A 126,851-nucleotide genomic window follows, 5' to 3' on the forward strand; every position below is an offset into this window, starting at 1 on the left:
CCTAGGGGAATTTCTCCCACTATGTCCATGTGATACTTCTCAGGCAGGTCCAGGGGACCTGATATGGCTGTGGCCACTACCACCTGTGCAAATGGAAGTTCTGGTTTAACCATTTATATTGGTCTTACAACTCCAGAGCATAGCATAGCATAGCATAGCACAGCACAGCATAGCATAGCATAAGAGGAACAGATTAGTCTCCTCGATTACTCACAACAATGATCTCCATGGGGATGGGGAAAGGCAGTTTGTGACGGAAGTGTGCACTCAGCTCCTTCACTGTGATGAGTACCACACTACTGACCAGAGCAAAGACCAGCGAGGCTATGTTGGTGTCAGGCAGGCCATAAAAAATATCTTTTAGAGTCTGGGACAAAAAGGGACATCATTTTGGCAACTTTTAGAAACTATAGAGAGGGGCATCATGGTTAGTGTAAGTAGTAATGTAGTTCTGCATGCATATGGGAGACTTACATATATGGTGGCAAGTGGTCCACTGTAGGGAGGTACTTTAATACCAAAGATGTACTTCAGTACAGAGATGAGGATCTGCAGTCCTGCAGCCGTCATGAAGCCCCTGATGAACGACTCAGACAAGTAGATGGCCACGAAGCCAAACTGCATTAGGCCCAGGCCCATCTGTTCAGATAGAATTTGTGTCCCAGGTCACTTACAATTATGAAGACAGTATTATTTTCACGATACCACACTAAGGTAACATATTGTATTGACACTGTACAATGATGAACTAAGCCTCTATGTGGCCCTCAGGCAATACCTGGATGACGGCAGTGAGACAGGCCAGTGTTCCAGAGATGCCCAGTCGAACCTCGTTCATCCTGTCCTCATCCACTAGTGTAGCATTGAGGGTGGCATTGAAGTGGCTGAAGTCAGACTCAGGGGCCAGACTCAGACACACCATTCCCACCATGATACTGAGCACAGCAAAAGTACCTGGACATAGAGATCACTCAATCACATCACACTTTAAGGAGATAGTATTTCATCTAAAGTCTTCAATTATCCTTTTACATGTAGATTTACAGTAGATTTACCGTAGATTTACAGTACCTGGGACCATTTGGTGAGCAGTGCCCATGAAGAAGTAAGGGATGAGAGGAAAGAAGGAGGAGTAGAGGCCATTGACAGGAGGCAGGTTAGCCAGCAGAGCAAACGCCATGCCTGTACAGAACATGACTCATGAATTGAATGAATCATAAACTCTTGATAATAAATTGTAACGTTAAAAACATCACTAGGAAACTATTCTGCTTCCAACTCTCATCTGAGATAATATATAGCAGGACAACAGCTCAAATGATGAGACACCAGAAGGAGGAGACTGACAAACCCTGAGGAACCTGAATGGTGCCTGCGCTGACCCCGCTAATGACATCACACAGCAGGTTCTCCTTCACCTTGTACTTGGGCAGCCAGCTCAGGATAGGCAGGTGTCTGAACAGCAGGGACTTGAGTCGAGACCCAGAGCACCTAATAACGTGCATCAGCATGCAAGTCTGGTTAGAACAGTCACCCTATGGCCTCATAGCTGGCTCCTCTTTATTTGATATAGTACCAGCTCAGTTCTCTCTAGGGGAACATACTGGTTTAAAATGTAGATGTCGTAATGAAAGTACTCAAGTGTTGTTAGATGAGCTTTATTGACTCATGAAAAGAGACAAACAGTTGTGGGCTTTTGATAGTCAGCAGAATGTAAACGTTGTACCTGAAGCATTTCTTCACTTTCTCTCCTATGGGGAAGGCCCGTTTCTTCTTGTCAAACTCCCCATCAAAGTCTGGGAGGGAGTAGGCTGGCCTGTTGATCACATAGCGTGGGCGCTCTTGTTGCATGGTTTCAGCCAATCAGAGGATAGTTAGACAGGCCAAAAATTGACGCTAGTATCCATGCAGCTGCACTGAGGTGTGAATGAGAGATTACATTGCATTGATAAAATGACACAACATTGCTCAAAAATTAGACTGGTCCAGATCTGTTTGAGCTCTTGCCAACTCCATGGCTGTTATTGTCAAGATAAACATGACTTTGGTGTGACAATTCCATTAAGAGTTGGCAAGATAGGAGAAACTGACTGGTACTCTTCCCTGGCTACTCAAAGGACACTCACAGAGCATCGTTTGAGGTGGCATCCATATACAAGGAAGGTCTATGAATATCACGCAACTATAATACATAGGCAGTGGTTAGAAAGAAGTAAGGTTGAATTAAGCACCCTTATTTCCTGAGTATAAACCTCTCATGTTCTGCTGGGTTCCTAATCTAACCTTGAGAGAGGTAGGTAGGTCCAGTGCCATTCTGTCTGAACAGAGCTAGATAACCAATCTTACAAACTAGAGGCACGTGGTCAGTCACACGTCAACCCCTCTCACACTACAAAGACCATGGTAATACTGAACTAAAACACTGGATGGGTTGCATATTCAAAATGTTTTTTTTTTTTTTTAATTTAATGACAGACCATTAAGACTAGATTTTTCAGTAACGCAAGTGAAAAGGATAGATATTTAACAAACTATATTTTGAGATCCGAAAGATCATTTCTTGCATGTGTGCCAGAGTCCGAATGCAAATAGTATTTCAGAAAGCCTACACGAAGACAATAGACCACCAAGTGTCTTACAATTGATACGAGGTGATCTGCAACATACTAAGCACATTTCAAAATCTAACACAAGGCAGAGTCAAGAGACCAACAAATCAAAAACAAAGCAAGTATGCCGCACTGTACCGTAGTGTCAGAGTGAACCATCGGATGGTACTGGTTTGAGTTTTCACACCCCAGAAAAGACTCAGTATTTGTTTTATACTGGGGCTATGCTGACACCTTCTACGTGGGAGGAGCCACAGATGGGGAAACCCTGGCCTAGCTGCCTTTAGAGGGAAAGTCATAGGCATCATGTTTGGTTGGAATACTTCATTGTGGAAGTGCAATATGATTATGGAAATTATTATTGCAAGGATCCGTCTAAATAATAATATCATACAGTCACATCTCAACATAAACCACAGTTCAACATTTATTAATAGAATGTACAACCAAAATACATCTTGTGAATACATTTTTTAAAAACTCTTACCATGCAAAACGAACCAATTGTTTATTTAAAATATTTCTCTCTCACGAATAGCCTTTCTCTATCTCGTACAAAAACACACAATTCACACATTTGCAGGCATTGCTATACAAATAGAGAAGGATACCAGGTTTAAAATCAAGACCAACTTGTTTAAAAGGTGGAAATTGTTTAAATACATTAGATATTTAATATGATAAAAACAAAGCCAAATAATGTGCTGATCAACATGAATATAAGACAGAAAACGTATGAAGATAGAAACAGTGAAAAAGAAACCCCATCAAATCAGGACTTCCATACACCTGTGTATTAGCTTGCATTATATCCATCCTCACCCTCTGGCCTTTTCTCTTTAAAAGCAGACGACAGCATTGGAAGAACCAATCCAATGGAATGAATAACACTTTAAAGTGCATTATTATGCATCACATCAAATATGTGTGTGTAGTTAACTAAAAGAGAATAACAAATATTCAAAAGCATATGACAAGCCAACATCCAGACAGAGATAGCAACGACTGGCTAAATAATCCTGCTCTCCCTAGTGACGGAGAGAGAAACAGCAGAGAGACCACATAACACAGTGACAGCCTTTTTCCCCATGGGTGTATTTGACACTTACTCATTAGATTGGACATTGGATCAATACATTTCAACCTGAAATTTAAAATACAATTCTTAAAAACTGTGTCTTTTTGGAAAGCTTCGACCCAAATCCTCAGAGGCAAACCCCCACAGCCTACATGACCTAGTCTTGATCCCTAAGCCACTCTACAAATAGCCTTGTGCAAATCCTTGCTTAGAAACATAAGCCACTGCTGCCTGCCATTACAGATAAGCAGTGGATCCCCATCAGGAGTTTTTCCAAGTGACTATATGGCTACTCACTCCAACAAAACAAATGAGCTGTTACTGTATGTATAGTAGTGAGGGTTGACAACAATGTAGGGCTTGTCCGGAGTGTGTAACTACGCTGATTAAAAGTTCAAAGAACTCTTATGCAGCCCTTCCAGATTCTCTGTGCTCACTTTCGTTGAAACACGTTTTTTTTGACCAACTCTTCTGCAGCTGGCTGGTTCCCCAAACCTCCTACCCAGTGTATGGTGGGTAAAATGGATGGTGATCAGAAGTCACTGAGGATACTGATGTCTGCAAACTCCTGGCGGTACCTGTGAGAGTACAGGGCTAGGAGGAAGGCCCATTTGAGAGTGAGGAAGCTCCAGACACAGGACAGGTACAGGCTCGTCGGGTCAGTGGGAGCTGCAGGACGGGAGAGAATATACAATCTTTCAAACTTTCTCAGAATAACTCTACACTTAATTTCTAGATGATATATAGTTTCTGAATCTGTAATCAATAGCTACATAGCAGATAAGAGAATATGAGCCAGAGAGCGAGAGAAAGACTAACATTGCTTCTGTGTGATGGCGAGGGTGAGGAAAGTAGCGAAGGCCACCACAGCCAGGATGGAGAAGAGACCCGCAACAAAGATGAAGAACTTGAGTCCCTTCAGCCATGTGCGCCAGTAGTCCTGCAGGTACATAATGTGGGTGACAAGGGCCCAGAGCGCCAGCACTCCTGTTGGGTGACAGAAACATACCGTATCATACTCTCCAGAAGGGCAGGCATGCTGTGAGACCTCGTGACTGAACTAGGACATAGGGACAGCGTGCGAAGTTAGGGAGCATCACAGAAAAAGCCATTGGTGAAGCAGAGGTAAGGGGCCCTTGCGCTAATTAAAGGTTGTGACGCTAAATGTGATGCAAACAGTCAGCCTATTCAATTCACACTTCTACACATTTATTCATAGGTTGTGAGTAATAGTCTCAGTTCATCAAGGCATTAGGCTAGATCAGGGATGGGCAACTTTGATGGGGATGGAGGACACAAAAAATCTGAACTCATCATGAGGGGCCGATCTACACCCCACATTGCGAGCAAAACATTATAGTGGCCCCCTCTTGCAGCGGAGATTTTAAAAAAAATAATAATAATAATAAATAAATAAAGATATATTTTAGAGTTAATTTTGTGCAATTCCACAGATTTTGCCATGGGGTGTAGGGAAAATGTTGCAGTTTTAAAGAGTTTGCTGCAATTCTATACATTTTGCCATGGGGGCGGAGATGTACATTAGCTGTTTTACAGCTCATTTCCTGCAATTCTATACATTTTGCCATGGGGCGGAGATGTACATTAGCTGTTTTACAGCTCATTTCCTGCAATTCTATACATTTTGAAGAGAAATGTTTGCAGTTTTTATATCTGAGATAGACTGAATAACAAAACCCCCGGCAGGTAATTTGACCATGATAACAAGTTTAGACAAACTATCAGTGACTCAGATAACAAGAGAAAAACTACTGATGTACAACCAAATTTAACACTGCACCTTCTGTATTCTAGTTTAACTCAAAACAGTATGTTGAGACAGCCCGACGGAGTTCCTAATAAATAAAAAAGATATACATATTTTTATTGATCTAACGGTCTGTGCCAGTTGCCCATCCCTGGGCTCAATCTTTTAGCCTTTTTTTGCTACAGTAACAACACAGTATTACACAAAAACATTTCACTGAAACTATGAGAAATTATGGTGAAATGCCCATTTATCTTGGCCTACAAGTCTGTCGTGTGTGTATGTGTTGAGAACAACATTAGCATGAGCAACAATAGTGGAGTTGGCGGTTCACCTTCAAAATTAAAGTCCCCAATTGAAACATGAGAAGTGCTAAAAATTGTGGAACAATGCCCCAATTGGACAAGATGTTGGATGTTAGAATGTTGTTATATAAATTCAACAAATGACAATAGTTAAAATGACACAAAACGGTAGAAATCTGTTGAAATCGTACTGCGGATGTATTTGCATTGGGGGCATACGTATATGCACTGTACAGACTTACTTATCTTTGGACCATGAAATGGGGGTACCAGCCTACTCAGTGACACCCACAGACAACAATTCGGAAGAGTTTACACAAATATTAGCAGCGTAGCTCTTATTGTGTAACTTTTGTAATTTGTGGGTTTTACAGAGTAGGCTGATACCTCATTCCATAGACCCTGGATTCATAAGTAGACCAATGCAATTCTGAACTCTAATACATCCACAGTGCAATTTCAACAGATACATTTTTTTCAAATGAACAAATTGTCTTTTGTTGAATATCCATAAACATTTCAACATTGTTTAGCATTATCTAATCCAATTGTGGCTCATTCCACTATTTTTATCCATTTGCATCAGTTTCAATGAATGATTGATATATACACTAGATGACTGTGTTGAAGCCACTGTTCCTTCATCTTGGCACTCCCCACCGTTGTAAAAAATATTTTATAAGATATAGAAATACATTTATAAATGTCCACATTAGTTTTTGCCATGATTATTTTATTACAAACACCTTAATATATACTTTTACATTATACTATGCGTGTTAAACCTAATAATTAAACAAATATATAAAAACATTTATACATTTTAGAGATGACTAATGTTACTATGCACACTACTACAACACTTAAATACACGCAATTTTGTCCTTGAAACAACTGAAATACTGCAGAAGTCCATTAATTCCTACAGAGGACTATTCCTAATGCCCTTGACTTCATGGGACTTCCCTACCCCATGACATTTAAAATGGTTACGTTCGAGTTAGGGTAGGGACGGTTAGCAATATGGCCGACCGGTGGCTTCAAAGCATCAGCAATAGAGGATTTTGTTTTAATACATAATTGATTTCAATGGGGAACTTTTATTTTGGATGCGAACCGCCGATTCCACTATCGTTGCTCAAGCTAATATTGTTCACGACACACTGGTATGTCCGCCATTCTGTTGTTACTGTACCTGACAATCCGCCCATTGCCGCCGTCCATGGTTGTTTGTATGCTATGTTCCAGACAAAAAATGCTGAAAAACCAACTAGCATACCAAAGGTAGCATATCCTATACTGATGTATGTTCTACTCTTCCCCATTAACACGGATATAACTATAACTATAAATTGAAAAGTTTTTTGGGGGGGGAAGCTGCTATTTTGACGGTCAATAACAACGTATAAACGTAGCCTGACAAACACGGCTCACGGAGTATAGTGATTACGCAACAGCAGTCCTGGCTAGCTGTTGTTATCCTGAAATCACTCGAACTGGCTATACAACAACTGATTTCAGCTACATCACATGAACCATCTCGAATTGATACAAACGAATTGGTTATCGAGCGAACACAACACACGCTGCAATTGTGTAAATTACACACAACCGACAAAAACAGTAACCTACAGTGGCAACAAATTAACAACTTCTCCTACCGGCCCAGGAAGGTTCATCTTCTTCGTTAGGGTTTTACACCGGACTTTTTCCACAAAGTTATATTGCTGCCACCTAGTGTGCGGGATAACCATAAAAAGATCCCAAAAATTCAACACTTATGTGGCTAAAAACATACTCAGTGGTGGAAAAACGACCCAATTGTCAAACTTGAGTAAAAGTAAAGATACCTTAATAGAAAATGACTCAAGTAAAAGTGAAAATCACCAAGTAAAATATACTTGATGTATTTGGTTTTAGATATACTTAAGTATCAAAAGTAAATGTCATTGCTAAAATCTGCTTAAGTATCAAAAGTAAAAGGAAATTCTATAAATCATTTAAAATTCCTCATATTAAGCAAACCAGACAGCACAGTTTTCTTGCTTTCATTTTTCGCCTAAAATTACATACCCAAATCTAACTGCCTGTATCTCAGGACCTGAAGCAAGGTTAAGCATAGTCTTGATACCATTTAAAAGAAACACTTTGAAGTTTGTGGAAATGTGAAATGAACATAGAAGAATATAACACATTAGATCTGGTAAAAAATGATACAAACAAAAAAACATTTTCTAAAAAAATTATTCCCATCTTCTTTAAAATGCAAGAGAAAGGCCATCATATAATATTGCAGTTTAGGCGCAATTTAGATTTTGGCCACAGCAGTGTGTGTGCAAAGTTTCAGATTGATCCAGTGATGCATGGCAATACTGGACAATATTTTGTGTCAAGTCTGCCAAATGTGACAAATTGGTCAATTGCTACTGTTTTAAGTACATAACTATAGAGAAGATACAAAAATGATATGGTAATACAAAATGTTAGTTTAGATCTAGATGGCTGGGCGGTTTGGGGTGGGTGTGGAGTCAGATACAGCAGGGGTTCAAATTGTAGAACCCAGTTCCTACATTTTAATATAAAAATGGATTTTATCAAACAAAACTATGCTACATTTTATCTCTTGGACCCTCAGGATGACAAATCAGAGCAAGATTACTGAATGTAAGTACATTATTTACCTTCAGAGGTGAATGTATCAAACCTGTTGCCGTGATAAGTTTTTGTTGTTGTGCACTCTCCTCAAACAATAGCATGGTATTTTTTCACTGTAATAGCTACTGTAAATTGGACAGTGCAGTTAGATTAACAAGAATTAAAGTTTTCTGTCCATGTAAGACATGTCTATGTCCTAGAAAGTTTGCTGTTACTAACAACTGTCATGCTAATCACATTAGCGCACATTACCTCAACGGTCCTGGTATAGGGACATCGATCCCGTAGAGGTTAAAACACATATATATAGAGAGAGCCAGGGGCACATTCTAACACTCAGACATCCTCTACAAACAAAGCATTTGTGTTTGAGTGTCTGCCAGATCAAAGGCAGTAGGGGTGAGTGTGTGAATTTGACCATTTTCCTGTCCTGCTAAGCATTCAAAATGTAATGACTACTTTTTGGGTATCAGAGAAAATGTATGGGAGTAAAAAGTACATATTTTCTTTAGGAATGTAGTGTAGTAAAAGTAAAAGTTGTCAAAAATATAAATAGTAAAGTACAGACACCCCAAAAAACGACTTAAGTAGTACTTCAAAGTATTTTTTATTTTGTTACTTTACAACAACGATCACCGTAAATCAAACATCAACATGCAGAAAAAAATCTATGGTATCATGGCAGTCCGCAAACGTTCATTGGAGATGCATGCCGGCACCTACTGTACGGGTGGTAAACTAAAAACAAATAACCATTGTATGAAAGGGCATCATGACATCGTTCAAAAATAGAAACATAACAAATATAACTCCCACTCTACAATTGCAGCATCTAACCTCCACTAGCATTTTGATACTCTTCCCGTCTGCATACACTTGACACAGGACCAAATATTTTGCATTGATTGCACTTAAGGGGCTTGTGCACGAAGGCTCTTACAGGGTATTTCACATAGCCCAACTTGACATGAAAAGGGAGAGACCCCTTCATCAAATAACAATATTATGGATCAAGTGAATGTCTTCACTCCATCTACCATACAGGTCAGCCTCAGGTACTACCTCTGCACACACTTTAAGTGCCACCCCAGTGATAACCCCCTTGATAGGTGCACTGTTTTGAAGATCCTACATTAAAGATTCCACAAATATATCTTCTTGAGGCACTTCCTGTCTTCGGACACACAAAAAAACGAAATAAGCACACTTCTTGTGACTTCCATTGATCCCACTTCACCCAATGCTTCCATTAGATTTATCAACACTTCAAACGGATATCCAATGTTTCATTGGTCCAAAACCCTCACTCCAACTAAAAATGAGTCCACCACAACTTTACTTCTCTTGTTTCCTTTCTTTTTCGTCACTGTAAACCACTCCTTCTCACTCTCTGTGCTCTCATCTTCCCCCAACTCGCCAGCAGTTTCAAACAAAACATCAGTTACTGCCATCTTCCCACTGCCAGACTCCTTCCGGACCCTGGCCCAAGAATGATCAAGATTGTGTGTTATGTTCTAGAGCCAATGCTGCAGTGTCTTTCCGTCTTCAGCCAAGAGTCAAATTCATTTTACTGGGCTTTCTAAAACAGGCTGTATTGTATGCATGGATATTACCTCCCTTATCTTACCTCATTTGCACACACTGTATTTCAACTTTTTTTTCTCTATTGTGTTATTGACTGTATGTTTGTTTATTCCATATGTAACTCTGTGTTGTTGTTTGTGTCGCACTGCTTTGCTTTATCTTGGCCAGGTCACAGTTGTAAATGAGAACTTGTTCTCAACTAGCCTACCTGGTTAAATAAAGGTGTTCTCAACTAGCCTACCTGGTTAAATAAAGGTGTTCTCAACTAGCCTACCTGGTTAAATAAAGGTGAAATACAAAATAAATAAATAAACATTAGAAGTGCCCATCCAAAAAGGCTCAAGGTCATTAGCCACAGATAAAATGATGTCAAATCACGTTATATGTAGAGTAGCTTTGATTGGACTGATGTCAACATCATACTTTCAACATCTTAGCTAGCAGTCATCATCATGAATCAAGTCGACAATCTACTGGCAAATCCTTTTCAATCATTGTCATATGAAGATAAATAATGAAGAGAAATTATAGATAAAACGTATCGGTGCTCATTGACCATTGGACATAAACATTCCACAACAAGTTGGAAATTGCAAACTCAACAATGAGTGGTGTGGAAGGAAGTGAGCACAGCACAACAAGGTGAGTCCAAAAATGTACTGTATGCTGCTACATAAATTATGTAACATGCCAGGGAAATATGTATACTGTAGCTAAGAAAGTAATAAAGTTAGTAAGTGTATGTTGTGTAGTAAGCTGTTAGTAGCCCATGTGCTTCACGCTAATAATTTGGTCCCTTTACCAACGTCCGTTTGACAACGTCCGTCCAAGCTCGCTCATTAATTTATTAATCTAAATTACGGATGGCCTCTTATCTGCTCATCGTTACCTTATGCCATAGTTTGTTCATCTCAATGGTCATTAGAAACAACATTTGTTTAAACAAGTCAGCCATATCAGCTATGTTTTTTTTAAAGGCAGGAAATGAGGCTGAATTAACTGTTTCGCTGCCAGACAAGACTCCGCTGATAGCCAGGTGTAGCAGTGGTAAGGTGTTGGGACTGCTGTTGGACAGCTTTATGTGGGCCCTAACAGTTTGTGGGAACCGTTAGTCACCCTTGTAGAGCTATTCATGTATTGGTTAGTGATGTGTAGAGGCTTTGCTGGCATGCATATTTTTTATTTTTATTTTTTTTGACCTACCGAGATGCTAAAATCAACAGAAAACAAAATCTAAGAACGGGAAGCATAGAAATAGAGCACATAGAACAGATATCCCGCTTCTTAGACTTGCTTTCAATGAGGGTGACAGATCTAAAACACACATTTCTATGTGATTTTGGTCTGGTCTCCCAAAAAGTTACATGTCGGTTTGTTGGTTTGTATTTTCTATCTAGCGATGCATGTGACATAAACACTTGCACAATATGTAAGCAATAGCTGAGTATAACCAATCCACAGATGAGCTATTATACTGTATAAGTGATCACACTTCACAGAACAGATGATGTGCAGTAAGACTCAAGCACTTCTAGCTGATTGCGAGAGTCAGCTATTGTTTACATGGTGTGCATCACGTGTGAATGCATCAGGAGATTGAAAATACAAGCCGACATTACCATATACCTACCGGCGCTCTAAAATGTTGGGTAAATAATACTTTCCTGTGGATATTTTTTCTCAAATTTCGACCCACATAAGGACTAACTGCACAGACAACCGGTAGAGTAAGTTCAAATATAATTGCATTCAACATTTTGGATTGAGAGGAAGCCTATAGGGAGGAGGTCAGAGACCTGGCCGGGTGCTGCCAGAATAACAACCTATCCCTCAACGTAACCAAGACTAAGGAGATGTTTGTGGACTACAGGAAAAGGAGGACCGAGCACGCCCCCATTCTCATCGCCGGGGCTGTAGTGGAGCAGGTTGAGAGCTTCAAGTTCCTTGGTGTCCATATCACCAACAAACTAGAATGGTCCAAGCACATCAAGACAGATGTGAAGAGGGCCACAACAAAGCCTATTCCCCCTCAGGAAACTAAAACGATTTGGCATGGGTCCTTAGATCCTCAAAAGGTTCTACAGCTGCAATATCGATATGGTTGCATCACTGCCTGGTACGGCAACTGCTCGGCCTCCGACCACAAGGCACTGCAGAGGGTAGTGTGTACGGCCCAGTACATCACTGGGGCTAAGCTGCCAACCATCCAGGACCTCTACACCAGGCCGTGTCAAAGGAAGGCCATAAAAATTGTCAAAGACCCCAGCCACCCCAGTCATAGATTGTTCTCTCTACTACCGCATGGCAAGCGGTACCGGAGTGCCAAGTCTAGGACAAAAAGGCTTCTCAACAGTTTTTACCCCCAAGCCATAAGACTCCTGAACAGCTAATCAAATGGCTACCCAGACCATTTGCAATGTGTAACCCCTCTTTTACGCTTCTGTTACTCTCTGTTTATCATATATGAATAGCCACTTTAACTATACATTCATGTAGTACTACCTCAATTGGCCCGACTAACCGGTGCCACCGCACATTGGCTAACGGGGTCTATCGGCAATGTGTCCTGCCACTCACCACCAGTCAACCCCTCTTTTACACTACTGCTACTCTCTGTTTATCATGTATGCATAGTCACTTTAACCATACCTACATGTACAGTTGAAGTCGGAAGTTTACAAACACTTAGGTTGGAGTCATTAAAACCCGTTTTTCAACCACTCCACAAATTTCTTGTTAACAAACTATAGTTTTGGCAAGTCGGTTAGGACATCTACCTTGTGCATGACACAATAAATTGTTCTAACAATTGTTTACAGACAGACACTTTTAATTCACTGTATCACAATTCCTGTGGGTCAGACATACACTAAATTGACTGTGCCTTTAAACAACTTGGAAAATTACAGAAAATGATGTCATGGCTTTGGAAGCTTCTGATAGGCTAATTTACATAATTTGAGTCAATTGGAGGTGTACCGTGGATGTATTTCAAGGCCTACCTTCAAACTCAGTGCCTCTTTGCTTGACATCATGGGAAAATCAAAAGAAATCAGCCAAGACCTCAGAAAAAAAACTGTAGACCTCCACAAGTCTGGTTCATCCTTGGGAGCAATTTCCAAATGCCTGAAGGCACCACATTCATCTGTACAAACAACAGTACCTAAGTATTAACACCATGGGACCACGCCGTCGTCATACTGCTCAGGAAGGAGATGCGTTCTGTCTCCTAGAGATGAACGTACTTTGGTGCGAAAAATCCAAATCAATCCCAGAACAACAGCAAAGGACCATGTGAAGATGCTGGAGGAAACAGGTATCTATATCCATAGTAAAACGAGTCCTATATCGACATAACCTGAAAGGCCGCTCAGCAAGGAAGAAGCCACTGCTCCAAAACCGCCATAAAAAAGCCAGACTACAGCAACTGGGGACAAAGATAGTACTTTTTGGTGAAATGTCCTCTGGTCAGATGAAACAACAATAGAACTGTTTGGTCATAATGACCATCGTTATGTTTGGAGGAAAAATGGGGAGGCTTGCAAGTCGAAGAATACCATCCCAACCGTGAAGAACGGGGGTGGCAGTATCATGTTGTGGGGGTACTTTGCTGCAGGAGGGACTGGTGCACTTCACAAAATAGATGGTAAAATTGTGTGGACATATTGAAGCAACATCTCAAGACATCAGTCAGGAAGTTAAATCTTGGCCGCAAATAGGTCTTCCAAAATGACAATGAGTTGTGGCAAAATGGCTCAAGGACAACAAAGTCAAGGTATTGGAGTGGCCATCACAAAGTCCCCAATCCTATAGAATTTTTTGGGGCAGAACTGAAAAAGTGTGTGAGAGCAAGTAGGTCTACAAACCTGACTCAGTTATACCAGCTCTGTCAGTAGGAATGGGCCAAAATTCACCAACTTATTGTGGGAAGCTTGTGGAAGGCTACCCGAAACTTTGACCCAAGTTAAACAATTTAAAGGCAATGCTACCAAATACTAATTGAGTTTATGTAAACTTCTGACCCACTGGGAATGTGATAAAAGCTGAGATGAATCATTCTCTCTACTATTATTCTGACATTTCACATTCTTAAAATAAAGTGGTGATCCTAACTGACCTAAGACAGGGAATTCTTACTAGGATTAAATGTCAGGAATTGTGAAAAACTGAGTTTAAATGGATTTGGCTAAGGTGTATGTAAACTTCTGACTGTACATACTACGTCAATCAGTCCGACTAACCGGTGCCTGTATATAGCCCAGCTACTGTTATAACCTCGCTACTGTATATAGCCTCTCTACTGTTATTTTTCACTGTTTTTTTACTGTTGTTTTTATTTCTTTACTTATCTATTGTTCACCTAATACCTTTTTTTAACTTGAAAATTGCACTGTTGGTTAGAAAGCATTTCACTGTAAGATCTTACACCTGTTGTATTTGGCGCAAGTGACAAATAAACTTTGATTTGATTTGATCGTGTCAGCCTGTGTAACCAATAGTTGGTATTACAGTCTGATCTATTAGGTAGAAGGTAGGGTAGAAGGTAGGGTAGAAGGTAGGGTAGAAGGTAGGGTGGATGGTAGGGTAGAAGGTAGGGTAGAAGGCAGGGTGGCAGGTAGGGTAGCATGTAGTGTCGCGGGTAGGGTAGAAGGTAGGGTAGAAGTTAGGGTAGCAGGTAGGGTAGAATATAGGGTAAAAGGTAGGGTGGCAGGTAGGGTAGCATGTAGGGTAGCAGGTAGGGTTAAAATGTAGGGTAGCATGTAGGGTAGCAGGTAGGGTAGAAGGTAGGGTAGCAGATAGGGTACAGGTAGGGTAGAAGGTAGGGTAGCAGGTAGGGTAGAAGGCAGGGTGGCAGGTAGGGTAGCATGTAGTGTCGCGGGTAGGGTAGAAGGTAGGGTAGAAGTTAGGGTAGCAGGTAGGGTAGAATATAGGGTAAAAGGTAGGGTAGAAGGTAGGGTGGCAGGTAGGGTAGCATGTAGGGTAGAAGGTAGGGTAGAAGGTAAGGTAGCAGGTAGAGTAGAAGGTAGGGTAGAAGTGTGGGAACGAGTGTAGAGCACATCAAACTAAAACAAACAACAACAACAAAATCATATATGTTAAAGTGATAAAGTCTAGTGCGGAACTGGATTATAACTAGGATTATATAGCTGAGAGAGTAAAATCGTTTGTTTTAAATCCAAGTTGCAAACAGCAAGCAAACGAACAGTCATCTCTCGACCGTAAATCACGTTATATGTCATTGAATTTTAAATTGTTCCTGGCTAAATGAGAGCCGATAAATGTATCTTAATTCTACAGCATTCACAGCAAATGATGTGGTTTTATTAATTGACTATTACAAGTAGGATCGAGACAGACATAGCTTATCTTTCCAGGTTGGTTGTCATAGTGTGTACTCAACAGTCTTTCACAGAGGTAAACCACATCCTTGCTTTGCTTTAGCAATGACTGTTAGAATGCTGTAGAAGTGTAACATATTTTGGCTGCAGGGACACTGATTCATAGATGTTTCTTGCCCCTGACTCATCACTATGGCCTCCATTCCAATGCATCATATCCAGGTGAGTACTACTGTAGTAAAGAAATATATAATAATAATAATATTGTCAAGTACACAGGATAGGTACAGTGAAATGGGTAGTAGCCTACTTTGGTGGTGTAGCAGAGTAGGGGGCCATTTTAGGACTGCCACAGTGTTGTCTACCTCCCCCTCTACCCGCCACTATTCTGACACCCCAAGCCCCTAGAGCACACTAGTCATATCCAATCAGACAGCCACAGGAAGCTGACACACACACACACACACACACACAAAGCTCACAAACCCAAACTGTGATGCACCATCAGTTGTCATATCAAAAGGACAGGAGAGGAGAGTGAAAGAGAAAGACAGCTTTGGGCTCTCAGAACAGAACACGGAGGCTGAAACATGGCAGAAGAGGTATCAGGTAAAAATATTTTAGTCTGTTATCACACATGTTAAAATTACAGAAATATCATGAGCTTTGGGCAAAATAAGTAATCATTTGTACTCATTGTGGTAATAATCGAGGATAAGTTAGTTTGGTACTTTTTTTGATGGGGGCACAATGTACTCATAATACACTTAAGGATGAATTTGATATTGATGTACATTTATGTGATACCAAACCAAGATTAAGATTATCAGGAGCAGATGGCCCCAATATCCCCATGTGCTGCTTCTCAGACACGGGACTTTCAAAGGTTATCAGTTGTCTTTTAGAATGTGAAGGTAGACAACAGCAATAAGCATTTCAGTGAGGTATAAGGAGAGACCCAAATGAAAGAGAGACAAAGGGATACCCATGAAACAGGTAGCTATTAAACATTATAAACTGGGTGGTTTGAGCCATGAATGCTGATTGGCTGACAGACGTGGTAAATCAGAACATATACCACGGATATGACAGAACATTTATTTTTACTTCCCTAATTTTAATATCAATAAGTCACCTCGGGCGTTTGTGAAATATAGCCAATATACCACGGCTAAGGGCTGTTCTTAGGCACGATGCATATACCACAGCCCCTTGGGCCTTATTGCTTAATTATAAACCGGGTAGTTTGGGTCCTGCATGCTGATTGGCTGAAACAGCATTTCAGTCTTGTGTATACCAGACAACATACCATGGCTATGACTCAAAAATACTTTACTGTTCTACTTATGTTGGTAACGAGTTTATAATAGCAATAGGGCTCCTCTGGGTTTGTGGTATATGGCCGTACCATGGCTAAAGGCTGTATCCAGGCACTCCGCTTAGGCTTATTGCATATATGCATAGTCACTTTAACCATATCTACATGTACATACTGCCTCAATCAGCCTGACTAACCGGTGTCTGTATGTAGCCTCACTACTTTTATAGCCTCGCTACTGTATATAGCCTGTCTTTTTTACTGTTGTTTTTATTTCTTTACTTACCTATTGTTCACCAAATACCTTTGTTGCACTATTGGTTAGAGCCTGTAAGTAAGCATTTCACTGTAAGGTCTACTACACCTGTTGTATTCGGCGCACGTGACAAATAAACTTTGATTTGATTTGATATTGCTTAATTATAGTCATCTCTCACATTACATCTGTTTCTAACACCTTCTCTCCATTTCTTATCACTATCTACTTGTCTTCCTCTATGAGCGTAGGGTCGGGTGAATAAATACTCTGCCATCCTCTCCCTACTTGCTAACTGGCCTAGGGAGACAATAGGAAGGAAAAGGTGAGAGGGAGGGTGTGAAAAGATAAAATAGCCTAAAACAGCAATACAATCGTACATACTATGTATGGTTCTGTAGGTACATGTTTCAAGGAAAAGGAAGAAGTCCCGTGATATAAACGTCTGGTGTTTTGCTCCCATGAGGTGCTTGTCCTCAAAAGTACTATAAGTTTGTGTGTGTGTGCACATTTTAGAGACAGTTGTAACACTGACGCACAACAAAGACAGCATGCTAAGAGCACATTCCGAATGGGCGTAGATGCAGGAAATTCCACTCCCTTTCCCAGAGGAACTGCACACACACACACACACACACACACACACACACACACACACTTATCAATCTGATGAGCTGATGACAAGCTTGTTGTGGGGAAAGAACACCAGACCATGGGACTCCTTCTTTGTTAATTCAATCTGTAAATCAATGGTGATTAACAGTTTAGATACAGAAGAAAACAAATTCAGTATTCCTAAATTGAAATTAACAAATGAACCTGTAATAAATGTGCAAATTGAATAACAAATGAGCAAATAATGTGTCTCCCCTCAAATATTTGTATTTTAAAAAAATCACTTGCTATAAATCCACAAGTAGATATGATTTGAGAAAGGTGACTCAGACCGTAGTGTGAGGGTGTATTCACTAGGTGGCAGCATTAAATTCCCAAAATGGGAGAAAGTCCAAATGAGGAAGGGGAGATTTTGACAACATCCACAATGACTCAGACTGTGACTGGTGGTGAAGTGGAGGGAAGGGACACACATTAACCCCAGAGGATGACAATATTTATTAAGGCAGTGCTTGATGATGCTCGCTGGTTACTGTTTGGCCATCTCTTAGGGCCTATACTATACAAGGCCCAGCTAGCAGTTCTGAGCTCACAATGTTTACTGGCTTTTGTTTCAATGTGTTGCAATCATTTGTTTAAAAGATTGAATTATCGTTATGCCCTCAGTCCTAACACATGGTTTGAGATCAGCCGTGGGTCATTAAATAGGCGTGATGTATTTTTACCACATCAACCGTGTATCAGTAAAAGCTTTGTAAGTAGGCCTAAACCAGTCAACCAAAACTGTTGAACTACCGAGTTGAAACATAACAAACATTTGCAGCCCTCATGACACTGGACTGTGCACTGTGCAGTCGCTCTGTGAGATGCTATCTGATGGAGTCTAGCAGCTAGCTACAGCATGTGTTATTCCTTATCGAACAAACTGACGTGTTAACATTCCCTGAGGAGGTCATACAAATGAAAACTGGATTCCTTCTTCACTATGAGCATTCTTAAACCGGCATCTTGATGTCCCTGGAAGACAAACACTAGAGCCTCACTCAGCCTTCCTTAGCTTGTTCTGTGTATGTCTCTGCCAGAGACTGTACTTTTAGTTCATTTGTTTTTTATGTTTGGGAATTTTTGATCGTCTCTAAGCAGGATTAAACATTCTTCACAGTCCTCAGGAAGACATATTTGGTAAGAAATTGTTATTGCCGGCTTTTTCGTCCGAACTACAGGGAGCGGTTTCTTAGCCCGCTTTGAAGGGTTGAGACATTTCACGTAGACTACTGGTTTTTAATGGGTGCTATTTTAGGGTCAGGTGTTTGTTGTACTAGGCAGCACACTGCGTTTTGTGACCACCCTAAATCACTTTCTCACCTACAGTCTAGGGAGAGGATGATGAGGAGAGGTGATATCAGAAAAATACAACAGAAAAATACTTTGAAGAAAAACAACAGGTGTCTGGGTCGGGATAAAGAAGCCGAGACACCCTGAGATATTCAGCCTTTCAGATAAACTCTATCTCTTCTCAAGGTCCAGGGTATATCTCCTCAGTGGCTATATAGAATGACACAAGACAGAGTAGTAACTGAGGCAGCTTAGTAACTAGAAAGAGGCGGAGAGCATGAGCTGTGACACCATCAGTGGGGTCAGCCCAGGAAGGGCATCTCTCTGCTGGAACAATGGCTGGGATCTACTAACAAGCCTCATAATGTAACCATGTCACAGATGAGAATCATGAAATGACCACATTGCGTTGTGCTACTGTAGGTGGGAGAGAGCAAGTGTGCGTCTGAAATGGCACCCTATTTCCTGCATAGTGCCCTACTTTTGACCAGAGCCCTATGCCGGCCCTGGTCAAAAGTAGTGCACTGTATAAGGAATAGGGTGCCATTTAGGACGGAGACCAAGTCAAGGGTCTGTCCAGCCTGACATCATACTGATTTACACTACCATTCCAAAGTTTGGAGTCACTTAGAAATGTCGTTGTTTTCCATGAAAACATACATGAGATTAGTTGCAAAATGAATAGGAAATATAGTCAAGACGTTGACAAGTTTATAAATAATGATTTTTAATTGAAATAATAATTGTGTCCTTCAAACTCTGCTTTCGTCAAATAATTACAGCCTTGCAGACCTTTGTCATTCTAGTTGTCAATTTGTTGAGGTAATCTGAAGAGATTTCACTCCATAGTTCCAGAAGCACCTCCCACAAGTTGGATTGGCTTGATGGGCACTTTTTACGTACCAATGGTCAAGCTTCTCCCACAACAGCTCAATAGGGTTGAGATCCGGTGACTGTGCTGGCCTTTCCTCTGTCCAGTGTCTGTGTATTTTTTGCGTGTACTATTTCACGAAGTTGCCAGTTGAGGACTTGCGAGGCGTCAGTTTCTCAAACTAGACACTCTAATGTACTTGTCCTCTTGCTCAGTTGTGCACCGGGGCCTCCCACTCCTCTTTCTATTCTGGTTAGAGACAGTTTGCGCTGTTTTGCGAAGGGAGTAGTACACAGTGTTGTACGAGATCTTCAGTTTCTTGGCAGTTTCTCGCATGGAATAGCCTTAATTTCTCAGAACAAGAATAGACTGACAAGTTTCAGAAGAAAGTTATTTGTTTCTGGCCATTTTGAGCCTGTAATCAAACCCACGAATGCTGATGCTCCAGATACTCAACTAGTCTAAAGAAGGCCAGTTTTATTGTTTCTTTAAATCAGAACAACAGTTTTCAGCTGTGCTAACATAATTACAAAAGCGTTTTCTAATGATCAATTAGCCTTTTAAAATACTAAACTTGGATTAGCTAACACAACATGCCATTGGAACACAGGAGTGATGGTTGCTGATAATGGGCCTCTGTACGCCTATGTAGATATTCCATTAAAGAATCAGCCGTTTCCAGTAACAATAGTCATTTACAACATTAACAATGTCGACACTGTATTTATGATCAATTTGAAGTTATTTATTAATGGACAAAAACAAGGAAATTGACCCCAAACTTTTGAACGGTACTGTACATCTCCTGAAACTGTCCCCCAGGCCAGGGCATGACAGAAAAACAGAACCAAACGTATTGTGTTTCCACAGAACATTACTAGAGGAAAATGTATAGGAAAATACATTCAATTGTTTTTCCTTGCTCTTCTCTTTCACTTAGCAACGGCTTCAGCCATGTTCTCCATGGACACCTTCTTCAAATCTATCTTGTTGCCGCCCAGACGGATAACACCAGAGGAGGGGGAAGTAAGTAATCTGTTTATACATCAGGTCACCAAGACAATCACGAGTTCTCCTTCTTCATAATTCAAACATGAACATCTTTAAAAGAAGGATAGAGTGTTATCTGAATTGTGAGGAAAGGGTTGGAGTGTTGAATTCACTATAGCGAAATTTGCCACTTTTACAATTCGACTTCTTTGTTTGTTTAACTCAAGCATTAAATGTCCACAAAGAAACAGGACTTGGATACACTGTAATGTTTTACAGACACTGTATGATGACATGCATATTTGAATACCATTACGCACTTAATAATTAGGCTACAGGTAATTCCGGTTCAACGGGTTGTGTGCTGGGTTTCAAGAAAGGTCTGCGAAACCCACATGACTAATCACATCAGACTTTGAAATAGTTAATAAGACTTCATAGCAGAGTTGTTCTGTGTAGGGTGTATAGGGGGAGAATCACTCTTGCCGTCCGTCCTGTAACTATGTCATGCCTCCCCTGTTGTTTTTGTCTGTCCCTGGCCTGAGGCAGTTAATCTGTCTGTGTCCACGTGTCTGTGGCCTACTGCATGGTTAGACAGACAGCTGGGTTCACTCTGATAAGTGTCCACACACCCCAATCCTACACACACGCGCAGGCAGACAGACACGCCGACATGCAGACACACACACACACACACACACACACACACACACACACAGAAAGGGAGAGAGAGAGAGTGAGAAAGAGAGGGAGAGGGAGAGAGAGATAGATATATATATAGAGAGAGAGAGACTTTGCCAGATCAATGGTTCTTTGGGAAGGTGATGGATACTGACCCAAATAACCCTTTGAGCCCTTCAATGGTTCTTTGCAGTTAAAAAAAATATTCTTTCCTCTTTTAGCGATAATTCAAATGTAGGGCCGGTGGGTCATTCTAATATTTTGGGACGTGGTTTTCTCACAGCTCTTTTAGTGATAACTAAAATGTAGTGGCGGTGGGTCATTCTAATATTTTGGGACGTGGTTTTCTCACAGCTCTTTTAGTGATAACTAAAATGTAGGGCCGGTGGGTCATTCTAATATTTTGGGACGTGGTATTCTCACAGCTCTTTTAGTGATAACTAAAATGTAGGGCCGGTGGGTCATTCTAATATTTTGGGACGTGGTTTTCTCACAGCTCTTTTAGTGATAACTAAAATGTAGTGCCGGTGGGTCATTCTAATATTTTGGGACGTGGTTTTCTCACAGCTCTTTTAGTGATAACTAAAATGTAGGGTCGGTGGGTCATTCTAATATTTTGGGACGTGGTTTTCTCACAGCTCTTTTAGTGATAACTAAAATGTAGGGCCGGTGGGTCATTCTAATATTTTGGGACGTGGTTTTCTCACAGCTCTTTTAGTGATAACTAAAATGTAGTGCCGGTGGGTCATTCTAATATTTTGGGACGTGGTTTTCTCACAGCTCTTTTAGTGATAACTAAAATGTAGGGTCGGTGGGTCATTCTAATATTTTGGGACGTGGTTTTCTCACAGCTCTTTTAGTGATAACTAAAATGTAGGGCCGGTGGGTCATTCTAATATTTTGGGACGTGGTTTTCTCACAGCTCTTTTAGTGATAACTAAAATGTAGGGCCGGTGGGTCATTCTAATATTTTGGGACGTGGTTTTCTCACAGCTCTTTTAGTGATAACTAAAATGTAGTGCCGGTGGGTCATTCTAATATTTTGGGACGTGGTTTTCGCACAGCTCTTTTAGTGATAACTAAAATGTAGGGTCGGTGGGTCATTCTAATATTTTGGGACGTGGTTTTCTCACAGCTCTTTTAGTGATAACTAAAATGTAGTGCCGGTGGGTCATTCTAATATTTTGGGACGTGGTTTTCTCACAGCTCTTTTAGTGATAACTAAAATGTAGGGCCGGTGGGTCATTCTAATATTTTGGGACGTGGTTTTCTCACAGCTCTTTTAGTGATAACTAAAATGTAGGGCCGGTGGGTCATTCTAATATTTTGGGACGTGGTTTTCTCACAGCTCTTTTAGTGATAACTAAAATGTAGGGTCGGTGGGTCATTCTAATATTTTGGGATGTGGTTTTCTCACAGCTCTTTTAGTGCAACCGGGAGTCATTCCAGTTGGTCTAATCTGTTGTGTTATGCTATTAGATGTTACATATGACTATGGTCAGTGAAGGTGTCTTGTGAGAATGGTTAATTAAGTCAGTAGTTCTCAATTCTCTCCTCAGGAATCACCAGCCGTACCAAAGCTAGCATTCCTGATAAAACTTGTTCAGAAAAACAATAATAAAACCAATGGAATTATAACCATTTAATATGGCTATTAAACCAGAGTAAGAAACACTGTATGGTTCTAAAAAGAACCATTCATTTTTTTTCTATAATATAGCTCCGAAAAGGGTTCACTGTAAGACGTTTCTGTAATTTCAACAGTGAAATACGGTAGAATGCACAGTAAAATACCTTCAGTGTACCTTCATTGTATAACTTCATAACTAGTTATGGTGCATTGTGGGAAGATGTTGTGGGCGAGGAAAGAGTTTCGGGCTCAAGAACATATTTTAAGGTGTGCCTTGTAAGAGGCTATATTTGTTGCACCCGTGAGAGGAAATGCTTTACCCTCACAGAATATAAACTCAGCAACAACAAAAAAACATCCCTTTTTCAGGACCCTGTCTTTCAAATATAATTCGAAAAATCCAAATAACTTCACAGATCTTCATTGTAAAGGGTTAAAACACAGTTTCCCATGCTTGTTCAATGAACCATAAACAATTAATGAACATGTACCTGTGGAACGGTCGTTAAGACACTAACAGACGCTTACAGACGGTAGGCGATTAAGGTCACAGTTATGAAAATGTAGGACACTAAAGAGACCTTTTTACTGACTCTGAAAAACACACAAAAAAAAGATGCCCAGGGTCCCTGCTCATCTGCGTGAATGTGCCTTAGGCATTCTGCAAGGAGGCATGAGGACTACAGATGTGGCCAGGGCAATAAATTCCAATGTCCGTATTGTGAGATGCCTAAGATAGAGCTACAGGGAGACAGGACGTACAGTTGATCATCCACGCAGGGGTGTGTAACATGTGTAACAACACCTGCACAGGATCGGTAAATCCGAAAATCACCCCTAAGGGACAGGTATAGGATGGCAACAACAACTGCCCAAGTTACACCAGGAACGCACAATCCCTCCATCAGTGCTCAGACTGTCCGCAATAGGCTGAGAGAGGCTGGACTGAGGGCTTGTATGCCTGTTGTAAGGCAGGTCCTCACCAGACATCCCCGGCAACAACGTCGTCTATGGGCACAAACCCACCGTCGCTGGACCAGACAGAACTGGCAAAAAGTGCTCTTCACCGACGAGTCACAGTTTTGTCTCACCAAGAGTGATGGTCGGATTCGCGTTTATTGTGGAAGGAATGAACATTACACCGAGGCCTGTACTCTGGAGCGGGATCAATTTGGAGGTGGAGGATCAGTCATGTTCTGGGGTGCTGTGTCACAGCATCATCAGACTGAGCTTGTTGTCATTGCAGGTAATCTCAACGCTGTGCGTTACTGGGAAGACATCCTCCTCCCTCATGTGGTACCCTTCTTACAGGCTCATCCTGACATGACCCTCCAGCATGACAATGCTCGTTCTGTGCGTGATTTCCTGCAATACAGGAATGTCAGTGTTCTGCCATGGCCAGCGAAGAACCTGGATCTCAATTCCATTGAGCACGTCTGGGACCTGTTGGATCAGAGGGTGAGGGCTAGGGCCATTCCCCCCAGAAATGTCAGGGAACTTGGAGGGGCCTTGGTGGAAGAGTGGGGTAACATCTCACAGCAATAACTGGCAAATCTGGTGCAGTCCATGAGGAGGAGATGCACTGCAGTACTTAATGCAGCTGGTGGCCACACCAGATACTGACTGTTACTTTTGATTTTGACCCCCCCTTTGTTCAGGGACACATTATTCCATTTCTGTTAGTCACATGTCTGTGGAACTTGTTCAGATGTTGAATCTTGATATGTTCATACAAATATTTACACGTTAAGTTTGCTGAAAATAAACGCAGTTGACAGTGCGAGGACGTTTCTTTTTTTGCTGAGTTTAGTAATATACTGTATTTTAGGAATTCTATAAACCTTATTCTGAAAATCTACAGTAATTTGCAGGCCAATTGCTGCCAGTAATTTACTGTAAATCAGTTCCATACTGCATTTTTGTAGTGCCAAAAACCTTTGCAAATCTAGTGGGTATGTGGTATTGTTGTTTCTGATTAACATATTTTGAGGTGTGTCTTGTAAGAGGCTAGATTTGTTGCACCCGCTGTATGAATTTAACAGATATGTGGTAGTGGCTCCCTAACAATTGAATGTCTACAGAGGACAGATCAGAGTGACAGGAAGGTTTACACCTGTGTTGAGTGGCTAGCCATGTCTACAGAGGACAGATCAGAGTGACAGGAAGGTTTACACCTGTGTTGAGTGGCTAGCCATGTCTACAGAGGACAGATCAGAGTGACAGGAAGGTTTACACCTGTGTTGAGTGGCTAGCCATGTCTACAGAGGACAGATCAGAGTGACAGGAAGGTTTACACCTGTGTTGAGTGGCTAGCCATGTCTACAGAGGACAGATCAGAGTGACAGGAAGGTTTACACCTGTGTTGAGTGGCTAGCCATGTCTACAGAGGACAGATCAGAGTGACTAGAAGGTTTACACCTGTGTTGAGTGGCTAGCCATGTCCACAGAGGACAGATCAGAGTGACAGGAAGGTTTACACCTGTGTTGAGTGGCTAGCCATGTCTACAGAGGACAGATCAGAGTGACTAGAAGGTTTACACCTGTGTTGAGTGGCTAGCCATGTCTACAGAGGACAGATCAGAGTGACAGGAAGGTTTACACCTGTGTTGAGTGGCTAGCCGTGTCCTTTTGATCTGTTTTTGCCCTGTAGTCACTGTTACTGTAGAAGCCTTTGTTAAGGCCTAAATTGCAAGTGATATAAAACACCAAATAGCAGTTGACATTCTGTAATATAGAATGACTTATTCATTATTAGCAACTTCGTAAAAGTTTTTCAATACAATTCAACAATAAAGTGCTGTTTTGCTGTATATTTAATGCAGCGTACTGTAAATGATGGTGCATTGTGGAAAAATGTTCTGGGAGGGGAAGAATTTCAGGTGTGTCCTGTACTATGTTTGTTGCACACGTTCGTGAGAGCCCTGTACCAATTTAAGTGATATGTGGTAGTAGTTCTCAACCAATGAAATGTCTATAGGGGACAAATGAGAGTGAAAGAGGGTCCTAAACCATTAATGGTTGACTATTTAATCATGTGCATTTGATCTGTTTTTCCCTGCAATCACGACCAGTTTTGAAGCCTTTGTTAAGGCCCCAAGAAGGGAAAGTGATATAAAACACCTAGTATTCATTAATATTCTGTAATATACAAATGCCTAGCAGCCAACCTGCATCCCTTGTAATTACAGTAAAATACTATTAAAATAACTTTCTTACATTTTATTAGTCATTACTTTGACGTTATAGTAATTTAGAGGAAGCAGATATCAAGGTACGGTGAATATCTCAGTAAGGTATTGTCACTATCAGAGTTAGTCAGAGCTATATCATAAGATACCTTGTTGTAATTACAATTATTTTGAAGACCAGTGTATCCTCAGGAGGCCGAAGAAATTTGGCTTGGCCCCTAAGACCCTCAGAAACTTTTACAGATGGACAATTTAGATCATCTTGTTGGGCTGTATCGTCGCCTGGTACGGAAACTGCACAGCCCGCAACCACAGGGCTCTCCAGAAGGTGGTACCGTCTGCCCAACGCATCACCGGGGGCATACTGCCTAACCTCCAGGACAACAACAGCATCCGATGTCACAGGAAGACCGAAAATGTGAAAATGAAAACTTGCAAAGAGCATTGGGTAATATGGGTCATTACAGTAATATGCTGTAATTGTAATTTGTACTGTAAATTAGATTACAGTAACTGACTTGGTACTGTAAATTAGATTTTGGTAACATTTGTGGTACCGTAAAATGGATTACAGTGGGTGTACTGTAAATGAAATTACAGTAACTTACTGGCCAATTGCTGCCAGTAAATTACTGTACATTTTACAGGAGATGTTTTAGTGTTGTAACCATAGCGGAACCCTTTTTTTATTATATAGAACCTTAGGATAGGGTTATTTTTAGCACCATAGAGCATGACTCTTTATAGAACCTTAAGAAAAGGTTCCACATAGCACTAAAAGGGGTTCCGCTATGGTAGCAAGCCAAATAACCCTTATTTGGCACTAAATAGTGTGTACCTCTACCCCTAATCAAAGTGTTTTTGCACCAGTAACTCCTGATGTACAGGTGCTGCTCTCTGGACAGGATCATTGTGTAGCCTGCCCACAGTACTGGCCTGGAACATTATGAACACTTATATTTGATATACTTATCATTGACTCAATCTCATCTACCAAACTCAGGCGAAATACAGAGTGCTGGAGCTGTTGGAGCTCCGACTCAACATATTGTGGTGTGTTTTGGAATGCCCTACAAAATGTTAGAAAAATATATATATTTGTGACACATCCAACTGGGCACATATGTCAGTTCAACGTCTAGTTTAGATTTACATTTGGTTGTCAACTAACGTGAATTCAATGTGAAATAAACCCAAATGTTCATCCTGTAATTTGGTTTTTGGTTAAAAGTTGGGTGAAAAAAACGAAATTCCGTTAAATATATGCATTTTTGCATATCCCACAAAGTTTTCGGCGTTAATTCAATGTCATGTCATCACATTGTTTTGGTTGAAATGACTTGGAAACAGACAACGTTGATTCAACTACATAGTTGTTGTCCCGTGGGATAGGCCTACAGAAGTAGGATATACAAAAAGTTTAGAACAGCCATTGGAATGACTCCCAACTGAAATGTCATCGCAACTGAATGTTGGGAACACGAACAAGAAACAGGCAATTTGCTGCAGTGAATAAGAGAATCAGATCCTTCTGAAAAGGCCGCCGATTTTAATGACTCCGAAATCACTTGACAAGCAGCGGGGACTCATTTGAGAGCAAGTGTGCTTACGCAAAGCTACAATCATGCGCCTGTGCTGAGATAGAGCTGAGGCTGATTGAAAGTGGGTTGGAGTCTCGGTCGAGCAGAGGCAGCAGCCAGCAACGTCGTGCGAGGTGGCAGTGACAGCCGGGTTGAGTTTTGATGTAGGCACAGTAGCCTAACAGTCAGGTTGGAAACTTGGCTTTAGTGACACAAGAGCAACATGTGGCGATTCAACTGGTCGTGCAATGTCCACTGTCGGTATGCTATGTTGTTGTAATGTGGGTCCGGTCTTTGTAACGGGTAGACAGACATGCTTGGTGCTCCCGTCTTCGACATGCGTAACCGTGAAAGTTGTTTTGTTTGACTTGAAAAAATATGCATCTGTTCCGGAGTTACAATTATCGAATTTTCCCGGATCATTATTCTGTGGAAACATCGACCATTCGAGGCATCAGTTGGGTATGTGATTATTGATGCCTATAATAGCATACCTTTATTTTGTATTTTATTTAACCTCTATTTAACTAGGCAAGTCAGTTAAGAACAAATTCTTATTTACAATGACGGCCTACAAAACCTACAGTTGCACAGGCTAATAGTATACTCATCTTGTAATGATGATAATCATCATCACTAGGCTACTTATCCTCATCATTATCTGTAACATCATTCCTTTTTTGTCCTTGCCTTGTGCTTATTGTTTAGCTTTGAGATGGTTTGATGATGATCTGACGATAGTGATGATGATTAATGATGATGATGATAATGAGTGCTCACGGGTCATAATATAATTCTTCATAAAAACAACTTTTTTTCTTCAGAAAGTAAAGTATGACCTTGGCTGAAAATATTCTCAAAATAGTCACATCCATGGCAGTTTGAGACAGTGTTTTCGCAGCAAAAATAGGCCTTCAATAAATGAAATAGCCCATCGCGTGGACGTGTTTTGAGAGTGAGACTCACGTTCCAGGTAGAAATGAAGCACCACAGTACTTGATCAAAACATAATGTGGTGGGAGGTAGAACATTCTCTACAGAAAGTCTGCCTTGTGGCTGCACGCATGTCACCGTCATGCTCTGTCTCTCTGCCTTTCGCACACACTGCACACTTCACCAATCAGTTACTATAGGCACTACAAGAGGAGGGAAGACGGGTCACACTTGAAAACACTGCAACACTTCAGCATAGAAGTTTACGTCATCGTATGTGATTGTGCCACTGCATTAGTGTCTGCGTGGTGAGATGTGTGGGTGGTGTTTCACTGCAGAGGTGGAGAGTGAATGGGGCTGTGGAGTCAGACAATGTGTTGATGGAAGAAGTGTGTGTGTGTGGTGGGGGGGGGGGGCTCACCACATCCACTGTGACACAGTCTGTGTGTGTCCCCTAAACAAAAGCAGCTTCCTGCGTTGCATGTGAGAATGTGGAGAAGGTTCAGACTGACACAGGGACTACTAGTCTTGGGTGTGGGGCAGAGGAGAGGAAGCTAGTGGAGACCCAGACAGTTTTTTATTTTTTTTTATTACTCTTGTTATTTATAGTGCATTGTTTATTGTTCACCTTCATCCCCCCCATTCGGTTTACATGGTAGACAAGAATGTCTATTTTCCCCCAGCCACAGGAAGATTCCGAATAGTGCTCCTTGTGAAAGATCTAAATTTGGCTTTTGACTTTGTTATTGAATTGCTCAGGATTATACAAATCTAGAGTTATTAACCTACAGACGTTGTGATTAGCTGAATCTGTGATGACCTGACTATAAAAAGGCATAGGTCTTATATATGATCAATAACAGCTTAACAAAGTGTTGCCTGTCAGTGGACAGTCCATCATTTTTTTTTAAAATAAACATATATTTGGCAATGTCTATGGAGTAGCCGAAACATATTACTGTAGGTAGGACGTCAATGGAAATATTACTTAATAGCCTGATCTTGTGTTCACGAGTAACAACTGGATTGGCTGAGAACCAAAATATTAAGATGGTTTAGGAAAGCTTCTAAATATCATATGCATAGTGAGTTTGTTTATGTGTATATTGTTCTTCCTCAAGTAGCCTATAGTTGATTCATTAGGACACCCTATGGTGATGATGTTTTAGTCTAGCCCGTCTGCTTAATGTCCTTAAATCCAGCTTGACCTAGTCCCTAGAGGTTCAACAACAACTACAACCCCTCTGATAGATAAATAGATCAATGCTTGATCTTATTCATGTCAATAGCTGTGGGCGCATTGCAAAATGTTAAAAGCTAAACATCCAACACCCTGTTTTTCGTTTGATATTTGTAAATACACTTATTACATTGATAATACAGTAGGATATGGAAATGTTAAATAATAGACTTAGACTGGAGATTGATTTCAGTTGGCCTTATTTGAACCATGGTGCAGTGCTTCATGCCTTAGATGATCAGGCAAACATCATTATTCCTAAAGCATCTGCGGCTCCACCTCATCTTTGTGTCTGTTTGATGATGTATCTGGAATGCTGAGGCGCCATGCAACAACATTAGACCCAATTAAACTGGCTTCACACTGGGCGCCAGCTAACTCTAGTTAATTAAGACACACATGGCACGCGTGGTCTGATACCACCACTAGTAGCAAATGCAGACAGAATCATTTTCCTAGAATGAATAGATGCTAATAAGGTCTGTAACCCAATGTCCATGCTTATTGCAATGCATACCAGTGCTGGGGTGGTGGTGATGACTCCTGGAGATAAACAGGACAAAATGACTCACATTGGTAGAGGTCTTCATAATAAGAGATACATAGCAAGAAGGGCACTTTTTGATAAGAGGGACGGGACATGGCATCTGGCATTTCCCACTGTATGCCCCATACTGCTGCCAGGCCTTCAACTTTGTTTCCTAGAGTTGTTTTCTAAGATGCAAGGGCTTCTCCAAGGGAACAAAAAAACAAAGTCACCATAGCCTACAGGTGTGTCTGTGCGGTGCTACATCAGGCAAGAAGTTACGCCTACAAGCATGGTTTTGCTGCTCTCAGCATGGCAGAGAGAGAGCAGAAGCGAAAGAACATATGAGAGAGACTTAATTATATTTTATAGAGTTGGCTAACAGCTGAAAAGGGCAATGTGCAGTACCTCTGGTTGGGAGCATGTGACAGTGTTGGCAGTAGGACCGACCAGCACAGTTTACTCTGTCAACAGAAAGGAAGGGTGGAGAGGTCTCCACGCAAGGAGCCATTGAACACCTGACTTAAGAGAAGAAAAGCAATCTAGTACAAAAATAAGAAAAGGGGATAGAAGAAGAATACTGACTGCAAATGGAGCTGAGGGAAAAAATGATGTGTTCAAACCATTTTCTTTTTTTAGTTGCATTTTATACCCAAGCCCAGCACAAGGCCATCAATAGCGCTCCCACACAAAGAGAGACGAGATAACAATAACTAGTCAGGTTCCATATTTCTATTTTTCATCATTTGAGCTGCCGATCCCACACCGCGACACAGTGAAAACGTGAGGCCTGTGTCTTATATAATCAATTTTCTTCTGAGTGGCCCTCAAGGTAAGGCAGTAGCCACTCATGAGTTAACAAGACCTGGAAAGATAGAGGAGAGAATGCCCTGAACAAATCCCTTGTAAATGACTGTGTACTCCGATGACACCTCAGCCAGCGGAGTCCATCCATGTCACGCAACTTAGCAGCTGGCTTGGGAACACATTTAGAGAGGCTGTCAGTGGATCATAAAAGAAGAGTTATAGAACAACAGAAGAGGAAGTGGGAATTAGGCTACAGCATAGTGTTGGTGAGTTGAGAGGAGGGTTTGCCCATATATCATTGGGTTTAGGACATATATTGCCTGAACCAGTAGACATATAGAAAACACTCACTGAAAACAAACTGAACACAACAGTATGTATCTCATTAGACATTAGAATATTTCACATTCAACCTATCTTTCTGGTCCCACCCAATGGTTTCTGAGAACAACCAGTTTAACCAGTTCTGTTGGAATGCCTATGAGAGGAAGCCATAATATATTATAGGCCTTATTATTCAGCAATGCCTTGATATTATAGGCTTTCTGGACTGGACGTGAACCTCTATGATAGAATAATGAAATTATGTAATAGTTGATTATGTTTCTTTCTCTCCCACTTTCCCCTAGACCCCACTGCCAGAGGCCCTTGACACACAGGACACCATGAAGCAGGTACGTAGTATGCCGATCAGGGACAGTGCCACACACACACCAGGGTTGGGCTCAGTTTGAATTGAAGGCATATTTTAGTTTACTTCCTGAATTGACTGCCTTCAATTCTAATTGATCCCAACCCGACACATACAAACACACAGTACAGCAGTACTTCACATCCCTACAGCTAGTCTTAGACCTTAATCAAACTGCTCTGGCTTCTGATTAATCTTTGATTAATCACAATCTTCATGAGAAGAGAACCAACAAGGTCATTGAGTTGCCATGTAGGAACATTATTTATGTCGGACATTTTGACCTCACCCTCAAATCATCTGTTACACCATAGAAACACCACATCAGCATAGTAGAAATGGTGACTGGAAGCTCAAGTACAGTAAATAGTAGTTCACCTCTTAAAGCTGTAGGTCCTTAGGGTTAAACATTTAGTGTTATTCATTTACGTCATATTACATCATATAATGCCCCACATTTTCTATAGTGTGCCATGTGAAATTCTAAGACTCGCAAGACCTTCAACATACATGTTGCCTCAATATGATGATCCAATGTATGAGCATAATGACATTCCTCAACGATTTTAGTCATCTCAGTTAAATGTCAACCGCAACCTGTTGACATCGGACATTGGCCCGGCCTTCAGGCTGTAGCGAATTGTTTCTCCTGGGTCCTTTTAGCCACTGCGCCAGCCTTTGTTGTTGCAGCGTTGGCATCTTCTGTAACTGCTGAACCTGTTCTTTTTGAGTTCCTAATATCACTGCTTGAGCAGTGGAGTCTTTAAGAACACATTCCAATCCAGGCGAGCACTGCAGTCACAAGGAGTCTAAAGGACACTCCACGATCCCCCTCCCACCTCCCCTCGCCTTCAGGCCCTCACTACCCCCCCTGCCTGACCAGAGCAGACCCAACCCTCTCACTCCTTTATCTAACTGCTCCTTCAATAGCCCCCTCGCAGGAGAAATCAGCTTGATAACGGTGTGGAAATGGAAAGACAAACCTGGCTCCTGACTGGTATTATTTTACCCAATATACATAGACGCAGTCAGGCAGGCACACACACGCTCACACGTATGAATACATACACACACAGACACACACACACACACACACACACACACACACACACACACACACACACACACACACACACACACACACACACACACACACACACACACAGCCGCTCTCACTTTGATGCATCCAGAATCTCCAGGAATAAAAACAGTGGAACAGTGTTCTCTTCTACTCCAGGAAGAATGGAAACACAGTAAAAGATCAATGCCAGTAAATAGGCCTATACAACATTAAAGTTGAGTTCATGTCTATGTTTTTTTCTGCACTGAACATGTAGGGAGTATCTTTAATAAATATCCAGTCAGCCTTGGAATGTTCCTAACTTCCCAAGGGCTTTTTCTGTGTGAGTGCTGTGTGTATTTTGGAAAGGGGGGAGAGGATGCAGGTCTTATAGCTAATGGGAGAACAGTAGCGAGGCTACAGGGAGGTTGGCTTTGTTGGTGCTTTGTTTGGTAGTTGTTGTTCTTGTTTTTTATGTCTTTGGAGCATGTGTCAAACTCAAGGCCTGCGAGCCGATTCAATCTGACCCAAGGGTGGTTTGAGTAAAAAATTGCTTTTTAGTTTGACATTTTTTGGAAGGGGGGGACGATTGTCAATTGACATTGAAATGACTAAAACCAAATAGAAACTGTAAAATGTATAATTGACCGAATGTTATAGTCTCTTTACTCTGTCCAGCTTGCTAACAGTCATCAAAACTGAAGCTAGACAGTCAGGGAGCATCGAAAATTCAGAAAGCGATGGCTAGAGGACAATTTGTTAAACGTTTTCATGGCAAGGAAATATACAGTGCAGTAGGATTCAGACCGCTTGACTTTTTCCACATTTTGTTATGTTACAGCCTTATTCTAAAATGGATTCAATAATCCCCCCCCCCCCCCCCCCCCCCATCAATCTACACACAATACCCCACAATGACAAAGCAAGAACAAGTTTTTAGAAATGTTTGCAAGTGAAAAAGACAAAACAGGAAATACCTTATTTACGTACATTAGTATTCAGATCCTTTGCTATGAGACTCGAAATTGAGCTCCGGTGCATCCTGTTCCCATTGATCATCCTTGAGATGTTTCTACAATTTGATTGGAGTCCACCTGTGGTAAATTCAATTGATTGGACATGATTTGGAAAGGCACACACCTGTCTATATAATGTCCCACAGTTGACAGTGCATGTCAGAGCAAAAACCAAGCCATGAGGTCAAAGGAATTGTCTGTAAAGCTCAGAGACAGGATTGTGTCGAGGTACAGATCTGGGGAAGGGTACCAAAACATTTCTGCAGCGTTGAAGGTCCCCAAGAACACAGTGGCCTTCATCATTCTTAAATGGAAGAAGTTTGCAACCACCAAGACTCTTCCAGGAGCTGGCCACCCGGCCAAACTAAGCAATTGGGGGAGAATGGCCTTAGTCAGGGAGGTGACCAAGAACTCGAGGGTCACTCTGACAGAGCTCTAGAGTTTCCCTGTGAAGATGGAGAACCTTCCAGAATGACAACCATCTCTGCAGCACTTTACCAATCAGGCCTTTATGGTAGAGTGGCCAGATGGAAGCCACTCCTCAGTAAAAGGTACATGACAGCCTGCTTGGAGTTCGCCAAAAGGCACCTAAAGGACTCTCAGACTAAGAGAAACAGGATTCTTTGGTCTGGTGAAACCAATATTGAACTCTTTGGCCTGAATGCCAAGTATCACGTCTGGAGGAAACCTGGCACCATCCCTACGGTGATGCATGGTGATGGCAGCATCATGCTGTGGGGATGTTTTTCAGCAGCAAGGACTGGGAGACTAGTCAGGATCAAGAGAAAGATGAAAGGAGCAAAGTACAGCGAGATCCTTGATGAAAACCTGTTCCAGAGCGCTCAGGACCTCAGAATGGGGCGAAGGTTCCCCTTCAAACAGGACAACGACACCAAGCACACAACCAAGTCAACGCAGGAGTGGCTTCGGGACAAGTCTGGATGTCCTTGAATGGCCCAGCCAGAACCCAGACTTGAACCCGATCAATCATCTCTGGAGAGACCTGACTGTTAAAGGCCATCAGACTGTTAAATAGCCATCACCGGCTACCACCCGGTTACTCAACCCTGCACCTTAGAGGCTGCTGCCATATACTTGGAATCTCTGGTCACTTTAATAACGAAACACTAGTCACTTTAATAATGTTTACATACTGCTTTACTCATTTCATATGTATATACTGTATTCTATTCTACTTTTATTCAATGCCACTCTGACATTGCTCGTTCTAATATTTATATATTTCTTAATTCCATCGTTTTACTTTCTATTTGTGTGTATTGTTGTGAATTGGTAGATATTACTGCACTGTTGGAGCTAGGAACACATGCATTTCGCTACATCTGCAATAACATCTGCTAAATATGTGTATGTGACCAATAGAATTTGATTTGATTTCATTTGAAAATAGCTGTGCAGCGATGCTCCCCATCCAACCTGACAGAGCTTGAACGGATCTGCAGAGAAGAATGGGAGAAACTCCCCACATATAGGTGTGCCAAGCTTGTAGCGCCATACCTAAGAAGAGTAGAGGCTATAATCACTGCAGAAGATTCTTCAACAAAGTACTGACTAAAGGGTCTGAATACTTATGCAAATGTGATTTCAGGTTTTCTTTATTTTTTAAATTAGCTAATATTTCTAAAAACTTGTTTTTGCTTTGTCATTATGGGTTGTTGTGTGTAGATTGATGAGGGAACAAAAACTATTTAATCCATTTTAGAATAAGGCTGTAAAAATGTGTTTTTTAAGTCAAGTGGTCTGAATACTTTCCTACTGTAATTCATTTTAAGTTGGGCCCTCCGGACCTCTTTGAAGACTGGATTTTGCGAGCTGGGAAAATGAGTTTGAGACTCCTGGTTTAGAGATTTGAGATTGTTCTGTTAGTTATCTAATGATGATCAAGATGGTTATTGTGATTTGGGATTTGGTGCTATGTATATTCACACAGGTAAAAAAAAAAACTTCTCATCAATGCCGCCAGGCCTTTTTACCTAAATTGGCACTTCCTGTTTTGAATAAAGGAAGAAAAAAAATCCAGTGCTGTAGCTTGGTATTTCTGAAATGGGGGAGGAAGTGTACTTGTTGGAAACAATAACCCCTCAGAAGGTCTGAAGTGGTCTTGTCTGTATAGAGAGTGGGATGTGAGATGCAGTTCCTACAGCTCCTCTGCCCACCGGCGTGGTGCTCCATCCCTCCCTCCAGGTACAGTCATGTTCCAGAGAGAACAGAAGAGGAGAGAACAAAGCCCACCAAGGTCACAGCACAGAGGGAGACTGTAGACTCGCCCACAGAGGAAACTTCAGAACACTAGTAGAAATTTGACACTATTTAACACAGACTATGGGCACAAATATAGTAAGCCCACACACCACATTCAGTTATTGAAACAGTTACTGTCACTGAGCCAGAGAATGAAGGTAACAAAATGACTTTATTTACAGTGGGGAGAACAAGTATTTGATACACTGCCGATTTTGCAGGTTTTCCCACTTACAAAGCATGTAGAGGTCTGTCATTTTTATCATAGGTACACTTCAACTGTGAGAGACAGACAATCACATTGTATGATTTTTAAGTAATTAATTGGCATTTTATTGCATGACATAAGTATTTGATCACTTACCAACCAGTAAGAATTCCGGCTCTCACAGACCTGTTAGTTTTTCTTTAAGAAGCGCTCCAGTTCTCACTCATTACCTGTATTAACTGCACCTGTTTGAACTTGTTACCTGTATAAACGACACCTGTTCACACACTCAATCAAACAGACCTCAACCTCTCCACAATGGCCAAGACCAGAAAGCTGTGTAAGGACATCAGGGAGAAAATTGTAGACCTGTACAAGGCTGGGATGGGCTACAGGACAATAGGCAAGCAGCTTGGTGAGAAGGCAACAACTGTTGGTGCAATTAATAGAAAATGGAAGAAGTTCAAGTGACTGTCAATCACCCTCGGTCTGGGGCTCCATGCAAGATCTCACCTCGTTGGGCATCAATGATCATGAGGAAGGTGAGGGATCAGCCCAGAACTACACGGCAGGACCTGGTCAATGACCTGAAGAGAGCTGGGACCACAGTCTCAAAGAAAACCATTAGTAACACACTACGCCGTCATGGATTAAAATCCTGCAGCAAGCGCAAGGTCCTCCTGCTCAAGCCAACGCATGTCCAGAACCGTCTGAAGTTGCCAATGACCATCTGGATGATCCAGAGGAGGAATGGGAGAAGGTCATGTGGTCTGATGAGACAAAAATAGAGCTTTTTGGTCTAAACTCCACTCGCCGTGTTTGGAGGAAGAAGAAGGATAAGTACAAACCCAAGAACACCATCCCAACCGTGAAGCATGGAGGTGGAAACATCATTCTTTGGGGATGCTTTTCTGCAAAGGGGACAGGACGACTGCACCGTATTGAGGGGAGGATGGACGGGGCCATGTATCGTGAGATCTTGGCCAACAACCTCCTTCCCTCAGTAAGAGCATTGAATATGGGTCGTGGCTGGGTCTTCCAGCATGACAACGACCCGAAACACACAGCCAGGGCAACTAAGGAGCGGCTCCGTAAGAAGCATCTCAAGGTCCTGGAGTGGCCTAGCCAGTCTCCAGACCTGAACCCAATAGAAAATAATTGGAGGGAGCTGAAAGTCCGTATTGCCCAGCGACAGCCCCAAAACCTGAAGGATCTGGAGAAGGTCTGTATGGAGGAGTGGGCCAAAATCCCTGCTGCAGTGTGTGCAAACCTGGTCAAGAACTACAGGAAACATATGATCTCTGTAATTGCAAACAAAGGTTTCTGTACCAAATATTAAGTTCTGCTTTTCTGATGTATCAAATACTTATGTCATGCAATAAAATGCAAATCAATTACTTAAAAATCATACAATGTGATTTTCTGGATTTTTGTTTTAGATTCCGTCTCTCACAGTTGAAGTGTACCTATGATAAAAATGACAGACCTCTACATGCTTTGTAAGTAGGAAAACCTGCAAAATCAGCAGTGTATCAAATACTTGTTCTCCCCACTGTAAGTGTTGTTATAAGAAGGGGGAAAAAAGTGTGGGTGGAAAGGCCATAACCACAGACCACATTAGCCATTATCAGACAAACCAACCCACCCACAAATATAAAAACCATTTTAACAGGCCCATGTTCCTTTTGTGATACTACACTATTCAAACACAGACATAACATTCAAAGGCAGACTTTGACTTGGTCTCCATAAGAAAGTGTGTCATTAATGTTTATCTAAAGCACATACTCAGCCTGTTCCGGACCTGAAACGTCAGAGAGAGCAGTGTGAGAGAGAAAGGGCGACTTCTACAGTACATACAGTATGCCATTCACCAGCACTGGCACACCTGAGGGAAAACGGTTTACTCTCTAACCTGATGCATGGGGTCGGGAACAATCAGGGAGTTCCTCCTGCCTATACTACTAACACATGGGCTATAGTCCCTAGATCAGTGCTTCCTTACCTTTTTTTGAACTACGGCACACCTTTATGGGATCCATTTTTAGCACCCCACCAAAAATGTCCCTTTTCATTTATTTAGTGGCAATGACCCCCATCTCATCTGATCCCTACTGCAAAATTCTCTATTTTCTGTTACAAACGTTTTTTAAAGATGAAATACAGTTTGAAACTATTTTCATAGTTCCCTACTCGTGATGATTCATTTGTGTGTACCTCTGTAAGAGCATCCCACGAATCCGTGCAATTTTTTTGTAAAAATAGGTCTTTAGTTTTTAACTGTTTGAGCTAGAGACTTGTGGGTTTCTGCATTGTAAAGGTGCAACCACCGACACAAAGCCATGCGTGCTGTGTTTGTTTATATGGCAGAGGCTGTGGTACAGCTAAATCTATAAAAGCCTATTTATTCTTCATATGAAAATGTGGACAGAATGTGACGCATATTGCGGAGACTCTGGAGGCACGCAGAGTTTTTTAAATATAATTGAGCTCCTCATTGACATTAATGGGTGACGGTAGGTGAGGGCGGGAGGTCCGGAATAAACACAAACTTACTTCCTTGACAGCAGCTCTGTGCTGCTAGGCGAAGTGTAAGAAGTATGAATGCCCTGACCTTGCCAATGCAGATTGACCATGTGGCGCCTTTAATCAGACTTGCCTGTGCTAACTGTTCTCACAGGCAAAGTAAATTGATACAACCCACTGGGCAAAAACTTTTTGCATCAACGTTGTTTCCACATTATTTCAACCCAATAAATCATTGCGATGAGATTGGCTCAAATCAAATTGTATTTGTCACATGCGCTGAATACAACAGGTGAAGAAGACCTTACAGTTGTCATGGCCGTTAAAAGAGCTGGACCAAGGTGCAGCGTGGTGAGCGTACATTTTCTCTTTTATTCAAAATGACGTCGACAAAACAATAAACAATACAAAACAAACTGTGACGTTTAAGGCTATATGCCATCAAACAAAGTTATCTTCCCACTAACACAGGTGGGAAAAAGGGTACCTAAGTATGGTTCCCAATCATAGACAATGATAGACAGCTGTCCCTGATTGAGAACCATATCTGGCCAAAACATAGAAATAGAAAATCATAGAAACACAAAACATAGAATGCCCACACCAACTCACGCCCTGACCAAACCAAAATAGAGACATAAAAAGGATCTCTAAGGTCAGGGCGTGACAACAGTGAAATGCTTACTTACAAGCCCTGAATCAAAACAATGCAGTTTAAAGAAAAATACCTAAAAAAATAAAATAAAAGTAACAAATAATAATAAAATAACAATAGCCAGGCTATATACAGGGGGTACCGGTACAGAGTCAGTGTGCGGGGCACCGGCTAGTCGAGGTAATTGAGGTAATAGGTATGTAGGTAGAGTTATTAAAGTGACTATGCATAGATAATAACAGAGAGTAGCAGGAGCGTAAAAGAGGGGGGGGGGGGGGGGGGGGGACAATGCAAATAGTCTGGGGTAGCCATTTGATTAGATGTTCAGGGGTCTCATGGCTTGGGGGTAGAAGCTGTTTAGAAGCCTCTTGGACTTATACTTGGCACTCCGGTATCACTTGCCGTTCGGTAGCAGAGAGAACAGTCTATGACTAGGGTGGCTGGGGTCTTTGACAATTTTGAGGGCCTTCCTCTGACACCGCCTGGTATAGAGGTCCTGGAGGGCAGGAAGCTTGGCACCGGTGATGAATCAACATAGAAAACTAAATGGATTTGCCAAAAAGTATCAACGTAACGCATTCCGTCTTTTTTTTCACCTAACTTTTAACCTAAACCGAATGACATGGTGAAAGGTTTTGTTGACTTCACGTTGAATTCACAGTAGATGACAGCTCAACCGAATGTAAATCAAAACCAGACGTTGAACTGGCGTCTGTGTCCAGTGAGAAAGGACTTTGCTCATGATGTGCGCCCCTCAACTGATAAAAATGCAACTGATAAAAATGCAACAACATGCCTGAGCAAACTGGATTTGTAGATACAGATGTGACCATGAGCTATTCAAGTTTCAATGTCAAATGCACAAGTACAGTGAAATGCCATTCTTGCCAGCGCTAAACCCAACAAGGCAGTGATCAATGTCAATATAGTGCTAAAAATAACACAAGGTAGAAGAAAAACACACAAGATATAAAAACAAGATAACTAAGAAGCTCTATACAGGGTCAGTTCCAATACCATATTTACAATGTGCAGTGATTCTGGAGTGATAGAGGTAGATATGTTTTAGGGTAAGGCATCAGGATGCAAGATAAACAATGTATTTATCTGTGTGGCAGTGGTGCTCCCAAGTCAAAATTGAATGTGCACTCAAAAAAAGAATCAAGATTGGGAAAAGGTTTGCAGCACACCTGGACAGCTTCTCAAGGCAGGCACACCCGTTGAAAACCGTTGCCCTAGATCACATGTTCTCAAGTAGTTCATCACAGAGATTTAGAGCTTTTGTTCTTCCTGTATATACAGAACCGAACAGATTGATGATGAGTGATTATGTCCTGTGTGTTTAGCTACTTAGTAGGTGGGGTGCTGTACCCAGGATGTGCTGTATGAAACATTCTGTTGTGGTCTGTTGTTATAAGAACATGTGTTTAAGATTGCAAGCTGAACACAGTCACAGTAGAAATGCCAGCTTGTTTGCAATGATGATGGGGGGATTTATGCAGTTGGAGTTTATTATCTCAGTGTCAGAGGTCAGAGATGACCAGGCTGAGAACATGGTGGTAGCTAGTGGTCCCACGGGAACAGTCAGGGCACATGGGAATAGTGGTGACCTCCAGCCAGCACAGCCAGTAGAGCCAGTCTGCAGTCCCCTGGGACCAGTCTGCAGTCCCCTGGGAACAGTCTGGAGTCAGTGGAGAGGATGAAAGGTTCAGAATGATGCATACAGTGTGTAGACACTAGGTCTGGGAGCAGGACAGCCTGTGGGAAAACAGAGGTATGAAGGGGGGGGGGGGGGGGCTTGGGGGATGGGGAGCTTGGGGGACCCCTCAGTTAACTTCTCACACAGCAGGTGTATCTCTTTGAACTTTAAAGTAGCATGCAGGTTTCCCCGTTCTTTTGTACATGGTTCTGAAAAATGGATGAGAACCCCAGGTTCTGTCGGGTTGTGTTGTCTTTGACGAGGCCGGAGTCGGCAGATCAGTCACGGGTCAGGAGCCAATCATTTCATCCCGAGTGGCTTGGAGCCAGAGCCATTGGCCAGGGCAGGCTAGGAGCCTGGCTTTGGTGACAGGAGAGAGAGGGGAGAGGGCCTCACAGGCTGCCCCATCCACCACAACACCAGCCAGAGCAGGCTAAGGGCTGAGGCATGGCTAGGGGCCAGGCGTTTGGGAGAGGAGGCTAGGAAATCACCGTCCACCACAACATCACGCCAAGTGGAGACAAAAGCTAAAGGAAATGGTCTTTGTTAAGTTCAATCTGAATCTCAAGACCACCACCTTGGACAAACAGAGCCCTGAAGGAAGCCCAATAACAAACAATCAACTGTGTGAGTCACTCGTGAAATCACAAGACTAGGACCAAGAACATATTGAGTGGAAGGGAGTGAAATGAAGACATTCTAGTTCATTAACAAACCAGTAAATGTTGATATTTAGCCATTTGTAATATTGGTTTTGTCATGGAGGTTGCGTATAAACAGGAAATGGTAGGAAATAGGCTGCACAGCAACAGACCCAATGTGCTGTGAGTTACATAAGCTTTAGTCTGTCTGCATCAGTGGTTGATACAAATTTTACACTAGTTTTTTTTTCTTCTCACATTCTGTTTGGGTGGTAGAGCATGGCAGAGAGGAGCGAGATAGGAGGGGGCAGGGAATGGAAAAAAATGACTGGGAGGTGTATTAGAAATGATACTACTTAGAGAATCTGAGAGGAGGCAAAGTGAAAACTCTCAGAATGGCAAAGTTGTCAACGTAGCCAAGTGACATCCACTCACTCTCTGATGAGGAGACAGTTATGTGTGTGGTGTGGGAGAGTTTAGCAGTGCAGTAACTCTCTCCATAACACATTCTCACCAGCTCTCCTCCCACACGCGCACAATTAGGGACTCTAGCCCCTGCAAAGCCAAACACTCCACTCACACCAGTGACGTATGTGACATCACACATGGTTCCTGTAATGCTTCTCACAGAATGTATGCTTTCTGCCACTGCCACTTGCTTTTCACTTGTCATTCTAGCTCCTTGCATGTCTACACAGTGGGTCACTGTTGTCACTGTCTGTTGTCACAAGACCTTCTGTGTGACACTTCACATTTCCCGCTTCATTTATGTGACCTCATGTCTTTATCACGTCATGGAAATGACACAGAATTAAAGGTATGTTGGTTGTCTGCATATGATAAGCAGAGGAAGAGGTACATTGTTCAATTATATTTTGATTTGCACATAGCCTACATTTGACTGTGTCAAGTATTTGACCCAGTATTTCTCTCCCTCTCTCTCTCTTTCTCGCACACCTTGTAGTTTCTGTCGGATCGAATTCTGAAGGCAGCCAGGGTGGTGTACAGTGCCTTGATAGAGCGTAGCCCTGGCCTGATCAGAGACAGAAAGCATCACCTGAAGACCTACAGGTATGGGGCCTTGCTCCTGTCAATGATTGCAAATTATACTATTACTTTGCCTGTTTATCTTTCTGAAATGAAAATGCTAGATCGTTTCCTTGTTGAAATCTCACTCTTTCCCTTACAGACAATGTTGTTCGGGGAAAGAGCTTGTTGATTGGCTGATGAAGCTAAACGAATGCTTCCAATCAAGGAGCCAGGCAGTTGGCATGTGGCAAGTCCTGGTGGATGAAGGAATCATTGTTCATGGTAAGATACTTTAATCAGAGTGAATGTATTATCATCATGTATTGTCAAATATGATTGTTTGACAAGAATCAACCACTCCCTGCTGTGAGTGTAACCAAACTCAATGTCTCCTATCACAATGTAGTGAAGCAGGAGTTAAACTTCCATGACAAAGACACTCAATTTTACCGCTTCCTGGATTTGGAGTTCGGACTGAACCACATGACCAATGAGAAACTCTCACTGAACCACATGACCAATGAGAAGGACCAATTAGACGATGAGCTGCAGGAGGGTTTGTCGTTATTACTGCAGATTGGTCCAGATGCTCTTTTGACCATGATTTTACGTAAATGGTGAGTTCCATTTTATTATGCTGTGTGTTTGTATCAACTTTGTTTTACTCTTCAAGTCAAAGGGAATTTTCCATCCTCAGATGGACAATAAACTTCTATTGTATTATACCTGCTCTCCTATTGTATCATATATCAATCATCCTATTCTAAGGCCTAACCTCTGACCCTCTTGTAACCTGCGCGTATCCCGTCCTCTCTACAGCCCCAGCCAGCGTAGTGCGGAGGACATGGAGGTGATCTATGAGGAGCTGCTTCATATCAAGGCTGCTGCTCACCTCTCCACCTCAGTGAGTCTCAGCTTCCTGTCCTGTCTTTGGCTGCATCCCAAGTGGAACCCTATTCCCTATGTATTGCACTACCATATGGCTCTGTCCAAAAGTAGTGAGCTGTCCAAAAGTAGTGAGCTCTACAGTGAATGTGGTGCTATTGAGGACGCGTACAGCCTGAGTCTAGTCAGAAGATGTTCTGTAGAAACCGTGCTACACCGGTCCATGGCCCACATTCACAGTCTCAGAGTAGGACTACTAATAAAGCACCAGTTTTGCCGAGATCGGCGGTCTTCAACCTTTTCTTGCCCAGGGACCCCCTCCCAGGCAAACCGGCAACCCAGGGACCCCCATCATATGTTAGCTAAAACATTCAGGTGAATGCTAATGGCAAGGATATATGGTCAAGAAAGCTTACGAGGGGCCAGCAGCACTTGCCGCACTGGTAGCCTATTGGTGGGGGCTTTTTCAAAACCTATGTCAAATACTCCAGTGAGTGTAATTGACTCCTAAGAGTGTAATTTGCTCAGTATTAGGATTTAAAAACTAAAGTTGTCATAATTTGAAATAAGATATTCTACTCTTTCTACTGTAGGTATGTAATTCAAAATGTGTTTATTCTGTCGTTGCTAGCAATATTCATAATAATCCTAATTCAAGTGTTTTTCTTAATTTTTAACCATTTTCTACATTGTAGAATAATAGTGAAAACATCAAAACTATGAAATAGCACATATGGGATCATGTAGTAACCAAAAAAGTGTTAAAAAAAATCAAAATATATTTTATATTTGAGATTCTTCAAAGTAGCCACCCTTTGCCTTGATGACAGTTTTACAAACTTGGCATTCTCTCAATCAGCTTAATGAGGTAGTCACTTGGAAGGCTTATCCAACAATCTTGAAGTTCCCACATATGCTGAGCACTTGTTGGCTGCTTTTCCTTCACTCTGCGGTCCAACTCATCCCAAACCATCTCAATTGGGTTGAGGTCGGGGGATTATGGAAGCCAGGTCATCTGATGCTGCACTCCATCACTCTCCTTGGTCAGATAGCCCTTACACAGCTTGGATGTGTGTTTTGGGTCATTGTCCTGTTGAAAAACAAATGATAATCCCACTAAGCGCAAACCAGATGGGATGGTGTATCGCTTCAGAATGCTGTGGTAGCCATGTGCCTTGAATTCTAAATAAATCACTGACAGTGTCACCAGCAAAGCATCCCCACACCATCACACCTCCTCCTCCATGTTTCAAGGTGGAAACCACACATGTGAAGATCATCCGTTCACCTACTCTGCATCTCACAAAGACACAGTGGTCCAAACCAAAAATCTCAAATTTGGACTCATCAGACCAAAGGACAGATTTCCACCGGTCTAATGTACATTGCTCGTGTTTCTTGGCCCAAGCAAGTCTCTTCTTATTATTGGTGTCCTTTAGTAGTGGTTTCTTTGCAGCAATTCGACAATGAAGGTCTGATTCACCCTGTCTCCTCTGAACAGTTGATTTTGAGATGTGTCTGTTACTTGAACTCTGTGAAGCATCTATTTGGGCTGAAATTTCTGAGGCTGGTAACTAATGAACTTATTCTCTTCAGCAGAGGTAACTCTGGGTCTTATTTTTCTGTGGTGGTCCTCATGAGAGGCAGTTTCATCATAGCGCTTGATGGTTTTTGCAAATGCACTTGAAGAAAGTTTTTGACATTTTCCAGATTGACTGACCTTCATGTCTTAAAGTAATGATGAACTGTTCTTTCTCTTTGCTTATTTGAGCTGTTCTTGCCATAATATGGACTTGGTCTTTGGCCAAATAGGGCTATCTTCTGTATACCAACCCTACCTTGTCACAACACAGCTGATTGGCTCAAATGCATTAAGAAGGAAAGAAATTCCACAAAGGAACTTTTAACAAGGCGCACCTGTTAATTGAAAATCATTCCAGGTGACTACCTCATGAAGCTGGTTGAGAGAAAGCCAAGATTGTGCAAAGCTGTCATCAAGGCAAAGGGTGGCTACTTTGAAGAATCTCAAATATAAAATATATGTTGATTTGTTTAACACTTTTTGGGTTGTTACATGATTCCATATGTGTTATTTCATAGTTTTGATGTCTTCACTATTATTCTACAATGTAGAAAATAGTAAAAATAAAGAAAAACCCTGGAATGAGTAGGTGTGTCCAAACTTTTGATATATCTATATTTACTCTCTCTATATATATATATTTGTTTATTTATTTTAAACATTGCTGAACCCCTGCAGTACCGCCGCGGACCCTCAGTCAAATACCCCTGGCCTAGATAATAAATCACAAAGTACACGATTATGTGGATGTGGGGGACCTGATCCCAGATCAGTACTTCTACTCTGAGATGATTTGTGAATTGAAATTGGGGCCCAGTTCTTAGAAAGTGAATTGAATATGGGCCCAGTTCTTAGAAAGGGAATTGAATATGGGCCCAGTTCTTAGAAAGTGAATTGAATATGGGCCCAGTTCTTAGAAAGGGAATTGAATATGGGCCCAGTTCTTAGAAAATGAATTGAATATGGGCACATTTCTTAGAAAGGGAATTGAATATGGGGCCCAGTTCTTAGAAAGGGAATTGAATATGGGGCCCAGTTCTTCGAAAGGGAATTGAATATGGGCGAAGTTCTTCCAAAGGGAATTGAATATGGGCCCAGTTCTTAGAAAGGGAATTGAATATGGGGCCCAGTTCTTCGAAAGGGAATTGAATATGGGCCCAGTTCTTAGAAAGTGAATTGATCCTCCAGTGGACTAGAAAATCTGCACACGATGAGCGGTTTTCCCAGACCCAGATAAAGTCAATCCTGGGCTGCAAAAGCAATGCTCAATCGAGTTTTGAAAGTGATTTGAAGGGATTTTTAGTCCAGGAATAGGTTAAATCTGGGTCCAAGAGGAGGAAGCAGCCCTACTGTATGTCCTGTAGCGCTAAGGCTTTACACTGACCCTCCCTCTGACCTCTCCCTGTTTAATCCTGTCTCGTTCCCTTTCCTTGTTTCTTCCTGTAGGTCCGTAAGGAGTTGGCAGCAGTGCTGATGTTTGAGTCCCATGCCAAGGCAGGCACAGTCTGTGAGTGTCATAGTCCTCTGTGATGTTTTTTTTAAACTCTGGTGGGCGAGAGAGCGAAAGAGAGCCTCACCGGGCCCACATCACCACCACAGGTGCTAGAGAAACTCTGTCTCTGTTACCATCCTCCCCCTCAGTGCAGTATACAACAAACCTGTCCATCAGTAGCATAACAAATTATTTCTGCCACGGATGTAAAACCTACTGAAACCCACTTGAATATTTCAACATCTTTATCTTGGACAAACAGTCCATTAGATTGTCTGAGAAATCTGTCTGTCGGCAAAGCTGACTGAAACACTGAAATGTCAACCCGAAAATGCCATGTGCACCTTTGTGAACATGGAAAAAAAATACAAATCACCAGCACTTTGCCTCCCGGCCTTTCGTTTTTATTGGACTTTACCTGTGAAGCACTGTGCCTACATCCTTGTCTGGTAGAGCTGGCTGACTGTTGAGACTGATGTGAATCCTAAATCTCGTGTCTTTGTGTTTCTCAGTGTTCAGTCAGGGAGACAAAGGCACTTCCTGGTACATCATCTGGAAGGGCTCTGTCAATGTCATCACACATGGAAAGGTAAGGTCTTTACCCCAGTTATCTTAATTGTGTACAATTCTTTAGGATACACACTATAGATTCATGTTTGGATATAGAGAATTTGAATTGTATTCACACTACTCTTACAGTTAATCAAATCAAGTTAATCAAATTGTTGGTCACATGCGCCAAATGCAACAGGTGTAGACTTTACAGTGAAATGCCTACTTATGAGCCCATTCTCAACAGTGCAGAGTTAAAATTTAAGACAAATATTTTCTAAATAAAATAGGAAATAGTAACACAATAAAAACAGTAACGAGGCTGTATACAAGGAGTACCAGTACTGATTCAGGTAATACAGTATACAGTATGTACATGTAATACAGAATGTACATGTGGGTGGGGTAAAAGTGACTTGGCAATCAGGATATATAATAAACAGAGTACCAGCAGGGTATTTTAAGTGTGAAAGTGTCTCTATTTGTGAGTGTGTGTGGCGTCAATATTCATGCATGTGTTTTGTGCGTGTGAGCGTATGCAGTCTGTGTGTCGGAGTGTCAATGTAGTATGTGTGAGTGTGTGGGTAGAGTCTAATACATGTGCACATAGAGCCAGTGCAAGAGAGTTAGTTAAATCATTGAGGGGGTCAATGTAAATTTGACCAGGTAGCCATTTCATTAACTGTTCAGCAGTCTTATGGCTTGGGGGTAGAAGTTGTTAAGGAGCCTTTTGGTCACACTTACATAGTTATACTGTGTGTGTGTGTGTGTGTGTGTGTGTGTGTGTGTGTGTGTGTGTGTGTGTGTGTGTGTGTGTGTGTGAGATGCAGGGCCTGGTGACGACGTTACATGAGGGAGAAGACTTTGGGCAGCTGGCCCTGGTGAACGATGCTCCCAGAGCAGCCACCATCATCCTGAGAGAGGACAACTGCCACTTCCTACGAGTCGACAAACAGGACTTCATACGCATCCTCAAGGTGGGTTTGGTCACAACCTGAAGATGGGTGCATATCGTATTCATACTGATGTGTGTGTACTGTATGTAAAGTAGATACACGTTCTCTTTGATCACAACCTGCTTTTGTGTACAGTACATACTCTATTCAAATCAATAGGGGCGTGTGGGTAAAATCACTGGGGAAGCCACGCCAGTAAAAAAGGTTATACTACAACCTATGTTGTGATAGTTGCGTTGTTTGCTCTATAAACATTAGTTCAAACACCACCGTGATATACAATAAGACTGTGACAACAAGAAGACAACAGTCACACAGTGGTGGAATAAATTCAACTACACATACGTTTGTTTCCTCACAAAACCCGAGAGCAACATCTGTCCGGTGAAGTCCACAAAGCATATATTGCATGTAAAAAAAAAATCAACTTAAACATGTAAACATCATCAAATCAACAAGGCTATATATGCTTAGTTTAATACACTGAAAGCAAACTTAAAAATACCAAAAACTATTTAGTCCAACCAATGTTGCTAAATATCATGTGGCTGTCCATGGCACTGATTTCTGTGTGTGTGTGTGTGTGTGTGTGTGTGCGTGTGCGTGTGCACTCACCCTACTTGAAGAGTACGCTTTTAGTTTTTTGTTTTCATAGTCTACCTAGCGAAATTGCTTGCTAGCCTAACTTCCTCGTATGGTTCACAATGAACCAGCTAAGTTAGCCAGCTAGTTAACGTGAGACTACTAGACTACATATTGAACTTCAATCATCTCTGGCCAGTGGCACAAAATGTACATTTTTGGTTAGATCAGAATCGCCATCATAATCATAGGCCTGTCCAGAGAATTAAGACAAAACCACAAATCCAAATCCCCATCTCCATGTATGGCTTAGGAAAGGGACGATTTAGCAAGCTAGCTACTGCAGGACATCAACACAAGTAGACCAGAAACAGACATGTTTTCTGACAATTAGATTATCCTTAGAACGTGATTTGATTGGTGTGAAGCCAAATCCAAATCTGGCCTCCCTTGGGGGAGCGTTTTGCTGCGCCAGGACAATGCGCCAGGCGCTGTTTCCTTCGCTCTGAAGATTTCTCCTGTGAGATTGACTCAAAATTCTGAAAACACAGAGAGACGAAGGATATATTATTTTATAAATAAAATGTAAAAATGTGTCAAATATTTTGGGAAGCCTGGCTTCCCTTGGCATCCATGAATACACACCAATGATTCAAATATGCCTATTGCATATGCTAAAAGGTGTATGTATCCATGTGTACCATGTATAGTGTGAACTGCATGTAAAGTCTGTGCATGACTGTGTGTTTACATTGTGTTTCAGGATGTGGAAGCTAACACCATGCGTCTGGTGGAACATGGTAAAGCTGTGCTGGTGCTGGAGAAGGCTGAGTCAACCAATCCTGGAGGGGCAGGAAACAGCAGCAAGTAAGACACTCCCACCTTTCATATATTATACTGTATAACAACAACCAGTCAAACAAGCACTTATACATTAATCAAGACCTGAATGAACACACTCCTCTATGGCATTTTTTAGACCAATGTCATGTAAAACACACATGTTTACTGTAGAATATTAAATGTGCAAGAAACAAGCACTGTTTTAGTTAACAGTGTTGTTAATTGTGGCAGTTAGCTGCCTGCCTATTGTTGATTCAATACAAAAATAGACCTGAACCCTGTTCAGTTGAATAGACTGTGCTTTGTTATCTCACTTCAAGTGTTTTAGCAAACGTTGAGTTTAATCAATGTGATGCTCAAATAGCTGCCTCTTTATACTGTTAACCAATGTGTCCACCTGTGGCTCTTTCCACACTACACACATACTGACACTCTCTCCCCCTCCCCTCCGCTCTCCCTCTTTTTCTCCCTCTCCCTCTGTTATTTCCCCCTCTCCCTCTCCCTCCCCCTCCCCTACACACTCAGGTATACAGTGATGGCTGGAACTCCAGAGAAGATCCTAGAACACCTGCTCGAGACAGTGAAGCTGGATACTAATGGCAGTGATGCTATAGGTAGGTAACATGTATGGCTTGCCTTGTATGGATCCAAATGTTTCTCTACTGTAGTGGCTGGACCCCTCTATGTCACTGGACCACTGACATATTCCCACTGTTTTATGTTCAAAGAACAGAAGTTCCTCTTTTAAAACAATCTAGGTAGAAGCAGGAATTCTCCAGGGTAGCTGTTTAGGCCCCTTGCTTTTTTTTTCAATCTTTACTAACGACATGCCACTGGCTTTGAGTAAGGCCAGTGTTTCTATGTATGCAGAGGATGCAACACTATACACGTCAGCTACTAAAGCAACTCAAATGACTGCAACACTTAACAAAGAGCTGCAGTTAGTTTCGGAATGGGTAGCAAGTAATAAGTTAGTCATACATATTTCCAAAACTAAAAGCATTGAATTTGGGACAAATCATTCACTAAACCCTAAACCTCAATTACATCTCATAATGAATAATGTGGAAATTGAGCAAGTTGAGGTGACTAAACTGCTTGGAGTTACCCTGGATTGTAAACTGTCAAAACATATTGATACAACAGTAGCTAAGATGGGGAGAAGTCTGTCCATAATAAAGCGCTGCTCTGCCTTCTTAACAACACTGTCAACAAGGCAGGTCCTACAGGCCCTGGTTTTGTCACACCTGGACTACTGTTAAGTAGTATGGCCAGGTGCCACAAACATGGACTTGGGAAAATTGCAGTTGGCTCAGAACAGGGCAGCACGGCTGGCCCTTAAAAGTACACAGACAGCTAACATTAATGACATGCATGTCAATCACTCATAGCTCAAAGTGGAAGAGAGATTGACATCATCATTATCATCATAATCATCATCATTGCTTTCGTAAGAGGTGTTAACAAGCTGAAGGTACCTAGCTGTCTGTTTAAAATACTAGCACACAGCTCGAACACCCATGCATACCCCACAAGACATGCCACCAGAGGTCTCTTCACAGTCCCCAAGTTCAGAACAGACTATGAGAGGCTCACAGTACTACATGACAGACATGACTACATGAAACTCCATTCCACATAAGGTGACTGATGCAAGCAGTAGAATCAGATTTAAAAAGCAGATAAAAATACACCTTATGGAACAGCGGGGACTGTGAAGTAACACAAACATAGGCACAGACACATGCATACACACACATGATAACATACACACACTTACACATGGATTCTGTGTTGTGGGTGTGTGGTAGTGGAGTATGGGCCTGAGGGCACACACTCAGTGTGTTGTTAATTCTGTAATGAATGCATTGTAATGCTTTTGAAATTGTATAAATGCCTTAAAATTGCCGGACTCCAGGAAGAGTGGGGATCCATAGTAATAAATACAAATACTAATACAAAACACACTATACTTCACATCTGAATCCTCAGCCAAACTTTAAAGATCGTTTCTGGTTTCATGGGAACGGTTTGTTTTGGTCACTCACATGAAACAGCACAGAAAAGAACAGGCAGAATCAGGCCAGGCACATTCCTGGAAATGTATTTTATATCCGCTCACTAAAGGCCATCAGATGACTCATTGCGCCTGTGTTTTTCAGGGAGGAAGTGGATGGGACACAAAGTGGAGGGACACAGAGTGCCATTAGTCCTCGTTAGTGAGTTATGTGTTGTTCTGTCTGTGCCCACAGATCCCTGTGTGAGCGACTTCCTGCTAACCCACAGGGTCTTCATGCCCTCCAGCCAGCTTTGCCCGGCCCTGCAACATCAATATCCTTTGATGATTATGATGATGCTGGTGATGATGATGACGGTGGTGGTAGTGGTTGTGTGATGATGATGATGATGTCCTAAGCTGTGTCTATTTCTATTTACTTACACTTTGTCTCTAAGAAGATCACATACCCAACATTTGTGGGAGTATTTTGAATCTGTGTACCCGAAAAACAAATTAAATGTTTAAATGTTATTAAATTAAATAAATAAAACAAATGAACATAATTCAACCAAAGCATCCAGCTTCTCCAGCTGAAGACTAGTGTCTCTTCAAGTCGAAAGCAGCTCAGACCGTGGTCTAGGTCTAGAATAGCTGTGTTAAGCTGTTGTTCAAGTGTGTTGGTTCTCTTCCTTATCCCTGAGTGCACCTACCATGCTGAGCCTTCTGAGGGCTCAGATCTGGAGAAGGCAGCCTATGCCCTCAACACCAAGCAGAAGATAGTGAAGTTGATTTGCCAGTGGGTGGCGCTGTTCGGCCAGCTGCTCAAAGATGACCCCATCGCTGTAGACTTTCTGGAGGTGAGTGAAGGGGTAGTGGGATTCTCTATAACCAAACAAATCAAATCAATTTATATAGCCCTTCGTACATCAGCTGATATCTCAAAGTGCTGTACAGAAACCCAGCCTAAAAAAGCTAGCTGTGCCACCAGAGACCCTGGGTTCGCAGCCGGCCGCGACCGGGAGGTCCATGGGACGGCGCACAATTGGCCTAGCGTCGTCCGGGTTAGGGAGGGTTTGTCCAGTAGGGATATCCTTGTCTCATCGCGCACTAGCGACTCCTGTGGCAGGCCGGGCGCAGTGCGCACTGACCAGGTCGCTAGGTGTACGGTGTTTCCTCCGACACATTGGTGCGGCTGGCTTCCAGGTTGGAAGCCAGCCTGTTAGACTTTACGCCCGTCCCCTCGCCCCGACCTGGGCGCGAACCAGGGACGCTCTGCACACGTCAACAGTCACCCTCGAAGCATCGTTACCCATCGCTCCACAAAAGCCGCGGCCCTTGCAGAGCAAGGGGAACCACTACTTCAAGGTCTCAGAGCAAGTGACGTCACCGGTTGAAACGCCACTAGCGCACGCCACTAGCGCGCACCACCGCTAACTAGCTAGAAATTTCACATCGGCTACACGCGCTGTGTTAAGAAGCAGTGCGGCTTGGTTGGGTTGTGTTTCGGAGGACGCATAGCTCTCGACCCTCGTCTCTCCCGAGCCCGTACAGGAGTGAGACAAGACAGTAACTACTAACAATTGGATACCACGAAAAAGGGGGGTAAAAATAATAAATAATAATAATAAAAATAGCAGAGCCTTATATCAATGTTATCCAAATATCACGCTCTGAAAAATCTGTTATACAGTAAATTGTGCAGTATATTGTATTGAATCATAGCCTGTGTGTTGTTTCTGTGTGTTGTGACCATAATAATATGCATTCAGTGTTGATACATTGAGTGTTTCTATGCATGACAGACGCTGGGGGAGGAGGTGGCAGGTGACTCCCGTCTGTCCAGTATGCTGAGGGAGCAGCTCAGAGACAGGAGGAGAACCAGAATGTGAGTAGTAACACGTTTTGATTTATTTGACCTTTATTTAACTAGGCAAGTCAGTTAAGAACAAAATATTTAGTATTTTCAATGGCGGCCTTGTTAACTGGCTTGTTCAGGGGCAGAATGACAGATTTGGGGATTCAATATTTCAGTTACAAGTCCAACGCTCTAACCACTAGGCTACCTGCCACCCCTTTCGCCAGAGTGTATCTGAAATGTACAACTTTTGGGCCCATAGGGTGAATAATGAAGGTCAAAGTTCAATATAGTATGGTATGGATATAAGCCTTGTGCTCACAGGAATGTGAAACAAAAGCAAGTCATGTTCTTTCCTTTACAGTCATATTGATAACATTATGTAGTATCGTAAGCAAGCCAATAAGAGTGTTTCTGGAAACTAGATTTGAGATTTGAATTAGGCTACTATCATGTTTGTATTTTTCAATATCTTTCCAGGCTTGAGAATGAACTCGGGTCACTGACAAGGGTAAGTTGAACCACATTAATAAAGGCTTATAAAGGTCATTCTTGCGCACACAAATACATCTGCATCTCTGTTTATTACCACATGCCATGTTCTCTTTACTTAGACAGATTGGGAGATAGCAGAAGAGACAATACAACTCCAACCTTTATAACACAGCGTGTTAGTCTTCAGAGCTGCTGGAGCTAAAAGATAAAAGATTAAAAGCATAAAAAACATGGAGAAATTAAAAGTCACACTTGTGGCTGACTTACTCTGTCTATTGTTTGTTTCCATTAGCTTAACCATCAGTTTGACTGGTTTTCCAGTTGTGAGGAGCCAGTGGGGAAGTGTCTGCCAATCAGATCAAAGGACAAAGGTCAGTGAGACTACTACTACCATAGCATGGTAATAACTATGTCATGAATAGCATGGTAATGCCTTTTCTATAATGACACAAAATGCACAATTTGCCTTTTTTTCTGTGTATTAACTATTGGATAACCATTGGCAGCCCACTGTAACCATGAAATGCACTTACAGATGGATCAATGTAAATGTGTCACAACTTCCGCCGAAGTTGGTTCCTCTCCTTGTTCGGGCGGCGTTCGGCGGTCGGCGTCGCCGGTCTTCTAGCCATCATTGATTCATTTTCCATTTGTTTTGTCTTGTCTTCCCACACACCTGGTTTCAATTCCATCATTACATGTTGCGTATTTAACCCTCTGTTCCCCCCATGTCCTTGTCCGGAATGTTTATTGTGCTTGTGCACGTATTTCTGTATGGGGTGCGTACTGGCGGCAGAGGAGTCAGGCGCAGGAGAGCAAAAACTGTGTTACAACGGTGCAGTTTAATAATGAAAATCACAGTAAACAGAACAATCAATACAATGGGTACAAACCCGTCGCACACCAGAAATACGTGCACAAGCACTTACAATAAACAATTCCGGACAAGGACATGGGGGGGAACAGAGGGTTAAATACACAACATGTAATGATGGAATTGAAACCAGGTGTGTGGGAAGACAAGACAAATTAAAAATGGATCAATGATGGCTAGAAGACCGGCGACACCGACCGCCGCCCGAACAAGGAGAGGAACCAACTTCGGCGGAAGTCGTGACAAAATGGTTGTTGCTATACTTTGTTTAAAATATCCAATGCAGCTGTTTGTTTTTTAAAATCTCTATGTTAAATAATTTCTGAGTAAAAATGAAGTACCTTATTGGGATTGTTTAAAATTATTAGAATTGTCAAAAATAGCTTCATAACAAAGAACAATTTCTGGGTGTGGGGAGAGGAAAACTGAAAACTAGCTGTTATTGGTAGAGAGGTTTGGAACTCTCTTTCTTATTGGTCTATTAACTCATTTACAACCTGAGGATTTCACCAGGCAGGCTAAAACTCCATCCCACCAAAACAGGCTGAAATTTCAGGTGGTCTTTTAAAACAGCTCTTACACTAAAAGGGCATTATCATAATTTTCACAATTTACAGTATTATTCCAACCTCATAGTGTGGAAATATATATAAAACACAGGACAATCACATTTTTTGACTGCACTGGGCCTTTAATGCTTAACTTCCTCTCCCATGTCTCTGTGTTTTCTCTCCTAGTATTGTATGAGATCTTCCGGCCAGACCATACGTCAATCACTCTGATGCTGCCGGTGAACACCTCTGTTCAGGAAATGATGTCATCGCTGGTAAATCCAGGAGGAGACCACGTCCTGGTCAAAATGAACTCCATGGGAGGTGCGTGGCTATTCTTTCTTTTTCCATGTCATCTGGAAGCAATATGAAGCCCTTTTCTAAGATACAGCTGTACAGGACATTCATTATTTCCCCTTTCAGTTTGTACACTTGGTACAATACTCCCTCCTTCAGGCAAGAGCAGCTATATTCATAACTTTACAATTTGGTATATGTGCATGTTAATGTCTTGTGACATGTCATTTGAGATGATGGTAAGTTTTATTGAGAGAGTGTGTAACTGTCAGTGAGTGTTGATGTTAAGTCGGGATGTGTGTCTCTGAGGTATTGTGTGTTAAAGGGCTTGTCTTTGCCGTATCATAGACAGGGCTCAGCTGAAGCTGGACGCCACAGCAGTCTACACCTCCCTGGGGCTGAATGAGAGACTGTTCCTCTGCACTGCCACCCAGGTGGAACAACTGGTGAGTCCTAACCTCACCTACAATCTACGCCTACTCTATAGTCTCTCATGGGTGCTGAGATGACTATATATAACTTATCTATAACTTAAGAACCACACTGCATGGTGAATCAGAGAAAAACATCCCCAGACTGTCATCATCGCATACCGTTCATAGATGTTTGTGTGATTTCATGGCATCATTTATGGTGTTTGTTCTCTGGCACCTTGACAGATGCCCCTGAAGGAGCAGCAGGGCCCTGATCAGAGCACCATTGACACTTTGGAGCAGATGTGTTCCAAGGACATCGCCAGCCAGCTCACCAACTACGACTGGGAACTGTTTACCGCCATGCATGAGGTAAGGAAGGAAATGAGGTGAGCCCATGCCAGAGCTTTGCCAGTGTTATGAAGCGGAAGTTATGGATTTGGGACCAGCAGGATAAGAGTTCAAAGAGGAGAAACTGTGACGTATGCTGCAATAGGCACTTAAGTGGGATCATTTGCTACCCAGATTTAAATACCGAGTATCACCAGTATGCCCCATTTCCCTGAAAAAAAGGGCTTAGTTAATAAGAATGAGGTAGAAAAGTTTGAAAATGTATGCAGTCACTACTACTGTAAGTCGCTCTGGATAACAGCATCTGCTAAATGACTCGAATGTACAGGTCTATTAAGGGTATGACATCTATCTCACATGTGGGTATGCACCGTGGTGGGGAGCTGGTTTGACAAGGCCTGGTGACTCAGATGTGAGCTGTCTCAGTCTGTCTCAGAACAACAATAGTAGCCCTGATTATACTCTAACGTGCATCATTTGTCCTGATCTTGTCTTGATCTGGTCTGTTGACACTTGTAAGATCTGATCACAATCGGTTAACAAAATGTTTTTGAATCATCTACACTTGTCTGAAAAAGTGGGCACAGGACACATTTTAGCATCAGGTATAAACAGGCCTAAAGGATTCGCTATCTGTCACTCAGGCATGTGTCTGAGGCATCCTCTCTCTGGTAACTGTTACTGCAGCATCATATCAGTCATCAGGTCGACTCCTCACCTGACACACTACTACCCTGTATTGGCCACGTGTTCATCTGACACACACACCTCTTTTTATGCAAGTTTATTTAACCAGGTTGTCAAAATACCTATTTGACAAGGACATCAAGTTCAAGTCAAGTTCAAATGTTATGCCAAATTGAAGGTTTAGTCCATTGGATGGTTGCTTGATATACCTGCATTTAGGTACATACAAATACTTTGGATCTGTGTTTAATGTGCCACAGTACATACGGATGGTAAATGAATGTCTCTCCCCCACCAGGTGGAACTAGTGTACTATATATTTGGGCGACATAAATTCCAAGGCGCCACCACAGCTAACCTGGAGCGTTTTGTGCATCGCTTCAACGAGGTGCAGTACTGGGTGGTGACGGAGGTGTGTCTGTGTGCTGACCTGATGAAGAGAGCCATGCTGCTGAAGAAGTTTATCAAGATGGCCGCCATGTGAGTCTCACTTAAATTAAGACACAGTTTACCTTGTAACTTGCAGATTAATGACTATGTTAACTTAGGGGTAAATATCCCTACAGAGCAGTATTGGTATATTGGTGATTTTGTACAATAACACTCTATATACAAAAAATATTCAACATACCAGCAGAAATCATGTTTTCATATCCAGATAAAATATTGGCAATGTCTGTAGACACTGTTGCTCTAATAACCATTTTGGTAATGTATACGTTTAGTCTTCCCACAGCTGTTACTGGCTGTGTTTCCTGTTTCAGGTTGAAGGAGCAGAAAAACCTCAATTCATTCTTTGCTGTGATGTTTGGTCTAAGCAACAGTGCTGTACAGAGACTTTACAAGACCTGGGAGGTGAGGCCTGCTGGGGACAATGACCTACGTTTTTAGGATAGCTTATAATAACAATGTATGTTATTTACAACATATGTGAAATGGATATCAGAGGAGTAACAGTTGTTGTTGTTGTTGTTGTTGTTGAAAGAGAGTGCCGAGTAAGACGAAAAGGGTCTATTGTGCCTACGAGAGGTTAATGGTGAGTGAGTTAATGTGTACACGCTTCATAACAAAGTGTTCTATTAAATGTCATAGATAACAACAGGTGACATCATAGGACACTTGTCAATCCCTCCCCCTCATTTCCACTGTGTGTATGAATCGTGTTTTGTAATATGTGCGTTGTTTATGGCCTATATTTCCTTTACAACTAGAGCTAATGGAGAGGTGTGTGTATTTCTCTTAATGTGTCAGGATCCATCACGTAATCACCGAGCCTACAGACTGGCTGTGGCAAAGCTCAGTCCTCCCTACATCCCCTTCATGCCCCTGCTACTAAAAGGTAGTAGGAATACGTTGTTAGAAACCTCTTGTGGTAGATGTAGCATTCAATACCTGAGTACAAGTCTACATGGCCCTACACTGAGCCAGTATGTTGTTCTGTTCGCCATCGGTTCCTCTAGACATGACATTCATCCACGAGGGAAACAAGAACTACACTGAAAAACTGGTCAATTTTGAGAAAATGGTGAGTTTGTCGAGCCTAAATATCAAATTCTTACATCGGCCCTTACCCAAGTTATATCTTCTCTTTTTTGTCTTGTAAACTATTGGCTAAATAAGCCGCCTTGTCTTTTCACTGTTTCAGCGCATGATTGCCAAGACAGTGAAGATCGTTCGAGGGTGCAGAAGCACGCCTTACGGTAAGACAACAAAATGAAAAAGTTGTAGGAAAGAATGGAATAAGGACAATGTTGGGGCATGGTGTTCACACTCAACGGTTCTTTGTCCCGCAGTGCCTTCCTCGCCTCAGAAGGGGCTCGCAGACAGAATGTTTCTGGAGGCGCCTTCCATTCGGGTGTCCACGTGTAAGCTATGCCTCAATGCTTAACTCATTTTCCACTCAGAGCTTCAAATGAGATTAAGTAAATGTAGCTCTTCTGTGTTAGGTGTTAAGAAACAATCTCCCTCTTTGTCGCTTGTCCAGATTCGGAGCAGTCCCTCCCTCTCCGGAATCCCAGCAACATCCGTCACTATGTTCAGAACTTTGAAGTGATCGACAACCAGCGCAAACTGACACAACTGTCCAGGGGAATGGAGCGCTGAGTGCTGAACCAGACCAGTGTATAAGTACTGTATCTACATATCTCTGTGTATAAAGACGGTCTATAAGACAGCCTGTGAATAAGAGGTTGGCAGGGGAATACACACACCTCCATGGTCATACTAATCCACATGCAAGCTCTTCTATAGACTCGTGTGCATGTCCGGTGTCAAGAATGGAGGACTGTGGATGTTTCTGGGCTGTTCAGTATCACACAGAGTGCAGTCAAGAGAAGCAGCTGTTTGGACTGCTAATCAAGTGACTAGGACCTGAGGAGGGATCCGACTGGCAGTATCTAGTGACCCCTAGTGCCTTACCAGAGGTGTTGCTGGTCCTGTGACTGCTGTTTCTGATACCACTACACTCCGGAGGAAGAAGTGCATATTTTTGGCATTAGTCATTATTTATACGATCATATGTATAGCAGACTATTTGTATGATAATCTTATGGTTTCACAAGTGCCATATACGGGTTGGGGCAAACGAGACGGTGTTGGCTGAGATTGTTGACAACATGTAAACTATATTTAGTCTCCAATTTTTTTTGAAAACAAATGCATTTGCACAATGAGCACTTCTCTCAAATACATCGTTACAGTTGTTGGTTAGCTAGCTAGCGATTTTTTTTTTGCTATATTAGCATAGATGTGACATCAGTCAAAACACCTCAAAAAAAGACATGGTATCAAGAACAAGATAAAAACTAGTTGATACGAGCCACCTACGATTCCCCACTGGCAGCTTCTTGTCATTGTTGCTAGCTATCTGGCCATCCTGAATCACAATACAGACTTCTGCCCCATTGATGCGAGTGCGTCGTTTTCATGACGTTGTTAGCTAACGCTTTAGCACACTTTCGGTGTACCAAATTGCCAAACAATGTTGGTGTGATCGAGGTGTAACCCGTCTACATAAGCACATACAGCAGAGGAGATATATGCTATAGCATGCAGTTATGGAGTGTTTGTTTTGACCTTTTTCCACTTTGTAATACAACTGTGTACAATAAATAGTTTAGCAATCAGCTATGTTGCCAGAACGTGTAAAACATTTCATACCATGTACGTTTATTTTTTTCTAAATAAATTATTTTCCGAATGATGTGTATTCAATCAAAGCATGAGTTTGTAAAAAAAATGTATTTTTTTTTTATTGGAAATGCAAACCATAAAATAAGATACAAATGATCACTGAAAGACTAACACCCCCCAATATGAGGAGAGTAAATTTCACAACAAGCAATTATTTTTTATAGGATCTAAAAACATTCTCCTTGTCAGAAATATATTTACAACTTTTGGTAAAAAGGAGAAAAAAATGATTAAAAAGGGGCTAGGATAAACCCAGTGTAGTATCCTGCTTTAACCACAGAGGATTATGTTTAAAACATCCTCAACATATAAATAACCCTAGGTTGAAATGTTCAGTCTGGACACTAACGTCATACAAATACTGTTCAAAACAATTGTATATGTGTAAAATGAATCCACTGAGAGGCATTAGCAGTCTTTGCACCACGAGTCTGGATAAAGCTCTCTCATGAAAAGCCTAATCGCAGAATGAAATCACCAATATCATCCAGGGGGCATAGCAGATCAAAACAGATGTGTAACACTATGGCTGTGTTTAGATAGCTGATACAATTGAACTGCACATACATTATCACACAAGTAACTCGAGTTCAACTCAGAGGTTTGATGGAGGTCGTTATATATATATATATATATATATATATATATATATATATATTTTACCACTGATCTAAAATATCGATACTAAAGATTGGCTAGTTATAATGGTGGAGCAAAATGTAAGTGGTCAAAAATGGGAAAGACCTAGAGAGAAAAAATCTGACCATAACGCTCCGACCACGAGAAGAGTTTATGTATGGTTGACATCTCACACTCATCACCAGATGGTAGATACAATGGGTTTAGCGCAACTCCTCCGGAACAAAACCAAAGAAAATAACAAAAAATGCAACAACAAAAAAAGAAAAACGATATTAACCAGAGTAAATAATATTGCACGTACAAACAAGATGATTTTTTGTTCCCAATGCCCAGTTGCTATTCCTTTACAAGAGGCACAAACTGATTATACAGTACAGACATGTATGTACATGCTCTCTGTTGCATTAAATGAATAGCTACTCTGGTCCTAGCTGTCCTGAACAGCAGTCTCATCCTATCCTGAGCACAAATTGTAGTGGCGCGATGATCAGCATTACTGCTGGACAAGTCTACCCTTCTCTAGTGATGCAAGGGAGGAAGGAGCGGACTTAGCAATGGGAAAGATCTCTCTGATTGACACGAAAAACATACACAGACAGGAGCATGCACACATGAAGTCACACGCAGTCCAACACACACACACACACACACACACACACACACACACACACACACACACACACACACACACACACACACACACTCACACACACACACACACACACACACACACACACACACACACACACACACACACACACACACACACACACACACCTCTCTCATGCACAGACTATTTATTTACATATAAACATGACAAATAAATGAACCCCACATATTTTCAGTCCCTGGGTGAAGCTGCAGCATTGTGTTGGGAGTGCATTTGGTACTCATAGTCAGTTCTCTTTATCCATAAGGGCATCAAATAAAATAAAATAAATCAACCAAAGTGAAGATGCTTGCAGCACACTAAGATCGAGGCCAAATGTGTAGGGACTGGACATTTGGCTGTTTCCCTGACACTCACATGGAATGAGCCCTGACCTGCTAGCAACCCACTCAGAATGTACTGCAACTTCCCTGATCTCTGTTGGCAACACACATGATAGGTATATATTGACTTTCAAGACATCATTACACACCAAGGCTGAGGATATACCTGGATGGCCTTTGCTTCAACCCAATTTCCATACTGCCTCTTGCAGCACAAGCAACGTCTGGAAACCTTGCTTACAAGTCACCAGCCAGAGTTCTGGCAAAGCACCACACTGTTTCAAGCTGTTAGTGAGATCTATCTCACAGGCCCATGGTGGTGGATCCAGTCAAGTCCCAGACGACTTTGAGGCAATGCTTTAATTTTGTCACAACGAACATGGATCAACACGACGTGATCAGTTCATGTCAAACTCGTAGGAAGATCAGTCAGTCAGTATCCTGTCTGTTTTTGGCATCTTGTTAGTCATCAGTAGATTTCCTTTGTGTGCAAAACAACTGAACCAAGCACTGCATGTCCACCACTCAGAAGCGGGCAGAAGCCATGTAGATAGGTTTAGATAAAACAGAGGAGTCTGACAAACATTACTGGAGCACTTGGGCTGCACTTACATCTTACATAAAACATTAACAGACGAGACTGTAAAAAATCTTTGGTAGAAATGTTCATAGGTAAAAAGTCAAAGTGTAGAGAGTTTGGCAACATGATACAGACACAATCATCTGTCTATGGGTAGAAACCCTGATCATGCAGTTTCCAGGTCTTTGGTGGGGAAAGTATCGGCTGTGATTCTTTAATGCTACAAAAAGGAAGAGAGAGGTATTCACTCCCCTCGACACCAGAAGAAAGATGTGGCCATCCCGTTTGAAGCACTGAGCACATTTGTACTTTTTAGCACCAAAACAAAGGCAATTAAAAAGACTTAAACATTATTATCTTTCACAGGGATCCAAGAGAAGTAAAAGCTATTTTAAAAGATGTCGAGGGAGAAACCAAGCGTCTTCCTCCATCCTGGGCTAATCAAGGGCTCCCATTCTCCATCTTCTGTAGTCACTCGTCTTGGACTTCAACTCAAATAGGAATAAGTCTCAGGCCTGTTTGTCTGACTGTGACACTGTTCATCTTGGTGATCGACCACAACCCCGACGAGGACAAACAAAACAACACATATTAAATTAAAAACATTCATTTGGTTTGGAGTTCTTAGGGTTTTCTTCCTCTAGTGCAGTACAGTGGAGTTCCAGTGGTCTTTTCTCCTCCTCTTCCTCACTCTTCAACTGCAGTCTGATCCTCTCTGGACATTTAAATGAACCACGTTTCTCTGTTGCAATCATGTGTGTATCTAGGTTTCTTTGGTTCTTTGACAACAAAGTAGCTTGTTTTAATCCTTCTGTGGTGTTTAGGCCTCAGACGTAGCATGGGGCTTGAGTTGGGCCTTCTCCATAGCCGTGCCGTAGGGTAGCGACCTCTTGAAGAAGCCAAGCTGGGAGGGAGAAAGAAAAAAAGACAGAAAAAGTTTGAACTGAATATAATATTTATAACATCGTCTCAAATCTTCATATGTCAATGAGGTTCTCGTCTCGCCAGACAGCCTTACATTTAGGCCTGGAGAAGGCTGAGCTAAGAGCAAGATGGAGTTTGGCCTGAGACGTACAAGTCTTAGTTATAAAGGCAAATCCGGGACGTTCTGAAGAGTTGGAAACCGCCCACTCTGCCTGATGTTAACATCAGCACCATCCTGACCACTCACTTTGTACAGGACGTAAATCACCAGTGCCAGCAGAAGAAGTCCAGCTAGTATGGCCAAGATGATGATCCACATTGGCACAGAGTACTGGCTGTCCGGCTTGTTCCACACCACCGGGGTCACCACCTGAGGAGGGGGCAGAGAATTAGTCATGACCACCACTTATACTATAATAGCCTCGATTCCAGGCTTCCTGCAGTTTCCCAACAGCGGAGTGATGTACAAAACTTTGACATACTGTATGGTAATGCATGACTAACAAAACAGTAACATAGAGAGGTTTGGTAACATGGGTGTATTGCACATAGACCTACCTTTTTAGATCCACTTGGTAGCTCCTTGGGTAAGATGGCATAGGGCATCTTGATTACACTGAATCTTGCCAGGCACTCAAGCACATACCCTTTGTATGCTCTCTGAGGATGGAAGCAAAACAACAGGAACTGGATCAGATTGGATATTCATTGTGATTCTGCAAATAATTAGTGTAGGAGTACTGGGGAATTGCAGCTTGTATATGTGTTAGCGAGGCTAGTGTGGACTGGTAATGGGTGCACTTTGTCTTGTATCCAGTAGGTGGCGGTCGTGTGCTGCCCAGAGATGCAACTCTATTTCCAGACCGGCTGTCTCTCACAAAACCCCTCTGACATTCCAATCCTATGAGAAGCCACGACCACCAGCTAATGAATTTTTAATGCACTCACACATAGGCTTTGTGTGTAAGGTCTCTCACAACTGCTTCTGTGGACATATACCATCCAGCTCTAACTAGAACACGATAACACTACAGACACACACACACATACGACTATTGAAATTAGATTTGAATGATACTCTCTGTTAGCTACAACTTTCCCTTCATTTGGGCCAACTATTTGAGACAGTACACACTGGCAGAGTTTCGCTCTGAGCTAGCATTAATACCGACATCTAGTCAATACAATCCCATGTGTGAGTCTGACTGGACATTCATCTTTCACAGTCTTGAATTTGAGGTTTTGAGTGTTGATTTTTGTCTTTGTAAGATGCTTAAAGGAATCATTCTGCTTATACTCAGCCAAACCTTGACATGAGAAAATACACAGACGACAACGTGAACGGAGACAGTCCGTCTCACGCAATCAGTGCCAATGTCATCTGGCAGAAACATGCATCTACATGTGCAGTGGGTTTGAGAGGAGGCCAGTAGTTCTGTCGGGTTGGTTTTAATCTCTGCATCTGAACCTGACCAAGATCCACTCTTCAATCGCAATTTGAAAAAGGTATGTGGGGGAGCAATTGTATGCAGAGTGGTTGGTTTCATCTCCAGTCCCTACGGGACGGTACGTACCTCGATGAAGGTCTCAGCCCAGATGCGTGAGCGCACTTTGAGGATGGCGCTGGTCCCCTTCTCCAGAAGACCAACGTCACACTGCAGCGTCCAGCATTCTACATTAGAGCAGGACTAGAGGGAGAGAGGGAGGGAGGAAGAGAGAGAGGGAGAAGGAGGGAGGGAGGAAGAGAGAGAGAAGGAGGGAGGAGGAGAGAGAGTGGGTTAAGGCTTAACAAATGACATGAAATATGCCATCATTTGAGATATGCCATGCAAAAACTGCTGTCCTCAGCAAGGAAAACCAAACAGCTACAAAACAAACTTAATTTGACATTCGGTCAGGCTTAATTTAACAGTAATTACTGTAAGTGCGTGAATTAAAAACTGACGTGAAGGTCAGTAAACAGGGAGGGGGTGGGTGGGAAGAGCAGTAAGGGCAATGTTAACTCTGCAGGCCAAATAAATAGAACAAAGAGGTCAATGTTATGATCCAATGCAGGGCTGCTTCCAATTAGAAAGATTGAGTGAATGTCATGAGACTGTAAAAATCCAGCATGCAGTCAACGCTCAACATTATTGCCCAACCACCAGCTCCCTTTTCACAAGACTGTTAGAATACACAATCTTAATTAAATCCTCATAATGGTAGCTGGGCGCTTTGCATTGTAAACCTCCACAAACTGACTTTTAATGCTGGCGTGTTAGACAGACCACCCCGGCCGGATTGGGCGGTTTTGGTGGGCTTCCTGCGGGAGCGAATTAGTTTGCCTATTAAGACAAGAGCCAAGGAGGGCAAATGAATGCAGGAGGAGAGGGTGTAGTACACAACCCAGTACCTACCCTACTGCCTGTAACCTCCCTCAGGGCCTTACAGTTAAGACAGGCTTAATAACGGCATTACAGTGACAGACAGACAGACAGACAGACAGACAGACAGACAGACAGACAGACAGACAGACAGACAATTGTTTCCAAAATATTACACTTGATTAAAACTGGAGGCTAACTGAGGCTGGGGGAGGCTAAGGGATTCTGGTAGGCCTGGGGAAATGGTCCATTTGGATATGGTAGAGCGCCAGATCCTCCCTAGTGGGGTGGCCGAGGTCAGGGGCAGGAGCTGGGAGGGAAGCTTCTGTTCCCACAATGAGTAGAACAGCAGTGACTGGCTATATAATAGACCTGCAGTGTGTGTGTGTTGAAGTGTACAATGGCAGCTACTGTGTGACATGAATGTAAACAATAATTCAATCTACATTTTCCTAGATTGTTCTAAAAGCCATTTAGAGACAAAGCTCACAGAGCTACTTCATTTACAGGTTTTCTAGGACAAGGCCAGACATAGCGAGGGGTCTCTCTCATTTACCAGTCCCCTACTACAACCAGATTCAATCAAGGGCCCATACAACGGCATTATGCACAGCTCTGACCACTAACACACTTTCTCTTGAAACTTATTTTTTTAACAGAGACGTCTGTTCTTAGTTCCAACTCAGCATAGAAACTGAAGTGCTAAGAGTGAAACAAAGAATGGCGGCCTTTATAGAAACGTGTCATCGGGCAGGCTTGATAAACGAGGGGCGGTTAAGAGCGACAGGCGGGGGGGGACAAAGACCTCTTTCACCACTCTGGGTAGTGACAGACCAATGAGGGGGAGAACAGAGGGAGAGCTACCTGTTCCCGGTGCTGGTTGGATCAATAGGGCCAGTGTGTGCCAGGGGCAGTGGTACTTACACTAACAACACCACGGAGTGGAAAATTAGAGGGCGGTCTGTGAACTAACCAGCGCATCATGCCCCGGGTCCCACAGATCCCCCTATTTCCATGTCCCTACTGCCCCAGCTCCACCCTCCCAGTCTCCCTGCAGCCCTTTAATGTTAATCACCACAGCGGGACCACCACCACCCCACGCCCTCTGACCCCTTCCTCTCAATTACCTTATAACCTCATTAGTCAATCCCAGGAGGCTTTCCAAGAGCAGGGCCAGAGCCACTGTCCCAGATCAATACATGCCATGGCTTCAGGCAACTCAGAGGAGCAGAGAGGCAGAGGTTCAACCCTCCAGCTTAGCTCTATTCCAAAGGAAAGTCTCTAGTCACTTCCATCTACTTGTCCTGTTTTGAACTATTTGAAATATTTGACAACATGAAATACCACCAGAGGCAACAACAAGCGCTACTCATCACTCAAAAAGCCAGTTGCATTAATAGCACACTGTTCCAATAACTCTCGCCATCTGTCCTTGCTAAGGGCCTCACCAGGTTAGTGTGCTCAGCCAGCTGGTCTCTGTGGACGTCTCTCCTCTCGATGTGGTGATCCTGGCCGGGCACAAGTAGGGGAGGCTGCTCTGTGGACGACTGCTGGAGCTGAGGAGACCGAGGGAAAGAACATACACCACCCATTAGGACAGAGACCTCACCCATGAGAGACGAGCAGACCACCCATTAGGTCAATACATTACAGACAGAAACCTCACACATGGGAGACGAGCACACCACCCTTTCTGTCAATATAGGGAGTGAAGTTAGTGACCCATCATTATCTTTGTTATTAATCTAGTGAATGTGAGGTCTCATTCACATGGTTTCCCATAGAAACACACTGTAGTGCGCAAAGAAAATCAGATCACAGCTAAATGGGAAACCTCTCCGGCCTCATCTCAGCATCTGGCCATTTAGAAGTTTAAAGCGGAAACAAGCGACTACCCAAGAGTCATCGGTTCCCATGAAAAACCTGAGGCTTAAACCCTGCAGAAGGGGACCTAATGTTAGAAGTTGAGTGAGTGTATCAGTACAGAAGAGGTTCGTCAAGCTGTGCTGAGCTGAGGGAAGTGCTGAGAGATCAAAGTGTTAGTGGGGATGGTGTCCTGGGTGGGGCTGGTTAGGGCTGGCTGGGCAGGGAGGGTGGAGGTGGGTGTAGAGACTGTTAATCACACACTGAATTAGAACCTGTGGGACATCTTCACAGTGCCCGTCTCTCTGAAGTGTTCTAGCCTCACACAGATGTCTGTCAGCCTCATGTGACCCTGAGAAGGGTGTGTGTGAGTGTGTGTGTGTGTGTGTGTGTGTGTGTGTGTGTGTGTGTGTGTGTGTGTGTGTGTGTGTGTGTGTGCGCGTGTGTGTGTGTGTGTGTGTGTGTGTGTGTGTGTGTGTGTGTGTGTGTGTGTGTGTCTATGTTGACCGAGCGAGACAATGAGTGACTTGCCGTACTCTTGCACATGTGTAAGCAACTTTTTGCAAACAAGTGTTAACATAAACATTAAAACATTAAAATAACTTTCCCCCGTCATACATCAAAAGACATTCCAATGATTGATTGCTCACCTTGAGCTGCATGTAGTTGATGGAGTGGTTGGTGGTGCAGTTGAGGGGTCCCTCAGTAGAGATCTCCAGAGGGTAGAGGAGACCCTGGCCCTGAACACTGAGAGGACAACTGAGCTGAAGCACTGTGTGGCTAATACCACTGGGGCCTTTGTTCACCAGCTGACAGACAGGGGAAAGAACGAGAGAGAAAGGGAGAGAGACGGAAGGAAAGGCAGAAAAAGGGAGCAATTAGTTAAAAGAATATTACAAGCATATAAACCCTCCCCCCCAGCTAGTCTTTGCTAAAAATTAACCCGACCCAGACTGACCCAGACTTCCAGGAAATGGCATGTTGGTGTGATGTCATCTAAACTTGAGCACTGTTTTTCTGTGAACTGTGAAAGGTGGTCCGGTGTGATGTCTATCACGGGAGACTAGGTTGCCCTTACAAATTGAGTTAGACCTGTAATGATGTGAAGCTCAAAACAAATCCCTGTGCTTCCTGGAATGTGTATCTTCTCTTTCTTCTTTCTCCTTTGACTTGTCTGCAGCCCCAGGAAGTAGTGTCTGCTCTGCTTCTACACAAAGGTTAGTGTCTGCTCTGCTTCTACACAAAGGTTAGTGTCTGCTCTGCTCTGCTTCTACACAAAGGTTAGTGTCTGCTCTGCTTCTACACAAAGGTTAGTGTCTGGTCTGCTTCTACACAAAGGTTAGTGTCTGGTCTGCTCTGCTTCTACACAAAGGTTAGTGTCTGGTCTGCTTCTACACAAAGGTTAGTGTCTGGTCTGCTTCTACACAAAGGTTAGTGTCTGGTCTGGTCTGCTTCTACACAAAGGTTAGTGTCTGGTCTGCTCTGCTTCTACACAAAGGTTAGTGTCTGGTCTGGTCTGCTTCTACACAAAGGTTAGTGTCTGGTCTGGTCTGCTTCTACACAAAGGTTAGTGTCTGGTCTGGTCTGCTTCTACACAAAGGTTAGTGTCTGGTCTGGTCTGCTTCTACACAAAGGTTAGTGTCTGGTCTGCTCTGCTTCTACACAAAGGTTAGTGTCTGGTCTGGTCTGCTTCTACACAAAGGTTAGTGTCTGGTCTGGTCTGCTTCTACACAAAGGTTAGTGTCGGGTCTGGTCTGCTTCTACACAAAGGTTAGTGTCTGGTCTGCTCTGCTTCTACACAAAGGTTAGTGTCTGGTCTGCTCTGCTTCTACACAAAGGTTAGTGTCTGGTCTGCTTCTACACAAAGGTTAGTGTCTGGTCTGGTCTGCTTCTACACAAAGGTTAGTGTCTGGTCTGCTCTGCTTCTACACAAAGGTTAGTGTCTGGTCTGCTTCTACACAAAGGTTAGTGTCTGGTCTGCTTCTACACAAAGGTTAGTGTCTGGTCTGCTCTGCTTCTACACAAAGGTTAGTGTCTGCTCTGCTTCTACACAAAGGTTAGTGTCTGGTCTGCTCTGCTTCTACACAAAGGTTAGTGTCTGCTCTGCTTCTACACAAAGGTTAGTGTCTGCTCTGCTTCTACACAAAGGTTAGTGTCTGGTCTGCTCTGCTTCTACACAAAGGTTAGTGTCTGGTCTGCTCTGCTTCTACACAAAGGTTAGTGTCTGGTCTGCTCTGCTTCTACACAAAGGTTAGTGTCTGCTCTGCTCTGCTTCTACACAAAGGTTAGTGTCTGGTCTGCTCTGCTTCTACACAAAGGTTAGTGTCTGGTCTGCTCTGCTTCTACACAAAGGTTAGTGTCTGCTCTGCTCTGCTTCTACACAAAGGTTAGTGTCTGGTCTGCTCTGCTTCTACACAAAGGTTAGTGTCTGGTCTGGTCTGCTTCTACACAAAGGTTAGTGTCTGCTCTGCTCTGCTTCTACACAAAGGTTAGTGTCTGCTCTGCTTCTACACAAAGGTTAGTGTCTGGTCTGCTTCTACACAAAGGTTAGTGTCTGCTCTGCTCTGCTTCTACACAAAGGTTAGTGTCTGGTCTGCTCTGCTTCTACACAAAGGTTAGTGTCTGCTCTGCTCTGCTTCTACACAAAGGTTAGTGTCTGCTCTGCTCTGCTTCTACACAAAGGTTAGTGTCTGGTCTGCTTCTACACAAAGGTTAGTGTCTGGTCTGCTCTGCTTCTACACAAAGGTTAGTGTCTGCTCTGCTCTGCTTCTACACAAAGGTTAGTGTCTGCTCTGCTTCTACACAAAGGTTAGTGTCTGGTCTGGTCTGCTTCTACACAAAGGTTAGTGTCTGGTCTGGTCTGCTTCTACACAAAGGTTAGTGTCTGGTCTGCTCTGCTTCTACACAAAGGTTAGTGTCTGGTCTGCTTCTACACAAAGGTTAGTGTCTGGTCTGCTTCTACACAAAGGTTAGTGTCTGCTCTGCTCTGCTTCTACACAAAGGTTAGTGTCTGGTCTGCTCTGCTTCTACACAAAGGTTAGTGTCTGGTCTGCTCTGCTTCTACACAAAGGTTAGTGTCTGGTCTGGTCTGCTTCTACACAAAGGTTAGTGTCTGGTCTGCTCTGCTTCTACACAAAGGTTAGTGTCTGGTCTGCTCTGCTTCTACACAAAGGTTAGTGTCTGGTCTGGTCTGCTTCTACACAAAGGTTAGTGTCTGGTCTGCTCTGCTTCTACACAAAGGTTAGTGTCTGGTCTGCTCTGCTTCTACACAAAGGTTAGTGTCTGGTCTGGTCTGCTTCTACACAAAGGTTAGTGTCTGGTCTGGTCTGCTTCTACACAAAGGTTAGTGTCTGCTCTGCTCTGCTTCTACACAAAGGTTAGTGTCTGGTCTGCTTCTACACAAAGGTTAGTGTCTGGTCTGGTCTGCTTCTACACAAAGGTTAGTGTCTGGTCTGGTCTGCTTCTACACAAAGGTTAGTGTCTGGTCTGCTTCTACACAAAGGTTAGTGTCTGGTCTGCTCTGCTTCTACACAAAGGTTAGTGTCTGGTCTGGTCTGCTTCTACAGAAAGGTTAGTGTCTGGTCTGCTCTGCTTCTACACAAAGGTTAGTGTCTGGTCTGCTCTGCTTCTACACAAAGGTTAGTGTCTGGTCTGCTCTGCTTCTACACAAAGGTTAGTGTCTGGTCTGGTATGCTTCTACACAAAGGTTAGTGTCTGGTCTGCTCTGCTTCTACACAAAGGTTAGTGTCTGCTCTGCTTCTACACAAAGGTTAGTGTCTGGTCTGCTCTGCTTCTACACAAAGGTTAGTGTCTGCTCTGCTCTGCTTCTACACAAAGGTTAGTGTCTGCTCTGCTTCTACACAAAGGTTAGTGTCTGGTCTGCTCTGCTTCTACACAAAGGTTAGTGTCTGGTCTGGTCTGCTTCTACACAAAGGTTAGTGTCTGGTCTGCTCTGCTTCTACACAAAGGTTAGTGTCTGGTCTGGTCTGCTTCTACACAAAGGTTAGTGTCTGGTCTGGTCTGCTTCTACACAAAGGTTAGTGTCTGGTCTGGTCTGCTTCTACACAAAGGTTAGTGTCTGGTCTGGTCTGCTTCTACACAAAGGTTAGTGTCTGGTCTGGTCTGCTTCTACACAAAGGTTAGTGTCTGGTCTGCTTCTACACAAAGGTTAGTGTCTGGTCTGCTCTGCTTCTACACAAAGGTTAGTGTCTGGTCTGGTATGCTTCTACACAAAGGTTAGTGTCTGGTCTGCTCTGCTTCTACACAAAGGTTAGTGTCTGGTCTGGTCTGCTTCTACACAAAGGTTAGTGTCTGGTCTGGTCTGCTTCTACACAAAGGTTAGTGTCTGGTCTGGTCTGCTTCTACACAAAGGTTAGTGTCTGGTCTGCTCTGCTTCTACACAAAGGTTAGTGTCTGGTCTGGTCTGCTTCTACAGAAAAAAGGTTAGTGTCTGTGAAGTACTGCCTGCTGCTACAGACCTGCTTAAGGCCAGAGTCTGCTGTATTGAACTCTCTGCCATACTACATCCTGATGAGTCTGCTGTATAGAACTCTCTGCCATACTACATCCTGATGAGTCTGCTGTATAGAACTCTCTGCCATACTACATCCTGATGAGTCTGCTGTATAGAACTCTCTGCCATACTACATCCTGATGAGTCTGCTGTATAGAACTCTCTGCCATACTACAACCTGATGAGTCTGCTGTATAGAACTCTCTGCCATACTACAACCTGATGAGTCTGCTGTATAGAACTCTCTGCCATACTACATCCTGATGGGTCTGCCCAGCCAGCTAGCAGCTATCCTCCTGGAGGGCCTCTGGCTCCTTTCATTGAAACCTGTCCACTCACAGTTTGGCTGCATTCACCTTTGTCTATGCACTGAATGTCCCATTGGATCTTCCCAACCTAACCTTAATCCTAATCCTAATCCTAATCCTAATCCTAACCCCAACCCTTTGACTCCTTACCTCATAGACGTGTTGGACTGCAGGCCCGATGTCCTGCTCTACCTGGGGGCTCTTGGACACCTTCCAGTTGGGAGGAGGGAAGAAGACCTTGTCTGGCCGGGAGACTCTTCAAAAGAGAGGGAAAGGAAAGTATGAGACTGTGTGGGGAGAAAAATAAAACAACTTTTATGGAGTTGCAAAGGGTTTTTGCTCTGATGGGGGAAATCTAACACAGAGATTCCTCCCACCCCTGGACTTCTCTCTGACTTCCTCTGGACTCACCCTTGTAAAATAACATCGGCCTGGACAACCACCTCCAACCTGTAGGGAACCACCTCGCTGTGGGAATTATTCTCATTTTTACTGTGGAGGGAAAGCGAGAGAGGAAGAGAGGGTGATGAATCAGAGACAACACACCTCTGCAGCTATTTGGTGATATTGGAGTACTGCGGTATTTTTGATGGTCTGTGTCCTACGAGTTTAGCCTTGAATTAATTTTGTCAGTGACACATAACACTGACAAAATAACACACATAACACGAGGCCCAGCTCAAACGTATGCCTAGAGAGGCGATGGAACGGAGTCATACCTGCGGATCTGCAGCTCAAACTGAACCGTCTTGCGCGTGTCCTTCAGTCGTGGCACAGTGAAGCGCAGACCTGCCCACAGCTGCAGACGAGGAGAAGCAATGTGATCAGGGACAAGGGGTCGATGTCAACATGATGTGAGGCGAGAGAGTTCCAAATGTCTAAGGGGGATGATGCAACCAACATATCTAAAGCTAACCTTGTAAGGGCATTAGGAAACGTGTGCACTATTTTTGATACTATTTTGACACATACAGTACAGCGACGGTGAGTAGACTCTCTGTTATACAATCATAACAGCATAACGGGGGCCAGAGTCCCCGAAAGGATAACAGTCCTGTCCTCTCTTTCGCTCTCCTCCCAACTGTTCTGTTGACTTCAGGGGTCAATCGGTCAGTCAGTCGGTACTCCCTGTCTGCCTGGCTGGCACATACACAGCTGTAATACACCTGGGCCTGCAGGTCCAGACAGTCTGGGACTTCCTGCTTACAGTGTTCTGTTTTGCTGCCCTTTATTTCAACTGGGATTTCATGCCCCTTTTTGTTTTCCAGCGAGTTTAGAGCTTTTGCTGTTTAACTGTGTAGTGTGAGTGTGTATGGAACTGCAGATGTGCACTGTAAAAACAATTAGAACACTGCTCATAAACATTCTATGCCATTATGAATTATAACTAACGCAAAGTACAGTATCCTCAGCACATTGGGTACTACAATGGCAGGATCTATATTATATGTTTGTTGCATACTAAAGTTTTTAAATTTTTGTTTACACTTTTGAATACAACCATTCTATCAGAAAACCTTCTTAACCTCTCCACCAATGTCCACTTTACAGTCTTCCTCTGCAGTCAGACACATTAGGAGGGAACCTCTGCTCGGAGCAGAGACGTAGACCAGCTTCTTGCTACTCGGACAGGAACTTCCTCTCTGGACACTGCTGTGTAATGAAAAGAGAGCCTTTCCTCTCCAGTTCAGTTCTCTACCGCTCAACCCCTGGACGACACACAATCCCTTCCTTCACACACTAGGAAACATTGATTTTGTGCTAGCCTCAATTACTTTTCTACCACTAAACAGATCTCAGAGGGCTAGACGAGCTATTCCACCAGCCATCAACACTCATCAGAACCAATGAAGAGTATTGCTTACGAGTAGGGCCAGGACCATGTGACCTAACCAGAAAAAACTGCTCGCCCCATTCATAACCAATGCTCTTCAGAAAGGTCTTGGAGTAGAACCAGGCCCAAATTTTATTTTTATGTCATGTGACCTCATTCTCATTCTGATGGAGACCAAGACGGCCGAAACAAACATCAATGATTTTTCACGCCAAGAGCCAGAGCTGCTCCTGTTGTCCACCCATGTGACCTAACCACGAAATACTCCTGACCCTTCTCATGACCAATCTTCAGAAGGGCAAACAGAACATGAATCCTTGACTTACGCTGGTGCCAGACTTCATAGGGTTGCCCAGGTCACAGCTGAGGTAGCGGGTCTGGTTCTCTGTCTCGTAGCTACAAGTTAGCTGGGTCAGGCTCTGGGGGGGAGAGAGAGAGAGAGAGAGAGAGAGAGAGAGAGAGACAGAGACAGAGACAGAGGCACAGAGACAGACAGAGAGAGACAAAGAGAGAGACAGAGAGCAAGGAGAAAGAGTGCTGGTTTAGAAGCATATACATTCATATGTGTTTGTCATTGGTTAGAACACAACAAAGAAGAATCATAGATACAGGTCTGCAGATCAAACGCCAAGAACAAACATTTAGTTCCATTTTGTGATTTCATAACTTCCATAACAGCCCTGTTCCTTATAGATCTATCATCACAAGTCTTATGAGCCAATAGACTGTGACTCTTATATTACTTCACATCTAATAGTAGTGTTGGGTTCAGGTGAATGTTTAGTAGTTCCTCTCACCTCGTTATTGCGGGCTATACCGCTGTAGTCCGCTTCAGGAGGCAGCACCACGTACAGCTCAGCCTCGTAGGCCCCTCCTTCACCCTCGTTCCGAGCGTTGAAAGTCAAGGTCAGTGAGTTGTCGTCACCTAGGTACGCTTCCTTCCGGTCCCTGAGGGCCCCAAAAAAACAGAAATTGATTACTAATCGGGTCAGACGTCAGGTCAAGAGGTGTCGGGTCTCCGAGTGTAAATAAGATTCGGGAGAGGTGGGAGAGGGTGCCATTATACTAGAGACAACTGTGAAGGCTGTGTGCACAGTGTGTACAGTATAAAGCAGTGTCAGGTCACTAACATACTTGCATGTTCTGTTGCTATAGCCTGATATCCGTGCTTCATCTCTCTCGAAATGGGACACAGCCCAAAACACATCACTTAGATTCATGTCAGGAAATTCCACCTCCCCTCCCCTCCCCTCCCCTTCCCCTGCATCCCCCTCACACACAACTTTTCAAATGTAGCAACAAAGTCATACATGCATTAAGAGCACAGCATAGGAATGTAAAACACCTCCCCCTTCCACTCCCTCCCTTTCTCCCTCCCCACATTTCTTCCTCCATCTCTCTTTCTGAACACAATGAGAGGAATTCCACACGAGGGCCACACAGACGCTTCTAATTAGAGCTGGACTCGTAAAACCACGCAGAGAGAGAAAGCAACATGGACCATATTTCAAACACTGATCATCTATTGGCCAACCAGCCAGCCAGCCTAGTCAGACTCCAACAGCCATCACGCTCTTTAAAGAAAACAAAAGGGATACATTGGAAGAACCCACAAAAACCTAAAACCTCTCCTAAGGGGCATTGGTGGTACAGGTTGTGTGCTTTGGCAGGAAAACAGTAGAAATATTTTGATGGATACAATGCTGGGAATTTCATGATTGACCCCTTGCCCCAAGCTACTATTAAACAAAGCATTTAAATGAATCATCACTATAATCTGACTGCCAGAGGCAAGTAGTTCATGCATTATTATTTTCCTCAACTGAAATCCCTCATTTCATCCTGCTTGAATGCCCTTACAGACAAATGTACAAACACCTTCCTAATATTAAGTTGCACACCCTCCCTTCCATTTTGCCCTCAGAACAGCCTCAATTCGTCAGGGCATGGACTCTACAAGGTGTCAAAAGCATTCCACAGGGATGCTGGCCCATGTTGACTCCAATGCTTGACACAGTTTTGTCAAGTTGTCCGGATCGCCTTTGGGTGGTGGACCATTCTTGATACACATGGGAAACTGTTGAGCATGAAAAACGCAGCAGAGTACCATACCTCGTTCAAAGGCACTTAAATATTTTGCCTTGCCCGTTCACCCTCTGAATGGCGCACACACACACGCACACACACACACACACACACACACACACACACACACACACACACACACTCCATGTCTCAAATCATCTCAAGGCTTAAAAATCCTTCTTTAACCTGTCTCCTCCCGTTCATCTACACTGATAGAAGTGGATTTAAGTGACATCAATAAGGGATCATAACTTTCACCTGGATTCACCTGGTCAGTCTATGTCAGGGAAAGAGCACGTGTTCATAATGTTTTGTACACTCAGAGTACGTGATAGACTTTTACAATAGAGAAATGGAATTAGCGCGCAAACAAATATGAACATGAGAGGGCAGAAAAGAGCAAGGGGGCATGTTATTTTAGAGAAAAATGCCCACAGATTTCTCAAATCGAAGTATGGAGATGCTGTGAATACTACTTCAACAGAAGCTGATAGAAGGAGGCTAGAACTGGTTGGCACACACACACACACACACACACACACACACACACACACACACACACACCCCTCTCCATACGTTCAAAACAAATCCCTTTCATCTCTCATGTCTCTTTCCCCGAGCTGCCTGACAACCAATCCTTGCACCTAGACCAGGGGCCAGCGCTTCTTCCTGTTTCCAAAGCAGAGTAGTATCTTCTGTGAGTGGAGCATTGTGGGTGTAATAACAGACTGGTCTGCTCTGCAAGCTAAACTAAACAAACGGGTGGAGCACGACACAGCTTTATTTATCCATCAGATCAGAACGACAACAAGGCCGACTCATCTGTATAGTTGGGTGAATAGTTCAACCGTTCATCATACACAGTAGATATATTCTCCTGATCTAGTGGCTTCCATGGGTGTTTGGAATAACTCACCCGTGCACCGCCAGCTTTAAGTCAGGAACACAAATGTTGTCTTCTCCACAGTCCAGCAGAATCTGGGCCTAGAGGAGGAAAGAGGAGGAGAGGAATAAGTTACAGAGAGACAGAGCTTACACAGGATTCACAAAATGAGGCCTGCACTTCTTTCAGTTAGACTTAACATACAGAATTAGACACTTTGCTTTGGTGGTGAACATACAATGGAGTAATTGCAGCGGGATAGGACATGTCGTGCAGACCAGAATGACTAATACATTCCAGTCCGAGCCCCAACCTCCCACCGCCCCCTGAGCAAAGTGTCATCACTACAGACCAAACACCTGTAATAATAACCCTGTTAAACGCTCTTATCTTCTGGGGGAGGTTAGTGACTATAACCGTGTGTGATGACACAAACAACCCTAATTCAGCCCCGTGTCTGACTTCACGTCCTTTCAGAGAGAAATGGGTCGATAAGAAGGCAGGAGAAGCCGTCCGACTGTGTGTAGGGTGACAAAACCACCTCCATCATAAAGTGTCCGACTTCCCCTTCAGGAGAGGGGACGGAGGGACCAGCAGGCAGGAGCAGCGCCACAACGCAGCCCAGAGACAGGAGGACAAGAAGGAGAAGCGGTACGCCAGGAGGGCCTCTCTGGGGAGGCCAGCAGCTCTCTGTCCACGCATCCACCAGCGCCGCACACTGACGCCCACACCACTAGCGCTCTGCAGCGGACCACAAGCTAGCCACACGCGACGCCACCCAGCGCTCCGCATGCAGGACCATACATGACCCAGGGGGAGGGAGGGGCTGAAGCTGGTACAGAGACATGGGGGAGGAGGGGGTAATCTAGATGGCTAGAGGCTATGGTGGAAATACTAGAAAGACATGAGCTAAGCAGTAAAGGGCGCCCAGTAACCACTGAACGTGTTTGTGTAGCAGGGAAAAGCCCAGGCTTGACGTAGGTAATAGTTGCCCCGTGCGATTCCATCACAGTGTGATGATCATGATGACGACGAAGATAATAAATAGAAGTAGATTAGAAAGAGAGCGCACTGCCTCCCCTGTCATTACACAGCCGGGCTTTCTAATTTAAGACACCGGGGTAACCATAGTAACCACCAGCTCACTCACTCTGCCCCTTCAGCGTGTGCTGGCCTATATACAGACTCAGTCAATCAGGGTAAAAGCTATTTAGATTCCTATCCTGGCTGCCATTAAACAACAACTGGCAGAGGGAAGCCAGATGAATAGCGTGCAGTCAGTGTATTGAGGGTACCGTGTGTATAGTATACAGTTTCACTCAATAACTGTGTCAATATCAGCGGAAATAAATCACGGCCCCTGTGTGTGGAATGTATCAGGCATTCACCCATGGGAGCTTCCAGCTTCACTCTCAGAGTGGCGTTTGGTGGATCCATTTTTATTATGTTCCCATTGCTCTGGCTTCACGGCAACATGTGGAGCACATTATAGAGAAACGATTAAACTATGCAGAGAGGCTTCGGTGATCTCTCACTCTCACTCAGCAACCAGAGGGTGTGAGAACTGGGGTGAGCCAGCAGGTATATGTAACTGCCATACTAATGGAAACACTTGAGTAAATGCGAGATACAAAGTATATTGAAAGTAGGTGCTTCCACGCAGGTGTGGTTCCTGAGTTAATTAAGCAATTAACATCCAATCATGCTTAGGGTGACATGTAAAAATGCTGGGCAGGGCATTATTTTAGTTACCTTGGCTATACCCCATAGGACGACAACGCCCCCATCCACAGGGTGGATGAGTGGTCACTGAATGGTTTGATGATCATAAAACGATGTAAACCATATGCCATGGCCGTCTCAGTCACTAGATCTCAATCCAATTTAACACATATTGGTGATTCTGGAGTGGCGCCTGAAATGGCGTTTCCTCCACCATCAACAAAACACCAGATGATGGAATTTCGTGTGGAAGAATGGTGTCGCATCCCTCCAATAGAGTTCCGTACAGATGTAGAACCCATGCCAAGGTGCATTGAAGCTGTTCTAACTCGTGGTGACCCAACTTCCTATTAAGACAACAACATAGCTTTATCAGGGTTCAGTATTTAGCTCTTGGTTGGAGTGTAAGTACAATACACCACATCTGATGAATCCCCAGCAGCTTTGATACGACAAGTGAACACCAATGACAGGGTTCAGTACTGCCCTGCTGTGAGAGAGAAGAGAGAAATACTGAGAGAAAGATGGAGGGGGGGGTCAAACTGCAAACTCGGCCAGGGCCTTTCCCAAAACACTCCAATCCAATCCAGCGGTTATTGTTGAGCTCACATAGGGTGCAGCACGCCACAGCTGAAGGCAGGCAGCCCACACGCTGAGTCCTGCTCACGTCTCTCGCTCCCTGCCAGGATAAAACTGGCAAATCTACACCAGATGGCACATGGCCTGTGTGCTGCGAGCAAAGGGCCCCAGAGGCCCCACCCAAAAATATCCATTAACCCTGTGTGTCGGGGTCTTACTGTGCACCTCTCGGTCGGAACACGACTCCTGTGATCCGTTACACAGCCCAGCCAGGCTGAAAGCAGCTATTCCTGGTGGGGCAGTCAAACACTCTCCAACTCCATCTCCACTGTACCATGCACACGCCTCACATTTCTCTTGTTGAAAACTGCTTTCCAGACCCTCTGGACCCCTTCCCAGCAGAGCGGTTTGGAAATCAACAAGGAGAGCAGCCTGAGTCGTTCTGAGGGGGTGGAGGTCTAGTCAAAGAGAAAACATTACCATCAGCTCTGAGTGAGTGAATGGATTTCCAGCCAGGTCTTTCACTGCGTCTTGTTCATTAAAACGTGTGCAGTGCTCCACCTCAGTAGATATACGGGGCCTGTTAACGTCGAGTCAGTCTTCAGGGTTAGGAGTGCAGTGCAGTGCTGGGGGGGGGCAGAGTCAGACAGGGGGGGAGCGTATTGAAGTACCTTCTGCTCGATGAGCTCGGTGGACTGGTAGTTGAGGATGGGTCTGAGGCCGTGGGAGTCGAAAGCTGCCTGAGGATCCAGACTGAAGTTGAGGGAGATGTAGATGGGGGAGAGCTTATCTCTGAACTCCTTATCATCCTGGAGTCAAATAGAGAGAGACAGGGTTCATTAGAAAGAGTGTGAGTGTGCGCGCGCGTGTGTGTGTGTGTGTGTGTGTGTGTGTGTGTGTGTGTGTGTGTGTGTGTGTGTGTGTGTGTGTGTGTGTGTGTGACTTACCCTCAGATAGATCTTGGTGTCATGACACACACGCTCTCTGTTCCGCACCCTCACACTCCTCGTGAGCACTGTCTGCTGGGAGTCTACAAACAGAGCCCTCTTCACCCCTCCCTTCTGCTTGTGCTTCAGACGGTCCAACTGCACCTCTACCTGGAAGTCTGGAACACACACACACAAAGGAACACACACACAAAGGAACACACACACACATACACAGGAACACACACACACACACAAGACACAACCATGAATGCGCCATTGTTTTATACACCATCAATCAGACATTAAAACACACTTGCACACTCTCAAGCAAATAGAGAATCCAGACTATGTAGTTCGTTTACCATATGCTACGAATAGCAGAGTAGCCATATGCATAGAGGGGTAATTAGTGGAATAATTGCTGAGGTTGCGTAAGAGGAGCCTTGTGCTTTGATTGGAACTCATTAAAAGTGGATCGGGGAAGATATGGGGATTCTGGAACCCAGACTCTGCTCTTAATCTCTTTGTCACAATACAGAGCAACAACAAAGTAATTCCACATACATGCAACAACTTGTTATATAAATTGATATCCGTGTGCAATTGAAAGTATGGTATAGTACGTCATCTGGACCAGATGTGGACAGTTGGCTCACCTAGGTTGTCTGGGAGGTACTTCCCATTGGCCGAGAGGCAGAAACTCAGGTTGACACTGTTTCGAACAGAGGAGAACATAACAAAGACATGATGATGAGGGAAGCATATGCATTCATGGCAAAAAGTCAACATACACGCACAGACACCGCACTCATTCCCTCTCTTCCTCTTCTCTTTGGCTAAACTCTAACTCTTCAGTTTTCTTACTTTACAAGACAAGCGGCATAATGGGTATCACTGTATAATATGGCGCAATGGGTAATGTTGGGAAAGGCATCTGCCTGCTATAGCCAGCCAAGCTAATAACATGGTGTGTGTCCCCCAGCCCAAGCCCCATCCCCGGAGTTTAAGAGGATGAAATTGAGCGTCATCTCATGTAGCCCCACAGGCAGGACAGTCAATCAGTGTCTGTATCTATACGGGCCGGGGGGCTCTTGCTCTCTCCCATGACATGAGCCACAGCTTCCAAAAGTCAGCAACCCAAACTCCAAGCCCGACAACCAAACTCACACTGACGGGAAAAGAAGGAGGGAAGGAGAGAGGGAGCGAGGGAAAGAGATCAAGGGAACAAGCGAAAAAGAGGGAGCGAAACCGACTAGTATAGACAGAACAAAGGAAGGAACATATTTGAAAGAGAATGAAAGAGCCAGAAAGAGGATGTCTATATCTAGGATATATATCCATTATGTATTGTGCTCTTGTGTCTCTAGGTTTTTTAGTGTTTGAGTGTGTGCATGCGCACGAGTCTCCACATCCTGATGTTTCCCAGCTGTGTTCCACCACCAAACAATATCTCACTCAAAAACCACTGCCAAACCTCCTGACCCCTCACTCGCCCTCCTTCCCTCCACCCCCACCTACATCCCTCCCCATCACCAGGCAACGCAGTGTAATCAAGACGTGTATACAACAGTTTCCTTTATGGATCTGGGGACTAGGGACGGGGGGGGGGGGGGGGGGGGGGGCAGCAGACACACAAGCACAGTGTCAAGCATGTTGAGCAGCACAGCCAGAGATTAGAGGAGCCCTGTTCTGTTCTGTTTCCTCTCCCATTGGATGGGGAATACCATGCAGCACATTCAAACGGAAGGGGAAAATAGCTGCCAGCCACAATGCCCTTATTCAGCATTTTATTTTACTTTTTCTCCTTTCGAAGAAATATAATCTGTTATGAAGTTGCTGTGATAACAGGTCACCACCACCAGATAAGACTGACTGTTTCCCAAGTAAATATGTTCTCAATGGGTCTTCCTGTCTAAGTACAACTGAGTGCCAGTGTTGAGGATCTCCTTCCTGTTGGTGTTGTGCCAAGTGTAAAACACGTTCAGCAAATTAAGTCTGGCCCTTACTTATAAAGAGTTTCAGTGTATGAGTGCTGATCTAGGACCTGTTTAGCCTTTTAGATCATAATGTATAAGAGACAGCATATCGAAAGGGGGGACCTGATCCTAGATCAGCACTCATGCTCCGAGATGCTTCACATACAGGCCCAGAATAAAGGACCAGGAGACTAGACAAGTACTCAACAGGAGACCGGTATGCTGCAGTACTTACCAGGAGACACGTATGCTGAAATACGTACCAGGAGGCGGGTACACTGCAGAACTTACCAGGAGACAGGGATGGTGGTGTTGCCGTTGTTGACTGAACAACTCTTCTCCTCAGGGTTGATCATGGTGGGGTAGACAGTCAGGGAGGCACTGGTGTTGACGATGGGCCGGGATCTGTGGTACAATACATGGGAACAGAAGCCAGGTTAACAAATGATAGAGGCACACCTTTTGGTAAACCTCTTAACTAAACTTATATTAGACATCACTCAATAGATTTACAGATGAGAGAGTGTTACCTGTACAGAACTGTCTTGTCAACTCCAAAAGCACCAACAATAAGATCTGTCAAGAAAATACATTTCATCAAGTTCATGGACTACAGGTAAACAACAAGACCAAAATTGTTTAAAGACAATTGTGATAAATAAAGTATACCAGATTAATTTAAGGACCAAACAGCTGTGCCACATAGGTGCCATATAGATTGCAAAATAGTGGGAATAGATTTCTGATGCACGGATTCCATGGCACATAGATTTTCTACCCTTATTTTACCAGGTAAGTTGACTGAGAACACAATCTTCATTTACACCAACGACCTGGGGAATAGTTACAGGGGAGAGGAGGGGGGATTGTAAACTGGGGATGATTAGGTGGCCATGATGGTATGAGGGCCAGATTGGGAATTTAGCCAGGACACCAGGGTTAACACCCCTACTCTTACAATAAGTGCCATGGGATCTTTAGTTACCACAGAGAGTCAGGACACCCATTTAACTTCCCATCCCAAAGACAGCACCCTACACAGGGCAATGTCCCCAATCACTGCCCTGGGACATTGGGAATATTTTTTAGACCAGAGGGAAGAGTACCTCCTACTGGCCCTCCAACACCACTTCCAGCAGCATCTGGTCTCCCATCTAGCGATCAACCAGGACCAACCCTGCTTAGCTTCAGAAACAAGCCAGCAGTGGGATGCAGGGTGGTTTGCTGCTGGCAAAATTGTTTATGAACTGATATGCAAAACAACACCAGATTCAAAACTAATTGCAGTCATAAAAACCATCAAGCGCTATGATGAAACTGGCTCACATGAGCACCGCCACAGGAAAGGAAGACCCAGAGTTACCTCTGCTGCAGAGGATAAGTTCATTAGAGTTACCAGACTCAGAAATTGCAGCCCAAATAAATACTTCAGAGTTCAAGTAACAGACACATCTCAACATCAACTGTTCAGAGGAAACCGTGTGAATCAGGCCTTCATGGTCGAATTTCTGCAAAAAGAAACACTACTAAAGGACACCAATAAGAAGAAGAGGCTTGCTTGGGACAAGAAACATGAGCAATGGACATTAGACTGGTGGAAATCTGTATTTTGGTCTGTTGAATCCAAATTTGAGATTTTTGGTTTCAACCACTGTGTCTTTGTGAGATGCAGAGTTGGTGAACGGATGATCTCCACATGTGTGGTTCCCACCGTGAAGCATGGAGGAGGTGGTGTGATGATGCTTTGCTGGTGACACTGTCTGACTTACTTAGAATTCAAAGTACACTTAACCAGCATGGCTACCACAGCATTCTGTAGCAATACGCCATCTCATCTTGTTTGCGCTTAGTGGGACTATAATTTGATTTTCAACAGGACAATGACCCAAAACACCTCCAGGCTGTGTAAGGGCTATTTGACCAAGAAGGATTGTGATGGAGTGCTACATCAGATGACCTGGCCTCCACAATCACACGACCTCAACCCAATTGAGATGGTTTGGGATGAGTTGGACCGCAGAGTGAAGGAAAAGCAGCCAACAAGTGCTAAGCATATGTGGGAACTTCTTCAAGACTGTTGGAAAAGCATTCCAGGTGAAGGGGGTTGAGAGAATGCCAATTGTGTGCAAAGCTGTCATCAAGGTAAATGGTGGCTACTTTGAAGAATATAAAATATATTTTGATTTGTTTAAGACTTTTTTGGTTACTACATGATTTTATATCATATCTTTGATGTGTTCACTATTATTCTACAATGTAGAAAATAGTCATAATAAAGAAAAACCCTTGAATGGGTAGGTGTGTCCAAGCTTTTGAATGGCACTGTACATGCAGTGCATTCGGAAAGTATTCAAGACCCCTTGACTTTTTCCACATTTTGTTACATCACCGCCTTATTCTAAAATGTATTAAATGATCAACCTATACCCAATACTACATAATGAAAATGCAAAAACAGGATTTTAGAAAACAAAAAAATAACTTATTTACATAAGTATTCAGACTCTTTGCTATGAAACTCGAAATTGAGCTCAGTTGCATCCTGTTTCCATTGATGATCCTTGAGATGTTTCTACAACTTGATTGGAGTCCACCTGTAGTAAATTCAATTGATTGGACATGATTTGGAAAGGCACACACCTGTCTATATGACGTCCCACAGTTGACAGCGCATGTCAGAGCAAAAACCAAGTCATGAGGTCGACGGAATTGTCCGTAGAGCACCGAGACAGGATTGTGTTGATGTCCATATCTGGGGAAGGGTACCAAAACATTTCTGCAGCATTGAAGGTCCCCAAGAACACAGTGGCCTCCGTCATTCTTAAATGGAAGAAGTTTGGAACCATCAAGACTCTTCCTAGAGCTGGACGCCTGGCCAAACTGAGCAATTGGGGGAGAGGGACCTTGATCAGGGAGGTGACCAAGAACCCAATGGTCACATTGACAGAGCTCCAGAGTTCCTCTGTGGAGATGGGAGAACCTTACAGAAGGACAACCATCTCTGCAGCACTCCACGAATCAGGCCTTTATGGTAGAGTGGCCAGACAGAAGCCACTCCTCTGTAAAATGCACATGACAGCCCGCTTGGAGTTTGCCAAAGGCACCTAAAGGACTCTCAGACCATGAGAAACAAGATTATCTGGTCTGATTAAACCAAGATTCAACTCTTTGGCCTGAATGCCAAGCGTCACGTCTGGAGGAATGCTTTGCAGCAATAGGAACTAGTAGACTAGTCAGGATCAAGGGAAAGATGAAAGGAGCAAAGTACAGAGAGATCCTTGATGAAAATCTGCTCCAGAGCGCTCAGGACCTCAGACCGGGGCGAAGGTTCACCTTCCAACAGGACAACAACCCTAAGCATACATCCAAGACAACACAGGAGTGGCTTCGGGACAAGTCTCTGAATGTCCTTGAGTGGCCCAGCCAGAGCCTGGACTTGAACCCAATCGAACACCTCTGGAGCGACCTGAAAATAGCTGTGCAGTGACACTCCCCATCCAATCTGACAGAGCTTGAGAGGATCTGCAGAGAAGAATGGGAGAACCCCCACCCCCAATACAGGTGTGCCAAGCTTGTAGCATCATACCCAAAAAGACTCGAGGCTGCAATCGCTGCCAAAGGTGCTTCAACAAAGTACTGAGTAAAAGGTCTGAATCCGTTTTTGCTTTGTCATTATGGGGTATTGTGTGTAGATTGATTAACTTAAAAAAATGTGGAAAAAGTAAAGGGGTCTGAATATTTCCGAATGCTCTGTCTGTCTGTCTGTCTGTCTGTCTGTCTGTCTGTCTGTCAAAAAATACATATGGTGGATTGGAAATTATGCATACAATTATATTGATGGAAGCTACAATATATCTGCAATATTAAAGCTGATCTACCCCCAAATTATTATTATTATTTTTATAAATATATATTTTTTAAGTATTAAGTTGATAATATGCTAAAATCAGCAGCATGAGAGGTCTTCAAAACAAATTAATTTTGTCACTCACCTGGGTAACCATTCATGTCCAGGTCTTTAGCCCCTCGGAGGGCAAATCCAAAGCTTGCGGGCACAGTGCTTGAAGCCCATTGGCCAGCTATGACCTGAGAGGGGGTGTCCCTGAGCCCACCAACAAATCCGTTGTAGATGAGAACCAATCCCTGCTGGTCATCTCCACCGAATGGACAGCTGATGGCCACATCTACCAATCAGAGAAGAGGAGAGAGCAGGAGAAGACCGTGAGATCACTCAGAACTTTACAGTCTACTAGGACTTTGAATGAACTGCATGAGACTAACAAAACGACATGTAGTAGACTCTCAAAACCAAGATTGTGACACACAAAAAAATGCTTGTGAAACATCCTTTTCTTCTCCCCGTTAAACTCCCATTACTACCACTCCTCCATCTCTCACCATTGTATCCGTCCTGGTTGAGATCTCCCAGAGCGGCAATGGTGCTACCAAACCTCCCGAACACCTGGGTTCCGGTCAGGTTGAGGGTTGGCTCCATGTTCAGGGGTCCACGTTGCAGATAGACGTACACACGGCCCACCTCCTCCAGGCGACTGTCTGACCCCCGGGTCATATACATGGGAGCTCCCACCAACAGGTCAACCACGCTGAGGGGAGGGAAGTACACACACGGTTACAGACATACCTGTATATAGTGTACAGACTAGGGTGGCAAAATGCTGTATACTTTCCAGAAATCCTGGTTGGAAAAACTTGGAAATGTATTTAAGTTTCCAGATGCCTTTTTGACATCGATGACTGGAGTTTCCCATAAAAATGTGTCATTGGTCAAGTCCAAGACAATGTCGTCACCACCGACACATTAAAAATGGGTGTGAACCTATGGTTGAGAATGCTATGTGAGAACTGACTCCTACTCACCCTTCATTACTGATAAAAAAAAAATCCTGTAACATTACTGGACAAATCCAATTTGCCACCACCACCCAACTCATGGGTGAGAATATATGGTGAGAATGTCCTGTTAGACTGTACTTACCCGTCGTTATTGATGTCAGCTGTGGCCACAGCGTACCCAAAATAGGAGCCCATCTGAGAAAACATCAGAGAGCATCATCGTGACAACTCGAGAACATCACCATGAATCTGGGTTCAGAAAGGCTCAAAATAGAAACGCTGCTTTTAAGCAAAAAGGGACTTCTAACGTCCAGTGAATCTACTTGAATAAAACGATCCAGTAGAAGAAACTCCTGGGAGAGAGAAGAAATGGTCAATGAAAAGCGATGGTTCTTGCTTGGTCTGACTTGAAGCTGTCCTGTCTGTAAAACACATCTGAAGCAACAAAGAGACAGAAACAGCTTGATTCCCAGACTCCCAGAGTTAGCAAATACACTCAGCTGAACCAATCAGCACCGTTAAAAAAGGGGCTCACGCTACCTCCATTCCATTCGCGGGAAGAATCATGCTTCTCATTTGGGGGAAAATTGCTTCTGCACTTTCACTTCAATAATTTTTTTTTTTTACAGAAAACCACAGTGGGCTTGAAACCCAGTTAACAGAAACTTGTAAAGGAAATTATTTTGCTTATATCATCAGTGCTCCAGTACACAGACTTGAGAGATTAAGAGTTGCCATGAGAAACAGCAAGTTATGGAACCACAGTCTGTGTGGAAAAACCACACTTGAGTTAAACCCAATGGGTCATGTGTGTTCTAACCCTAATGAGTCAGAGCTGGGGAGGTTTGAATGCTCACCTGTTCACCAGTGTAGTCGAGCATAGACTTCAGATCGGTGCCATTTAAAACAGACACCTGCGGAGCACAGACGCACACACACAGAACATATGGTAAAACATATGGTCCAACATACTGTATGTATAGAGTAGGCCAGTGATGTGGTATTCATCGCCTCTACTTTCACTAAACACAGCTACTTTCGTTATCTCAGGCTCCATTTCTCCCCCAAGCCTATATAGCCCTCCCTTTCAAAATCAATCTCCTCTCAAAATTAGAGTGGTGATGAGATTTTCTTACCAAACCGTATAACATGACTCCTTTTGGGACCCCAGCCACAAAATCTGAGAGGTGCACAGACAGGGGGAAAAACAGAAAAGGGGAAGATTAAGGAAGGGAAATATCACAAAGGTCACAGCTGTCGAACTCTGAGAATTCCTGAGATTGCAGTTTTCCAGCTCAGTAGGGGGACAGAATCTGCTGAGTTAAATTGCGTTTAATTCAGGTATAGTAAACATTCTATATCTTTAATGGCGCTCTGTTGTGCAGGCCTGTGAAGGTCTGTGGTACAGATCTCTTACCTTCCACCTCATCTCCACTGAATTCCCCGACTGCAACAGAGTAACCTGCAAGACCACAAGAAAGCAGACATTAGTCATTTGATATGAAGCTCTTGGACTTCCATTTCTCTTGATGAGTAATCTAGGGATTAAGGCATGTACTTTGAACAAATATACATCAGTCCACCTTTTATCAGAGGTCAGAAGGTTAGAAGAATCGTGGTGATTGGGAAACGATTTGATTTAGAAGAATTGTGGTGACGTTTCCCAATCTTAGTTCTGACTCAAGTAGCCTGCACAGGAAACCAGCATGTGTGGAAAGTAAGGGGAGTGGCAGAATTATGAGAGGAAAAATCTTACCGCGGTAGCTGTCGTCATATTTGAGCTGAGCCTGTCTGGTCTGGATCTGTCCCTCTACAGACTGCATGAAGTACCCTGGGTAGTAAGCCTTGATGATCTCTTCTTTGGCTGCTGAGATCACCTGACCTGAGAAGACACAGGAAGCAGGGAGTGAATGGAAAGATCCTCTCAGGTTTTACACAAATAACTTCAGAATACTACAACTTGTTGTCTCAAGGGGTTGTTGAGATGTGTACCTTGCCAGAAGAAGCTGCCTGGTCCTCCAAGCACCACTTTCCCATCCTGAGAGAGAGGCAGAATGAGATCATGTGTTTCTAGTCCATATTAGTTGATAAAGCTCTGGTACTGAACTGAGAGGAAGTGTTACCTTGGTGAAATCAGCACTGAATCCCCCCTGACAGTAGCCCTGGCCCCCCTCGTTAATGAATTCTGAAAAAAAACAGAGGTTCATAAATCAGTCATTTTTCCGACTTGAAAAAGCAACTTGAAAGATCCATAAATTCTACCTTATATTTAACCAATACTTTAGAATGTTGAATTTTGTATTACTTTAGAACCTGTGGAGTTCAATGACTCAGCTGGGCATTCTGAACAGAACCAAGCCAGCCAGTCACTACCACAGCAGTAGGGATAGACTAGTCAATATGGGGCTAACATGATGGATTGCATCGGAGGGGGGTAAATTCTTTCTCCACAGCTAGCGTGTGATGTCTCTGGAAGTGGTTACTCTGTATTGTTACTTGAGACTCTAAACATCCCGTCTGTTGTGGCCCTCGGGCACTCCACTTAACCCCTCTCTAATAGCCTGCTGTGTGGACAGCTGCCGTGTCAGAGGTAAGCCACAGGAGTCACCTGTAGTGTGGGGTGGTGGGGTAGTTGGCTGGCAGAGAGATCAGCATTAGAAAGATGGGTGCTGATGTAAAAGGAATACCTAAGTTATTTATGGAGTGGTACTCTTAACCAGGAGCGCTACAGGAAGGCAGATGGTATGTTCTTTCGGGGTTATGTCGTGTCTTTATGGGAAACGTATCACCTCACAGAAAATAATTACCTGTGCGACAGGGAGCATATTCCACAAACTTAGTGAAGTTCTTGACAGAGAGGTAGCAGGTTCCTGTGGTATCTGACTGGGGCATGTCTTCTTTGGTCCTCCAGGAGTACAGAGGGGCGCAGGCCTATAGGAGGGGGGAGGTAGAGGGGGGAGTTTTTTTTGTCAGTTACAGCAATGTTACATCTGGAGCAAAGTAACCATGTAACTAAATCCAGGTTACGTCCCAAACAATCAGCAGAAAATACAGGCATCTCAAATTTGAAGTCACAGGAGCGCAAAACACTTCTCCTCAGAGAGAGACTGGAGGTGAAAATTGGAACAGTCACAACAAACCGATAGACGCAGACCTTTAAGACAAACTTTGAACAGTGAACATATACAACCCCTTGACATGAACGCCAGTCATCATAACAGTTGAGGGACTCTGAGCTGTAGAAGTTGAAAGTAAACTGACTTTCTCCGCCCCTGTCCCTGAGTCAGTGAGGGTCATCTTACCAGAATGGTGTCGTCGTGGGAACGGACGGTGGCGCCGAACCACTGGTGGGACTTGACTTCAGCCTGGTAGTCTGTGTTGTTGAGTGTGACTGTTCGGTCCCCTGGGAGGAACAGAAAAATAACAGAGTGAATGAGTGATGACTTTAAAAAAAAGTCCCTAATGAATCATTGTAGTTCTCCTCCAGACAACAGTCATCCAAACATCTAGTCATCTGGCACCACAGAACTTACATACTGCATCATTAAACACACACCAAGTTTCTCATGAAGAACATTCCAGAGACGAACATAGCGGAAGAAATTGAAAGTATTTGGTACTCAATGTTCAGGGGCTGAATGTATCTAGGATCTAGAGGAAAACCTTGGTGTTCACCAGAGCCTTATGCCGCAATATAGCTCCTGTCCTCACTGTTCAGATGTCAACTCGAGACAGTTCTCTGGCGTGACTTCACTGACCCTGGATCTTTTTGGCCACCTGGCCTGTAACCCAGAGCGTTACCAAATGGAACACGTTTTCCTATATAGTGCACTACCTTTGACCAGAGTAGTGCACTATGTGGGGAATAGGGTGCCATTTAGGACGCTGCCTCTCTGACAGGACAGGAGCAGGTGACAAGACAGATGGCCTGTGGAGTCAGGTTCAAACAGGATGTTTTATTGGCAGGACTGATGCAACATATGTGTTGCTATGGTGAGAAACAAAACCCAAACACAAATTGGTTTATACAGTTCACATACCATGAAACATCCTGTAACAAGTTGTCTAAACGCTTGGAATTCCAACCAGGGACCCTTAGACGTATCCAGTGGAACTTGTACCAAACAAATTTCATTTGGATTCTGAACCACTAACCCCAGCAGCTCAGCAAGCGCACCCCAGCCTACTTCTCTTTACCCCATCACTATTCTCTACAGTTAAACCAGAAGTGTGTTGCAATAGAGCCATATCCATCTGTCGGGAAGGGGGCCTGGTGGTGAGAGCCAGAGATTGTGACCTGTGGACGTGAGGAAAGTATACCGTGCGTCAGCCTCCTCCTCCACCCTGGCCCCAGCCAGCTCTGAGGTCTCTGGATCTGGGTGAGGGCCTGCTCTGCTCTGTGTCTTGGTGGAAAGACAGAAAGAGGGGGGGGGGGGGGGGGGGCTGTGTCCAAGAAAAACAAACGCTCTGGCTCCGTTTCCTCCTAGCAACCTCAGTCATCCCTGCTCAGGCACACTCGCCTCTTTCTCTAATAGTCTCTCTCCTGTCTACTCTCTCCCACTATTTCGCTTTCTTTCTCCGTCTCCCTCTTTCTCACTCCCTCCCTCCTCTCTTTATCCCTCTCTCGGGGAGTTTGATCTCCCCCTGCCCTGCTAGGAAAGAAGTGGGGATTAGGGCCCTTTAATAACATCACAGTAGATTTACTGTATCACCAGGCTTTCTCTCCAGCATTACTCGTGGGCACACAGCACCCCTGTTCCCTACCGGGATACACGTGTGCCACTCCTTCACGTGTGGAAAGACACACTTTAGCGATACAACAAATAACATGCCTAACACATTAAAAGATCTAAGAGACTTGTTTCTTCGACTGCACTGCAATAATCTGCGCTACACATGTCACAGTCCCTCTCCCTGAAGCATTACTTTCCTCCTCTTTTCATAACTCAGGGGCCTCTGTTTTGATAAAGTGAAGGGGGTGACACTGAGGAGACATGCAAGCCAAACAGGCATGTGTGTTTGGGACACACTACCCTGGCAACCATGAGTATGAGCAGGGAAATACATTTTATTCACATTTCAGACCAATATAGTAGTCGGGCTCTTCTAAAGCAACTGGTCATGGTAAAACAGAAAATAATTACATGCCATCTCTACAGTTATGTCAGTGACATCATCACTATGTTCAAAGTGCAAGACTGTCAGCCATGAGGCAAAATTGGCAACAACAAAAAAAAACATGCTATGTGTTGGGGTGTTCTCTAACTACACTGAGCGGCTGTGACGTGAGCTCAGAGTCTGTCACTGCTCTTATTGTCCGTGTCAGAGACGGTACATTGGTGTTCATACAGTGTGACAGATGGAGAGATGAAAAGATCAGTTGGTTAAGAGGCTCTGCAGGCAAGACAAGTCAGCCTGAGTCATGCAAAAATGCCCAAAGCCTAACACGGGTTGATACAAACAAGATCTGAAGAAAAAGCTAGCAGACACATGTCGCAATAACATGTCATGTAATGTTATTTCAGTGAACTTGGGTAGACGTGGGTAGAAGTGCTGCAGTGACTAGTGTCTCTCTACCCCTCTCTCTCCTGGGACAGGACAGCAGAGGGGTGGATGGTCTGGAGTGTGTCCACAGACACTCCCCCCTTTGAACTGTGCGAGAGGAGACCCATTAGAGGAGTTTAGAGCCTGTATCTTGGGTTAGAGTGCAGGGCGGATGGGGTCAAAGAAAAATGGCAGAATTCACTCATCACATCAGCTGTCCCTGGGGGAGTTTACTGGCCAGAGGAAGAGGGTCAGATTGAGAGATGGAGAGACAGGGCTCTGGTTTCCTCCCTCTTTCTCTCCTTCAGATCCCTGGGCAGTTTTTCCTTATCTTAGTGGAAGGGGAAGTGGAGAGGTAGGCGAGGAGGGGTGGAGGAGGCCCTCCCATGACCACTTTGACCCAATTAGGAGGCTCTAATTAAGTGGGCCTGTACCCTCGGTCAGGCTCAAGGAAGACCTCACCCACACTTAGGGAAGAACCTGAATAGTGTCACACAAATAGACACACCTCTCATAAAAAGCATCAATACTAATATATTAGCAGTATAATATATACCACAGTCAGCTGAGCTCTAGCCATATCATAAGAAAATAAAGGAAAACATATCTCCTATGTCATACAGACAGGGGTGCTATGTTCTTGTACGCCGGTCCAGGTGGCTGAATTGGCTCTTCCATACAAATCAAATGTGTGCTTTCAAAGCCCATTAAGTAAAACGAAGTACACACTGTCTAAAACCCTAAGGGACTATCCTTCACCCCAACGCCCTGCTGCTCGCCTGCCTGCTGCACATTACATCACTGTGACGATCATGGCCCTCGGCCAGCATCCAAGGATGTGCAACACATTTTCTAATCTGTTTCTAGAGAAAAGGGAAGGAAAACACCAGAAGAAAGAGGCGACCTGCAGTTGGATTCCTTCAAATCAACTGTTAAACGGGTCTTGTGAAAACAGAAATCTGCTGCAGGGGAATATTTCTCCCCTAATGTGCCTTATGGCCAGTAAATCAGTCTTGGCTCTCAGCACTCTTCTCTTTGATTTCCCAAGAAACAAGCCAACAGTCCCCCGCTGCACTGACTGGAGAGCGCACACACACCCACACACCACTATCCATGTGTAACACATGCAATAAGACAGTGGTGTGTGTGTGTGTGTGTGTGTGTGTGTGTGTGTGTGTGTGTGTGTGTGTGTGTGTGTGTGTGTGTGTGTGTGCGTCAGAGAAAGGGTGATCTAATTTTTATGAAATACACAGCAGATTTCTCTCCGATAGCTCTGTCACTCTTTAACTTACCCTTTACTCATTCCTCTAAAGGCAAACGGCTCCTTCAACTGTCCAGTCACTGGAACATTGCTCCACCTCTCTGAATAGCGCATGATCGTTGACCCATCAACCAGGGACCCTTACTGTCGTTCTACCTTTTTATACATTCAGGTTCAAATGAAGCTTGTTGGCAATATCCGCTAGACCAAATACACAGAGTGTACAAAACATTAGGAACGGCTCTTTCCATGACATAGACTGACCAGGTGAAAGCTGTGATCCCTTACTGATGTCACTTGTTAAATCCACTTCAAAATCAGTGTAGATGAAGGGGGAGGAGACGGAAAGGATTTTAAGCTTTGAGACAATTGAGAAATGGATCTTTTAAAAAATCTGGGAAGTGTCCATGCCCCTACGAATTGAGGCTGTTCTGAGGGCAAAAGGGAGGGGGTGCAACTCAATAATGTTTTGTACACCCAGTATATATCATTGTATCTACGGTGCATTCGGAAAGTATTCAGACCCCTTGACTTTTCCCAAATTTTGTTAAGTTAAAAACATTTTCACGTTTTCGAAATGGAAACTGAAATATCACATTTACGTAAATATTCAGACCCTTTACTCAGTACTTTGTTGAAAGACCTTTGGCAGCAATTACAGCCTCAAGTCTTCTTGGGTATGATGCTACAAGCTTGGCACACCTGTATTGGGGGACCTTCTCCCATTTTTCTCTACAGATCTTCTAAAGCTCTGTCAGGTTGGATGGGGAGCGTCGCTGCACAGCCATTTTTTGGGCTCTCCAGAGATGTTTGATCGGGCCTCAGCCTCTGGCTGGACCACTCAAAGATATTCAGAAACTTGTCTTGAAGCCACTCATTCGTTGTCTTGGCTGTGTGCTTTGGGTCATTGTCTTGTTGGAAGGTGAAACCTTGCTCCAGTCTGAGGTTCTGAGGTTCATGCTCTGGAGCATGTTTTCATCAAGGATCTCTCTGGACTCCAAATTGAGTTGTAGAAACATCAAGGATTTTTTTTTTTTAATGTTATTTAACCTTTATTTAATCAGGTAGTAAAGTTGAGAACAAGTTCTCATTTACAACTGCGACCTGGCCAAGATAAAGCCAAGCAGTGCGAGAAAAAACAACAACACAGAGTTACACATGGGATAAACAAAAGTACAGTCAATAACACAATAGAAAATCTATATACAGTGTGTGCTAATGGAGTAAGGAGGTAAGGCAATAAATAGGCCATAGTAGCGAAGTAATTACAATTTAGCAAATTAACACTGAAGTGATAGATGTGCAGATGATGATGTGCAAGAAGAAAAACTGGTGTGCAAAAGAGCAAAAAAAGTTAATAAAAACAATATGGGGATGAGGTAGTTGGATGGGCTATTTACAGATGGGCTGTGTACAGCTGCAGCGATCGGTAAGCTGCTCAGATAGCTGATGTTTAAAGTTAGTGAGGGAGATATAAGTCTCCAAGGATGATCAATGGAAATAGGATGTACCGGAGCTCAATTTTGAGTTTCATAGCAAAGGGTCTGAATACTTATGTAAATAAGGTATTTCTGTTTTTAATTTTGAATACATTTGCAAAAACATTTTTTTTTTAATGTCACCGTCATAATGGGATATTGAGTGTAGATTGCTGATTTTAGAATAAGGCTGTAACGTAACAAAATGTGGAAAAAGGGAAGGGGTCTGAATACTTTCCGAATGCACTGTATCGTCGTTGGATGTAGTGACGTTTCTTTTGTTTCAACTGTTTATTTGCTGTTTATTTCCCTACAGCACCTGGGGTTGGGACATAATTGTATCTAGCCTAAAGGGAAGATACCCTTGTCTAAAACACTCCGTTATTCTTTCCGTCCCAAAAAGAAAGACACTAATGACATGCTCAAATGGATCATCTAGTTTCCAGGAACCAAAGTGTCAAACAAAGGAGTACCAGTGGAGTAGAACAGTGACAGATGATCACCTGCCGGGCCACCAAAGCATGGTGGCCATGGACCAGTGGCTTTAAGAAGTGCTTTGAGCGGCTAGACCGGCTTAACTGTGTGTAACCACCCTCTAAAATCTCCAGCTCACAACAGTCGCAAGAGCCTCAAGCTCTCGAGTCACCGGTCAGGACTACATGAGGAGATACGTGGTATGTGTTACAGGAACTGAAGGACAGCTGTCATTATGCTATGGAATCATCAAATCTGCTGGAACACCATGTCTTCACGTGTCAATGTACATGTGTGATTAAGTAAGTCTATGTCATTTATCATCTTAAAATCTAATTCAAATCAAGTTCAGACAGTGAGGAGGTATGTTCAGGACCTAAAGTAGTGAAGTCACACTGATCGTAGTCTGCCAATGACTGGGTTTACCTTGATTGTCAAACTCAATGTTGTGGCACTCTGATTGGCCGAGACTCCATGGGCAGTAGTACACGGACCCGCCCTCTGTGATGTTGCGCTGGCTGGTATTGGCCTTGGGAGCACCGATCACCACACTGACACTGTTAGGAGAGAGAAGAAACATTCGATCATTAAAATGTCCCTATGTCACCTCGACCTAACCTGCTACGTCCCTCAGCAACATAATAGCTGAGGTATGGCAACCAGTGGGATTGGTTCGCTAATGCTATCTGTAGTCTTTTTTGTCATTGTAATTGGTTAAGATCTACTCTTGGTCTGGTATGAATTTTAAAATGCCTTCCACACCTCCCAGTCAACAGTTTTAGCCTGATGCAGAGCCGGTACACAGGTTTTACTGCTCACAAAGCTCTACCCCTACTTCAAAAACATTTTAACAGGTTCCAACGACAGTACTGTTACATAATATTATAACCATGTGTAATTGTTGCTGAAACATGTGTGCATGTGACATTCTCTCCCGCTCTCTCCATCAAACACACACACAATGGAGAGATCCCTGTGGGGCAAATTGGATGTGAAAACAAGAAAGCAAACAGCCTAAGTGGAGTCACACTGTTGTTTCCACAGCTGTATGGCCCTGTTCCTCTAGACAGACCCTAGCTAACCCATCTAACCCTGCAGTAAGCTAAACGTAAAGCCAGGTCTGGGACAGACATCTAGCTAACCCATCTAACCCTGCAGTAAGCTAAACGTAAAGCCAGGTCTGGGACAGACATCTAGCTAACCCATCTAACCCTGCAGTAAACTAAACGTAAAGCCATGTCTGGGACAGACATCTAGCTGCTGTAACCCTGTGGTAAATGTAAAGCCAGGTCTGGGACAGACATCTAGCTGCTGTAACCCTGTGGTAAACGTAAAGCCAGGTCTGGGACAGACATCTAGTTGCTGTAACCCTGTGGTAAACGTAAAGACAGGTCTGGGACAGACATCTAGCTGCTGTAACCCTGTGGTAAATGTAAAGACAGGTCTGGGACAGACATCTAGTTGCTGTAACCCTGTGGTAAACATAAAGACAGGTCTGGGACAGACATCTAGTTGCTGTAACCCTGTGGTAAACGTAAAGACAGGTCTGGGACAGACATCTAGTTGCTGTAACCCTGTGGTAAATGTAAAGACAGGTCTGGGACAGACATCTAGCTGCTGTAACCCTGCGGTAAACGTAAAGCCAGAACAAAGAACCCCTTCACCAGATCCACCAGCAACATGATAAGTGCTATTCGAGATCCTTGGAACGTCCCTACCCTAAACCCTAACCATAATCCCTACCCTAACCATAACCCTTACCTTCACCATTTTAAATGTCAACTTCAATGGGGGTATTCACATCCCAAGGATCCCGGATAGCATGATCCTAAGCAACACGTGGTCTTACAGGTGAGTCTGAGGACCAGCCAACCAGGCTAAAGATCACAAGGACAGAATATTCAATGACGGAGAAACAAAGACAGCCACGGAATCAAGTAACATTTTATTGGTCACATACACATATTTAACAGATGTTATTGCGGGTGTAGCGAAATGCTTGTGAATGAGAACTTTGATACGAACCACTGAACCAGGACTAAGAGCCATGGCTAAATTGACAGACATTTTTTCCAGTAGACAGTCTGGCTGAACCAGCACAGTGTAGCCATTACCTCATTGCGGCTCCAATTATCCTATCACCACTGGCATGGTGCTGGACAGTGAAGTGGGCAGAAGACAGAGGGAAGAGAAGAGGGCAATGAGTGGAGTGGAGCCTGAGGGGTCTTCCTAAAACACAGGAAGAGCCCACCCTTTCCTGCTCCAGGTCAGTCACCCAATGATGTGAGGTAGTTTACGGTACCGCTATGTTTAACATCTTCCCTCAGGGGACAACTACCCAGCAGGGTCCAGGCAGAGTCCAGAGGAGTCACCCTGGACTCTGAAACCAGCTTTAGTCAAACATCTTTGGTCATCCTTGCCAGTGTCATCTTAGTTAGGATTTAGACATTGGCCATGACTTTAATACTTTCTACATAGAATCAAGGTTTGTAGGAGACTACACTGAGAGCCTGGAAGGAGTAGGTGCCAGCTAAACCTTATGGTGTTGAAAACATACTGAGGCCTAACACAGGGCAAGGTCATGAATCTGAGGATATGGATTTAATGTCACACTATTAGCAGTGGTGGTCTGACTGGTCGCATTATCTTTAAAGAGATACAGAGCAACCCAACCAAAATGAAGGGCAGAAATCCATAGTTTTTTTATTTTTGAAGAGGGAACTAAAAACATGGCCATCTGGCTCAAAGAGAGAGAGAGAGAGTTTACCGGTTTCCGGCCGTGTGTGTGTGTGTACTGAGGGGGGAAGCTCCCTGAAGAGCAGCTAAAGGTGCTCCACCTGTAGAATAATGGAAATCCCAGAGAACCTTCGCCGTCACGGATTGGTTCCCTCGTCACATTTCTAAACACACAGAGAAGTTTGGCAAAAATGTGTTCATATGAACTCCATAGCATATTCTTTGGTTCATCATTTGTTGATGAATAGACCACAATGCTGTGGGGATCTGATTTGGCCATTCATATTTTAGTGCTAGTTATGACAGGAAGAGATGACTCCGACGCAAACATTCAGATCCACAGAGAAAAAGTCACCTTTCGCTTTCTTCAACTCCTAGAAGATAAACACATACGTTTTGGCTGAACTTTTGAGTAAGACACTTTCAACAAAGGTTATTCAATATTGCATAATTTGAAGATGTAAAAATTAGCATGAGTACAGTTAAATATTATTATTATTTTTTTTTTTTTACAAATCCTTGTCCAGTGTAAATTCAAACAAAGACAGAGTGAGGGGGAAAAAAAACAAGCCAAAGAAAGTAGGCTTACTACATCTATTGAGAATCTGATCTGAATACAGGCCAACAGTATTCAGTGAGGATATCATTTCAAAGGGAAAAAAACTCAGGAAACAACAAAACGAGGGGAAAAGGCTTTCATCAGCAAACTGGAAACAGGGGTGTGTTTTCACTACCTCACCACCCACACACCCACTGACACCTTGATAGTGATCTGAAAGTATTGTAAATAAGGAACAATTAGCATTTAATGGGCCTTTATCTGGCAGGGGATCAGTCTAGCTAGCATTAGCATTTTCATAAAGGCCAAAGTGTAGTTGGCTGATTGCTGGATTTAGAAATGGCTTTATGTGTATAAGGAGGGAGGAGACCGTCTGGCCTTGTGAAGATTAAGACAGAGCAGAGGGGAGGTGTAGTGGAAAGGGGCAGTCATTTCGGATGCTTCATGCATACACCAGGCACTTTCAAATGTACAGAGAATGTCGTTGACTGTTTTAGGGGGACATCATTACAATATCTACATCAGAATTTGAATGAGTGATCTCAGAGATTCAGAAAAGAAGTAAGAGTTCCACATTATATGTAGAGGTTTAATATGCCAAGCAGGGGCAGATTGGCCTTCTGCCAACCTCTAGATGGGCTGCTCGAAATTGACAGAAAAAATATATATATATTTACATATACAAATAAAACAATGAAAAAGGGTGACATGGCTGATACGGCCCATGTGCCTGTTAAGATTCTAGGATTTTGGCAATATTTTTCTATTATACTAATCTATAATGAGCCTTTGGACTGATCAGTGGGCAACGTCCAGTCCCCCTACCAAGATGGGCCAGCCCTGTTTTCTGATAGGCTGAGCTGCGGTCATGCAAACACACATTCAAAGTCAAACCCGGCATCAGCAAAGAGACCTGCTTCAACTGTCATCAGTTAGACAGCCAAGATCATGGATCTTAAAAAACTAAAAGGGTGCCTATAAATGTGGACTACTCAACTACTCAAAAGCACATTCTACATAGACACCTCACTCAAAACGTCCTATTTATTGGGCGGCAAAAAACATGATTTGGTCAAACATTGTCCTCATGATTCCTGTAATTTTTTATTTCTGAACAGCAACTATATTACAACCACGATATTTGATATGGCTTTGAGATAAACACCCAATTTTTCAGTTTTTGATTTGTTAAAAAAGTTTGAAATATCCAATAAATGTTGTTCCACTTCATGATTGTGTCCCACTTGTTGTTGATTCTTCACAAAAAAATACAGTTTTATATCTTTATGTTTGAAGCCTGAAATGTGGCAAAAGGTCGCAAAGTTCAAGGGGGCCGAATACTTTCGCACGGCACTGTATTACTCGCTAATGATCCGTCTCTGGATAATAAAGTAGACAAGCTCAGGGCGAGGAACTCCTTCCAGAGAGACATCAGGGATTGTAACATACTCTGTTTCACGGAAACATGGCTCTCTCAGGATATACTGTCCCGGTCCAGTCAGCCATCTGGGTTCTTAGTACATCGCACAGAGAGGAATAAAGAACTCTCCAGGAAGAAGAAAGGCGGGGGTGTATGTTTCATGATTAACCACTCATGGTGTGATTGTGATGACGTACAGAAACTCAAGTCCTTTTATTCACCCAACCTAGAATACCTCAAAATCAAATGCCGACCGCATTACCTCCCGAGAAAATTATCTTCGATTATAGTCATAACTGTGTATATTCCCCCTCAAGCCGATACCAGCCCTCAGAGAACTACACTGGACTTTATGCAAACTGGAAATCACTTATCCTGGGGTTGCACTTATTGTAGCTGGGGATATTAATAAAGCAAATTTGAGGAAAATGCTACAGAAGTTCTACCAACACATTGACTGTAGTACTCGCACTGATAAGACATTGGACAACTCAACTTTTCGAAAGGTTTACACCCTCCCCCACCCTCATGTCGGAAAATCTGATCATGATTCCATTTTGCTCCTCCCTTCATATAGGCAGAAATTCAAACAGGAAGTACCCATGCTAAGTTCTATTCAGCGCTGGTCTGATCAATCGAAATCCATGTTTCAAGACTGTTTTGATCACGCGGACTGGGATTTGTTCCGGGTATTCTCTGAGAATAACATCGACGAATACACGGATACGGTGACTGAGTACATCAGGAAGTGCATAGGGGATGTTGTTCCTACAGTGACTATTAAAACCTACCCAAACCAGAAACCGTGGATAGATGGCAGAATTACCCATGGCAAGGTGACAGGGAAATGGCTGAATACAAACAGTATAGTTATTCCCTCTGTAAGGCAATCAAACAGGCAAAATGTCAGTACAGAGACAAAGTGGAGTCGCAATTCAATGGCTCAGACACAAGATGTATGCGGCAGGACAATCACGGACCACAAAGGGAAAACCAGCCATGTCGCAGACACCGACGTCTTGCTTCCGGCCACGCGAAACACCTTCTTCGCCCGCTTTGAGGATGACACAGGGCCAGTGGCCCGCTCCTAAGGACTGTGGGCTCTCCTTCTCTGTGGCTGAAGTGAGTAAGACATTTAAGCGTGTTAACCCTCGCAAGGCTACAGCTCAGACGGCATTCCTTGCCGGATCCTCAGAGCATGCGCAGACCAGCTGTCTGGAGTGTTTACGTACATATTCAATCTCTCCCTATCCCAGTGTGCTTTCCCCACTTCAAGATGTCCACTATTGTTCCCGTACCCAAGAAAGCAAAGGTAGCTGAACTAAATGACTATCGCCTCATAGCACTCTGTCATCATGAAGTACTTTGAGAGGCTAGTTTAGGATATCACCTCTACCTTACATGACACCCTAGACCCACTTCAATTTGCTTACCGCCCCAATAGATCCACAGACGATGCAATCGCCATCGCACTGCCCTGATGCACAACTGAGCAAGAGGACAAGTACATTAGAGTGTCTAGTTTGAGAAACAAATGCCTCACAAGTCCTCAACTGGCAGCTTCATTAAATAGTACCCGCAAAACACCAGTCTCAACGTCAACAGCCTCTTCATATAGTGATGCGGGCTGGTGTGGATAAAATGCCAGGGATGAATTATAGTCTCAGTCTGCCCCTGGGTTCTAGAATGGCCAACAGAAACATGCTGGTAGAGGTTTGGTTTAGGGTCAGAGGGAGAGGGAGACTGCGTGGCAGCCTGACTACCTGTTTTGCGAGTGCAGCAAGGAGCCAAGGCAAGGTGCTAGCTAGCATTAAACGTATCTTATAAAAAACAATCAATCTTAACATAATCACTAGTTAACTACACATGGTTGATGATATTACTAGCTTGTCCTGTGTTGCATATAATCGATGCGGTGCCTGTTAATTTATCATTGAATCATAGCCTACTTCGCCAAACGGTTATTTAACAAGCGCATTCGCGGAAAAAGCACTGTCGTACACCAATGTATACCTAACCATAAACATCAACACCTTTCTTAAAATCAATACACAAGTATATATTTTTAAACCTGCATATTTAGTTAATATTGCCTGCTAACATGAATTTATTTTAACTAGGGAAATTGTGTCACTTCTCTTGCATTCTGTGCAACAGAGTCAGGCTATATGCAGCAGTTTGGGCCGGCTGGCTCGTTGCAAACTGTGAAGACCAACTTCGCCAAACGGGGGATGACTTAACAAAAGTGCATTTGCGGGAAAAAAGCACAATCGTTGCACGAATGTACCTAACCATAAACATCAACGCCTTTCTTAAAATCAATACACAGAGGTATATTTTTTTAAACCTGCATATTTAGTTAAAAGAAATCCAGGTTAGCAGGCAATATTAAACTAGGGAAATTGTGTCACTTCTCTTTGTCACGCCCTGACCTTAGTTATCTTTGTTTTCTTTATTATTTTGGTTAGGTCAGGGTGTGACGAGGGTGGTATGTGTGTTTTTGGCTTGTCTAGGTTTTTTTTGTATATCTATGGGGTTTTGGTATTGTCTAGGTAAATGTAGAGCTATGGTGGCCTGAATTGGTTCCCAATCAGAGACAACTGTTTATCGTTGTGAAAATATGTCCAGATTAGGCTGGTGTAACCGATGTGAAATGGCTAGCTAGTTAGTGGGGTGTGCGCTAATAGCGTTTCAAACGTCACTCGCTCTGAGACTTGGAGTAGTTGTTCCCCGTGCTCTGCAAGGGCCGCGGCTTTTGTGGAGCGATGGTTAACGATGCTTCGAGGGTGGCTGTTGTCGATGTGTTCCTGGTTCGAGCCCAGGTAGGGGCGAGGAGAGGGACGGAAGCTATACTGTTACACTGGCAATACTAAAGTGCCTATAAGAACATCCAATAGTCAAATGTATATGAAATACAAATGGTATTTAGAGAAATAGTCCTATAATAACTACAACCTAAAACTTCTTACCAAATATATTATTTTTTGGCAGCATGTTTTCATGTTGCAATAAATAAAATAAAACTACAGCATAGCCAACGGTTTAATAAGGAGACCTTGAGCAATCTACTGCTGGGAATATTGTTGGGAATGAGTGTAGGTGGAAGCAAGAAAAACGGTTGTGGCTTCTCTGCATCTCCCAAAGGGATACCCACCTACGCCATCAGAAACACACTAACGACCCCAACCGACCTCAGTCTGATTGTTCCAGCATTAAATTCATTGGTTTAGGCTGCTAGTGTTGAGACCAGAAACAGACTCCTCAGTATAAATGATTGCTTCTGCAATCAGCAGAAATGTTCAACAATACATAAGCGAGGCAATAATTCCACTGGTTGCTGCCACTATTTATACAGGGTTGACAAATTAAGGGGTAATATATAATGATGGAAACGGCTAATCTTCCACTGATCTTCCCAGGCTTAACCCAATGGAGTTTCTGATGAGGTTAGAGAGAGGCAGTCAGAAGCCAAATTCCTCTTGCCCCCTTGCCACCCAAACACAGCTTTTTACCACATTCCACAGTGAATGGTCTTCCTCCCAGCTGCAAAGCTTATGTCACTTGAACACTATTATAATTGCTTTAAGCCAGCCGAGGAAAAAACACATTCATATTTTCTTGGCATCCCAGCGGCGGGCCGGATGGCTGCAGTCACCATCTGCAGTCGTTAACCCTGGATGCCATGGGAATGGTATGGCACAGACAGATGCCCAGGGGGCTGGTAGGCCTACATATGATGTAAAGATTGGAAAAAAGGGCAGGAGGACTGGAGCCATTAAATTAAGAAGGCAGGAATCCCCTGGAATACAGTCATGAAAACTGCCCTGGGCTCCCGAGTAGCGCAGCGGTCTAAGGCACTGCATCTCAGTGCTTGAGGTGTCACTACAGACACCCTGGTTAGAGTCCAGGCTGTATCACAACCAACTGTGATTGGTAGTCTCATAGGGCTGCGCACAATTGGCCCAGCATCGTCCAGGTTTGGCCGGTGTAAGCCGTCATTGTAAATAAGAATTTGTTCTTAACTGACTTGCCTTGTTAAATAAAGGTTTAAAAAACTGGAAAGAAGGAAATAAAGAAAACTGCCAACAGAAGAGTTAGCTCAAGATGCACTGTTAGCATGTGGAAACAGTGCCAGGGAAACTATACCCAAGCATGGATTGCTGTCATACCTTGTCCATAGACAGCTTGCAGGGTAAGGAAACCAATATGTCATTTTGTAATTTGGGTGAACTATCTAAGTAACCCACTCTCTATCTGTAATTGAAATGCACGGTATACAAAACTGTGTACTGGACACAAACTTTTTTGGTCAGTTACTATGCTAAATTTCCAATAAGTATTTTGTGTCTATTTCACAACAATCTGTGATAGTGGGTTGGTTGAGGCCCTCTGCTCCACAAACTATTACAAATAATAAGTAGAACAGCCTCCAAAAGCCTTGGTCCAAACCTCAGCTTGGCATGGGACTATCTGAACAAAATCACAAACATGCAGTCACTCAACTAACTCTTCAAAAGAATCTCCTCACAACAAGGGGAAACCGAACTAACTCAAGTACAGTGACTCAAACTGAATCTGTGGGTGGGTGGATCTCTCTCTCTCAGCAGATATTGAGATCTGGCCTGTGCCCAAACACAACGAGTAAACCGTTACAGCAGTTCTCCTCTTCCACTTTGAGGAACCGGCAGTCGCACAGCGTTGGCGGATTGACACAAATACACTTAAGATAATGCATTACTGTACAAGAGGAGGGTCTTCAGTCAGCAATGCCAACAAACTGTCAAATGGAATCGTCACAAGAACACCAAATATGACATTGTCACATTATCACTAGACCAAATTACTGGAGCTATTTATGACTCACTGTGTCACTGTGGAAGGAAATACCAGTTAAATGTGCTGTACTATAATAACGACTTATTTTGGACCATGTAGAGCCATGACACACGGCCTTCAGTCTGACACACGTTCTTCAGTTCGGTCCAAGCCAAGGCCAGACCAGGAGACGGACTGTCTCCCAACTGCTATTCTGTCTGGTCATCCATTCAGTTACACACACACACACACACACACACACACACACACACACACTGCTGTCCAGGACGTTCTTACTCCTCTGGGCCAGACACAGAGGGAGATGATGAGAGTAGCAGTGTCTGCTGGGATGGCTAATGCTGAAAGAGAGAACACTGTACAGAACACTCATTCATAGGCTCCATCCCAAATGGTACTAATATAGCCATACAGTCAGCTGCTACAGTCGGAACCTAATTACTGTAAATGAGGTAGGAACCTGCTCTGAAAATTCTTATTTTGAAGGTATAGATAAGTTTCCTTTCTATAAATTTACCCCAAATTTCCAAAACCAAACTGCCCAGCGACCAGGTTAAAACCTTGTTTGTCTCACACTCCCATTTTGAGTACTGTACTTCACCAGCAGCAGTTACAACAAAAACTACCCACCCACCAATGTTGATCTGATAAACATTCCCCCCTCTCCCGAACCGGATCTTAATGTCACTGCAAAAACATTTCCTCCCAAAGGACGTTAGTTCAGTACAGCAGGAGACCTGCAAGTCAACAGCAGATTCAGATTCTGTGTTTAACAGTCACATGTACAGGGTTGCAGGTGTGACTGCAGGGTACAGTGTTTAACAGTCACATGTACAGGGTTGCAGGTGTGACTGCAGGGTACAGTGTTTAACAGTCACATGTACAGGGTTGCAGGTGTGACTGCAGGGTACAGTGAAAATCTTAGGCTTCGAGCTCCAACCTGCAGGACTAAGTGAAATAAAATAATGAAAATGGTAATAAAAACAACACTAGAAATAGCTCTATATACATAATAACAACAGTAGCAGAGATGAATAAATAAATGTCAATTGGGGTGGAGGCAGAGTAAAGACTGTTTAGGGGGTGGGGGATGACCATAAGGGGAGAAGCATGACCATTGAGGTGGTGTGGGGACCAAATGAAATAAAAACAATACAAATGTTTATTTTAAAAAGTAATAATATACATATTAACAACTGCACCAGTGATGAATGCCGTGGGGAGGGGGAGGGGGTGATAATGTCAATAGGGGGAGCAGCAGGTAAGGTAAGTGATCATTGAGGGTGGGAAATGTGCAGGGGAGCAGCAGGGGGCCAGGGTGGAGTCGGTCGCTGATGTCCCAGGTGCAGAGAGCTAACTACTGTAACGATTCTCTTCTTGTGAAGTAGAGGCGGACCAAAGCGCAGCGTGGTGGTTGTTCATTGTATTTATTGACGACACTATACATGAACAAACTAACGGAAAAAAACAAGAAACGTGAGAACTCAAAACAGCCCTGTCTGGTGCAAACACAAAAACAGGAACAATCACCCACAAACACACAGTGAAACCCAGGCTACCTAAATATGGTTCCCAATCAGAGACAATGACGAACACCTGCCTCTGATTGAGAACCATATCAGGCCGAACATAGAACTAGACCAAAACATAGAAAAACAAACATAGACTGCCCACCCAACTCACGCCCTGACCATACTAAATAAATACAAAAACAAAGGAAATAGAGGTCAGAACGTGACAGTACCCCCCCCCAAAGGTGCGGACTCCGGCCGCAAAACCTTGACCTATAGGGGAGGGTCTGGGTGGGCGTCTGTCCGCGGTGGCGGCTCTGGCGCGGGACGCGGACCCCACTTCGCCATTGTCTCAGTCCGCCTTATTGTCCGCCTCCGTGGCTTACTCACCATGCCCACCCCTCTCAATGACCCCACTGGACAGAGGGGCTGCTTGGGACAGAGGGGCAGCTTCTCGGGACAGAGGGACAGCTGCTCGGGACAGAGGGACAGCTGCTCGGGACAGAGGGACAGCTGCTCGGGACAGAGGGACAGCTGCTCGGGACAGAGGGACAGCTGCTCGGGACAGAGGGACAGCTGCTCGGGACAGAGGGACAGCTGCTCCGGGCGGAGGGGCTCTAGCGGCCCCTGGCTGACTGACGGCACTGGCGGCCCCTGGCTGACTGGCGGCCCCTGGCTGACTGGCGGCACTGGCGGCCCCTGGCTGACTGGCGGCGCTGGCGCTGGGCTGACTGGCGGCACTGGTGGCCCCTGGTTGACTGGCGGCACTGGCGGCCCCTGGCTGACTGGCGGCCCCTGGCTGACTGGCGGCACTGGCGGCCCCTGGCTGACTGGCGGCACTGGCGGCCCCTGGCTGACTGGCGGCACTGGCGGCCCCTGGCTGACGGGCGGCACTGGCGGCGCTGGGCAGACGGGCGGCACTGGCGGCGCTGGGCAGACGGGCGGCACTGGCGGCGCTGGGCAGACGGGCGGCACTGGCGGCGCTGGGCAGACGGGCGGCGCTGGCGGCGCTGGGCAGACGGGCGGCGCTGGCGGCGCTGGGCAGACGGGCGGCGCTGGCGGCGCTGGGCAGACGGGCGGCGCTGGCGGCGCTGGGCAGACGGGCGGCGCTGGCGGCGCTGGGCAGACGGGCGGCGCTGGCGGCGCTGGGCAGACGGGAAGCTCCGATGGCGCCGGGCAGACGCGAAGCTCTGGCAGAGGCGCAGGGCAGACGGGAAGCTCCGGCAGAGGCGCCGGACAGGCGGGAGGCTCCGGCAGCGGCGCCGGACAGTCGGGAGGCTCCGGCAGCGGCGCCGGACAGGCGGGAGGCTCCGGCAGCGGCGCCGGACAGGCGGGAGGCTCCGGCAGCGGCGCCGGACAGGCGGGAGGCTCCGGCAGCGGCGCCGGACAGGCGGGAGGCTCCGGCAGCGGCGCCGGACAGGCGGGAGGCTCCGGCAGCGGCGCCGGACAGGCGGGAGGCTCCGGCAGAGGCGCCGGACAGGCGGGAGGCTCCGGCAGAGGCGCCGGACAGGCGGGAGGCTCCGGCAGAGGCGCCGGACAGACGGGAGGCTCCGGCAGAGGCGCCGGACAGGCGGGAGGCTCCGGCAGCGCTGGAGAGGAGGAAGGCTCTGGACGGATGGGCCGGAGAGACAGCCTGGTACGGGGAGCTGCCACCGGAGGGCTGGGGTGTGGAGGTGGTGACGGATAGACCGGGCCGTGCAGGCGCACTGGAGCTCTTGAGCACCGAGCCTGCCCAACCTTACCCGGTTGAATGGTCCCGGTCGCCCTGCCAGTGCGGCGAGGTGGAATAGCCCGCACTGGGCTATGCAGGCGAACCGGGGACACCGTGCGCAAGGCTGGTGCCATGTAAGCCGGCCCAAGGAGACGCACTGGAGACCAGATGCGTAGAGCCGGCTTCATGGCACTTGGCTCGATGCCCACTCTAGCCCGGCCGATACGCGGAGCTGGAATGTACCGCACCGGGCTGTGCACCCGCACTGGGGACACCGTGCGCTCCACAGCATAACACGGTGCCTGCCCGGTCTCTCTAGCCCACCGGTAACCACAGGAAGTTGGCTCAGGTCTCCTACCTGGCGTAGCCATACTCCCTGTTAGCCCCCCCCCAATAAATTTTTGGGGCTGACTCCCGGGCTTCCATCCACGACGCCGCGCTGCCTCCTCATACCAGCGCCTCTCCGCTTTCGCCGCCTCCCGTTCTTCCTTGGGGCGGCGATACTCTCCTGGCTGAGCCCAAGGTCCTTTACCGTCTAATTCGTCCTCCCATGTCCATACCTCCTCGCGCTGCTCCTGCTGCTGCTTTCTCCTTTGCCCATTACCACACCGCTTGGTCCTGTTGTGGTGGGTGATTCTGTAACGATTCTCTTCTTGTGAAGTAGAGGCGGACCAAAGCGCAGCGTGGTGGTTGTTCATTGTATTTATTGACGACACTATACATGAACAAACTAACGGAAAAAAAAAAGAAACGTGAGAACTCAAAACAGCCCTGTCTGGTGCAAACACAAAAACAGGAACAATCACCCACAAACACACAGTGAAACCCAGGCTACCTAAATATGGTTCCCAATCAGAGACAATGACGAACACCTGCCTCTGATTGAGAACCATATCAGGCCGAACATAGAACTAGACCAAAACATAGAAAAACAAACATAGACTGCCCACCCAACTCACGCCCTGACCATACTAAATAAATACAAAAACAAAGGAAATAGAGGTCAGAACGTGACAACTACACTACACTACTGTTTAGTATTCGTGACAGGGTGAAAGCAGCACTGGTGAATACATTTCACATTTTGGTAATTTAGCAGATGCTCTTATCCAGAGTGACTTAGTCAGTGCAGTCTGCCAGTCCTCTGTACTCTAACATACAGTGACACTGATGTTTGAAATATGGGTGGATTTTCCCATTCGTCTTCATGCATTCCGTGGCTCTGATACAGGGTAGTTAACGATGAACAGGGATTCAGATACCCTCAGTTCCATTGTAAAACAAATACATCTGTGGTTTGGATTGCTTTAGACTTGATTGATTTGTGATTATGGGCTGATTTGTGATTATGGGCTCAATGTTAATGGGGCGGCAGGTGGCCTAGTGGTTAGAGCGTTGGACTAGTAACTGAAAGGTTGCAAGATCGAATCCCCGAGCTGACAAGGTAAAAATCTGTCATTCTGCCCCTGAACAAGGCAGTTCCAAGGCTGTTCCTAGACTGTCATTGAAAATAAGAATTTGTTCTTAACTGACTTGCCTAGTTATATAAAGGTGTAAAAAAAATCTCAATGAATCATCCTCATATTATGTAGGTGTTCCATGCTGGTGAGGATCTTAGAGAGTGCTGGAAATTAGCCATAAAATCCATTGTGCAGGGAGTCTCTTTCTAAGCACATTCAGCAAAACCACCAGCAATGTCATTTCACTGCACAAGTGGCAAGTTGGTCATTTCAAACATGGAGCTGAGGTTAGAGAGACTATATTTTCCTGATGCCAAATTGCAACCCACCCCCAGCCCGGAAAAAAAAAACCTAGTCACAGACCCCAAAAACACAATGAGGGATGTTTTTAACACCAGGTCATTCACACCTCTCCACAGTGACCACCAAGGGGGGGGGTCCAGTTCTTTATACCTCTAAAGGGAAAGACACTGGGGCTGACGGAAGGAGAGTCACACAGCCATCCCTCTGATCCCCTCTCATTCACCACAGCTGTCTGGACACAAACTGTCTCTGTTGTCTCCCTTGTGCAAACATTGACCGTGAGAGTAGCAGCATTGTGGTCAATTCCATTTCGCACGCACACACACACACACACACACACACACACACACACACACGCTCTACAAACACACAAGCATTGTATAATTGTAATATTGTAAATATTATATTAAAGTTGTAATAGAGTAATAATGTAATTTTGTTTATGATGTAGACTGTTGTTTTCATGTAATTGTGTTATTCCTGTGTGGACCCCAGGAAGAGTAATGGGAATCCTAATAAATACTAAAATAGTCATTCAAGATTTGAATCTGAACTGGAATGATGGCAATAACTCTATTTTGATTCCAATGTTTGGTCTGGCTAGATCCATTTCCCCCAAAAGGAGAGTGCCATTGCAAGTCTGTACAATGAATGGAGTCCCTTTTTGACCCTAATAGGGCAAAAGAAACCAGGACTGCTGTCAGTTAAAGATTCCTGGGGTGTTTCAGGGCCCCAGTCAGCAGGCTAAGCATGTCCCCATTAACCTTTAAAACAACACACTGGGGCAGCAGGTAGCCTTGAGGTTAGAGCGTTGGGCCAGAAAACCGAAAGTTTGCTGGTTTGAATACCAGGGCTGACAAAGTGAAAAATATATAAATGTCACTGTGCCCTTGAGCAAGGCATTCCCTGGCGGAGTTGGGATATGCAAAAATACGCATTTTTATTACACACTTGTGTGTAACAGGACAAATATAAGCACCCCCAAATTATTATTATAATACAGAATGACCAGACCAACCTCACAGGCCCGAAGCGAGAACAGAGAAAGACTCAAATAGGCCTTTTAAAAAGGGAATAAATAAATAAAGAACATGGGAGTCACATGGAAAGTTTCTCAGATGGAAAACAGCAAACATTCACACAAAGAGCCCCATTGTCCAACACAGAGGGCCATGAAAAGCAGCTAATCGCAGAGCAGAGAACCTGAGTGAAGAATACCTTGGCAACCCAAATATACAGGCCCAATTTAAACAACGTCCACCCCTCACACGAACTGTAATTTATAAACAGCAACTCACAAAAGAAAATAGCAAAAATGAAAACAATACCAGAAATCTGCTTGATCATATGGTGAGGCAGACAGTGCAGACACAGAAAATATTTCTGTTTTAGCAGCTAACACAGCCCCTGGTCCAGTATTAATATTGGTTTAGCAAAAACCTTATTTAAGAGGGTAAACTCCAGGAAAGTGACCAACATGAACGATGACCTGACCTCGATCTGGGTACGACACAGTTAAACCATCCATGATCTAATGGAGAACACCACCAAGCCCATCTCAAACACGTGGTATCCATGACTAAATATCTCCTTATGACTGCCTTCCAATGCAATCTGTACATACACTACACCAGACCCACAAGAAAGACAGAGACAGACAGACCCCATTCTGCTCAGCCCACAACATTTGTGATTCCCAGAGGATTTATTTATTTGGGTCACCATTAGCTTTTTGCAGATGCTACTCTTCCTAGGGTTCACATTATCTCACTTCATCCAAGTTAAAATTGTCTCTTGACATATCGCCCTTTCTCGATGGACAGGACTACCTGCTGTTATTGAAGTAAATAACATAAATATACGGTCCAGAAGCAGACATCGATCAGTCCAGACAGAGACACTCCCGGACCGCTAGGCCTGTCATCTATAGTCTGACCTCTGACCTCAGCCATGTTAACAGTCCACACCCTGAATCCCCGTCTGGCTCCAGAAACAGGGAAGGAGGAATGTGCAGTTCTGCTGCTGCTGGATGGACGGAGAGGTATCAAGCAGTTTTCCTCCTCAGCCCGGTGGATCTGCTGTGGCCTCGCTGAGATTCATAGAGCCAAGTCAGGTTGAGGAGGAGACCTGTCCTGACAAGGCCCCATACTGTGCTGCTACTTCTCTCTGTAGACTCTACATACAGGGGACCATAAATAAAGTCTCGCCGGTGTCTAACTGACAGGGGCCCTCACACACAGTTCATGAACCCTATTCTCAGGCGGTCTACCACGGTGGTCTCAGTGCAGGGCTAGTGTCCTCTCTGTCCGCTAGCCTATTTCATTCTATTAGAACAGGCCAGGGGGCATGACAGGAATCAGACACACATACACTCATGGAGCCACGCTATCAGTGACACAGAAAGTCTGTCTGTGTGTAGTAGTGTGGGAGATGAATGTATGAGTACACTCTGTCCCGCCCTTTCTCACTTTTGTGTGTTTCGGTAGGCCTATGCTACTGTTGAGGCTCCTAAATAAAACAGAGAGAGAGAGAGGGAGAGAGAGAGAGAGACGATAGAGATAGGAGTCTTCAAACAGCTGGCCATGAGAGGAGTCTTTGGCATGTGCTTTATGTTTTACAGAGAAGAGTTTATCCTACAGGTACAGGTCAGAGGTGCTGTGTGTAAATCTTGCATCAGGCACAGAGAACATCCTTCCCCATCCCAGACAGAGACTGACCTCACCCATGGATTCCAGCTACTCCTGTACTAGCCACAACATGGGCGACAGTCTGATAACTAATAAAACTTCACGGAGAAGAAGACGAGTGACAACTGGAAACGTATGTTTCTGTTTCCTGCTGGATTATGTTTCTGACGTGTGAAATGTGGGGGAAAAATTCAATGATTTAGTCAAAGATAGATTTTTGAGACCAGGTTTAAACTTGTGTCTGATTTGGCAAGCATCTGAACAGTAGCATTAGTGAGAGTACAAGACAGTGGGTAGATATATGCTAAATTTAGTATCCCCCTCATGCAGACATGTTCTTCACCAACCCATTGTCTTAGCTCTCCTCCCCCTAGCCATGACGTCTCCGCTGTTAAAAGTTCAGATGAAGTCATCGACCAGAGAAATGACTGCTGTTCTAGCTGCTGCTGTGACTTCATTCACGGGACGGGGGGTGGGGGTAAATGAAAGAAAAGACCCTGCAGAATTACATCAGACCAGAGGAAGGGGGCAAAGAGGGAGGTGTAGGGGATTTAATACACTCTTGACACAGACTGCCAGCCCCACGTCATAAATCATAGTGTTCCTAGACGTAGAGCCCCTGCCTGGTAGAAAAATATAGACCAATGGCAGCAGCGCCTTAAAGGAGTGAGTGAGGAGGAGAATCCCACCCTGTCTGTGTCTGAACTGTAGTCGAAGGAACTAGTGAAGTGGGGAGGAGAAACTGGAGCCACTGGCGGCCCACTCGGCACAAAGCCCCTCTCCTAAACCCCTGGCTGGCTGGCGAGACAGTAAAAAAACACAGCCAGCCAGGATGTCTGATTGTGTCTGGCCGCAGTGGCCCGGCTAGCTGCTAGCTTCACTTTGGATAATGATTATTACAATTACAGGGCAGACAGCTAGGTCCAGGCTGAGTCGCTGACACTGCATACTGATGAGTGGTGGTCGACTCAGTCAAAGCAATCTTATTCTGACACACATAGCCCCAGGATGGCAGCGACACAGCTGTGAATCTGCCAGCATGTCATTTACTTCCCTCATGCTGCATTCCTACTGATATAAGAGCTGTTGTTGCTATGGTTATTGATACAAAGACCAGATGTTGTCATTTGCTGGATGTCATTGTGGCCGTCCGGGCACCTTCCATCATCAACTATGTCTGTCTTCAGACTATCTATCAGTCCATTTACCTGACCACATATCAACTGTGTTGCTCCAGTAGTCTGTTTACCCCGTAATAAGTCTGGACTAAGCTCTAAGCCCTTCTTAATGAGTGATCTCAGCAGCAATATAGACGGGACTGATGTGATGGAGCCACTGCATGCCAGGACGCTGAGATAATAGTCACAGCATGTTTGTGACACAGACACAGAGATCACATTCCCATAATGCCAAGCGACATAACACTAAATTGCACAGGAGCATTTCAGAGTAAGACCAATAAGTCTGGTATGGAGGAAGAGGTGGATGGTGATCACATCAAAATAACAGAGTTGGGGTAAAGCTGCTTCTAATTGGCTCTTTGTTTGACATTTAGAGCCAGTGAGAGATTAGAGGTCAGAATGAAATCCAATTTTAGGACAATGAGATTACAGTTTAAAGACTATTATATGAAAAGGTTTTCCCAAATATGGCACAAATGTCATCTTTATTGAGTTTAATCTCAGCTTGATGTTCACTTTTGATCCTATATGTTTATATTCTATAGCATTCTAATAGAGTACCCATAGAATTATCACAGTTACTAATGTTACCTAAATTATAGAGACCAGCTTTCCAACTAAAGGCTTCAGGCTCTCCTGCTTGCAGAACACACTTTTTTTTAGGTGTAATTTGTGTAAATTGGGTTATAAAGAAAATCGGCCTGTTAAACCCAAATTGTTCAGTTTTACCTTAGACAAAACACACACACTGGATACCTCACAGAGGCCGACTGGTTTAAAGGGGTTGACACAGGTAGACCCATGCAACAGAGTGATCTTGAAATCTCAACGGCTGAGATGAACTAAAATGGAAGATGCCCTGACGGTTTTCTATTAAAACTGATGGGTGTGCGCGCTGAAGTCTTAATGAGGTATGATAACAAGTGTACATCTTAGCAAAATTGTTGTTTTTTGAGGCCATTTAGTTACAATTGAAGCTGTAGTTAATTGCCACTGACATATAAAGGAAATAATGTGGCCAACACACTGACTAAAACACTTTTTCTAATAGGAAAGTTTGCGCTTTATACAGAGGCACGGGCCATTCCGAATTCTAATATAGGGTGGTCACTCACTGGTCAAGTTATTAGATAAGGACCTTTCTTCAGTGCGCGTGAAGAAAGGATGGATTTCTAACCAAAATCAAAGAGAACATCTAATTCAATGTGCAATTACCATATATATTAATTGGATTTATGAAATGTAGGCTATTGTAAAATATTTTGTTGATAGGCTATTTGCGTGAACCCGAGAATTAACACTCTAAACTCCTTGGATCATATTTGCCACTTGGATCCTATAATGAAATCTACCAACAAATGCCTCATTTCTCCCACCATGTTTGCAGTAACTTGCCAAATGACTTCCAAATTAGAAAGAAAAAACGTACCTTGAGGAATTGGTCAAGTAAAATTCAACGGAATATCCAAAGTAGCTCCCATTAGGTCCGCTGTAGACCGTGGGGTTTTCCACGTCCAAGTTGAACGCAGCACACAACTGTAGGATTATTATCAGACAAACCCCAATGCAGCAGAATGGGTAGTTCACTTCTCCCGGCTTCTCCGAACGGTATCTTCTGGAACCCATTCTATTTCTAAATGAATCCACTAAAATGTGTTTTGTTTTAATCAACACCTGAGTTGCTCTAATGTTTTCAGATCCGTAGAGCTTGTGGAGTGGTTGTTGTACCTATTTATCTAAACTGCATTCCTTGAAACTAAAACTCGCTGTATATATCTCCTAAATGCTCAGTCAGCTTCTTCCCTCGGCGTCCTCGCCGCTCGCTGTCCCTCACTACGCTCGCTCTGCAACTAATTGAGGGAACATTGAAAGGAGGTAGTTCCTCGACTCGTGACAACTTTAGGAGAGGTGGAGCTCTTGATTCACAAAAAGACAGACAGAAGAGAAAACTAGTGTATAACTTCAGTGGGCTACACTCAGAACCGATTCATCTGCATGTTACAGCATCCTAGAAGATTCCGGAGAAATTTTCCCGAACTGGGTGTTCTGATTGTTTCATTCTCACCATGGCGCGCTGCCATCATTTGCATTCAATCGTTCCGAATAAGGGGTTTAGTCTGATAAAGACATGGTTGCGTGCCTGTCTGACCTAAACCGTTTCTACCTGGGTCGTACTGAGATACAGAGAGAGAGAGCAAGACAGGTCGATGATAACCAGATATATTATTAACTGGCTGAACAGTGGACACAGAGTAACATCAAAGGTCCTTATGATCCAATAGTATCTTATATCTCTCTGGGCTGTGACCTATTCCTGATAGGCCGTGGAATTAAGTGACAATAGTGGTTATTTACCAAGACCCGTTTCTTGAGGTACAAAGGCATTTGATGATTATTTGTGGCAGCTAGGAATGCAGATTGCTTACATTATTTCAAAACGGAATCATTACAGATCAAGGTTGTAGAGAAAGCTGTGATTCTAGGCCCTGATGATCATAATAGCCATGTATCAGCCTCTTTTAACATGAGTGGTATCACAAAGTCTGGGCTGCATATGTTTTCTATTAGTTGAATTGTGTTATGTGATCAGCATGAGGTTCTCTCCCAGGGTGTGGGAACTATGGTAACATTTCCTATTTCTGTTTCTGAGTCACACCAAAGGAGACCCACACCGTTGGAATGTGGTTACGCTGCAAGTCAGAAGCAGCCACCTGACTGAAATTAGACATTTGATAAAGCCACTCGCCTGGCTGGAAATAGTGACTGTTGGTTTATCTGAATCACCCAGCTAAGTAAGATTGGGACTGAGGGGCCACATTTAGCTGGGTGGCACTAAGTACTGAGGACTGTCCCCTCAAGGCTCATTCATATTTAGAACTACACTACCAGAAGAAATAGTTTTAATGCTCTTTCGAACCAACATGGGTTCAATGGGTGGCTTCATATGGCTCTCAATAACGTTAGCCATAGAACTACTAAGCACCCTTATTTTAAGCAGTATAGTATAGTCTCTGCCGAGGGGGAAGGGGGTCCAGTCGTGGAGCTGTTGGGAGAAATGCTGATCGTCTGTGGGGCGATTCACAGCTGTCGGGGGCAACGTGCCGGTTCACAGCCCTAATCCTGCTAGTGCTCCCGTTCCGTCTCTCGCACTCCCTTTTTAGACCCACATGATGAGCTTGCAGACGGATGGAAGTGAAACCCTCTGTGTATGACAGGGGTTTACTGTTCCAACCAGACCATATCACTGTCCAACAATCACTGTTTCTGATGACAAAATTCTGTCGTTTTTTTAACGGCACAGTGATTTGCGAGTGATTTGCCATTGACCCTTACACTAAAGAACACACCCTCATTGGCTTAATCGGTTCATTCGGAGAGACGAGCGAGGTAAAGAAATACTTCAGGGACAGATAAAAGAGCTGTGTACTCCTAGTCAGTGCTTATCGTGGCTGATCATTCCACCAGGCAATATGTTATCTATTATCCCACTAAACTGCAAGGGACAAGAATGTACCCTCAAACAAGCTGAGGTGTTTGACATGGATTTCAAAAACCTGTCCGGTAACACTTAAATCTGTGTGGTAACACTAGTAACAACATTGTACTAACATGTTAGAATACAGTGACTGTTCCTTATTCCACATGTGTAAATAACAAAAACAGTTCAACTCCATTACCATAAACGCACAGCAAGTCCTATGTAGGCCTAATTGCTGTAGTAATTTACAGTGTTACTACACAGGTATAAGCACACATTTAATGACATTTTGCAGTTCTGCTTAGAACTCGATGTCAGTACAGTGATTCTTATCTTACAGAATATGTGTCATACTTCGTAAGCTCTCAGAACAGGAAGGGAATCCAACGTTGGTACTGTACAGATAATGTGAAGGTAAAATAGCAGGAAAACCGCAGGTAATGCAGTTGGATTTAGGTCAAGGTTGTTATCTAGGAGTGCTCCCATTTCATCCAGAAGGTCATGTTCAATATGCTAGGAACAGACCAACAGAGAACAGGAAGGAGAGCATTGAAAATGCGTAACACTTGATCTATACTCTGACTGAGAGTCAGCCCATCCACATGGAACTGAAAACGCCCTGTTCTGTTCTTTCCAACGTCGTCTTGAGATCACGCAACTGAACCGTGTTTTTTTTTTCTTCATATTTTTCTTTGTGTATTTGCTTGAAATTCCCTCTCACGAGAGATTTTCACAAAAAAAAGGGGTGCGGATATCCCCGTGCCTCCACTGTGACATCCCCACTGGGTTGTCAAGGAAACACATTAGAAGCACAACAAAACACTTATAGTACATCATTGCAGCACTCCAAACAAGAGATTTCTCACAAAAAGGGGTGCGGATATCCCCATGCCTCCAATGTGACATCCCCACTGGGTTGTCAAGGAAACACATTAGAAGCACAACAAAACACTTATAGTACATCATTGCAGCACTCCAAACAGCTGGTGAGAAATCGCTTATAAATCCCTCTCTCTCTCTCTTTCTCTCTCTCTCTCTCTCTCTCTCTCTCTCTCTCTCTCTCTCTCTCTCTCTCTCTCTCTCTCTCTCTCTCGCTCTCTCTCTCTTTCTTACAGGCAACTGGACATGTGTCTTTCCGTACATTGGGGTAAGGTATTAATAGCAGCTCCACAAGGCCAGTCAACTTTTTGATCCTGACACAAAAAAATGTCTAAGGTTGAAACTTGCTCTTAATTTACAACTGCCTTTGAACCGGTATCGTGATTCATTTGAACTGTTGCACTAACTGTTACACTGACTGTTACACTGACTGTTACACTGGCTGTTACACTGGCTGTTACACCGGCTGTTACACCGGCTGTTACACTGGCTGTTACAATGGCCGTTACACCTACTGTTACACTGACTGTTACACTGGCTGTTACACTGGCTGTTACACTGACTTACACTGGCTGTTACACTGACTGTTACACTGGCTGTTACACTGACTGTTACACTGACTGTTACACTGGCTGTTACACTGACTGTTACACTGACTGTTACACTGACTGTTACACTGGCTGTTACACCGACTGTTACACCGACTGTTACACCGACTGTTACACTGGCTGTTACACTGACTGTTACACTGACTGTTACACTGGCTGTTACACTGGCTGTTACACTGGCTGTTACACTGACTGTTACACTGGCTATTACACTGGCTGTTACACTGACTGTTACACTGACTGTTACACTGACTGTTACACCGACTGATACACTGAAGTCCTGTTACATTTGCTATGCGGCACAGTGGAATGGGCCAGAGAGGGAAAAAAAGCTTAGTACTGTGAATTATTTGGTCTCCAAATATCAGTAGATCTTCAACTCTCATGTATTTCATACTAAGAATAATAAAGACCAAGACCAAGACCTGTATTGACTTTTTTACTCTGTTTCCCCCCAAAGCTAGAACATTCACACATTCAGAGATGAATGCTTATGCAGCAACTAATGGCAAGTGCATCTGATATTCAAACCCCCACTATTCACTGAGTCCTACCCTCATTTCTCTCTGTAAGACAAACAGTTGTCTGACAGATACGGACACAGTGGGGGTTGGTTTGGAGTGCCACTCCAATGGCTGTTATAAGGCAACCCCATCCCCTTTTGAACAGCAGACCACCTGCTCTGATTCTCCACACCTCAGCACACATGCACTCACTCACGCACACACCCACACAGACATACACACATCCACACACACACATCCACACACACACACACACACACACACACACACACACACACACACACACACACACACACACACACACACACACACACACACACAGTACCAGTCAAAAGTTTGACACACCTACTCATTCAAGGGTTTTTCTTTATTTTTTTAAACTATTTTCTACATTGTAGAATAACAGCGAAGACGTCAAAACTATGAAATAACACATATGGAATCATGTCATAACCAAAAAAGTGTTAAACAAATCAAAAAGATTCTTCAAAGTAGCCACCATTTGCCTTGATGACAGCTTTGCACACTATTGGCATTCTCTCAACCAGCTTCTTGAGGAATGCTTTTCCAACAGTCTTGAAGGAGTTCCCACACATGCTGAGCACTTGTTGGCTGCGTTTCCTTCACTCTGCGGTTCAACTCATCCCAAACCATCTCAATTTGGTTGAAGTTGGGTGATTGTGGAGGCCAGGTCCTCTGATGCAGTACTCCATCACTCTCCTTGGTCAAATAGCCTTTACACAGCCTGGAGGTGTGTTTTGGGTTATTGTCCCACTAAGCGCAAACCAGATGGGATGGTGTATCGCTGCAGAATGCTGTGGTAATCATACTGGTTAAGTGTGCCTTGAATTCTAAAGAAATCACAGACAGTGTCACCAGCAAAGCACCCCCACATCATCACACCTCCTCCACCATGCTTCAAGGTGGGAACCACACATGCGGAGATCATCCATTCACCTACTCTGCATCTCACAAAGACATGGAGGTTGGAACCAAAAATCTCAAATTTGGACTCATCAGACCAAAGGACAGATTTCCACCGGTCTAATGTCCATTGCTCGTGTTTCTTGGCCTAAGTAAGTCTCTTCTTATTATTGGTGTCCTTTAGTAGTGGTTTCTTTGCAGCAATTTGACCATGAAGGCCTGATTCACACAGTCTCCTCTGAACAGTTGATGTTGAGATGTGTCTGTTACTTGAACTCTGTGAGGTGCAATCTGAGGTGCAGTTAAATGCCGATTTCTGAGGCTGGTAACTCTAATTAACTTATCCTCTACAGGAGAGGTAACTCTGGGTCTCCTTTCCTGTTGTGGTCCTTTTGCGGATTGACTAACCTTCATTAAAATGAACTTTTAATAAGGTACACCTGTTAATTGAAATGCATTCCAGGTGACTACCTCATGAAGCTGGTTGAGAGAATGCCAAGAGTGTGCAAAGCTGTCATCAAGTCAAAGGGTGGCTACTTTGAAGAATCTCAAATATATTTGGATTGGTTCAACAAATTTTTGGTTAATACATGATTCCATATGTGTTATTTCTTAGTTTTGATGTCTTCATCATTATTATACAATGTAGAATATAGTTTTAAAACATAAAGAAAAACCCTGGAATGAGTAGGTGTGTTCAAACTTTTGACTGGTACTGTACATTCATGCGACACACACATCACATCTGCTGCTACCAGACTCTTATTACGATTGCTAAATACTGCACAATTTAACCACTTGCCCTCCAATCCCCCCCCTCCCTACAACACTTGTAAATATTGCACTATAAATGATGCCTTCCTGTATTATCCTTATGCAAAAATGTTTCTTATATTCTACTGACATTAACTTTATGTTCATATACTTATCTTTGATTAAGGACATAACTACACCAATTTAAAATGTCAGACATAGTCTACATATCAGTACATACACACAAACTATCTAGGTCAAATAGGGGAGTGGCGTTGTGGGGTGAGGTGTTGCTTTATCTGTTTTTTAAAAACCAGGTTTGATGTTCAGCAGAGCAATATGAGATGGAAGGGAGTTCCATGCAATAAGGGCTCTATATAATACTGTACGCTTTCTTGAATTTGTTCTGGATTTGGGGACTGTGAAAAGTCTCCTGGTGGAGTGAGTGTGTGTGTGTCAGTGCTGTGTGTAAGTTGACTATGCAAACTATTTGGATTTTTTAACACAATGTTTCTTATAAAAACAAGAAGTGACGCAGTCAGTCTCTCCTTTACCTTTAGCTAAGAGAGACTGGCATGCATAGTATTGATATTAACGCCCTGATTACAGTGACGAACGAGATGTGCAGCTGCAGTTTTTCTAGGTCCTTCTTTGCGGCACCTGACCATATGACTGTGCAGTAATCGAGATAAGAGAAAACTACAGCCTGCAGGACTTGCTTTGTGGAGGGTGGTGTCAAAAGGTAGTATCCCATACGTACGACTAATAAAAAGTCCTAATGCTAGCACCACTTTACCGCACTACAGAGGGTCACAACAGGTTACACGGGATGTGCACACACACAAGTAAAGCCACTGCAAGCAACAGCAGGAGTTGTAACCTGTTTGTTCTTTTGCTTGTTGGCAAAGCTCTTTATTTGACATCTTGTTTTGTGATTTGTTTACCTAAGGGTAAATGCTGTGTCTAAGAAGGAAATTGGAGGCAACAATGACAGATTTTATTGTTCTTCGGTTATTATAAAGGCTTGGTTTGCAAATGGAAAAGAGACCTGGCACTTAGCACCGTGTGAGTTAAACAGGGGTATTACTGCAGTCTCCAAATCCCAAAGGACTGGCCTTAATCTAAACCTTAAGCCTTAAACCGAAAATACCTTTAACACACACACAGACAGCTCAGCCCCTCCTCTGTATTCCCTCCTTGCCCCTATCTCTCCTCTACTGTAATGATACACATCTAACAGGCAGGAAAGTCCTCCAATGTAAAAGGCCTGCCTGCAAATCAAATCAAAGTTTATTTGTCACGTGCGCCAAATACAACAGGTGAAAAGCTTACTTAAAGGCCCTAACCAACAGTGCAAAAAAAGTTTAAAAAAATAGGTATTAGGTGAACAATAGGTAGGTAAAGAAATCAAAAAATAACAGTAGCGAGGCTATTTACAGGCACCGGTTAGCCAGGCTAATTCTGGTAGTATGTACATGTAGGTATGGTTAAAGTGACTATGCATATATGATAAACAGAGAGTAGCAGTAGCGTAAAAGAGGGGTTGGTTATTCGTGCTATTTGAGGTAGTAAGTACATGTAGGTATGGTTAAAGTGACTATGCATATATGATAAACAGAGAGTAGCAGTAGCATAAAAGAGCTGTTGGCGGGTGGTGGGCCACAATGCAGATAGTCCAGGTAGCCAATGTGCGGGGGCACCGGTTAGTCGGGCTAATTGAGGTAGTATGTACATGAATGTATAGTTTTTGACTATGCATATATGATAAACAGAGAACAGCAGCGTAAAAGATGGGTTGGGGGGGTCACACAATGCAAATAGTCCAGGTAGCCATTTGATTACCTGTTCAGGAGTCTTATGGCTTGGGGGTAAAAACTGTTGAGAAGCCTTTTTGTCCTAGACTTGGCGCTCCAGTATCGCTTGCCATGCGGTAGTAGAGAGAACAGTCTATGACTGGGGTGGCTGGGGTCTTTTTAGGGCCTTCCTCTGACACCGCCTAGTGTAGAGGTCCTGGATGGCAGGCAGCTTAGCCTCAGTGATGTACTGGGCCATACGTACTACCCTCTGTAGTGCCTTGCGGTCGGAGGCCGAGCAGTTGCCGTACCAGGCAGTGATGCAACCAGTCTCGATGTTGCAGCTGTAGAACCTTTTGATGATCTGAGGACCATGCCAAATCTTTTTAGTTTCATGAAGGGGAATAGGCTTTGTTAAGCTCTCTTCACATCTGTCTTGGTGTGTTTGGACCATGTTAGTTTGTTGGTGATGTGGACACCAAGGAACTTGAAGCGCTCAACCTGCTCCACTACAGCCCCATCGATGAGAATGGGGGCGTGCTCGGTCCTCCTTTTCCTGTAGTCCACAATCATCTCCTTAGTCTTGGTTACGTTGAGGGGTAGATTGTTATTCTGGCACCACCCGGCCAGGTCTCTGACCTCCTCCTTATAGGCTGTCTCATCGTTGTTGGTGATCAGGCCTACCACTGTTGTGTCGTCTGCAAACTTAATGATGGTGTTGGAGTCATGCCTGGCCATGCAGTTGTGGGTGAACAGGGAGAACAGGAGGGGACAGAGCACGCACCCCTGAGAGACTCCAGTGTTGAGGATCAGCGTGGCAGATGTGTTGCTACCTACCCTCACCACCTGGGGGCGGCACGCCAGGAAGTCCACTTGCAGAGGGAGGTGTTTAGTCCCAGGATGCTTAGCTTAGTCGTGAGCTTTGAGGGTACTATGGTGTTGAATGCTGAGCTGTAGTCAATGAATAGCATTCTCACATAGGTGTTCCTTTTGTCCAGGTGGGAAAGGGCAGTGCAATAGAGATTGCATCATCTGTGGATCTGTTTGGGCGGTATGCAAATTGGAGTGGGTCTAGCGTTTCTGGGATAATGGTGTTGATGTGAGCCATTACCAGCCTTTCAAAGCACTACAGACTTGAGTGCTACGGGTCTACAGTTATTTAGGCAGGTTGCATTAGTGTTCTTGGGCACAGGGACTATGGTGGTCTGCTTGAAACATGTTAGTATTACAAACTCAATCAGGGACATGTTGAAAATGTCAGTGAAGACACCTGCCAGTTGGTCAGCACATGCCCGGAGCACACGTCCTGGTAATCCGTCGGTCCCGCGGCCTTGTGAATGTTGACGTTTTTAAAGGTCTTACTCACGTCGGCTACGGAGAGCGTGATTACACAGTCGTCAGGAACAGCTGGTGCTTTCATGCATGCCTCAGTGTTGCTTGCCTCAAAGCGAGCATAGAAGTGATTTAGCTCTTCTGGTAGGCTTGTGTCACTGGGAAGCTCGCGGTTGTGCTTCCCTTTGTAGTCTGTAATAGTTTGCAAGCCCTGCCACATAAGACGAGCGCCAGAGCCAGTGTAGTATGATTCAATCTTAGCCCTGTATTGGTGCTTTGCCTGTTTGATGGTTCGCAGGGCATAACAGGATTTCTTATAAGCTTCTGGGTTATAGTCCCACACCTTGAAAGAGGCAGCTCTACCCTTTAGCTCAGTGTGGATGTTGCCTGTAATCCATGGCTTCTGGTTGGGGTATGTACGTACAGTCACTGTGGGGACGACGTCCTCAATGCACTTATTGATGAAGCCAGTGACTGACGTGGTGTACTTCTCAATGCCATCGGAAGAATCCCCGAACATATTCCAGTCTGTGATAGCAAAGCAGTCCTGTAGTTTAGCATCTGCTTCATCTGACCACTTTTTTATAGACCGAGTCACTTGTGCTTCCTGCTTTAATTTTTTCTTGTTAGCAGGAATCAGAAGGATAGAATTGTGGCCAGATTTACCAAATGGATGACGAGGGAGAGCTCTTTGTACGCGTTTCTGTGTGTGGAGTACAGGTGATCTAGAATTTTTTTCACTCTGCACTTCCCGTTTCTACGTTGTTCACACACACACACACACACACACACACACACACACACACACACACACACACACACACACACACACACACACACACACACACACACACACACACACACACACACACACTTGAATTCCTCCTCTTTTTCTTTTCAAACTTTCCATTTACAGGACGAATATAAGCATCTGATAGATTTGTCATGAAGGAGTGGGACTTGGCTATTCAAACAGAGTTGTTAAAAATGATTGTCTGTCATTTTACATGCTGACTCCTGGAAACATTGGCCAGACTGAATCATAGTATTGCTTTCCTCTAAAACTCCCACAGGTCCTGAATCTTTTTTAATTTGACCTTCTTCTCCAAGTGTGTTTTTTACTGTGGGCCCGTGCCAACTGAGACAATGTGTGTGGTGGGGAAAGACGATCCTAAAGTGTGCATGCATTTCCGCTTACCTAGTTTAAATAGCACTTATGTGTAAGGACAGATGCTGGGAGGCGAGAAGCAAGTGCAGGAAGTGAACATTTAATGAATAACGGACATGAAACGAAACAAAGACAGCATCTGGACAAGGGAAACATAACGACAGTAATGCTAACACAGGGATCAAAATGAGGAAGTGGCAGATATTGGGAAGGCAATCAATAAGGTAATAGAGTCCAGGTGAGTCCCATAAAGCGCTGATGCGCGTAACGATGGTGACAGTTGTGTGTAATGATGGGACGCCTAGAGGGGGAGTGGGAGCAGGCGTGACACTTATGTTTTTATGTACATCCGCTAATCAGCCTCAGAAGCAGTAAAGCAGCGGCACACGTAATGACTGGGGACACCAGGCCTCTCTATGGCCCTGCCTGCCTCTCTATGGCCCTGCCTACCTCTCTATGGCCCTGCCTGCCTCTCATGGCCCTGC

The 126,851-nt window shown here is 43.9% G+C and overlaps 4 protein-coding genes across 16 annotated transcripts in view; 1 reads left to right on the forward strand and 3 right to left on the reverse strand.

Moving 5' to 3' along the window:
• The window catches only part of LOC110492093 (solute carrier family 26 member 9), a 7,547-nt gene extending 4,736 nt beyond the window's left edge, over window positions 1-2,811 (reverse strand). For 2 of the 4 annotated variants that reach the window (XR_016487303.1, XM_090202984.1), the window contains exons 1-8: window positions 2,748-2,811; window positions 1,727-1,916; window positions 1,352-1,491; window positions 1,072-1,182; window positions 779-954; window positions 475-639; window positions 215-367; window positions 1-83 (exon numbers count right to left, since the gene is read on the reverse strand). Coding sequence is in view for 2 of the 4 variants with exons in the window: in XM_090202984.1 (XP_090059110.1) it covers window positions 1-83; window positions 215-367; window positions 475-639; window positions 779-954; window positions 1,072-1,182; window positions 1,352-1,491; window positions 1,727-1,851 (953 nt within the window). In the remaining 2 variants the exon portion in view is untranslated. The remainder of the gene's footprint in view (window positions 84-214; window positions 368-474; window positions 640-778; window positions 955-1,071; window positions 1,183-1,351; window positions 1,492-1,726; window positions 1,917-2,747) is intronic. The other 2 variants (XR_016487304.1, XM_090202986.1) reach the window with 1 other exon arrangement.
• Window positions 2,812-3,023: 212 nt separating this feature from the next.
• Window positions 3,024-7,514, reverse strand: slc48a1a (solute carrier family 48 member 1a). Of its 2 annotated transcripts, none has more exons than XM_090202996.1 (3): window positions 7,422-7,514; window positions 4,507-4,674; window positions 3,024-4,356 (listed from the first exon to the last, which is right to left on the reverse strand). In XM_090202996.1, the coding sequence occupies exons 2-3, from the start codon at window positions 4,637-4,639 to the stop codon at window positions 4,220-4,222; spliced, it is 270 nt and encodes an 89-aa protein (XP_090059122.1). In that variant the 5' UTR covers window positions 4,640-4,674; window positions 7,422-7,514; the 3' UTR covers window positions 3,024-4,219. The 2 variants fall into 2 exon arrangements, with proteins under 2 accessions (XP_090059122.1, XP_021421781.1); XM_021566106.3 differs by having other exon boundaries at window positions 6,956-7,473.
• Window positions 7,515-15,768: 8,254 nt separating this feature from the next.
• rapgef3 (Rap guanine nucleotide exchange factor (GEF) 3) lies at window positions 15,769-60,708 on the forward strand. Of its 8 annotated transcripts, none has more exons than XM_021566108.3 (28): window positions 15,769-15,947; window positions 20,674-20,759; window positions 31,938-31,982; window positions 43,031-43,137; window positions 43,256-43,377; window positions 43,502-43,712; window positions 43,915-43,999; window positions 47,009-47,069; window positions 47,567-47,643; window positions 48,437-48,583; window positions 49,908-50,011; window positions 50,513-50,601; window positions 52,240-52,318; window positions 52,693-52,843; window positions 53,789-53,871; window positions 54,322-54,352; window positions 54,629-54,707; window positions 55,948-56,085; window positions 56,407-56,504; window positions 56,718-56,843; window positions 57,808-57,989; window positions 58,274-58,364; window positions 58,495-58,545; window positions 58,761-58,848; window positions 58,970-59,034; window positions 59,155-59,209; window positions 59,303-59,374; window positions 59,494-60,708. In XM_021566108.3, exons 1-28 carry the CDS (start codon window positions 15,929-15,931, stop codon window positions 59,610-59,612), a joined length of 2,661 nt encoding a protein of 886 aa, XP_021421783.3. In that variant the 5' UTR covers window positions 15,769-15,928; the 3' UTR covers window positions 59,613-60,708. The 8 variants fall into 8 exon arrangements, with proteins under 8 accessions (XP_021421783.3, XP_021421785.3, XP_021421784.2 ...); XM_021566110.3 differs by lacking the exon at window positions 15,769-15,947 and adding an exon at window positions 18,380-18,709; XM_021566109.3 differs by lacking the exons at window positions 15,769-15,947; window positions 20,674-20,759 and adding an exon at window positions 27,541-28,264.
• Window positions 60,709-60,734: 26 nt separating this feature from the next.
• On the reverse strand, window positions 60,735-117,088 carry itga5 (integrin subunit alpha 5). Of its 2 annotated transcripts, XM_036947020.2 has the most exons (30): window positions 116,337-117,088; window positions 96,933-97,063; window positions 91,052-91,152; window positions 90,557-90,680; window positions 89,873-89,934; window positions 89,742-89,787; window positions 89,506-89,631; window positions 89,167-89,211; window positions 88,886-88,929; window positions 88,607-88,663; window positions 87,892-87,944; window positions 87,294-87,499; window positions 86,888-87,079; window positions 83,426-83,471; window positions 83,187-83,300; window positions 81,576-81,631; window positions 80,938-81,095; window positions 80,662-80,799; window positions 77,723-77,790; window positions 75,519-75,669; window positions 75,048-75,140; window positions 73,607-73,686; window positions 73,299-73,379; window positions 73,038-73,143; window positions 68,717-68,875; window positions 67,652-67,759; window positions 65,415-65,528; window positions 64,399-64,500; window positions 64,088-64,210; window positions 60,735-63,820 (listed from the first exon to the last, which is right to left on the reverse strand). In XM_036947020.2, the coding sequence occupies exons 1-30, from the start codon at window positions 116,531-116,533 to the stop codon at window positions 63,737-63,739; spliced, it is 3,165 nt and encodes a 1,054-aa protein (XP_036802915.2). In that variant the 5' UTR covers window positions 116,534-117,088; the 3' UTR covers window positions 60,735-63,736. The 2 variants fall into 2 exon arrangements, with proteins under 2 accessions (XP_036802915.2, XP_090059123.1); XM_090202997.1 differs by lacking the exons at window positions 96,933-97,063; window positions 116,337-117,088 and adding an exon at window positions 94,586-94,755.
• Window positions 117,089-126,851: the final 9,763 nt, after the last annotated feature.

This window comes from Oncorhynchus mykiss, chromosome 16, assembly GCF_057628025.1.
Source record: "Oncorhynchus mykiss isolate SJ-2025 chromosome 16, ASM5762802v1, whole genome shotgun sequence".
Lineage (NCBI taxonomy): Eukaryota > Metazoa > Chordata > Actinopteri > Salmoniformes > Salmonidae > Oncorhynchus > Oncorhynchus mykiss.

Coding starts and splice junctions, on each gene's coding strand:
- slc48a1a (XM_021566106.3), bottom strand. CDS start 7,085: ATGGGGAAGAGTAGAACATACATCAGTATAGGATATGCTACCTTTGGT. Junction 4,675..6,955: donor GGCAATGGGCGGATTGTCAG/GTACAGTAACAA, acceptor GTCACCCAACAG/GAGTGCTGGCGCTCTGGGCC. Junction 4,357..4,506: donor CGCCATCACACAGAAGCAAT/GTTAGTCTTTCT, acceptor CCCGTCCTGCAG/CTCCCACTGACCCGACGAGC.
- rapgef3 (XM_021566114.3), top strand. CDS start 31,455: ATGTCACGCAACTTAGCAGCTGGCTTGGGAACACATTTAGAGAGGCTG. Junction 54,353..54,628: donor AACTCGGGTCACTGACAAGG/GTAAGTTGAACC, acceptor TGTTTCCATTAG/CTTAACCATCAGTTTGACTG. Junction 58,365..58,494: donor GACTTTACAAGACCTGGGAG/GTGAGGCCTGCT, acceptor TGTTGTTGAAAG/AGAGTGCCGAGTAAGACGAA.
- itga5 (XM_036947020.2), bottom strand. CDS start 116,533: ATGGGTTCCAGAAGATACCGTTCGGAGAAGCCGGGAGAAGTGAACTAC. Junction 83,301..83,425: donor GACAAGACAGTTCTGTACAG/GTAACACTCTCT, acceptor ATTGTACCACAG/ATCCCGGCCCATCGTCAACA. Junction 73,380..73,606: donor TTTGAGCTGCAGATCCGCAG/GTATGACTCCGT, acceptor TTCCCTCCACAG/TAAAAATGAGAATAATTCCC.